General features: G+C 49.8%; 6 protein-coding genes and 1 pseudogene across 18 annotated transcripts in view; 5 read left to right on the plus strand and 2 right to left on the minus strand.

The window, feature by feature from the left end:
* Positions 1-20,046: 20,046 nt before the first annotated feature.
* Positions 20,047-29,617, plus strand: MEX3A (mex-3 RNA binding family member A). Its single transcript, XM_055583996.1, has 2 exons — positions 20,047-20,500; positions 24,087-29,617. Exons 1-2 carry the CDS (start codon positions 20,047-20,049, stop codon positions 25,193-25,195), a joined length of 1,563 nt encoding a protein of 520 aa, XP_055439971.1. The 3' UTR covers positions 25,196-29,617.
* Positions 29,618-30,457: 840 nt separating this feature from the next.
* Positions 30,458-37,609, minus strand: RAB25 (RAB25, member RAS oncogene family). Its single transcript, XM_055583998.1, has 5 exons — positions 37,300-37,609; positions 33,876-34,071; positions 31,903-32,096; positions 31,188-31,268; positions 30,458-30,802 (listed from the first exon to the last, which is right to left on the minus strand). The coding sequence occupies exons 1-5, from the start codon at positions 37,340-37,342 to the stop codon at positions 30,675-30,677; spliced, it is 642 nt and encodes a 213-aa protein (XP_055439973.1). The 5' UTR covers positions 37,343-37,609; the 3' UTR covers positions 30,458-30,674.
* Positions 37,610-38,702: 1,093 nt separating this feature from the next.
* On the minus strand, positions 38,703-41,849 carry LAMTOR2 (late endosomal/lysosomal adaptor, MAPK and MTOR activator 2). Of its 2 annotated transcripts, XM_055583999.1 has the most exons (4): positions 41,621-41,835; positions 41,178-41,340; positions 39,142-39,231; positions 38,703-38,906 (listed from the first exon to the last, which is right to left on the minus strand). In XM_055583999.1, the coding sequence occupies exons 1-4, from the start codon at positions 41,686-41,688 to the stop codon at positions 38,850-38,852; spliced, it is 378 nt and encodes a 125-aa protein (XP_055439974.1). In that variant the 5' UTR covers positions 41,689-41,835; the 3' UTR covers positions 38,703-38,849. The 2 variants fall into 2 exon arrangements, with proteins under 2 accessions (XP_055439974.1, XP_055439975.1); XM_055584000.1 differs by lacking the exon at positions 39,142-39,231 and having other exon boundaries at positions 41,621-41,849.
* A 910-nt stretch (positions 41,850-42,759) lies between these two features.
* UBQLN4 (ubiquilin 4) lies at positions 42,760-58,715 on the plus strand. Of its 9 annotated transcripts, XR_008715549.1 has the most exons (13): positions 42,760-42,949; positions 44,467-44,618; positions 45,020-45,237; positions 45,815-46,077; positions 48,229-48,387; positions 52,510-52,735; positions 53,814-53,953; positions 54,445-54,528; positions 54,690-54,805; positions 55,003-55,189; positions 56,704-56,770; positions 57,409-58,085; positions 58,426-58,715. XR_008715549.1 is itself a non-coding variant. In XM_055584002.1 (12 exons), the coding sequence occupies exons 1-12, from the start codon at positions 42,842-42,844 to the stop codon at positions 57,458-57,460; spliced, it is 1,809 nt and encodes a 602-aa protein (XP_055439977.1). In that variant the 5' UTR covers positions 42,760-42,841; the 3' UTR covers positions 57,461-58,715. The 9 variants fall into 9 exon arrangements, 7 of the variants coding, with proteins under 7 accessions (XP_055439977.1, XP_055439976.1, XP_055439978.1 ...); XM_055584002.1 differs by having other exon boundaries at positions 54,966-55,189; positions 57,409-58,715; XM_055584001.1 differs by having other exon boundaries at positions 57,409-58,715.
* A 6,794-nt stretch (positions 58,716-65,509) lies between these two features.
* Positions 65,510-66,395, plus strand: LOC129656007 (protein lin-28 homolog A-like; annotated as a pseudogene).
* A 19,176-nt stretch (positions 66,396-85,571) lies between these two features.
* SSR2 (signal sequence receptor subunit 2) lies at positions 85,572-92,249 on the plus strand. Of its 3 annotated transcripts, none has more exons than XM_055584009.1 (6): positions 85,572-85,694; positions 86,271-86,425; positions 87,363-87,461; positions 88,566-88,674; positions 90,491-90,568; positions 91,672-92,249. In XM_055584009.1, the coding sequence occupies exons 1-6, from the start codon at positions 85,686-85,688 to the stop codon at positions 91,780-91,782; spliced, it is 561 nt and encodes a 186-aa protein (XP_055439984.1). In that variant the 5' UTR covers positions 85,572-85,685; the 3' UTR covers positions 91,783-92,249. The 3 variants fall into 3 exon arrangements, with proteins under 3 accessions (XP_055439984.1, XP_055439985.1, XP_055439986.1); XM_055584010.1 differs by having other exon boundaries at positions 85,688-85,782; XM_055584011.1 differs by lacking the exon at positions 85,572-85,694 and adding an exon at positions 85,716-85,768.
* Positions 92,250-103,781: 11,532 nt separating this feature from the next.
* The window catches only part of ARHGEF2 (Rho/Rac guanine nucleotide exchange factor 2), a 41,409-nt gene continuing 7,238 nt past the window's right edge, over positions 103,782-137,952 (plus strand). Inside the window, exons 1-18 of one of the 2 annotated variants that reach the window (XM_055584012.1) lie at positions 103,782-104,054; positions 105,425-105,542; positions 111,818-111,856; positions 113,619-113,736; positions 114,377-114,416; positions 115,575-115,668; positions 129,198-129,342; positions 131,473-131,540; positions 131,864-131,927; positions 132,579-132,705; positions 132,933-133,042; positions 133,192-133,338; positions 133,815-134,065; positions 134,273-134,398; positions 134,709-134,826; positions 135,023-135,271; positions 136,824-136,900; positions 137,366-137,535. In XM_055584012.1, the coding sequence (XP_055439987.1) occupies positions 113,673-113,736; positions 114,377-114,416; positions 115,575-115,668; positions 129,198-129,342; positions 131,473-131,540; positions 131,864-131,927; positions 132,579-132,705; positions 132,933-133,042; positions 133,192-133,338; positions 133,815-134,065; positions 134,273-134,398; positions 134,709-134,826; positions 135,023-135,271; positions 136,824-136,900; positions 137,366-137,535 (1,850 nt within the window). In that variant the 5' untranslated portion in view covers positions 103,782-104,054; positions 105,425-105,542; positions 111,818-111,856; positions 113,619-113,672. Of the gene's footprint in view, positions 104,055-105,424; positions 105,543-111,817; positions 111,857-113,618; positions 113,737-114,376; positions 114,417-115,574; positions 115,669-120,551; positions 120,879-129,197; positions 129,343-131,472; positions 131,541-131,863; positions 131,928-132,578; positions 132,706-132,932; positions 133,043-133,191; positions 133,339-133,814; positions 134,066-134,272; positions 134,399-134,708; positions 134,827-135,022; positions 135,272-136,823; positions 136,901-137,365; positions 137,536-137,952 lie in introns of those variants that run through there. The other variant, XM_055584013.1, reaches the window with a different exon arrangement.

A 137,952-nucleotide genomic window follows, 5' to 3' on the forward strand; every position in this document is an offset into this window, starting at 1 on the left:
AGGCCCCATGGGTCCACCCTGAAATGGAGGTAGATGGAGGGCCTTCACTGTGGAATGGCACCAGAAAAGAGACCTGGGCACCTCCCCAGGGGGTACTTCCCGGAGCCCAGAGCTCACACAGCGTGAGCCGGCGAGAGGGAGAAGGGCTTGGGATCCCAGGAACCAAGGCAGACTTGAGGGGTGGGCCAGGGCACAGCCCTGTAGAAACAGACAGAGGGACCCTTGGCTGGCCAGGTCCAAGCTGGCAATGGAAAGAGTGTTGCTTTCCAAACTCCCGTCGGAAAGTTTGAAAAATACACATGGAAACATGACTCACTGCCCCCTCCCCATGGCCCCTCTTTCCTGATTTCTGTGATTTTTTTTTTTCTCCCAAGAGTTAATTCAAGTCACATTCTCATAGAAACCATACTTAATGAGGAAGGGCAAAGGGCGGGCTGAAGGAGGCAGAGAGGCACGGCAGGAGCTGTCTAGAGATGGAGACCCGTCCAGGGAGTGGCAATCTAGCTGCAGGGGAACACCTCAGACAAGCTTCCAAACACTGAAATGCTCAAGGGAAGGAAGCAGAATCCATTCACACGGCTGCAGCCAAAGCTGCTGCAGAGTGACTGCTGTGCCCTGTGGCCCCGTGTAGCCCAGGCCAGAGAGCGGCCTTCTGGCCTTCTCCTCAGAATCCATTCCCGAGGCCACAGCTGAGGCCAGAGGCCCAAGGAGGTGGGAGTGGTGGCGGAGCTCCCTGCACTCATCGCCTCCGCCGCTCCCTCCCCAAAACGTGTGTCCCAGAGCTGGGCTCTCCCCCTCTGGGCTGGGGAGCATCCCGCAGGCCGCCCCCCCTAGGGTATCCCTGGGCCAGGAAGTCCCAGCCTATCCAGAAGAGGCCAGGGAAAGGGAAGCCCGGCCCTGGGCCAAAGGTGAGGGGCCCTTCCACTCCAGACAGCTCTCAGGAGAGGCCATCCAAGATTCCCAGGGCAGGGGTGACTGCTGAGCTCCCACACTTGCCATCCCTCCTTGGATGTCCCACATGGAGCTCCTCAGGCCTCCCCACCACCAGCCCAGCCCCGCCCTGTGCCTCCTCCTCAGCCTCACCCTTTCTGTCTCCCTTGGCGAGCAACGCCTCCCCTCCCACCACCACCAAAGTCCTCTGGATCCAGAATCTCTCTCCGTTCTGCCCACTGCATCCAGCCCCTGTGGTTCTTTCTGTTTTGTTTTTTTGACCATGACACGCGGCTTGTGGGATTTTCGTTCCCCCAAGCCGGGCCCTCAACAGTGAGAGCGGGGAGTCCTCACCACTGGACCTCCAGGGAGTTCCCCAGCTCCGAGGTTCTGATATCACACCTTCAGCCCTCGCCTGAGGAACTGCAGGAGCCTCCGGCCAGTCTTCCTGCTTCCACCTTTGCCTCTGTTCTGATCCTTTCTCCTCCCTAAACCACAGCCATCTTTCCAAAATATAAACCTCAGCGTGTTTCCACAAGACTTCAGACTCCCTGACTGTATTCGGGATTAAGTCCAAATTCCTTGAGCTGGACTGTAAAGCCCTCCTTGACCCAGGCTCTACTCCTTATCTTCAGCCTCGCCGCTTGCCTCACTCTCAGTTCAGTTCAGTTCAGTCGCTCAGTAGTGTCCGACTCTTTGTGACCCCATGAATCGCAGCACGCCAGGCCTCTCTTCCAGCAATTCCGATCTCTCTCGTTTGTTCTGAGCTAACCTTCTGGGACGTGGCACACGCTTTGCCCTCTGACCTACTCCTCCTCATTCTCCAGGCTCAGCCAAGAGTATCCCTAAGTCCGGGTTAGGTGTCCCACTAAGCCCCAACATCTCTTGTCATGGGAAATTGACACAGTGTTCACCTCTGTCTTCCCACATCAGGGGAACTGCTTGAGGGTAGAGGATGGGTGGATCTGGTGCTGGTGGTTTAGTCGCTAAGTCGTTTCCAACTCTAGAGACCCCACAGACAGTAGCCTGCCAGGCTCCTCTGTCCATGGGATTCTCCAGGCAAGAATACTGGAGTGGGTTGCTATTCCCTTCTCCAGGGGATCTTCCCAACCCAGAAATTGAACCCAAGTCTCCTGCATTGCAGGCAGACTCTTTACCAACTGAGCTGGTGGGTCTGTCTCTTCCCTTTATTCTGAGACACCCAGCATGGTACATAGGGACAGAGAAGTTTCTCTTCACATGTGAGCCGAACATCTCAACATGTCTCCCTCCTGAATGGGTACTCCCAAAGCTCTATTTCTCCTTCTACTTTTTCCACTCATCCCACTCTTCACCACCTAATTCTAGCCCCGCCTGCCTCCCACGTGCCTCTTGCTGCCTCCCTGCATCGGAGCTCTTCATGTGCCCTGCAGCCAGGCCTCTCTCCACACCCAGCCCACAGTTCAGTTCAGTCACTCAGTCGTTTCCGACTCTTCGTGACCCCATGAATCGCAGCACTCCAGGCCTCCCTGTCCATCACCAACTCCCAGAGTTCACTCACACTCACATCCATCTAGTCAGTGATGCCATCCAGCCATCTCATCCTCTGTCGTCCCCTATCTCCTCCTGCCCCCAATCCCTCCCAGCATCAGAGTCTTTTCCAATGAGTCAACTCTTCGCATGAGGTGGCCAAAGTACTGGAGTTTCAGCTTCCGCATCATTCCCTCCAAAGAAATCCCAGGGCTGATCTCCTTCAGAATAGATTGGTTGGATCTCCTTGCAGTCCAAGGGACTCTCAAGAGTCTTCTCCAACACCATAGTTCAAAAGCATCAATTCTTCGGCACTCAGCCTTCTTCACAGTCCAACTCTCACATCCATACATGACCACAGGAAAAACCATAGCCTTAACTAGATGGACCTTTGTTGGCAACGTAATGTCTCTGCTTTTCAATATGCTATCTAGGTTGGTCATAACTTTCCTTCCAAGGAGTAAGCGTCTTTTAATTTCACGGCTGCAGTCACCATCTGCAGTGATTTTGGAGCCCAAAAAAATAAAGTCTGACACTGTTTCCACTGTTTCCCCATCTATTTCCCCTGAAGTGATGGGACCAGATGCCATGATCTTCGTTTTCTGAATGTTGAGCTTTAAGCCAACTTTCTCACTCTCCACTTTCACTTTCATCAAGAGGCTTTTTAGTTCCTCTTCACTTTCTGCCATAAGGGTGGTGTCATCTGCATATCTGAGGTTATTGATATTTCTCCCTGCAATCTTGATTCCAGCTTGTGTTTCTTCCAGTCCAGCGTTTCTCATGATGTACTCTGCATAGAAGTTAAATAAGCAGGGTGACAATATACAGACTTGTCATACTCCTTTTCCTATTTGGAACCAGTCTGTTGTTCCATGTCCGGTTCTAACTGTTGCTTCCTGACCTGCATACAGATTTCTCAAGAGGCAGGTCAGGTGGTCTGGTATTCCCATCTCTTTCAGAATTTTCCATAGTTTATTGTGATCCACACAATCAAAGGCTTTGGCATAGTCAATAAAGCAGAAATAGATGTTTTTCTGGAACTCTCTTGCTTTTTCCATGATCCAGCAGATGTTGGCAATTTGATCTCTGGTTCCTCTGCCTTTTCTAAAACCAGCTTGAACATCAGGCAGTTCACGGTTCATGTATTGCTGAAGCCTGGCTTGGAGAATTTTGAGCATTACTTTACTAGCATGTGAGATGAGTGCAATTGTGCGGTAGTTTGAGCATTCTTTGGGATTGCCTTTCTTTGGGAGTGGAATGAAAACTGACCTTTTCCAGTCCTGTGGCCACTGCTGAGTTTTCCAAATTTGCTGGCATATTGAGTGCAGCACTTTCACAGCATCATGTTTCAGGATTTGAAATAGCTCAGCTGGAATTCCATCACCTCCACTAGCTTTGTTCGTAGTGATGCTTTCTAAGGCCCACTTGACTTCACATTCCAGGATGTCTAGCTCTAGGTCAGTGATCACACCATCGTGATTATCTGGGTCGTGAAGATCTTTTTTGTACGGTTCTTCTGTGTATTCTTGCCACCTCTTCTTAATATCTCTGCTTCTGTTAGGTCCATACCATTTCTGTCCTTTATCGAGCCCATCTTTGCATGAAATGTCCTCTTGGTATCTCTAATTTTCTTGAAGAGATCTCTAGTCTTTCCTATTCTGTTGTTTTCCTCTATTTCTTTGCATTGATCGCTGAAGAAGGCTTTCTTATCTCTTCTTGCTATTCTTTGGAACTCTGCATGCAGATGCTTATATCTTTCCTTTTCTCCTTTGCTTTTTGCTTCTCTTCTTTTCACAGCTGTTTGTAAGGCCTCCCCAGACAGCCATTGTGCTTTTTTGCATTTCTTTTCCATGCCCAGAGCCGAGTCTCAATACCAGTAGTAACAACAGCTACTGTTTACGGAGTGCTTGCTATGTGACAGGGCCTGATCTAGGTTCTTTCCATTCATTGGCTCATTTGATACCAGGCAGAAGCTAAAAAAAGAGATTGGCCCAAGAACCTGACCTGTCCGATGGTTCAGTACCAGTCTCTCCAGGAGTTCATAATTCTGTCGTCACTGTGTATAAAGGAGATGGGCTATATGCGAGGCCCTCAATAAATGTGTATTGAAGGAATGAACAATGTAATTGCCTACCTATGAAGCAGATCCCATCACTACTGAAACATTATCTCTGAGCAGCCCTGAAAGGTGAGCAGGGCAAGGGCATTATTCTCACTTTATAGAAGAGGACTTGGTCCAAGTGAGTGAGGAGAGACCTGCTTCTGGCCACACAGGTGGTAGTGGGCTCCCGTTCAGTGGCAGCACCTCCGGGGCCTTGCAGAGGGTCCCGTGTGGCACAGACAGGGAGCTGCTGTCCAGAACGGGGGTGAGGGTGGGGAAGGATTTACTTGAGAGTTTTCAGGAGTCATGGCTGGAGGAAACCCAGTGGTCTCAACCCTCAGTGGGCAACAAAATCACTTGGCCGGGGTGGGGACACTTCCTCTGTGGTTCAGTGGTTAAGAACCCACCTTCCAACCCAGGGTACATGGTTTCAATCCCTGGTCAGGGAACTAAGATCCTACAACTAAGCCTGAGTGCCGCAACCACTAAGCCCAAGCGTTCTAGAGCCCGTGCTCCAAAACAAGAGAAGCCCCTTCTCGCCACAACTAGAGAAAGCCCACGTGCCACAACAAAGACCCAGCATAGCCAGAAAATAATAATAATAAATAGCTTGGGAGAGGGAGCTTTCAAAACTGCCAGCCCCCAAAGTCTTAGATATTTTGATTCAATAATTCATCTAGGGTGGCTGCTGCTGCTGCTGCTGCTAAGTCGCTTCAGTCGTGTCCGACTCTGCAACCCCATAGACGGCAGCCCACCAGGCTCCGCTGTCCATGGGGTTTTCCAGGCAAGAGTGCTGGAGTGGGGTGCTATCACCTTCTCCCGTCTAGGGTGGAACTCTGGCATTTTTCGGCAAACACTACTTTAGTCTTTCGTTTAACAGATGGAGAAGCTGAGGCTGGGGTAGGAATCACAATGACAGCTGACACCGAGTGCTGCTCTAAGTAGAGCGGGTGGATTTTTCACCTGATCCTCACCGTAACCCTGCATGGGAAGGACTGTTATTATCAGCTCCATTTTACGAGTGAGAAAACAAAGTCCAGTGGGTCCAGGGTCACACAACCAATCAGCGGTGGAGCTGGGATTCAGATCCCAGAGACCTGGCTTGGAAGCGCACACTCTCAACCCCAGAGTTGCAAACGAGCCAGTGGCGGAGCCAGGCCCAGCCAGGCGCCACCTCTTCTATACAGAAAAGTCAGAAAGCTGGTGAGGGTGGGTAAACTGAGAGCAGAGAAGCCACAGTACAGATGGGAGCCCCTCCCTCACAGAGGGGGAAGGGGATGGGTGATGTGGGGCTGGGCAGTGAGACAACTTCCCCATGGGACCACCCTTCCACCTGTCTGCCTCCCTGGCCTCCTGGAGAGGAGCCCTGACCAGCCCCAGCTGAGCCGGCACCTACCCTGTGCTAATTGATGGAGCCTCCTAATTGCTGATCACAAGCAGTCAATTAAGTCCAATTAGGGAGCGAGAGCTAATTAGTGCTCAGCTTCCTACAGCCTCTGGGCACCCCTGAGGTCTGCAGGAACCTGCTGCCCACCTCTCCCCACCCCCAGGGAAGAGAATTGCTGCTTGTAGTGAGCGTGTCAAAAGTTCATTTGGCTTCCTTGCTCTCCTAAGCATCCAGGGTCAAGCACCTCGGCTTATCCACCATCTCTGCACTCCAGGGCAGCTCTGTCTCCAGTCCCACCACGCAAGACTTGCCTTCCTTGACATCTGACAACATTCATGTCATCCCATAATTCATAAGGATCATCCCATTCATCATCCTGAAAAGCCTGGAGGTAGGGCACTCCATATCATCACTGCGGCTCAGAGAGGGTAAGTGATTTGCCTAAGATCACACAGTCCACTTTGACCAAAGATCCTATACCCCCTGACATATGTGATAAATCTTTCTGATGATCTCCCCTCTATTGTTCTGGCTGTAACATGGCAGACAGGTGGGGCATGAGTTGTGTTCCTTCTTTTCACGTGCTATACTATGGGCTTCCCTTGTGGCTCAGTGGTAAAGAATCCACCTACCAATGCAGGAGACACAGGTTCGATCCCTGGGTCAGGAAGATCCCCTGAAGAAGAGAATGGCAACCCACTCCAGTATTCTTGCCTGGGAAATCCCATAGACAAGAGGAGCCTGGCAGACTACAGTCCATGGGGTCTCAGAAGAATTGGACACAACTTAGTGACTTAACAACAGCAAACCTATACTACATTAGGTTTCTCCACTTAATCTGCTGTCCTCCCACTGTTCCTCGGCCTGACTCCAGTTCCAAGAACCAGCGTCAAATTCAAAGAGGTTCTTACTGAGATCACAGAACAGGGGATATAGTTCTCTCTTCTACTAATTCATTCTGCGACCTTGGAGAAATTGCTTCCCTTCTATGGGCCTCGGTTTTCTCATCTGCAAAACAGGTGGACTGGGCCGGAAGATTTCCAAGGCAGTTTCACCTCCATCCCTTCTGCTTTAAGGGAAGAGATAATGAAGAGCTAGAGCTCCTTCTTGCTTGTCATCAGGGCCCCGGGATGGGACAGGAACACTCCTTTTCATACTGAAATTCTGGGGGCCCCACGGCTAGACAAGAATGAAACTGTGCTGGGACTTCCCTGGTGGTCCAGTGGTTAAGATTCCATGCTGCCAATACAGGGGGCATGGGTTCCATCCCTGGTTGAGGAACTAAGACACCACATGCCACGCAGCACGGCCAAAAGATTGAAAAACAAAAAATAAATAGAATAAAGGATACATTGGAAACATAGAAAAGAATGAACTGTCCTAATAGCCACCAGAGAATGCTGGGAATTGCCCCGCTCTAGCAGGGGCTGGGAGTGGGGAGTAAGGGGCAAACACGATGACCTTTCTCACTGTCACTGTCTCTCTCTCTCACACACACACAATTACCCCAAGGACCAGGATACACGGAATGTTGTGGGGGATATTGGATGGCCAGAACTAGGGCCTGCTTCTTTGGACTTGGAAGATGGTGAGAGGCAGGCTAGATGCAGTTTCTGGCTCACATCAGGCTGTACATTTTGCCAAACTCCGTCTCAATCAGGATCAGATTCACAGAGGGCAGGGCAGGCAGGGAGGCTGGGGGAGGTGGAGGGAGTCCCCTCCTGTCTCCTCCTGGGTCTTAGCCACACTGTAACTTCCATGCCCCCGATCTGCTTTCTGGATCTTCACAAGGATGGTTAGAGTCAGACTAGACTGGATCGCAGTCTTCACTCAGTCACTCATGCCCTACTTCAGTCACCCTTGAGTCACTAGAGGCACCCTTGGCCAGCCTGAGAGTTTCCTCTAGTTTTTCCTCTTCTGTAAAATGGGGTAACACTAATTCCAGGGGCCGTTGTGCGCAACAAGCAAGATGTGCATGTCCAGTGAGGAGCAAGGGCCCTGCCCCTTGTCAGGGCTCGATTCCCCGCGAAGCATCTGAAAGAGCACAGGTCCAGGAGCTGTGGTTGGGGGAGCGTGTGCTGAATACCAAGAAGGAGCCACACGGCATCCGGTGCCTGGCACCCAGTCCCTCTAGCTGCTTTCCCTTTCCTGTGGTGAATCGCTCCTCACCAACCCTGGGGACTCAGGAGTCCCCAGCTTACCACAAACACTACCATTGTCATAGAAACCGGGCCTCCCCTTCCTCTCTGACTGATTGATTTCACCACATTGTCCCCCACTCTGTCTCTGGTTCCTAGATCTCGGCTTTTGACTCACTGATTGAATCGCTTCTCATTCCGTCCCCAAGATACTATCAACCTCATCCCTGCTTCATGGTTTGCGCCCACAGCCCCTCAAGCAGGGCCCCTTTCCCCAGTGGCCTCCGCTCCCTTCTCTGCCAGGTTAGGCTGGGCACCCCCTAGAAAAATGTCTGCCCAGAAGAGATGAGTGAGCGTCAGCCCGGGCTCTGGCTGCACCCCCACCTTCCACGTCAGGGGCCCAGTTCAAACTCCTTTAGCGCGGGATTGTGAAACCAGCAAGGGCAAGGGAGGTGGCCACGGGCAGAGACTGACGGGCACTGGCGCCACCTGCTGGCCCCGGGGGGACCAGCCCCACCTTCTCCCTATAGGTGGGCGTGCCCAGGCTGGTCCTGAGTGGCAGAAGGCCCTGGCTCTGTGTCTTGTCAGGGCAGTCATCCCCATCATCGTTCGTTCCTTCATTCACAGATATTCACAGATTTGTGTGCCCCAAAGAGCTCTTCTCCTCATGGAACAAGCAATTAAAATGGCATGAGTGCCCCCAAAGATGCAGCTCTGGAAGGCAGGGACAGAGAACCAGGCCCCTAACCAGGGGTGACTAAGCTAAGTCCTGAGTAACAATCACCAACATTCATGAAGCACTTTCTGCCTACTAGACACTACGTCAGTACTTTACATGCCTCTTCCCACTAATCACACGACAAACCCCTGAGGTAACTGCTACCATTATCTTCACTTTATTGATGAGGAAAACAAGTTCAGAGACTTTAAGTAATTTGCATAGGGCTCCATGCACTTCCCTGGTGGCTCAGACAGTAAAGCGTCTGTCTACAATGCGGGAGATCTGGGTTCAATCCCTTGATTGGGAAGATCCCCTGGAGAAGGAAATGGCAATCCACTCCAGTACTATTGCCTGGAAAATCCCATGGACAGAGGAGCCTGGTAGGCTACAGTCCATGGGGTTGCAAAGAGTCAGACAGGACTGAGCGACTTCACTTCCACTTTCATGGGTAGTAGGCAGCAGTACCACCTGCCTGCTTGTAGCCAGGTGTGGAGGACAGCCACTCTATGGGCTCCTGCTTGAATAGCTGGGCAGAAAGGCCGGACAAAGTGCATGTCAGGTGGAGGAAACGACAGACCTGGGAGCCACTGGCCCTGGGGACAGAGGAGGAGAGATGAGCAAAGGGGACTGAAAAAGAGCACCAGGCAAGTAGGAGAAAAGTCAGGGAGGAAATAATGCATTTGGAGAAGGCAGGCGGGACCAGCAGGGTCAGAGGTCAGTGGACGAGCAAGATTGAAAACGGAGACTGGACTCAGCCCCTGCTCTGAGGGAGCCAGTTAGTGTGGGAAGGTGGGGCCGGGAATGCCTGGAGAGCAGGGCAGGCAATCCCTCTGCACAGGTCTGACGTCAGGGCTTGGGCCAACCAACAGGCCTGGAGCAGCCTGGGAAGGCTGTCTGGGAGGGGCATGCAGAGTTACCACCGGGCAGGTCAAGGAAGTACCTCAAAAAAACTGGCAATAAGGGTGGTAATAAGGGTATAACTGGCTTCCCACACACGGCTACTAGTAAAGAACCTACCTGCCAGTGTGGGAGATATGAGACACACGGGTTCGATCCTTGCGTCGGGAAGATCCCCTGGAGGAGGAAATGGCAGCCCACTCCTGTATTCTTGCATGGACAGAGGAGCCTGGTGGGCTTCAGTCCATGGGGTTGCAAAAGAGACCCAACTGAAGTGACTTAGCCAAAGATATAACTGGCAACCTGGATACAACTAGCCAAGTCCCAAACTGGATACAACTGGGGAGCAGCCTGGCCTCCCTCAGGCTCTGGTCGGGGGTGGGGGGGCAGCCCTTATGCAAGGATGTTAAAACAAGAAAATGCCTGGAAGGCCTTTTAGCCCAAGCCACTCCACCTGTAGTCCTGAGTGGGAGGTGGCTTGTACCTGTTGGTAACAGACCTTGCTCACATTGAAATCAGCCATGGTGAGAGAATTTACACCCTGGAAATCGACAACCGCCACAAACCAGAGCTTCCTCTCGCCCCACCCATTATTAAACATGTGCAACTACATCTCTGTTCTACCTCTCCTGCCCCTACTTTACAGAAGAGGAAACTGAGGCCCAAGGATGGTATGACTTTTTCAGTATCATACAGTAATTTTCTTCTGCTTGTTCATTTATCATTTGCTAGCACAAATTTTTATGGAGTGCCCCCCCTGCTAGACTTTGAGGAGACATGTCCCTTGTTCTGGGGGCACCTGAAGTCTGGATGGCGTACAGAACGTGTACACCGGCTGTGATCACACTGAGGGCTGATACCACAAAAGGGATGGGTGCTGGAGCCACGGCAGACTCAGGAGGAGCGCCAGCGTCCATCAGCACGGCCAGGAAGGCCTCTCGCAGGACAGGACTCCTGAGCGAAGCTCTGAAGGATGAGTGGGAGACAGACAAGACGATGGGAGCGAGAGGGCTGGAGGCAGAGAGAACAGCATCTGCAAAGGTGTAGCAGGGGAGAGGGCCTGGCAGGGGCACATGACCTGTGGGCACCTCTTCGTACTCTCAAGGACCCTAGGTCCAAGACTCCTTTTACCAGCAGCAACCGAGAGGAATGGTACACTGCTTAGACCCCTTCGGAGCCATCAGTCAGAAGTCATACAGTGAATTAGCACCAGTATTGAGTTCCTGCTGGATGTGAGTTCCAGAGAAGGCACTGGGGAGAGGAGGAATCCAGTGAGGTATAGCTGAAGCATCACCCCTAGGGGATCAGATAAGGAATGTCTGTGAGGGCCAGGGCGAGGGCGGGGAGAGCAGGGGAGAGATGCCGTTGGGTTTGGAGGGTGGGAGGTATGATGGAAAAGCAGAGGGAGAAGACGAATATTTGGTGGGGTGTGGGGGCCAGAGGCTGTTCAAGAGGAAAGGATGGATGAGCATGCACAGCTTCTAAGCAACAAACATTAAGCACTTGCTATGTGCCAGGCACAGGTGCGGGGAATACAAGAGTGGACTAGAGCCCATCACTGCCTTCAAGTGGCTCCCAGGTACTGGGGAGACAGAACTGTAAATGGACAGTTACAATATAGTGTGATGAATGGTAAGACATCCCCAAAAATGACCAGGGGAGATTCCCGGGGAAAATAACATGTAACTTGAGTCCCACAAGATGAACCAGCATGAGCCAGGTGAAGTGTGAGGGAACAGTAGATGGGACAGCCCAGGCCAAAGCTGGATGATAGGCAGAACAAGATGTACTGAAAGCCCTGAAAGAGGGCCCATGTGGCTGGGGTGGAGGGCAGAAGGGCAGGAGCAGCTGGACTGCTGGGCAGAGGGAGGAGCGTGAAGGACATTCTAAAACACATTAAGGAGGGAGCTAGTGGCTAAACGAGTGGTCCAGAGGTTAAATCTCAAGTGTTTCCAATCCCTGGTCAGAAAACTACGATCCTACATGCTGCATAGCCAAAAAAAAAAAAAAAAAAAAAGGTTTTTAAGTAAACTACCTGAGGGCTTCCCTGGCGTCTCAGTTCTAAGGTAAGTCTGCCTGCCAATCCAGGAGACACGAGTCCAACCCCCAATTCAGTAAGATTCCACATGCCGTGGAATAAGAGATACTGGTTCGATCCCTGGGTTGGGAAGATCCCCTGTAGAAAGAAATGGCAGCCCACTCCAGTATTCCTGCCTGGAGAATCCCAAGGACAGAGAGGGACCTAGTGGACTACAGTTGATGGGGATGCAAACAGTTGGACATGACTGAGCACAGCACAGCACAAACCACGCCAAGGAGTTTGGTCTTGGATCTAATGACAATAGGGAGCTAATAAAAGGTTTTAAGAAGAAGAGTTTCATGATCAGATTTTTTTTTTTTTAATGATCTCTCTGGCCACCTTGTGGAGAATGGATTGAAGGGGCAGGGGAGACAAGAGTGGAGAAGAGAGACCAGTGAGAGATTACTGCAGACAGGAAAGGATGACGGCTTGGATCAGGATTGTAGCAGCAGCAGTGGATGGATTTGGGAAATGTTTTGAGGCACAGTTGACAGAACTTGTTGATGGGTTAGATGGGAGGAATTAGGGAAAAGACAGGAATCATAGATGGCTTGAGCCACCAGGTGGAGGGTAATGTCATTTACCAGAAGCAGGGGATGGGGGAGCAGGTTTGGACTGTTGTCACAGAGCCGGGACTAAAAACTCAGGACTCCTGATTCCAAGCCAGCACCTGTTTTCCCTGGGGGGACTGCTGGGAGAAGGCCGGGAGAATGTGGGACAGAGGAAGAGGAACATGGACATGGAGAGGAGAGGAAGCAAAGGAAAGAAGATAACAGTAACCACTGCTAAGTCAGTACCGGGCACTGTGCTGGTATACATGCCCAGTTAAATTCTCACAACATGCCCATCCTTTCTAAATTAGCCACCTCACCTTTCTACCCCCATATCCTGCTTTGTTCTTCTTCATAGTGATTACCACTACCAGAAATTACATGATTTACTTGTTTATTCTCTATCTCCCCTCTCCCACAGGATATCAGCTCCATGAGAGTAAGGACCTTGTCTGTCTGGTTCAGTGATATCTCCAGGCACCTGGAACAGTGCCCGACACAACAAATGTTCAATATGTATTTATTGGATGAAAACTCCCTTCGGATCCAAGTCGGTGGTACTCAAATGTCTGGTTAGCCTGGCCCTGAACAGTGTCTTCCAGGGACTCAGAAGGTCAACTGGACATGAACCAGTCTTAAGCAGCTGGAGAGGGCTCAGGATGACCTGGGGAGCTGGTCAGACCATGTGGATACCCAGGTCGTGGCCACCTGGCTTTTTCATCAGACTGGTAACCTTATCTCCCGTATGTTAGATGCCCTGCCAGAAAAGGGCAAAGTGGAAGCTGGAGATGACACCTGAGGAGCCAGGATGGGCGCGGACCCCTAGCTTGGGCAGGAAGAAACCTCTGGGCCCTGGTGTCCAAGCCCACCCTGGAGCCGCTCCCGGTAGCTGGTCTGCAGCGCCACCTCGTGGCCAAAGTTCAAAGACGCTTTTCCTCCCCCTGTCCCCTGCTGCTCAGAATCCAGGCAAGCTGGCCACTAGTCCAACTTGCAAGCTTCCTGAGTACCTCTGGATCAGTCTTCAGCCATCCCTCCAGTCGTTTCGCTTTGAATGAACCTCTCTCATCCTCAGGGACTCCAGATCCACTTCATGCAGGAAGCCTCTTCTGGTCAGTGATCACTCTCCTCGGCCTCCAGACTACTCACTGGGTATCACTGTTTACCTCTGGGTTCTTAGCCTCTGGGGTCAGACTAATCTGGCTTTGAACACTGGGGTGTCCATTTACCAGCTGTGTGACCTGAGCAAGTTACCTAATCTCTCCGAGCCTTAGGTCCCTGATGCTAAGCAGAGATGGCAATTCCAGTCTCACAGGGTTGTGAAGAGGATTAAGTGAGATCAAGTCTGTAAATGTAAAGAAGAGAGCCTAGCAATAGGCTCGGGAAATAGAAAGTCCCTTCCTACCCCTCTCTAACTTCCTCTTCCCTTTCCTGAAAAAGGAAGCATGATGAAATAGAAGGCGCAAGAGTCACAGGACCTGGGTTCTCTGGGCCTTGGTGTTCTTGCGCTCTGTAAAATAAGGCCATGAGACAACTGCTAAATCTATTCGTTCATTTGCTCACTCACTCACTCATTCATTCAGTTTCTAGTCCACCTATGACATTCTAAACAGTGAGTATGTCTTTTATATCCATTCATTCACCTGTGCCAGATGGTGTCTTATGCTTCAGTATCAACCTGTTAGTTTCCAGCCCAGTGCCTGACACAGAGAGGGCACTGGAAAAAATCCTTCCCCAACAATCTACCAAGAGCATGTTTCCTGCCTCCCCTTCCCTGCCCCAAGAGAACACCCAGCCCTGCCTGGCACCAGGTGCCCCTCCCCCTCCTCAGCCTGAGAAGCCAGAGCTGGCGCCACTGGGTGAGGAATCTGGGGACCAACTGTCACAGCTCCGGTATCACCCGCCCCTGGGACGCCTGGGTCCGGCCCTGAATCCCAGTGGGGCTCTATCAGCCAGCTGTCCTGGGGGACCCTAGCTCTGCCCCAGCCCCTCTGAGCTGCTCTCCCTGGGGAAATCAGAGAGGGCGGGCGACCTGCTGGGGGGAGTTCCGGAGTGGTACTGGAGGAGGAACAGAGAGGAGTTTGTCTGTCCAAGTCCAAAGCTCAGGCTGGGCGGCAAAGCCCTTGGAGGCTGGGTGCACAGCGGAGGGCCCAGAGACGCCTCCTCTCTCCCCCAAACTCTGCAGGCTGCCAAGTCCCAAAGACTGCTTTGCCCTCACATTTGTTCCCGTTTGGCCCTGTTCCGTGGGTCAGATAGGCTAGTTTCTGTGTCTTTCTGCGGGCAGAGAGCAAGTCTGTCATTTCCTTTGTGTGTCCTACAACAGAATTTTGCCCAATACATTCTCGCTGATGGAAATTAATAAGTTGGGTGCACTTGAGCAATACACCCAAGAGGGAATACTGGCTGCACTCTCAGCAGGAAGGATGATGTTAGATCATAAGGCAGACTTCCCATAAGGGAGGAGTATTAAGAAAAGAAAACAAAAACCCCATAAAGTTTAGTAGAGGAGGTTTAGTAGGACCGATGGAGATGGCTTCTCAAGAGCAGCAGAGACACACAGGTGAGACAGCCTCTGTAAGGACCAGCCAGCTTAGAAGGGCAGCCTTGGTGGTAGCCTCCTGTGTCTGCCTCCCTCCCCAGGGGCTCTGAGAATAGGACAAGGGAGGGGCGGGCATCAGGTCTGTGCCCCATCCCTTGATACATGATGCCTGGACAGCAGTAACAGGTGCCCAGTTTTGCTAGAAAAGGGACATAGATGCACAGAGATAAGCACAGTCCGGATCACCCATCTCACTCCTGTCCTCCAGCCTCCACTGGAGTTCTGGGCCACCCCACTCTCAACTAGGTCACCTTTCCTGCCTTGCAGCCAGACCTGTGGGTACACATCCCCACCCACACATATACAACTTGCACACAGACACACATGCTCCTATCGCCAACTCAACAACTCCACAGGGGCCTCTGTTCCTCAGGCCTGAGGCCGTGTGTGTGTGAGAGACATATAGAGTTCGCCTGCATTCCAGGGCTCAACAGGAATTATGTTTGGATCTCTCTGTTTGTTTGTTTGGGATGATCTTATTTCTGCAAGTCTAGATCCAGAACTGACTTCAGGTGACTCACAGTGGGTCAGGATCTCCTCCAGTGCCTGGTACGTCCTAAGAACTCAATAGGAAGTAGTTAGCTGAATGAATGCATTAAAATTAATTAATGAAGACCACAGTCTAGCTAAAGTCAATTGCCAGCAGAGAACAACCAGGGGCCCAAAACTAGCATTGATTGAACATCTAAAATGAGCCAGACACTGTGCTAGGAACTTGGCATATTATTTCCATTTGAAAGATGAGGAAATCGAAGCGCAGTAGTAATTGCCTGTTCAAGAAGTGTAACAGGGACTTCCCTGGTGATGCAGTGGATAAGAATTCACCTGCCAATGCAGGGGACATGGGTTCGACCTCTGGTCTGTAAAGATTCTACATGCCATGGAGCAACAAGCCCGTGTGCTGCGACTACTGAGCCCGCGCTCTAAAGCTCTCAAGCCACAACTACGGAGCCTGAGTGCTGCGGTTCCTGAAGCCTGTGCACCTAGAGCCTGTGCTCCACAAGAGAATCCACTGCAGTGAGAAGCAAGTAGAGTAGCCCCCGCTGACTGCAACTAGAGAAAGCCCGTGTGCAGCAACGAAGACCCAGTGCAGCCAAAAACCAACAAATAAATAAATAAGAAGCAGAACTAATAAGCAGCGCTCTTGGCTCCAGAGGCCACCTCCTTCCTCTTACACCACGATGCTTGGAATGTGCAGTTTCACTCACCACACCCTTACAGAGTTTCTGCTCCGAGGAGGGTTGTGTGCTGGACACTGGGGGACCAGGGTGGGATACAATGACAAAGTGAGACACACAGTCCTGTCCTCCAAGGTCCCGAAGGGCAGATATGCCACCTACCCACCTTTTCTGGTCATAGGCAGAGTGAAGCATGGGGAGGGGTGGGCACAGCTATCTATTTCCAAGCAAAATTGTTTAAGTTAAGGCCTTCGGTCCTCATGGTCATAATTCTAGATTGAGTAGGCAGGGACTTCCCTGGTGGCACAGTGGGTAAGAATTCACCTGCCAATGCAGGGGACATGGGTTTGACCCCTGGTCTGGGAAGATTCCACATCCACCGAGCAACTATGGCTGTGTGCCGCAACTTCTGAGCTCCTGCTCTAGGACTACAAATACCGAGCCTGCGTGCTGCAACTACCGAAACCCGCTGGCACTCCCCAACATGAGAAGTCACTGCAGTGAGAAGCTTGGGCACTGCAACAAAGAGGAGCCCCCGCTTATCACTAGAGAGACCCCATGAGCAGCAATGAAGATCCAGTGCAGCCCCCACCCGACCTAAAAATAATAATGATAATATGATAAATAGACTGGGTAGGCGGAGGGAGAGGAAAATGGGAGCTGCTGGACAGAAACTTAGCTTGGCCAACATGTCAGTGGATGAGGGGAGTCCCCTGAATAAAGGAGGCCACCCACTTCTGGAAGTGAGGGAAGAAAGTGGATGTGTTAGTCGCTCAGTCGCGTCCAACTCTTTGCAACCCCATGGACTGTAGTGCCAGGCTTCCCTGTCCATGGGCTTCTCCAGGCAAGAATACTGGAGTGGGTTGCCATTTCAAAGGACTCATCAAATAAGTTACTTAAAGACTTCAGAATAGGGAACCCCCTGGCAGTCCAGTGGTTAGGACTTGAGCTTTCACTGCCAAGGGCACAGGTTTGATCCCTGGTCAGGGAACTAAGATCTCACAAGCCCCTCAGCCAAACAATAACAATGACAAAGCCCTCCCCGCTCAAGGTGCACGCCCCACCCCCTCTGCTGCTGGGCACTCTGGCAGGTCCCCTGTAGGTGAGTGTACCCCCACACAATTTGGAGGCACACACCTCTGTGTGTACACCCATGCCCCAGACCTAAGTGCGTTCACACACAGCCTGCCCTCCAGGTGCCAAATGCCTCTCTTGCCTTGGATATTTGGAGTCAACGGGACCCTGAGGATGGACCCATGGCACATGAATACACCCCGGGGGGCTGATTAGTCCTTGCTGGATCAGTGAGGGGGGTCCAGCAGGGACTGCCCCTTCCTCTACCCCCCTCTTTAGTCTACCCCTTTGCATTCAGCAGCTGTCCCCTCCCGGCTCACTTACACTTGTTTCTGTTCTTTGTTTTCCTCCCTGGCCAAATCCCCAAGGCTTCTTTGGTCATTAACCTCCTGCTTTAATTAGCTTAGTGGGGAGGAAAGTGGAAGCAGGGAAAATTCAGGAGTGGGTGTCTAGGGGGAATCTCATTTTGGTGGGGACAGGAAGGCTTCGACCAGCTGGTGACAACGGTCAGACCTACACAACTGTCTGCGATTTCTGATAATGTGAAAAACAGTCGCCTGGTCCACAGAGCAGGAGGCTTCCCCCATGGCTCCCAGGTCCCCCAACCTGGGTTCCTGGGGTAGGAGAGAGGACAAGAGCAGGGAACAGCCATTCTCAAAAGGTCTCATCTCTCCAATTCTTCCTCTCTCACTCTTGCTTAGAGGTGGGAGCACTCAATCCCACAAAAAGGTTTGTTGCTAACTTTGTTAACTCCTTGATCCAGAGGGCATCTCATTCCCAATTCTGGGGCCTTCCAGAGGGTCTCTGTCATGGCTTCCCTTCCCTGGATCTTCCGCTGGGCAAAGCAAGAGACCTACAGTAAGCCAACTCCCACGCCCTCCTGAGATCCTCCACCTTGTCTCCCACCCTCCCCTTGGTGTGCAAATTTACTCTTTCCAAGAATCAATTTAGGGAACTGGGCTTCGCAGCTCAGCCCTCACGGCCTCACAGTGCCTGGTCTATGAGGTCATCTCCTCCATTCCCCCATCCCCCTGCCTCCAGGCAGGACGTTACCTCACAAACTAGCTCAGATTTTTGGTTTCCAAGGCACTCCAAAAAAGAACACCCACCCATTCTTATCAAACTCTTTTGGGAAGTTCTTAAAAGTCCGTCCTCAAGCCCTCAGGTTGCGGTGCCATCCTTTCTCCTTCTGGGAAACACCCAGGCATAAAAAGGGTGAAAAAATGCCGAAGCTCTGGGATAAGGGGAGAAGAAAAGATTGCATTACACTCCAACTTCCACCAACTCCCCTAAAAATACCCAGCTCTCCAATTCATGGCTTAAAAACTGATTTTTTACTTTCACCAAATTTCCAGAGTCAAAGGAGCTGAATTAGTGGGTTTTCAATGGGGGAGAGGTGGGTGAGGCAAAGTGGAATGATGGTGACGGCTAAAGAACAGAACACCCCCAAGCTAAACGGATGGCCCGGGCGGAGGAAGTCTGGGTCTCCATTCCACCCGGTGCCTTCTTTCCTCCTTCCGTCGCACCCAAAGCTCGTGTGGCTCTCACCCGAAACTGTTAACTCCTATCATGCCTTTTAGACTTGCCTTGCCTCCCCGCTCTCGGTCCCCTACTTCTCTCCACCCCTTCATCCTCCTCACCTCATTTCTCCACAGCCCTCCCAGCTCCCCTCCACTGATCAGAAGGATGTTAACTAACTCACCTCCCAGTCGGTGCTTCTCTGATCTCCGAGACTGGGGGGAGGGAAGGGAGGAAGGGGGATGGCTTGCCGCTTGGGGAAGAGGGGGACCCCGTCTTTTGCCAGGGGGTCCCACCCTCCAACCCGGCACCCCATCCCGGCCCCCCACCCCCACCCCCCAGCGCGCAGAGCCGTGTTCTCCACGCATCGCCGCTGCGGGCTTTGTCTGCTCTGCGGAGAACCTCTGCCCGCGGCCCGGAGCCGGGATCGACTCTGGGAGAACGGGAGGGGGGAGCGGAGAGCGGAGAGGGAGCGCGGCAGGGAGGGGGAAGAGGGGAGAGAAAGCGAGAGCAAGCCGCAGTGACCCAGCCGGGACGGCTCCCCGCCCTCTCCCCCCCGCCTCATTACCATAAGAAAGAGGGACCTAAGACTGGCCGGGATCGCGAAGGAGCCCGTTTTGGGAGGGGGGCACACTCCATTAGCCTGTTTTCAACCCGTTCCGTTTCTGTACACTGACTCCTTTCCTCTTTAAAAATGAGGGACCTCGACTGCCTTCCCACCCCCAGCTTCGCCTCCCAGCAGCGGGTAAAGACCGAAGGCACATCCCTATCTTCCTCGGGTCAAGGAATTCGTCCCCGCGCCCCCGAGGGCGGGAAACTACAACTCCCGGCATGCCCCGGGCGCCCCCGGCGCGCCCCCCTCCCGTCAGTTCCATGCTGCTCCATCCAGTTCATTTAAAACAAAAGAGTTTGAGCGCTGGAAGGGGCTGGGCTCTATTGGGGGCCACTGAGCGCCGCTCCTGGACTGGGGCTCGGTGCGGGAGCCTAAGGGGGGCGTCTGGACGGTGGGGTCTAGAGACTCCCGGGACCGAGGCGGGAGGGGTGGGGGCAGAGATCCCGCAGCCCCCCGCCCCCCCGTCACCCCCGGAGAGGAGAGGAGATCTGCTTTCTCGGTTTTGCTTCTCTATCCCCCCACCCCCACCCCGGGGGCTGGGGCGAGGGGAGTCGGGTTACAGGGTGTTTGGGGAGGGGGGCTTAGAGGGAGGGTCTATCTTTCTATCTCGCTTTCTTCCCCCCTCCCCAGTTCTTTGTTCCCCCCTCCCCACACACCCCCCTCCTCTCCTCTCCCCTCCCCTCCTCTCTCCCCTTTTCCCTTCCACCACCTCTCTCTCTCCCTCTCTCTCTCTCCCCCAGCTTTTGTTTCGCCATGCCTAGTCTAGTGGTATCTGGAATAATGGAAAGAAATGGGGGCTTTGGAGAACTAGGATGTTTCGGGGGAAGCGCTAAGGACCGAGGGCTGCTGGAAGACGAGCGCGCCCTTCAGCTGGCTCTCGATCAACTCTGCCTCCTGGGTTTGGGGGAGCCCCCCGCCCCCACGGCGGGCGAGGACGGGGGAGGTGGGGGGGGCGGCGCCCCCGCGCAGCCGGCCGCCCCCCCGCAGCCGGCCCCGCCGCCGCCGCCCGCGGCGCCCCCGGCCGCCCCGACGGCGGCCCCCGCGGCGCAGACGCCCCAGCCCCCCACCGCCCCCAAAGGGGCCAGCGACGCCAAGCTCTGCGCTCTCTACAAAGAGGCCGAGCTGCGCCTGAAGGGCAGCAGCAACACCACCGAGTGTGTACCAGTGCCCACCTCCGAGCACGTGGCAGAGATCGTGGGCAGGCAAGGTAAGCGGGCGCCGGGACCGCGGAGAGGGACTGGAGTTGGGGGGCACCCCATCCCTAGCACGGAAAGTTCACTTCCTCCCTCCTTGCCCGCCTCTGGCTCAGTCCCTTCCCCACAAAGGGGCACCCGCCCCCTACCCTGATTTCGAAGTGCCTCAAAGTTCCCTGCTACCCCCCTAGTTGGAACTGTCCTCCAGATCCTTCCTTCCCTGGGGCTCTGCCCTTAGACAAAGAAATATCCTCTCTTGGAGAGAGGGAAAAGGGAGGGGGATCGGTTTTCCAATCCGGGGAGGCTGTCCGGAGGGGGTGTCCACTCGTAGCCAGAAAAACTGGACGAATGTGCCAAAGAGTTACTCAGGAGCCCCAACTACGGCATCTACTAGTGGTTTGGGGAGGGGGCACCCCTGGGACCCCCAGCCACCTGGAGTTACAGACTTTGGGGGAGACCTGGCCCAGGAAGGCAGACTGAGTATCTGTCTCTTTGTTGGGCTGAGTGTAGGAATGGAAGGGGGTGTGGCTCATGGGAGGGTCCCAGCCTGGGGGTGAGGTGGGAAAGGGGGGCTGCTGGGAGGAGGGAGTCCTGTGGTCACCCACACACTAAAGTTGGATGGTCTATGGGATTTTGGAAGGGGTGCCTCCAACGAAGTGCCACGTCCCGGTGTGGACCTCTTCTCCTCCCTCTCAGGCTTTTGTTCTGGGCTGGCCACGGCAAGGGGCCAGAGGCCTGGAGAAGGGTCTCTGGTAGTGAGAGAGTAGGACAGGGTGGGAAGGGGCGTGCTGAGGGTTGAGGAACCGTCACCTGGAGATTTGCTGGAGGGCATGGGTCTGGGTGTGTTGTTGGGGGGGTGGGTGGGTACAGAATTAATCCAATGTAGAGTGTCTGATACCACACCCTCCTCTGCTCCAGCATCCCTGGGTGGGTGGGGGTGGGAATGTTGGTAAGGGTCCAGATTGAGCAGACGGGATCCTGGGGACCCTTCCCTCTCCCAGTTTCCCAAAGGGGAGTTGGGGGGGGCGGGATTTGGAAATTGCAAGGGGGCTGGACTGGGGAGGTGTGGGGTGGGGGAGGAGCAGGGGAGGAGCTGTCCCACAGTGGGGAACAATAGAGGAGCTGCATTCCGGCTGGGAGTGAAGGAGGAGGCCGGCTGCTGGCTGGGGAAGAGGGGAGGCAAGTCGGGGAGCCCCTACTCCACATCACACCTCGTCTACCCGAAGTGTGGGGGGTTGGGGGGATTTTGCTGGGAGATCCAGAATGGAGGAGGGAAAGATGCCACTCCCCGGCGTAGCCCTTATCCCCCTGGGGCACCCCATCTCTTGAGATTTCTGGTTTTAAAAGTTGGATTTCCTCTTGTTGTCAGAAACTAGGGACCCAGAGCCCTGGAATCGGGTGGGGACACTGTTATCTTTTCTTGGGTGCGGGGGTGGTCTTGGGAGGCCCCGGAATTTCATGGAGTCATTCTTTCCTCTTCTGCCTCCGCATCAGATGGGCCTGTCTCTCATAAAAGTAGGGGGATTTCTCCTATTCAGAGAAGACAAGCCTCCCCCTCACTCCTTAAGGGAATGGAAGTCCTTTCTCTTGTCTAACCTCCCTTCTCCTGCTGTGGCATCAGTTGTGCTCTATTTGACCTCTAGGAAGGTGAAGCCAAGTGGGTCTTCCCTTCAAGAGATGCTTCTTCGGGGTTGGGAAACGCAGGACGAGATCCGCTACCAGTTCTGCATCTCTAGGCCTCTAGCTTTTCTCCTTACTTTTATACCTGGCCTGTTCTCCTCACCCCAATTCCAGTCCCCAAAGACACCTATAACAGCTCTCATGTAAGTTTAGGGGCCCAAAACTTAGAGCCAGAACCCAGGTGCCTATCAGATGCCATGCATTTAGAAGTTGTAGAAGGGTCTTCACTGTTCCTTCCCCCGCCCCCCATGCCTCCCAAACAGAACAATTATTTACTGACATTAAAGCAACAAGGATGTGGGCTTGACAACAGGTAGGACTTCTCAACTGCCAAGAGGTCTGAAGACAAAAAGGGAGGAGCAAATTCTCCTTCCTAAGGTCTCTTGAAGGTGAGGAGAGCTGCCCCCAACCCACTCTCTCCTCCCACATGCCAATCTGGTAGGTTGGAGAAGAAGCCATCTGGAGTGGAGGAAGGAGAGGGAAAAAAAGATGAGCTCACCTCAGGCCTATGGTTGGAGGGTTAGGCAGAGTCAAAAAACTAGGACCACTGGCATTGGTTGGGGAGTGAGAAAGGGAACTGTAAGTGTGTATATGGAGATGGGTATGAATGTTCACATGTGAATGGGGGCAAAAGTTGTGGGCAGGGGTGTATAGGAATGTGCTGCATGTGTCCTGGGAATGATGGGGATAGAAGAGTGGGCTGGATGAAAGGATGAAACACTGGGAATCCATGTGTATGGGGGAGAGGGGTATGTGAAAGTGTGCTTTAGACTTGCACCAGAAATAACATTTAGATAAAGGCAAGCTGCATAGCGGCTTCTAGGTCCGTGTCTGTGTCTATGCATGTACAAACACACATGTAGCACGTGTGCTTTGAGAAAACATGTGAGAGGTTCTGTGTGAAGATAGGGGCAGGGATAGGGAATTGGAAAAGAAGGAGAGAGGTTTGTCCAGTCAGCCGTCAAGGTCTGCCACCTTTAGACTGCAGTCTGGCCATCCCAGCCTCCCTCACTTTTCTCTTTCCCCTTCTCCCTCTTTGTCTCTCTTTGTCTGGGCCATTCTCCTTTCTCTTCCTGCCTCTCTCCCCAGCCTCTCAGCTTTTACCCACTCCTTCTTCAAAGCAGGAGTATGGGTCGAGAACACCTTCTCCCCCACCCAACTCAGCCCGCAGCCCACCTTGGCTCTCCTGCCCCAGGGGACAGAGTGGCAGGAGTGTCCATGAGGTCAGGCACTGCGTCCCTCACACATCATTATCCTCCTTTCCTTCCTAAAACTGATTCTCAGACCCTTCCCAACCTCCCACACTCCATGAGTTGCTGAAAACTTGCTGTGAATTTGGGACCGGCTGAGAGACACTAATGGGTGGAAGGCATGGGAGCAGATGCGGGTCAGTCATCCCAGTGTAGACTGGAAGACACTTTTAATGCATGGAGATCAAGTGAGGAGTAGACTGTAGGCTTCTGAGGCAAGATCAGGGTCAGTGACAGACTGGAGATCGCAGTTGCAGGGCAGGGTGGGTGATTGAGCGATTTGGAAGTTTGTGAGTAGCCAGAAATCAGTAGAAAAATTGGGGAAAACAGCTAATGGTTGTCGAGGAGTTAGTGAGTAGTGAGTAGATTAGCAGCTTGTCTGGGAAGGTCAGTGATTATTCCAGGATTTCAAAGGGTGCATGAATTTGGAGGTCCTACATGGAATTTAAGGGAAAGTTGCGACATTTTGCAATCTGTGGCTGATAGATACACTGGATAGATTTAAGATACAGTAAGTGAATTGTTCTGGTTAGAGTAGGGGGGAGGGTTTCCTAAGGGTAGATAGAGGTTCCTGGTGGGCTGGGTATGGAGTAGGAGCAGGAGCTTGTTGGCTCTAGCACAAACCTTCTTGCCTTGTGAGTTTATTTTTCTCTTCCCTTCCCTATCCCAGGCTGCAAGATTAAGGCTCTGAGGGCCAAGACCAACACCTACATCAAGACGCCCGTGCGAGGCGAGGAGCCAGTGTTCATGGTGACTGGGCGGCGGGAGGACGTGGCCACAGCCCGCCGGGAAATCATCTCAGCGGCCGAGCACTTCTCCATGATCCGCGCCTCGCGCAACAAGTCAGGCGCCGCCTTTGGAGTGGCGCCTGCTCTGCCCGGCCAAGTGACCATTCGTGTGCGGGTGCCCTATCGCGTGGTGGGACTGGTGGTGGGCCCCAAGGGGGCAACCATCAAACGCATCCAGCAGCAGACCAACACGTACATTATCACGCCAAGCCGGGACCGCGACCCGGTGTTCGAGATCACCGGTGCCCCGGGGAACGTGGAGCGTGCACGCGAGGAGATCGAAACGCACATCGCGGTCCGCACAGGCAAGATCCTCGAGTACAACAATGAAAACGACTTCCTGGCGGGGAGCCCCGACGCCGCGCTGGATAGCCGCTACTCGGAGGCCTGGCGGGTGCACCCTTCCGGCTGCAAGCCCCTCTCCACCTTCCGGCAGAACAGCCTGGGCTGCATCGGCGAGTGCGGAGTGGACTCTGGCTTTGAGGCCCCGCGCCTCGGCGAGCAGGGAGGGGACTTTGGCTATGGCGGGTACCTGTTTCCTGGCTATGGCGTGGGCAAGCAGGACGTGTACTACGGAGTGGCGGAGACTAGCCCCCCGCTCTGGGCGGGCCAGGAGAACGCCACGCCCACCTCGGTGCTCTTCTCTTCCGCCTCTTCCTCCTCCTCCTCTTCCGCCAAGGCCCGCGCTGGGCCCCCGGGAGCGCATCGCTCTCCTGCCGCCTCCGCGGGTCCCGAGCTGGCTGGACTCCCGAGACGCCCGCCGGGAGAGCCGCTCCAGGGCTTCTCTAAACTTGGGGGGGGCGGCCTGCGGAGCCCCGGCGGCGGGCGGGATTGCATGGTGTGCTTCGAGAGTGAGGTGACTGCCGCACTGGTACCCTGCGGACACAACCTGTTCTGCATGGAGTGTGCAGTACGCATCTGTGAGAGGACGGACCCGGAGTGTCCCGTCTGCCACATCACAGCCACGCAAGCCATCCGAATATTTTCCTAAGCTCCTGGCCCCTGGCCTCCTGGGGCCGCTCCCCAGGGGCCCTTCCTGGAGCTGTTTTCCACTGGGGCCTTTTGCAAATCAGTGGTTTGAGGGGCAAGGTGCTTAGATACTCGCTTGCTGGGGAGGGGGGAGGGGAGGCGATGGTGGCTGGAGGGCGGGGCCACTTTCAGAGCCTCTGGTCCCCCTGTCCTGGAAAGGTTGGGAGGGGGCCCAGGCCGGTAATTTTACTAGAGTTACAACTCTGATACCTCAACACACCCTTCAATCCGGAAGCAGCTAAGAGAAACTTTTGTTTTGCCAGAGGTGGCCGCTAAGGCATCCTGACTCCCCGCCCGCCCAACTCACACTACCCCTTCCTCTAGGGAGGGGATGGGGAACGGGAGAGGGAGAGTTACCATCTGTATCTAGAGGTGCTCCAACGATCCCCAAGCCTCTGGTCCTGACCTCTGACCTCCAACCACGACCCTTTAGACCCTCCACCACCTTGTATTCTGTTTGAGGATTTGTTCTGGGCTTCCAGCAGTATGAGGGGGTTGGGGCCCTTTCAGAAGTCTGAATGGATTTTCTGAGGGTGAAGGGGAGAAGTATGTCAATCAATAAAGGGCTCAGAACTCGTCCCTCCCCACAAAGCTGGGCTAGAGGAATCTGGAGAGGGGTGCTCCTCTGCTTTCCCTCCACTCTCTCCTCCCCATCATCCTTCCCTTTGGGTTTTCCTCTCTCCTTTGCTCTGTCCTCCAGCTCTTCTCTCTGCTTCCCCTTGCCGGCTGTCGCAACCAGCCCTGCCTGTCTTGCTCTTCCTTTTTCTTTCCTTCTTGCCTCTCCTTCCTGCTCCATCCAGCCCAGCTTTGGGGACACTATCCCCTAGGGAGAGGCAGAGGGAAAAAACATTTTGATGGTCCCCTCAATTCCTCTTTGTCATTCGGAGGCCCACTTTTCTCCTCCTCCAAAGAAACACCTCAAATTCTTGATAGAATGTATTCCTGTTCTCAGTGAATATTTGAAGAGAGGACTAATACTGGGGTACATAAAGGGTCAAACCTCCACCCTTATCATCTTTGGGCATTACATTTAGGGAGCAGTTTGGGGGCTGGGTTTTCTGGTGGTGGGGCAGGGAGAGCCAGGGTAGTGTGTCTGCTCTTGGGGAGCAGGAAAGAGGCAGTAGGAGACGCTGCTGGAGGGAGGCAGGGTTCCTCCTCCCTTGCAGTGCCCCATTCCCTGCGCCCCTCTCTGGACCTCACCTGAACCCCTGTTAACAAATTAATCATGAAGTCTCTGTCTCACTCATTGAGGAGAGACCTTGTCTTCAGAGAGGGGTCACTCCAGAGCCAAGCAGGATTGGGGTGCAGCTGGGCCTGTTCTAAGAATCATGTATTATTATAGGCCTTGCACCCCCTTTGCTGCTTCCCTACTGCTCACCTGGGGCAATCACCAGCCTCCCACCCTCCTGGTTCCGCTGGCCGGGCTAGGAGGGGATGGGGGATGGGAGTCCCCAGGGGTCCTAGGAGATTCTTGTATATAGTAGGGTGGGACTGTTCTAAGTGATCTCTGAGCCTTGAGGCTCGGGAGTCCCATTCTTCCTGGATGGAGAGGGGGTGCAGGGATGGGGGCACAGAGGGGATTTCCTCCTCTCCTTCCTCCTGTTGTGAATTAACTCACCTCTCCTCAGCCTTCCCCTCCAGACCACCAGCCAGGGAGGGGAGCGGAAGGAGGTCACAGCCAGGAAAACTGGCCTGTGACAACTTCCCTCCTTCCCGCCAATGTGAGCCATCCTGAGATGTCTGTACAATAGAAACCAAACCAAATGGGCACCCCTCGGGCGCCGAGGGGGGGTGGGGAGGGGGGTGGGAAGATGGGATGTCTGTCTGTCGATCCCCTCCCCCTCTCCACTCTACCCACAAAGGCGAAGGACTGTTACACTAGGGGGCTCAGAAAATTCAATCCCACTCTTACTAATTGAGCCAAACCTAGAAACCAACACAGAACACATAGTGAGAGACAAAATAGAGGAGAGAAAGAGAGCATGAGAGGGAGCGAGATAGGCAACCAACACAGAGGAGAGAAAACAAAAATAGAAAAAAAAAAAAGCAGTTCTTTATAATTTAATATTCTATTTTAATAAAGGCATTTATTACCGTATAAATGTAGCAAAGAACCTGGGCTAATATGAAAAAAAAAAAAGACTTTTTATTAGGTAATTTATTATATGAAAAGGATATTTTATTTTATGATAAAGTGATCCTTAAAAAAATAAAAAAACTTTAGAAGGTTTAGAATATATGTAGGGAGAGAAGAAGAAAAAAAATACATTTGTATTCAGAGTTAAATCTTAAAAAAGTGTTTTTAATATATGTTCTGGTTTACGTTCCTTTTTTCCCCCACATTTTTTTGGGGAGGAATGTCGTTTGCTTTTCCGGGGGAGCATCCTGGGATGGCTTGTGGAGACAGGGGCTAGGGGAACCTGGTCCCTCTGGGGCCCTGCAAGTAGATTGGATTTCACCCCCGAGGCTCCCCCTCCCTCTCCCCCTCCCCTTTGGGGGAGCCGGCAGAGCCAAACAAAGAAAGGGATTAAGGAGAAAGGAAGAAGCAGTAGGACTGAGGATCCTGGGGTGTCCCCCCTCTCCCTTCCCCTGTCCGGTCCCAGGGGCAAGTAAGGTGGGGAAGTCCAGAACTGAGGCCTAGCAGGCCTATGGGAACCCTCAGAGAGGTGTGAGATTTAAGAGAAATAGTTTTTTGTTTGTTTTTTTTTTTTAACCAAAAATGAGAGAAGAAAAACCGAGGGGTTTAAAAGAAAAGAATACTACAAAATAATAATAATTAATAATAATAATAATTCAAATTTATTTCATATAATCCTAGAGACAAAGAGAAAGAATTACTAGTTACTTAGTAGACGATATTCAGATAGCTTAAAGTTTAGTAGCATTGAGGGCCCCTGGGTCCAGTAGAATGTATAAAAGTCATAATGAAAAGGAAAATAGAGGAGGGAAGTGGCTGAGTCCACCCTGAGCACCACCCCCCCCATCTTCAGATATCAGGGTGGAGCAGGTTGCTAGTTATGGTTGGGAGCTTCCTTCCAGTCTGCTGGGGTTGATTCTAAGAATCCTTGGATTTTTAAATTATAGGACAAATAGATGAGGGGCTCCGTTCCCAGGGTCTTTGAAAGCATGAACACTGATCATTTCAACCAGAGGTGGGCTGGGTTAGGGACAACTGAGGTGGGAGAACATGGTTGGCTCCCTGTCTTTGGGCAGCCCTTACTCCAAACGTGTCCTCTTGGGGCTCTCTGAGAGGGGGAAGACTGCCCAGCTTCAACCCTCCAGAGACAACTTCTCCCAGGCCTAACTGAGGAAGTCCTTCCTGAAGTATAACTGCAATCCATTCTACCTCTGATTAATTCAAGAGCCTGGTAGGTCATTCCACCAACAGACACACATGCACACACTTCTTTCTTTCTCAGAGCTTCAAGGGGACTGGAGGGTATCTGTCCTCCATTCTTTTCCCTACCGCTTAGCTTCTGACCTCCATGGCAGCAGGTGAAAGAATGATCTCAACAATCAGTGTCCTTTAAAGCTGCACTGTGCTTTACAAATTTGCAGAAGTGCTTTATTATCTCTTAGATACCAAGGACTTGCCACCCACTGGGGTGGAATGGAGATGCTATCCTTGAAGGCCTGGGAGAACTGGCCCCCAAGGGTACAAAGTCAGGGGGTGCAGCAGGGACTTTAGGTGACCCTCAACCCTAACCATCTGTTCTAGTTCACTGCCATCTGTAAGAGTTCAGGTAGAGGTCATCTGCTGTACCCTGACCCTCCCCATAGAAAGTTGGGGAGCTTGGCTTTTGCTTGTGCACTTGCCTTCTACCAGCCCCAGCTTGTAATCAGTTGGTCCCCCCACCCTCGCTCCTGTCCAAGGGGGTGTAGAGGCCTCTTGACTCTTGGCAACAAGTTCCATGACACTAATGAGTCTGTCATGCCCCTCCCTGGCCCTAGACCCCGAACATATCTCCTCCCCAATGTACTCTTCTCACCCCACCCAGGGACAGACTTTTCCCCTGCTCTTTTTGTCCTAGGAACCCCGCTAGTTTGGGAAGGTAGCGTCTGGGGTGGGGAGGGCTTCCTCTTCCCTGCTCGAGGGTGCGGGTGGGGTAGGGTGGGTGGGGGGAGACAGCCCTGGGGCAGGGGAATGGTCTCTCCACTGTAGAAAGTAGAGTAGGATTGTGGTCAGACTTAATTTGAGGCATCTAGTGAAGACACGTTACAAATCCACCAGGAAAACCATTTCAAAAGCAAAATAAAGGCGGGAAACAAAACGGACCCATGAATAATCAAGTCAAAGTGATGTTGCACAAAATGCAGAGAAACCAAGAAGGGGGAGGGTTAATGTATTAAATGTGCTATTAAGAACTTAATTTTATTAAAAGTATTATTACTTAAGGCTCAGGCTTCTTTCTTGGCTCATTGGTCAGAACCACCTTAGGGTGAGTGGGGTTTTCTCTGGTGTCATTCTGGGTGACCTTGCTTACCTTGCATGAAGTGGGTGGCTCCTATCTGTTTGCTCTCCACAGCTCCCTACTTGGGTCTCTAAGTACTCAACCCCTCTTTTCTCTCCATTTACCTCCTTCTATTCCTTGGGGCACCAGGAGACCTCATTCGACCCTGCCTTGCAGAACAGGGGAAGGCGAGGCAGGGCCACCTAGACCTTGCCTGGAAAGCCAGCTTCTGGACTTGATGGAGAAAGGGCCGAGCTGAGAGCTCGACCCTCCCATCAATTTGCACCAGATTCAATCCATCCCTACACACCACATCTTCTCTTCAGGGTCAAGCAGAAACCTGGATGGAAGACTTAGGCCTTCCACCTCCCAGGCTTAAAATCCCTTCCCCAGCACACACAGCCTGGGCTGGCCCTGACTCCCCTTTTCTTAAACATCCCCCCTGCCTCCTCCCCTCACCCCTGGCATTGGAGTGACCTCAGCTCTTGGCACCAGGGCCCAGGGCACCAGATGGTACCCGCTGATGGTTTCCTTTGTCTCTCCTTCCAGATACCCCCTCTCTGCCATGCTGTGCTCCCTCTTCCACCTGCCCTGGGGGTTGGCAGAGGGAAGGGCGGGCACCTCCCACCCCCCTGGCACTGTCCCCAGACCACAAGACTCCAGAGACAGCTGGCCCTGGGGGGCAGTGGATACGGTGGTGGGGATGAGGGGAGGGGAAGAGGAACAAGGACTCAGAGGAGGGCCCAGAGATGAAGAGGAGGCAGAAGGATGGTCAGGCTTGATATAAAACACAGCTTTATTGGAGGGCCATAGTCTGTAAGGGGGGGCACTGATAATAGAGATCTGGGGGCGGGGAGGGGCACATGAAGACCTTAGAGCTCTGCAGGGCTGTGGACAGGGACTGGCCCCTCTGACATCTGGACCAACAGGGCAGAGAAAGCTCCTGGAGCTGGGCAGTGCTGGGGGGCACCGGAACACAGTGGGGGCAGGTCAGAGGCTGATGCAACAGGCCCTCTTCTCCCCAGGACCCAGCTCCTGCCCAGCCGGGCCACTGCCCAGGGTGACGGCATTGGTCCGGGCGTTGTTCTGCCTCTGCTTGGACACCTTGGCGAAGATCTCTGTGAGGGCAGAGGGCGGTGATCAGGGCAGATGAAGATTAGAAGCCCACTCTCCCCATACATACTCTGCATGCCCCTTTCTGAACACTGGGGGTTTTGCTGGGAGGAAGAGGAGCTTGGGCACCTGGGTCCCGTCGACTTACGTGGGTGGAGCGGGACTAAGACTCAGCTCCCTGGGAGTGTGGCCTTCTGGTTCTTTCCCTAAGCTGCAGCTGACAGGGGTGAGGGTGTATGAGAGAGGCTCTGAGGAGGCTGGGGGGGCCCACAGAGGGGATGAGGAATCGGCTGGGGCGGGCGAGGGCTGGGTGTCTGCGTTCCTCCCGCTGCCCGCGGAAGCCTCAGGGGTGGGATGGCAGTGCCTGTCGAATGGAGGCAGGGGCTCTACCTTTGAGGACAGTCTCAAAGGCCAGCTCGACATTGGTGGAATCCAGGGCCGAGGTCTCCAAGAAGAGCAGCCCATTGTTTTCTGACAGAGAGGAAGCACACCGTTAGTTGTGAAGGGTCAAGACAATCATATTCACTTCATGTTTTACCATGTACGTTTGTTATGTGCTAAACCCTTGGCATGTGTGGCTCATTTAAACCTACAGACAAACTGGAAGGTAGGTCTGAATACTATTCCTCTCTTTTAGAAGAGGAAACTGTAGCCCAGAAACAGAGAGAACAAACAAAGAACCTGCATTGTGTCCCACATCTAGTCACTCACCAAGAGACGTGGGCTAGGCCACAGGACCCCACAGCCTACACTCTTAACCCCTGTATCCTGCTGCCTCTAAACCCCAGAAAGCTCCTGGGGAAAGTGTGACAGGAGACAGTCAAGGGAAGCCCATCTGCCACACTTAGGATCTCTGAGCACGGCAATGTGGGCTGCCTTAAAACCAGCTATGAATAATTGCCCATAAAGACAGGGCAAATGGGTGGGACATAACGAGGGACACAGGGTCACTGAGAGGAAGGTCGAGGAGATTCTGAGGCAGGCAGAATGGAGGTGGAGGGCCTGGGGAGGGAGTCCAGGCCAGAGCCCTACAGGGGGAGCAAGGGCTGGGGTTACATTGGCAGAGTAGCTGGAGGGGCCCGGCTGGGTTGTGGTGGGCTCTCACCAGCAAACATGCGGGCTTCCTCAGTGGGCACCTCCCGGGACTGGCTGAGGTCACTTTTGTTACCGACGAGCATGACGACGATTGTGGCCTCGGCGTGGTCGTAGAGCTCCTTCAGCCAGCGCTCCACCACGGCATAAGTCTGGTGCTTGGTTAGGTCAAACACCAGGAGGGCCCCCACAGCACCACGATAGTACCTGGGTAGGGGGTTAGTGGGGTGGACAGAGGCAAGGTCAGGGCCATCAAGTCCAACCTCAGAGCAGAGCTCTTAGGCCAAAAGCCAGAGATGAGCACCAGAGAAAGGGAAATATGAAGATTACAGTCCAGAGACCCAAAGCACACAGGGCAGCCCAGAGCTCCTGTGTCTGATGCTGAACGCCCTCCAAGGATACTGGTCTTGGAGTCTCTGAAGACTCACCTCCCTTCTCTAAAACCACAGGCTCCCTCCTCCCTCCTAACCCCTCTGCTGCCTCTGGTCTTTGTTCTGATGTTAGCCACAGCTGTCCACAGATGTATACCAGGGCTCTGATCAAACTAGCTTCCTGGATGCCCAACATCCCAAATCTCCCTCAAATAGCTCCTTGACCCCCAGCGCTTTTCTCTCATGGCTATCTTTCTAGAACTAGCTGAATCTCCCTGATCATATGAGGCACCCTTACTAAGCATCCAGTCTCACTCTTGGAAGTTTGATAGTGCTTCTTCAGACTGAAAGACAGAAAGTGAAAGTGAAGTTGCTCAGTCGTGTCCAACTCTTAGTGACCCCATGGACTGCAGCCTCCCAAGGCTCCTCCATCCATGGGATTTTCCAGGCAAGAGTACTGGAGTGGGTTGCCATTTCCTTCTCCAGGGGATCTTCCCGACTCAGGGATTGAACCTGGGTCTCCCACATTGCAGGCAGACACTTTACCCTCTAAGCCATCAGGGAAGCCAGACTGCTGCTGCTACTGCTAAGTCACTTCAGTCGTGTCTGACTCTGTGTGACCCCATAGACGGCAGCCCACCAGGCTCCCCCGTCCCTGGGATTCTCCAGGCAAGAACACTGGAGTGGGTTGCCATTTCCTTCTCCAATGCAGGAAAGTGAAAAGTGAAAGTGAAGTCGCTCAGTCGTATCTGACTCTTAGCGACCCCATGGACTGCAGCCTACCAGGCTCCTCCGTCCATGGGATTTTCCAGGCAAGAGTACTGGAGTGGGGTGCCATTGCCTTCGTATATAATTATTCCCTTTGTACTGAGGCTTGTAAGAGTCAAGTAACCAGTCCAAGAGTGATGAATATGCATAAACAAAGCCACAAAACCCCCAACTCCTGCTTCCTGCCCCCTTGCAGGTGCTACCCTCACCACCACCACCCACACCCACACCCCCCCCTACACACACACACACCATCTTTGGCCTGACACTGACTGGGAGACGCTCTGTGTCCAGTATCAAGAGGCTTGTGTTCCTCTGTGGCTTCTGAGTTTTGTAAAGTGTGGTTATGGGATCCAGCCTTTCACCTTGCAGGTAGACAGTGAAGGTTGCCAAGTGCAAAGCACTGCAGAAGTGAGGGGGAGGTGCTCTCGATCCTAGAATATGTCCCCATCACAGCTGCACCCCAATTTCACCTGCTTGAAACACAAACTTCTTATCTAAAGAGGGATTAATGATAGCACCTTACTCCTGTGGTATTTGGAGGATTACATAAAATGCCCAATGTAAAGTGTCCTGTACCTTCCCTGGCACATAGTAAAGACAAGTAAGTGGTGGTGATGACTCCTGTTTTTGGCTCCAGCAGTCAGTATCATTGCTTCCTGTCTCAGACTGTTCGTAGCTCAGAGTACTCGTGTCTTCTCCCCCGAGCCATGGTGGCCCCAAGGTCCCATTCAGGGAACTCCCTGCTGAGTTTCCTTGCCTCCTCCTCCTCCACTCCTCCTCCAATGGTACCCCCTGACTTCCCCAGCACCCCAGCACCCCAGTACACCCCCAGCCCGGGGCTCACGCCGACGTGATGGCTCGGTACCGCTCCAGGCCAGCCGTGTCCCAGATCTGAGCCTTGATAGCGGCGGTGCCCAGCATGACAGTGCGGGTAGAGAACTCAACCCCAATGGTGGTGCGGCTGTCGTGGCTGAACTCATTGCGAGTGAATCGGGACAGCAGGTTGGTCTTCCCCACTCCTGACTCGCCGATCAGCACCACTGAAGGAGTGGAGAGATAAGGATTGAACTTGGAGGGTCTGCCCATCAGAAAAGACGAGTAGCTCAGAAAACTGAGGAGGGAGCCAGGTCTCCTGGCAGAGCCATGCACGCACGCTCAGTCGCGTCCCACTCTTTGCCACCCTATGGGCTGTAGACTGCCAGGCTCCTCTGTCCATGGGATTCTCCAGGCAAGAATATTGGAGTGGGTTGCTGCGTCCTCCTCCAGGGGATCTTCCCGATCCAGGGATCTAACCTGCGTCTCTTAAGTCTCCTGCATTGGCAGGCGGGTCCTTTACCATTAGCGCCACAGGAAGCCTGGCAGAGACAAGGGTCTCCAACTCTACATGATGCACCCACCCTGGGGCAGAAGGGATGAGAGTCTGAAACAGGCTGAGGGGCTTCAAGGGTTCTAGGCCTGGCCTGTTGCAACATAGCAGCAGAATCAGCCCATGAATTTGGTGAGGGAGTGATGTCTATGGGCTGTTTGTAGATAGTGGCGTCCAAGGGTTGTGAGGTAACAGGGAGGGTAGGGGGTCTGTGGAGGGGGTGCACATTTCTGGGCGAGAGGATCTAAGATCATGGGTGTGTTTCTATGTATACAAGCTGGAAGGAGAAGTGGGCAGTTTTTGTGTGTTTGCGAGGGGAGAATAGCAATATGGGTGAGGACAAAGTTTGGCAGCTGACACTTCTGTGGGCAGGGGAAAGGTATGGGGGTATGTGTGCAGAAATTAGGATCCCGTTATCCCCAAGAAGGGGCAGTCTTGCATGCTTCAGACCATGGAACTGGATGTGGGGCCAGTTATGCATGCCTTCAGCAACTTATTATTCTCTTTCTTATGAAAAAAATGGGAATAACAATTTTATCTGTGAGTTGTTGCAAGAAGTAAACAAGATATTGCCCAGGATATAGTGAGTGTGCAAAACTGTTACTGTCATTATTGTTGGTGGTGAAAAGTGAAAGTGTTAGTCACTCAGTTGTGTTCGACTCTTTGTGACCCCAGAGACTGTACCTTGCCAGGCTCCTCTGTCCATGGGATTCTCCAGGCAAGAATACTAGAGTGGGTAGCCACGCCCTCCTCCAGGGGGTCTTCCTGACCCAGGGATCGAACCGAACCTGGGTCTCCTGCATCTCCTACATTGCAGGTGGATTCTTTACCCACTGAGCCGCCTGGGAAACCCATTGTTGTTGGTAGGCTGGTGCTTTTACCTTTAGGTTTTCATGGACAAGGATACACCAGAGGGGCCATGAAGAGCCTTTGGGTTGAAGGGCAGGATCCAGGGCCCAGCCTTACCCACTGTGAGTGAGCTAGGGGCTGGCATTAAAGTGTAGGGGCTGATGTTAAATATAACCCATAATCCACTGGCCCGGAGCTACCCAGGGTGGTTCTGGAAAGGCCAGCTGGTGCCCCAGGACTGGGCACTGCATAATCTGGGCGCTGGGGACTCACCCTCTGACTAGCTATATGACCCTGAACAAGTGGCTCATCTTTTCTGGGTCCCAGTTTCCCTGTTTATAAAATCTACAAAGGCTAAAAAAAAAAAAAAATCTACAAAGGCTCATTCCAACTTCAAAAATTCCTTATTTGTGTAGGATAGGGAAGAGCTGGGAGCTGTATGGATGTGTGTAGGTAAGTGAACATGAGTGTGTGTGTGTGTGTCTCTGCTATTGGGAACCTCATCCCCATCTCATCCCTCCCACGAGGTGGACTCTGAGGTAGGGCTTTGAGTACTGACTGTGCGACCTTTTGAAAACTATTTGTTCTGTGTCTCATCCTCTGAAAAATGGAGATACTAATGGTTAACGTTTTTTGAGCCCCCTCCAGTATGCCCGGTACCCTCCCGAACGTCTGAACTCATTTAATCCTCACAACAATGCTGCAAGGCAAGTACCTCTATTAGGATCACCCCATGTTTACAGGGGGTGGGCGTTCAATGACTTACACAAGATAACACAGCCAGTGTGGTAAACGTGAGCTGTGCTGCCCACATGAGCCTTCCAGGGAGGCCTTGCCCCCAGCCGCAGGGAGTGCAGGCAGCACCCAGCCTTCAGCTGTTGCTCCTTCAGCATCTGCTTCTGACATCGAGGCAGCCTCACCTGGGCTCATGCCTCTCCCTGGGCTGCCGCACCCAGTGCGCAAAGAGAGGGGAAACCCAGAGCTGCTCGCCCATGGTCGAGGCTTTATGTTCCTGCCTTGCAGTGTGACTTCTCCCTCTGCCCAATCCTGTGTCCTTCCTCTTCTTTTCACTGCTGTTGAGCCACAATAAACATCTGACACCCCAAACTTCTCCGGGTCTGCCTCTAGTGACCCTAAATTGCAATAACTCCTAAGTGGCGGGGCTGAGATCTGAACTCGGTATTGCCCCAGTCTACTGTGACCCCTTACCTTGTCTCCCTTCCTGGGAAAAATGCTGGGAGTACAGGTTTCCCAAGCCCTGGTCTCCTGAGAGTCCCAGCTCAAGGGAGGGTGGAGCTGAGGCTGGGAGGGTGGAGTGGCTGGACAGGGAATCATAGTGCTGCCAGTCCACCCTGCCCTGAAGGAGGTGCGGAGGTGGGGGTAGGGAACACATGACTGGCTAAACACAGGGGCGAGATAAAGGAGCAGGAAAGATACATGCAAACTTCCAGGGATAGCCTAGTTAAACCCAGTTCCTGGTATTTGAGCCCAGGGGGTCTGCCAAGGGACAGACCGACGAGGCTACGGTGCTGGGAGTCCTCCAGATTCTATTAGACCCTGGTCCCGATTCATAATATCTTCCCTGTGTCTTCCTCCAGCCCTGTATGGTAGAGATCTTCCTATCTCTCCTTTGCTGTACAGCTGCCCAGAAAGGTGACTTTCTTCCTCTTAAGTCTGCTTGTCCCTCCTTCTCAGGAGGGAATCCTCTCTGAAGTCTCACCTCCATCTCTTGTGCTGCAGTGGCTAACTCTTCCTAGGGACTGGGGCTTCCCTTAGGAGTGGGGCAGAAGAGCCTGACTTGCACCGTTAAGGAGTGATCAACATTATTTACTTCCGCAGAGCATTCTGGCAGCTCCAGGACTTTTGCTCCTGTAAACAGACCCCCACCCCACCCCCCACTCCTTAAGCTTTCTTTCTGATCTGAAGGAATGATGAGCCCTGGGAGGGGGGCCCTGCTAATTGATTCAAAAACAGGAAGGGGCCCTCTGGCTCTGCTGTTCTCTTCCTGGGTCTCTCTCAGGTATTCCTCTTTCTTTATGGACCCCCGACTCACCCTTGAAGACAAAGTTATAATCTTCCTCGGCTCTGTTCCCCATCTTGGCTCCGCATGGAGGGCACAAGTATCTTCGAGGGCAGAGGTGATGGGTCTACGCGTTGGCTCAATGCCCTCAACCCTCAGCTCTCAAGACACCTGGATCCGTCCTTCCTCTCATTGAGAGTAAAGAGACTTCTGCAGTGAGAGGGATTGAGGGCCGACTTTAGGCTAGCCAGGGCCTAGGGAGGCTCAGTTCTGGCAGGTGCAGAGCTGTAAGGAATCTGACAGGAAGGAAGCTGAGAACAGGAAGAGTGAGCGGCTGGAGACCTGGAGCCCAGGTGGGTGGAGAGATGATGACGTCAGACAGGTTAGACAGGTTGGGTTTCTGCTCTCAGCCTGGGCTCTTGCAAGCAGGTGAGCAGGCTCAAGGGAGTGACAATGGGGGCAGCTAGGACAGGGACAGGACCTTCGGAGAGCCAGCTGAGGACTAAATGTGCGTTGCTAGGCTCCTGGGACCTGTGGCTGGGGAGTCCCAGCCACTAGTGAGTGAGAAATAGTCCCTCAGGGAGCAAGAAACTACACAGCCTTCTGCTATTCCTTGGAGCCGAGTAGAAGTGGTAACTGGGGGCACCAGAGGAAGGGCTGTGGGGGGAGGGGCTGGGGTCACCCCACTGCAGGGCAGAGCTCGGGGAGGGGCATCTTGGATGCAGCAACTTCTACCCTTCCCTGACAGCCTAGGACCTGGGATGGGCAGTTTCTCAACCTGGGTGGAGCTGGGACTTGCAACCTACCAGCTTCCCTGGGATGAGTCCCTTCCTACAGCACTGGGAAAGATCCAGCCTTGCTCTAAGGACTCTGGCAGAAACAGCCAGGTGCAGAGATGGGCCTGACTGTTGGGCCAGAACTTCTTAATTTTTTCTACTCTTTCCCCAGGACCTGAAGCTTCAGGGCAGATACTTCCTGTGTGCAAAGGACTTCCTGATCTGGAGAGGGTTCTGCGTAAGCTTGTGAATGCCCAGAGAAAAGGGAAGGGGTGGCCCTCGTAGGCCACTAGGGGGCACACTCCCAACCCCAAGAGTAAAAAAGGGACCCCCCAAAGTTGGGACTGAAGGACACTGAACTCCCACAGCCTGTTCTCTCTTCGTCCAACACAACCCCCACCAGCCCCTTGTTCCTCTTGACTCACTCCCAAGGTTTTGCCAAGCAGGTGGGTAAGATTCTTCTCTGAGTGGCAGGGGCCTGGTGAAGTCACAGCACCGTACCGGCCAAGGGAGCCTAGGCACCTCTGCCAAAAACCGTGTGGTGGTTGGGGGTCTCAGTGGTGTGGGAAGCATCCTAGCTGAATGCGAAGAGCATGATGCACAATCCCTGCTCCTTCCTCTCTCCTCTGATTCCCCCCATCCAAGCAAACAGCCAAGACATGAGACAGCAGTTGAAGTTTATTCTTGGGAAGAACAAAGTTCCCCCACTCCAATCTCCTGCAACAGTCCAGGAAGGTTTCCCTGGGGAGCCGTGCCCCACCACATGGTCCTCTCACTCTTCTGAATCTCAGGTTCCACCAACGCCCATTATGATGCTGCTACTTGGGTGAGAGGCTCCTCCAAATACTGCACCAAGGCCTGGGCCTGTGGGAAAGGGAGGAGAATCCAGTCCCACAAGGCCTGCCACCTGAGGGATCTTAAATTCAGGTCTACTCCTACCGCTGAGCCCCCAGCCCCTAGCTGCTGCCTGTGAGCCCACCCCAGACGCTGACTGGGTGACATGAGAAAGACTCTGGGAAGATGGTGGGGATGGGAGTGGATACAGTGATGGAGCATGAAGGCTGAGCCCAGGGGTGTACAGGAATGGGCACATACACACCTTGGCCTTGAGCATTCCGAAGCCAACGGTCTCCTTGGCATACATGCACAGTAGCAGGTTGGCCACTCTCGTGATGGCTACACGGCCCTCCTGGTGGGGGTGATATCAGGGGATGTGATATCTGCTTGCACCCTTTGCCCCTTCTTTCCCCAAGGGCTCCTCTTGAGCAGGCCTGTATCTTCCTTTCATGCCCCAGGCAAAGCAGGAGTTTCCACTGGGGGACTTTAGCCACAGCCCTGAACCTGAAGTTCTGAGCCCATTCTAGCCTCAGCACAGTCACCTACTAACCAAGTTGCCCGAGAAAACTCCATCTCCTAGAAGCTTTGTTTCTCTTTCTGTAATCCCTACCTCACTCCAGTTGGTGAGGCTGCTAATACACAGGAAGGAGTCCGGTGTCTATAAAGGGCTGTCCAGATGGTTGATGTTATTATTATGGTTTCACCCCCAATGACACTGTAAGGGGAGAACACAACCCAACTTATAGTTCTCCTCGTTTCCCAACATAATATTTTTCAAACTGTAGGTTTGCCCCAGGGCTAACTAGCCCCAGATCAATTAAGAAGGTTGATCAGCATTAAAAGAAAAATAAAGTGTATTGCATACCGCAAAGGAAGTACTATTTCATGAAACTTTTGTTTTACTAGACTCTGACTGAAAATATATTTCTTATGGCTAGGTTGTGGTCAAGACATTTGAAGCTATTGCCCTTATGGCACCAGCTCTAGGCTAGGGACCCTACGACTCATCAGTTGAGTTGGCATCTGTGGTTAAGGAGGGAGTGAGGAAGAGGTAGGTGGCTGAGTTGCAGTGGAAATCCTTCCAGGAGAATTCACTCTTGGGGGGCCTTTCCAGTTTGGTTCAGCAAATTTTCACAAAGTATCCACCATGTGCTTGGAACCAGGAGTTGTGCCCTCTGCCTCTCTGGCATCATCTACTAACCTCTCCCATTCTCATGCTACGCTAGCCACTTCAACCTTGTTATCCCTGACCAGGCATTATTCTGCCGCAGGGCATTTGCATTTACTGTTCTATCAGAAATGTTCTTAACCCAGACAGCCACACGGCTTACCAGCTTCCTTTAGATGGATCTTTGATGAAGTATCACCTTTTCAGCCACGTTGTCCCTGATACACACATCCTCTCTATCTTACTTCCTTGCTTTTTCTCGATAGCATTTTCTTCTAATTTTTACATTATTTTATTTTTTTGGTAACGCCACATGGCTTGCAGGATCTTTGTTCCCTGACCAGGGGTCAAACCCAGGGGCCCCTGCAGTGAAAGCACCGAGTCCCAACCATGGGATCACCAGGGAAGTCCTCCCTTAGCATTTTCAATACCTATACACTACTTTTTAAACTTACATAGATATGTTACAAAACATATTCATGAACTTATTTTACAATAAGTTCATACGTAAGACTGTAAGCTTCATTAGGGTGGCAGTTTTTGTTTGTCCTGTTTCCTACTTTTCCCCTAGCCCTGAGAACACTGCAGGGACCTAAAAATATGTTGACTGGACAGATACAAAGATGTATGAGCCAGTTTCTGTTTCCAAGAAGTTCACAGTCTAACGGCCACTTCCCCTTTCTGGACTTCATGACCTTTCTCTGTAAACTGAATGGACGGCAGGGTCTAGAGACTCTACCATGCTTCTGGGTCTGTTAATCTCAGATGACAACACTTTGTGTCTGAATATCGCTCTACAGTTTATATTCACCCTCTACTTTGTGTGCATGGTGTGGTGGAGGGGATTATTGTTTTCTTCACCTTGGAGGTGTGGTCAGAAAGCTCAAAGAGGTTAAGTCACTTACCCAAAGTTTCACCAGTGCTAAAACCAGAACCCCAGCCAGACCTCGGTTCCAGGACTTCTTTCTCATCAATATATAGGGTCCTGCCTATCATAAATGCTGCTGCAGACCAACTCTTAGTACTATCTTCCAGACATCCTGTCCCTGGCCCTCCAACCATCCAGGATGGGGTCCAGGTTGCCCTTTGGGATCCCCTTAGGGTCAGAGGAATGGATCCCTTCTTCATACCATGCAGTCCATGAGGATGAATTTGAGATTGTCTTCATTAAACGCTTGGTTTCCGTTCCGGTCGTAGGCCGCCCAGATGTTACTGGCGATGGCCGCGGTGACCCGGGCGTCTGTATCCCCATAGCCGGAGTAGGCCAACAGAGATCCTTCGTTATTCAGCAGCCTGGTGAAGAATCAGGAGGGATATCAACGTGCTCCAGAGGGAGTCAAACTCCTCGGTACCCATCCCAATTCCCGCCACTGGGACTGTGTGTCCTGGGACGTGCCCAGAGCACCCAGCACGTCGGTTTCCTTTTCAAGAGGGGCTCTCCGTCAGATTCACCTAGTTGCTGCCCCCTCTGCCACCTCCTCCCTTCCCAGAGAACCTTCCCCAGCCCTCCCTCGGAGAGTCGCGCGCTGCCCCACGCCAGTGCTCGCCACCCGGCTTCTCGGTCCGCACTCACAGGGTGCTCTGAACACCTCCAGTGTTGGCCTGGCTTAGCACCTGGGTCAAAGCCTTGGGACGCAGCATGCCTGAGGCTCCTAACCCTGGGTTTTTGCACCCAGAACCCGGAGTTTCTAATTGCTGGCCTCCGCCAGTCGCTTTCCGTAGTCCAGCTGCCCTGCTCCGGAACGCCCTGGGAGTTGTAGTTTCCGGGCCTGATTTTGTGGTTCCGACTCAACCCTGCCCCACAGCGGTGAACGCTGGGAATTGTAGTTCTCCGCGGCTTCGCGAGGCACCCTGGGAACTATAGTTCGCCTTTCCAGTGCGACCACGCGGTTATGCGGGGAAAGAGCGCGAGTGAAAGGACAGTGGCAGTATTGGAAGGACATTTAATCCCCTCGGGCAGAGGAAAGTCATATCCGCATGACAAGTAACGATTCAGTAATTAAAAGAAAGTAAAATCCCTATATTTATCAGGCACACCTTTGATTACTTTTCAAAGCAGTTTTCTACATTATACAGTTAGTTAGGTGAGATGAGGCGAGAGATACTATTGAGGAAAGCAAGGTTCAGAAAGGCCGCGCAGGCAAAATTCAGGTCTCTGGAACTGTTTGTAGACTTCGTGCAAGCCACTACTCGCAGGGGAATAAAGTCAGTCCTAGACACGAGGTTTTGGGTAGACATCCAGGAATAAGAAAAGTCAACCTCAAAGTCGGGATAGGTCTCAGGCCTGGAAAGGATTTGGGCTTCCGGAGAAAGGCCAGTTATCACAGGGAACGGAGATAAAGCGGCGACACAGAAAGTCCTTTGTCCCGAAGCTGGAGTTACCCGCGGAGGGGCGGGGGCAGCTTTGGGCCCAGGGGGACCTCGGCTCGGCTCCGGCGGGCTGCGGCGGGCTGCGGCGGGCTGTGGTCTCTAGCGGGGAATTCGGCCCCCGCCCCGCAGTGACCGACACGTCCCGCCCCCTCCCCGAACCCCTCGGGGGCTGCAGCCCTGCAAGGCCCGGTCCAAGCCGACGGACCCCGGGCTCAGCCCTGGGCGGACCCCACTGCAGTGGCCCCCCCAGTCCGCCCGGGGCGCTGTGGCCGTGGCGGGTCCGGAGGGGGCCGGTGAAGCCTTGGGGAGGGGAGGGGACAGGGGAGTGTTGGAGGCGCCGGAGCCGAGCCCGGCCGGCCGGGCGGGCGGAGAGTAGGAGGAGGAGCCGGGGCGGGCTGGCGGGCGGCCGGGTGGCGGCGGTGGCATGGCGGAGCCGAGCGGGGCCGAGACGAGGCCCCCCATTCGGGTCACCGTCAAGACCCCCAAGGACAAGGAGGAAATTGTGATCTGCGACCGAGCCTCGGTCAAAGAGGTAGTAAGGGTGGCGGGGGTGGGGGTGAGCGCGGAGGAGGGGTCTGCGAAGAGGCGGGTGGCTCTGAGACTGTCGGGCGTGCGGGAGGGCCGGGGAGTGGAGGGCGGGAGCCCAGCAGGCACTCGGAGGAGCGGGAGGGTAGGGCAGGCAGGTAGGGGGCATCCTGCGAGGGCGATCTGGGGAAGCGTGGCGCGTGTTGGGGAAGGGAGGCCGGGGTTTGCCTTGTGGCCTGGGCTGGGGGCGTGGTGGAGAGTGGGAAGAGGACACCTTGCACTGGGAAGCGGGGAGGACCCTAGGTTTGAGGGGAGTGTTCGCCCCGGTTACTGGTCGGGATTCGAGGCGAAGAAGCAGAGTGGGGGCCGGGCCAGGTGCTGAGCCCGGAGAGTGGGCGGCGGGGCGCAGGTTGGGGGGAACTCTGGGCGCCTACTGTGCGACTCAGAGAACGCCCAGAATTCTGACGCCTGGTCGGTGAGGGGAGGATTTCCCTCTGCCCGGATCTTTCCTACTCTTTCAAATTAAAGTGGATACATTTGATTCTCAGCCCCTCTGGGATTTACACAGTGTGCAGTAGGTGCTTAGTAAAATGTGTTGAATGAGGGAATATTGCCTGTGTTCACCACCTCCCTGTGGCTGCTCCAGAATTTCACAGAGGCGGGGCTTAAGATAGGCGTCTGATTGGAAGGGAGGGGTCTGGACGCTGCCTTTGCTTAGCAAGTGCACCCTCTACTTAAGAGTGTGTGTTTGATTTGCTTGGGTTGATGGGGGGCGGGGACGGTGTGTGTGATAGGTTTGGGGAGTCTAACTCTCCCCAGCCAGCCTTTATTGCCATCATTGCCCCTCCCCCCGACCTTATAAAATGACCACATTCCATAATTTAAATAATTTTTGCCTGCAAAGCTGAATTTGAAATCACCTCTAATTGAGAGCTCCCCCCACCCCGCAGCATACATTTGGTTAAGAGGAGCCTGGGCTTTGATGTCAAGACCTGAGTTCCAGTTTGCCCAGGGCAAGTTATCTAACTGCTCTAATCCTCAATTTTCTGGTCTCTGAAATGGAGATAATAATTAACATGTGTAGTTAGTGCTGTTATAAATAACTGGGACTTATTTGTTGTAGCTGTTACAAGAAAACTGGGAATAAAGAGAGGAAAGAGACTTGAAGTCTGAAGAGAGAAGGCTGAGGGGAGACAGGGTTGGGCCAAGGAGTTTCCATGAGAGAACTGCCCAGGTAGTACCCTCAGGAGGAACCGGGACTGAAGAGGGAGTGGACAGAAACAGGGCTTGGGAGGGTGAGAGACCCTGGAGTATTGCTGAGAGGAGCCTCTCACTGGTCCAGCTCCCTTGGTTAAGAAAGGAGCAGCTTAATTTCAGCTGGAGGGATGGAGTCAAGACTGCTGAAAGGACTTCCCGCGACTAGAGGTGGGAGCAAGGGAATGCAGAAGCTTTGAAGGAGAGGCAGGGTCCCTGGTTGGTGGAGCCCAGGCAGCCTCCACAGTGACCTTTGCCTCTTGATCACAGTTTAAAGAGGAAATCTCCCGGAGATTTAAGGCACAGCAGGATCAGCTGGTCCTGATCTTCGCAGGCAAGATCCTCAAGGATGGGGACACACTGAACCAGCATGGGATCAAGGATGGGCTCACTGTTCATCTGGTCATCAAGACCCCTCAGAAGTAAGTTCAGGAGAGGAGCAGGTCCAGCTTCAGACTGGGCTTTCTTTGTTTCTCCCCATCTGACACTTTCTCACTCATTGTTCAAACATATGTCTGTGGAAGGTCTGTGGAATGCCAAGACCCAGGAAGGTGGCTCTTTGATGGGCTGCCAGAAGGCCCTGTGATCGGACCTGCAGGGCCAGGGAACTTGACTTACCTCGCCCTAAATGACCTGGAGATAGAGGATACTGGCTCCTTTCTCCCTCTGCCCGATTTCCTGACTGCCCCCGGCGTCACCCTGCCCCAGCTTCAGGGTTACCTCAGAGGTGGCTTGGTCTAGGGCTGTAGCTGCACAGCATACATAGAAATCATGGTCTTCCCTTTTGTGTCCACTTCAATGAGGATTTTTCTTTCTTTCTCAGGGTTCAAGATCCAGCTACTGCCACTGCTTCTTCCCCTTCCACCCCAGACCCAGCCTCAGCCCCCTCCACCACCCCTGCTTCACCCGCCACGTCTGCCCAGCCCTCCACTTCTGGAAGTGCCACTTCAGATACAGGCAGTGGAAGCCGAAGGGGCAGTGGAGGGGGTACCTCCCCAGGGACTGGGGAGGGACCTCCCAGTGCCACTGCATCCATACTCTGTAAGCCTTTAGGGGGGAAGGCACCACACTGTTATAGTCTATAGAGTGGGAGAGAGGCCAAGAAGAGGGGAATATTGATCCCTGCTCCTGATCTGATGGGGATTGGGGCCCCTGAACATAGGGTTCCAGACACTGGTGCTTGAGCCAGGTGGGGAGGAAACCAATCTGCAAGGGCTTCCCAGAAGAGGGGAGCATGGTGAAATATTAAGGGTGAAGGGAGAATGGGGCTGGGGATGTGGAAAACCCTGGGAGAGGGTATTGGAATTTGGGAAAAAGGTGGGCCCAACAGTATCCAGTTGGAGAATATTTATTTGCTCATTCAGGAGGCCGTCACTGATTGCCCTCTCAGGGTTCAGTACCATGCCTGCCTGTCAGCCTCGGCCATCAAAGAGGTCTCAGTCTAGTAGGCTCCCACCTCTTTGCCAGCAACAGATCAGGGCTGGGTCTGTGGAATTGATTGAGAAAGGGAGATGTGAGAAGCAGAGGGGGCCCATCCTGGTTCCTTCAGGTGATGTCAGTGGCTCTGGCCAGGTAGAAGAGTCTTGGGAAAAACTGACCCTGCTCCCCTCCCGCACAGCTGGCTTTGGGGGCATCCTGGGCTTGGGCAGCCTGGGCTTGGGCTCTGCCAACTTCATGGAGCTGCAGCAGCAGATGCAGAGGCAGCTGATGTCCAATCCTGAGATGCTGTCGCAGATCATGGAGAACCCCCTGGTCCAGGACATGATGTCTAACCCCGACCTGATGCGCCACATGATCATGGCCAACCCCCAGATGCAGCAGCTGATGGAGCGGAACCCCGAGATCAGTCACATGCTCAACAACCCTGAGCTTATGAGGCAGGTGGGTCTGAGAGAAGTTTGGGGGGGGCGTGGAGGACCCCGGGCACCCAGCTGTACCCTGTCTTACCTTTTCCTACCTTGTCCTACCTTGATATGTTCATTCATTCATTCAACAGCTCATGTTTTGAGCACTGGGGGTACAGTGATGAAAAGACATAGGCCTAGCTCTCTAGGAACTACTTCTTTTTTCTTTTCTTTTTAGATTTGTTTTATTTATTTATTTATTTTTGGCCGTGCTGGGTCTTTGTTGCTGCGTGGGCTTTCTCTAGTTGCTGCGAGTGGGGGCTACTCTTCGTTGCGGTCTTCTCATTGCGGTGGCTTCTCTTGTTGCAGAGCCCAGGCTCTAGGACACACGGGCTTCAGTAGTTGTAGCTTGTGGGCTTGGTAGTTGCTGCTCTTGGGCTCTAGAGCTCAGGCTCAGTCATAGTGGTGCACAGGCTTAGTCGCTCCATGGCATGTGGGATATTCCCAGACCTGTGTCCTCTCCGTTGGCAGGCGGATTCTTAACCACTGGACCACCAGGGAAGTCCCCCAGCAACTTCTGGTCTCAAAGGGAAGTAGGACAAATAAGAAGGCATTTATAGTACAGCATGGGTAGTACTATCATAGAGATGGTCACAGGATCCCTTAGGAGCACACAGAAGGGCTCCTGACCCTACCCTGGGGTCAGAGGGGGCCATAAAGGAAGTGTTGCCCAAGCAGAGACCCAAAAGAGGAAGAATGAACCAGAGGGAAAAAGAAGAGTATTCAGGGCTAAGGGACAGCAAGCACAAAGGCCTGGGAATGAAAAGTAGGATTGGAGACCTTTGTGGCTGGGCAGGGCCAGGTGGATAAGGGAGGGTTAGGTGAGTGAGGAAGACCCAGGCAAGGGGGTCTGGTGTTGGTCTTCGGGAGCTCCGTCTTGTAGCCACCCACTAGGGGATGAGGGTAGATGATCTTAGCAGAACTGTGGACACTAGTGCTGGACTCACCAGAAGGTAAGTCCCATAAGGGCAAGACTTTGCAAATGTTTTGTTCACTGCCTAGAACAGTGCATAGTGTATAGCTACCACTGGTGTATAGTTACCACTCAATAAGTACTTAGTAAATGAATGACTTGTGGAATAAGAGATCAGAGGCTTATCATAGACATAAAAGTGTCTTAGAAGAGGCATGTATGGAGCAGATTTAGGAAGAAGGACAGGGAAAGCTTTCCAATGGATGGGAACAAGCAGCCGCTGTACTCACTGTCCCCTCGTTATTGAGAGTGAGACATTGGCTCCCAAGAGAAAGCCCTCATCCTATTTCTCAAGATTCAGTGAGGCCAAAGACCTGTAGTGAGATCCAGAAGGTGTTGGTAGCATCGTCCCAGCTTGAATCCTTTCCCCTCATCAATTTGTGGTCATTTATCAGAAGCTGTAATCTAGTCTTGGTCAGACAGACCAACCTGGCCTTGAACCCTGTCTCCACCACTAACTGACTGTGGGTACTAGACAATGAGTCTCTGAGCCTATTTTCTTATCTGCTAAATAGGGACAGAGAAACATACTTGGGATGGTTATCATGGGGATTAAATGACTTGAATTCTGTAAATTACTTAGCTCAGTGCCTATATGTAGTAACTGTTCAATAGATGTTAATTTTTTCTTTTGCTTTCTCCCCTTTCTCACGTCCTTTCTTTCTTTTTTTTTTTTTTAATATTTATTTAGTTTACTTACTTGGCTGTGCTGAGTCTTCATGCAGGATCTTTAGTTGTGGCATGTGGGATCTAGCTCCCTGACTAGAGATCGAACCCAGGGCCCCTTGAACTGGGAGCTCAGAGTCTTAGCCACTGGACCACAAGGGAAGTCCCTCTCATGTCCTTTCTTATTGAACTTCCTTGTGTTCCCTGATACTTCTGCAGATCCCCTGAACCTGAGAGAGGAAAGCTGCTGCCCTCACCCCATCTGGGATCATACCCCCAAAAGTCAACCAGAATACCCACAGAGAGGCAGGGTTGGAGCCAAGATGACAATAGAGAAAGGAAATCCAGTTCACCCTCCTCCCAGCCACTCTGGATCGGTTCCTGGGCCCGGGACCCTAGTCCTGGTCCCCCTCTTCAAGGCCCAGTCTTTTTCAAGCTTGGTGACACCCTGGTTCCAGAGTCACTCTCTCTCTTTCCCTTTTCTACCAGACAATGGAGCTTGCTCGAAATCCAGCCATGATGCAGGAGATGATGCGGAACCAGGACCGGGCTCTAAGCAACCTGGAGAGCATCCCTGGAGGGTACAATGCCCTCCGCCGCATGTACACAGACATCCAGGAGCCCATGTTCAGTGCTGCCAGGGAGCAGGTGGGGCCAGGGGCTGGGCTGTGGGAGGGCAGTCTGAACGCGGGAGCACCCAGCCCAGACCCAGGCAAGCCTGAGGTGCTATCTGCTCCTCTTTCCTTCCCTAGTGCCCTGAGGGTAGGCCTTGGCTTGAAGGTGGTTTTCACAGGGCACAGCCGGGGATGGTCCATCTCGGCATGGGACTGAAGCACTGGGGCAGAAGATAGCAGAGGTCCCTAGGGAGTGGGGGCAGTGCAGTATCCAAGGGCTTTGACATTGTTCTGGCAGACTTCTTGCGCCGAGGGCTCAAAGGTTGTGGGGCAGGCCTGAGGTCAAAGAGCCCACCCTTCCACAGTGTGTCTCAAGTGTGGTCCACAGATCACCTGCATCAGAAGCACCTGGGGTGCTTGTTAATCATGAGATTCCTGGTTCCCACCTTTGAGATGCTTATTGAATCAATCTCTGGAATTAAGCCTTGGGAATATGTGCTTTCAAAAATGCTTTGTGAATTTTTTTCAAATATACAAAAAGTATAGCATTCTCTCATATCAAAGTTTAATTTACACGAAATACATTATGCATTTACCTGTTTCAAAACTCAGAAGTTACACAAAGTAAACAGAAGGATATTTAAAAAGAGTGGAAAGGTATCCAAGCTTAATAAAAGTATACAAAAGGGATCCTTCTATTTCCATCTCCCAGCCCTCTCTTTTCTATCCCGGAGTTAATGAATATTTTTAGTATTGTGTGTGTTTTCCTAGATATCTTTAACATTAGCAAATAAGATATTACACATGGAATTGCAGCCGTCACATGCCCCTCCCCCATCCTATGCCTCTCTTTCCCTCTCGGAGTCACTACCACCCTGATTCGCTGTTTGTCGTTTTGATTCTTTTATTACCTATGTATGTATCCATAAATAATCTGTGGCATCATTTTGCATATTTTTTCAACCTTATGGAAGTGATATGCTGTTTGTATAATTTTAGACTTGCTTTTTAAAAACATGTAAAAATGTTTCATTTGAAGAATAATATAGTTGCAGAAAGGTACACATATCCTAAGTGTTCAGCTTGATGGATTTTCACAAACTGAACAGCCTGTCCCCACAACCAGCACCCAGGTAGGAGAGTGGGACCTCACAATACTTTTTCCTTGTGGAAAGGAAAAAGCACCATGTCCTGAGCAGTCCATGCCATCCCAGCAGATTGCTTGTTCATGGCATCGCTAGTGGTAGTGTTATTCGCTCAGTTGTGTCTGACTCTTTGTGACCCCATGGACTGTAACTTGCCAGGATCCTCTGTCCATGGGATTCTCCAGGCAAGAATACTGGAGTGGGCTGCCATTCCCTTCTCCAGAGGATCTTCTAGACCCAGGGATCAAACCCAGGTCTCCTGTGCTGCAGGCAGATTCTTTAGTGTGCTCCTTGCTGGCTCTGTTCCTATAATGATACCACGTTGTCTTAATTAAGCCTGGGCATCAGGTAGGGTGACTCTCCCCTCCCCCCTGCAGCTTATTCTTCACTGTCATCTTGATGATTATTGCCATTGCTCTTTCAAATTTTAGAAAGTGCTTATAGGAATTGAAAGTGCTTATGAAGATTACCTGTGGGTTTTTAGTTTAAGTTTTATTTTACTTAAGTATTTAATTTAAAATGTATATCAAAGTAATGCATGTACCTGGTTAAAAAAAAAAATTTCAAGTAGTTGAGCAAGGCTTATTCAGCTTATTCAGCTAATTCTGATATACTTTAAGGTGTGGGAACCACTGGCTCAGCTAAAAGAGCAGTGTTTGGCAACAGCAAGCTTGCGTCCGAACACCTGCCCCACCATTCTTCAGCGGTGTGGTTTTAAGCGAGTTGCTTCAGCCTCCCTGAGTTTTCTGCTGCCTCATTTTCAAAATGGAGACAATGTATTATAGCATTGTCCTCAATCATTTTGGTCTCTGGATCGCTTTATTTATTTATTAAAAAAATTGGGTTTTTTTTGCCTTACTGCACAGCATGTGGGAGGGATCTAGTTCCCTCATCAGGGATCAAACCTGCACCCCTTGCAGTGGAAGCATGGAGACCTAACCACTAGATTACTAGGGAATTCCACTCTGGACCCCTTTATATAGTTAGGACCCCAAGGAGGTTTTGTTTTTGTGGGTTAGGTCTATTGATATTCACTGAATCTGAAATTAAAACTGAGAATTTAAATAAATATTTATGAACTCATTTAAAAATAACAATAAACCCATTGCACATTAATATAACCAGCATGCTCTTTTAAAAAATAACTTTAGGGCTTCCCTGGTGGTCCAGAGGTTAAGAATCCACCTGCCAATGCAAAGGACACGGGTTCAATTCCTGGTCCGGGAAGGTCCCACATACCACAGGGTAAACTAAGCCACAACTGCTGGAGCCCGCGTGCCCTAGAGCCCGTGCTCCACAACAAGAGAAGCCACCACAATGAGAAGCCTGCAACTAGGGAAAAGCCTTTGTGCAGCAATGAAAATCCAGAGCAGTCAAAAATAAAATGTTAAAACAATTTAAAAAAAAAACTAATAATAACTTTATCTCCCAAAACAAAACTTTAGAGGAGAGAATGGCCTTGTTCGACATTTTTGCAGATCTCTTGAATGTCTGGCTTATGTAGCTGGGTTCTCAGATCAGATCTGCTTCTGTATTCAGTCCATTGCACTGTCACATGTTATGTAGCCTTTGGAAAACACCCCTGAATACTTATGAGAGAATGAGAGTGAAAAAGGCAAATAATGTCTTAGGGTTATAAAAATTGTTTTTAAACTTTGCAGAGGTCCTAGGACCACACTTTGAGAACTGGTATATTAGAGGGATATTATAAGCATTAGAATGAATGGGTCAGGCACATAGTAGGTGCTCAATAAATGGCCGTTGTTATCACTTTGGGGAGTTCTGGCAAAGAGATTCAGGCCTTAGGGTGTACGGGGAAGAGCAAAGCAGGACCCAGAACTAGCTGGGGTTGGGTGCTAGGCAAGTTAGCAGAACAGGAAATCTGCAATGATGACAAAGACTGAAACTGTGGTACACGTTCCCTGGCCTGCAAATGCTATTATCTGAACAGGCGTCTGGTAGGGCAAAGGAACCACAGCTCAGAGCAGGAGTTTAACAGGAAAAGTAACAGGATATGAACCTTCCTGGTGCGGTGGGGCTGAGGCTGCTCAGGTACCTCCTGCATGGGTAAGGCCTGCCTGGGGACAGGAGAGGGAGGCTGAGCAAGAGGAGGAGGCCTGAGCTCCCTCAGCCATCACATGCCTCAGACAGAGCTCTTTCCTGGCTATCAGCGGGTCCAGAGGGAGGAGGTTCAGATGCAGGTTCGGGTGCCCCCTTGGGCAGCCCATCATGTAGTGGGGTGCAGACCCTGAGACAATCCTGGGTAACATCCTAGGGGGCCTGATGCTCGGGGGTACTGTTTAGCTGAAGCAGCCAGTCTAAGAAGATGGGGGTGGGGAGGAGAAAGAAGAGACTACATGGAGGAAGCAACAGAGGACAAGACCTAGGGAAGGGTGCTCAGCCAGAGGCGTGCCCCTCTGAGGGGCTCCACGTGATGTTCCTGGATGGGCAGAATGCCACATGGGGGATCTGGAGGTGAGGAAGAAGGTTCAGCGGAGTTAGACTTGGACTGAGGTGGCTGGAAAAGGGAGAGCTGAAGGCAAATAGGGGTTAGAGTAGAGTCAGCTCCCATCAAGCCAATAGTTACCTATTGAGCACCTACTAATGTCAGGGGCCAGATGTACAAAGGTCAATCTGACATTGTCTCTGCCCCTTAAGAGCTAAGGAAAACCAGTATCTCGCTGCACAGTAGGAAACGTGTGTGTCAAGTATTATAGAGCACAGAGAAGACTAGAAACCAAATATTTAGAGCCACCAGGGGAGATGGGGATGTTTCCGGTGATCTGAGGGGTTCATTTATCCAGTCATTAGCATCAGCCAACTCCCACCTTGCAGGGTGAGGGTGAAGTCGGCCGTTGTGAGATCAGAAATTGACATGAGGACCTCCACAGTTTTAGATCTCTCTCCCTTTCCTGGGGACGGGGAGGCTATTAGGTGAGAAGAAAGAAAGGGCCTAGCCCTTCTCCCTGATCTGTTTCAGTCCTTAACCCAAAACCTTTCCCTCCTCCCAGTTTGGCAACAACCCCTTCTCTTCCCTGGCCGGGAACTCCGACAGCTCATCCTCCCAGCCTCTGCGGACTGAGAATCGAGAGCCCCTCCCTAACCCCTGGAGCCCCTCGCCCCCCGCCTCCCAGGCCCCCGGGTCCGGTGGGGAGGGCGCCGGAGGATCAGGGGCCAGCCGGGTGCACCCGACGGTCTCCAATCCCTTTGGGATCAATGCGGCTAGCCTGGGGTCAGGTATGTCCTGGGGTGGGCGGAGCTGAGTGGGGTCACCAGGGCAGTCCCCTGCCCCAGGCCTGAAAGGGGTTCACACTGCTCCAGAGTACTGAAGACAGAGGTGAGACTGTATTAGAGCCACAGACAGAGCTCTGTGGGCTGGAGTAGCGGCTTCAGCCCTCAGAGGGTGAGGCTTGGTTCTAGCCCTTTCCCAGTGTTCCCAAGAGCAACCTAAGTAAAGGCTTGTGAATAAACCAGGCCCCACTTTCTAAGCTCTTTCAACTCTGTCGGTATTATCCATTGTCAATGGGTTAGACTGGGGATGAGGGTGTGTGAGAGGAATGAGGGACGGGTAGATGTGAGGCTGGGCGAGAGGGATGTACAGAGCTGCCTTGTACAGAAGTGTAGGTTATGCGCTGCACAACCCTGGGAGATGCCCCATTTATCAAGACTATGACTGTAAATGGCCCTAGGGATGTCTGGTAGATGCCATGATCTCTCTGTACTCTGCGGAATATCTTGGTCGGGAAAGTCCCTTCCCCTCTAAATGCTTATTTCATAAATAAGGGACTTGAACCTGACCCATGGTTTCAGAATTATACTGCTGAGTCTTGAGGGGTCTGGACCATTGCCAGGACGGGGGAAGACCGCATGGGAAGGGCTCCAGGCCTTCTGCCCCAGCTCCAACCAGATCGTTGACATACTTGGTTTCCTAGTGAGATTTGGTTTGAGGAAAGGGTCTCTGCTGCTAGGACAAGCTTGAAAACCATTGATCTGGGTCATCTTTAGTCAAATCCTTTCCAACTCTAACATTATCTGACCTGTGGCAGGAACAGAGGGATAGGAATCAGACCCAGTTTGTAACCAGCTTGATCATTGCAGAGCAGATGGTGAGGGACCCAGGCCAAAGCAGAGCAAGATGACCTCAGGGTCAAGAGAGACTTGGACCCACTCCCCGGGATGTGGGTGCCCACTTTACTGTTGCCTTTCTGAGTTTTGCAACCACTCAGTGCCTGAAGTAAGGTAGATTGAAATCAGGCATCTGGTTTCCATTTGGACCCCTTTTCTCTTGTTTTGTTTTTTTTCCCTTCTATCCTAGGGATGTTCAACAGCCCAGAAATGCAGGCCCTCCTCCAGCAGATCTCTGAGAACCCCCAGCTGATGCAGAACGTGATCTCAGCCCCCTATATGCGCAGCATGATGCAAACGCTTGCCCAGAACCCCGACTTTGCTGCTCAGGTATGGGACTGGCATGAGGGGGAGTGTGCTGGGGGCTGTGACTTGTGATGATCCAAATGCTCCAGAGCCAGACTGCCTGGGTTTCTGTATTGAGCTCTGCCACTTCCTAGCTGCATGAGCCAGGCAAGTTATTTATCCCCAGTTTCCTCATTGGTAAAATGGTAATAACAATAGTACCTGCCTTGGAGTTGTGAGGGTTAAGTGAGTTAATAACATAAAGTGCTTAGCACATGGCCTGGCACAGAGTAAGCCCTGTGTACTCAGAAATGTTCGCTATTATCCTCATCAGACTGGCTTCTGACTCTTGTCCTTGTCCAGAGTATAGTTCCAGTTCCTCTCACTGTCCCACCTAGGACTTCAGGATACTCTGAGATCCTTGGAAACGCTGGCCCGATTTCCTACAGTGGTGGGGTGCTGAGGGAGATGAGGCGGTGGGGGCATTGTGAGGGTGGGTAGGCCCAGGCCTCCCCCTGCTACCTTCACCCTGGCAGATGATGGTGAACGTGCCGCTCTTTGCGGGGAACCCCCAGCTGCAGGAGCAGCTCCGCCTGCAGCTCCCGGTCTTCCTGCAGCAGGTAAGTGAGGAGCCTAGACGGGTGGAGGTTGAGGGCCACCCGGGTAGACCCTGAGGCCCAGTGGGTGGAGCTTAAGGGAGGGGCCGCGCCTGGCCTCTGGACTCAGGGTCTAGGCTGCCTCCCGTCTCCTGCCACCTCCTTTCCATGTTGTTTCCCACCAGATGCAGAACCCAGAGTCACTCTCCATTCTCACCAATCCCCGAGCCATGCAGGCGCTGCTGCAGATCCAGCAGGGACTGCAGACCTTGCAGACTGAAGCCCCAGGGCTGGTACCCAGGTGAGGGGCGGGGGCAAGTGGGCAACAGGGATCTGGCTCCTCCTCCCCCTCAAGCCCTTTTCCTGCTGCTCTCAGCAGCCCTTGTGTTCCTGAGGATCTGTTTTCCTGTTTCTTCCAACTGCTTTTCCTGCTGGATCTCACGTTCCCACCCTTTTCTCAGAGGCCGTCTCCCCCTTCTCCGTCTCTCCTGCCTGCAGCCTTGGCTCTTTTGGGATGGCCCGGCCCCCAGCATCCTCTGCAGGCAGCAACGCCGGGTCTGCGCCCGAGGTGCCCACCTCCTCGCCAGCCCTCCCAGTCACGTCATCTCCAGCAGGGGCCTCCAGCGCTCAGCAGCAGCTCATGCAACAGATGATCCAGCTTCTGGCTGGAAGCGGAAGTTCACAGGTACGCAGGGCAGCGGACTGGTGCTAGGACCCTGCGGTGCTAAGGGTGGCAGTCAAATGGAAACAGCAGGCTTTGGAGTCAGCCAGACCTGGCTTTAGTTCCTGGTCTGCTACTTTCGAGCCTTAGGTAAGTAACTGATCTTCCATAAGTTTAGTTTCCACAGCTGTGACATGGAGATAGTGATAGCACTTACTGGGTTAGCCGAGCACTGGTCTGTGTGCCTTGTATGTAAGAGCTCACTTCCTTTACTCTTCACAGCAGCCTTGTTCTTACTCTTTCTGTGTTACAAAGGGGGACACTAAATCCCAGAGATGTTAAGTGGCTTTCTCAGAGTCACATAGTGAGTGAGTAATGAAGCTGAAATTCAAACCGAGGCATATTGGCTCCAGGATTTACACTTTAGCTGCTGTGTTTTACTACTTCTGCTGTATCAGAGGACTCTTTCGATAATTAAAGCAGCCTCTGTCTGGGACTTCCCTGGCAGTCCAGTGGTTTAAGACTCCACATTTCCACTGCAGGGGGCACGGGTTCTATCCCTGGTCAGGGAACTAAGATCCCATATGCTATGTGGTGCGGCCAAAACAAAAATAAAAATGAATAAAGCAGCCTCTGTCTGTGAGACTGGAGAAGAGGATTCTGGGAGGAGAGGTGACCAGAGCCCTGGGCTACAAAGTCTTAGGCCTGGGGCTTGGGGGCAGAGCAGGGGATTACCTCAGGGAAGCCCCTTAACCTTTCTCCGACCTCTGTGACCTCTGGGGAAAGCCTTTCAACAGAAATGGAAGTGTGCCCAGCTCTGTGCGAGGCACTGAGAGGGCTGGGTGAAGCGCTCTCCAAGGCCCAGTCCAGCTGCGTCTGGAGCCCAGTGTGGGTGGATCATGCTGAAAACATCACAGAGTGGCAAAGGGCTCCTGTACTGCGGGTTGGGCGCTCTCACTGCTGGGCTCCTTCCAACCCTGAGTCTTCTGTTCGTGATCTAGGCTATGGCTTCCTGAACATCCCTGGGGGAAAACGTTTCCAGGAGATGTGTTTTGGAGTGTCAAAAACGAAAAGCCTCCTCTTTTGTAAATAACTGTGTTTGTTGATGGGTTAAACACAATTAAACAGGTGCGTGTTTTCCGCGGACCCTTCTCTGACCTTTATTGTGGTCGTGTGTGTGACAGTTGCCAGGAGCAGGTTTGGAGGCAGTATTTACTGACCACAGAACATTTGGCTTTTGGACTGCCTGTTAACATCTCCAGAGTGCTGATGGAAAGCAGTTAGGAATATCGGCTGATCTAGACCTATTTGTTACTTTGAAATTTCAAGAAAGATGCGCCCCTCCCCCCCCCCCATGATGGCACAGCTGTTTAGTGATCTGGGACGCCGGCTCCCCTGGCCTCTGTTTGCTGGTCATCGACCCCTGCCCCATTGGTTGATTCTGAGGAGGACTTCGTCTCTCCATCATAAACACTCGGAATCAGCTAGGCCCTCTAGGGTTGGTCCTGAGCCCACTTCACAAGGCTTGTCCCCTCCAGGTGCAGACGCCAGAAGTGAGATTTCAGCAGCAGCTGGAGCAGCTCAACTCCATGGGCTTCATCAATCGTGAGGCCAACCTGCAGGCTCTGATCGCCACGGGAGGGGACATCAACGCAGCTATCGAGAGGCTCCTGGGCTCTCAGCTCTCCTAACCCCTCAGCCCGGGCCTCTTGCGTCTCTCCTCCCTTGATGCCCGCGTTTGGCTCCTCTGTCAGCCTGGCCCTCTGCAGCTTGTCATCCCTTCTGCTCTTCTCCCTTGTTCTCTCCAGACAGCAGGGTGACTTTAGAGGGGTGGGCCCCAGCCCCGCGGCTCTGAGAATTCCACTTTTACTTCACCTCTTGTAGAATCTTCTCTCCTGGTCCTGCCTGCTTGAGCAGAGAGAGCTGTTTAAACAGTTTTCAGTTTTTGCTGATCGGCCCCACCTCCTTACTCCACAACCATCTTTTGCAGCCTTCACACTTCTCAGTGGCAGTGCAGAGTTGAAGGAGGAACCCACTGTCTGCTTTATTAGAACAGGGTCTTCTGTTTCTATCACTAGGATTTTTCTTGTCTTATGATTACTTTTGGTAACTCTTCCTCCTCTCTTTCCCCTCATCCCCTCCCACCTCCAGCCTACCCAGCGCTAGACTTCCATCCTCTGAAGGAAAGGAAGGTGAAGCAGGCTGTGATTTTCCTCCTCACCCCATGTTCTGATCACTTTCAGGGGGTCTGTTGGGATTCCCAGTGGAAGGAAGATGCTTGTTCCCCCTGTCTGAAGGGAGAGATAAGACGCGGCCCCCCTGGAGCAGGAGTTAACAAGCCCTGAAGTGAAGTTGCTCAGTCATGTCTGACTCTTTGCAACCCCGTGGACTGTAGCCTGCCAGGCTCCTCTGTCCATGGGATTCTCCAGGCAAGAATACTGGAGTGGGTTACCATTTCCTTCTCCAGGGGATCTTCCCGACCCAGGGATCAAACTTGGGTCTCCTGCATTGGAGGCAGACGCTTTAACCTAAGCCCTGGACCAACCCAATAAGGGGATGAGGGAATGAGACTTTCTGGAGGAAGGGAATGGGGGAAACAGCGTGAGCAGAGGACTTAGAAGTTGGAATTGACAGGGAATGGAAACACTAATAGTTCTTTTAGTCCACAGAGTCTAGGCTTTGGCCTGGCAAAGGAGATTTAGAAATGGTAATGAAATTTGAGCTGAAGAAAAGGGTTCAGAGAAGCTAAACAGTATGGCTCACAAGGGATTATATTGGCTCCATTTCCTCAAACACACATGCTTCTGTACATTCACACACATTTCCATGAACCCAGGACCTGCCCGCATCTCCAGGTACCAGTGATTTAAGCCCCGCTCAGAAGACATGAAGAGGACTGGGGTCTGTCTCAGCAGTGAGGGTGTGTGTGGGTGGGTGGTTGCATGCACGCACGCACACATGTGCATGTGAGTTGAGTGGGAGGGTGGATACCTTATTGATTTCTGGTTTAGAGTTTTATCCCACCAGACAGAAGTAGGCAGAAGGGCCTGTCTAGGTCAGGAATATATACACCCTGGAGAGCTAGGTCCCCTAGGCCTCTGGATGCCTGGGTAGTATGGGGACCCCTTCTGAAGCTGTCAGGGCTGTGACTGGCACCCTTGATTACCCCTTCTCTTATTGCTTTTGGGGAATAGTGGGGGAGGAGTCTTTCTAGAACCCTTGGCCGCTCCTGCCCTTGAGTTTTCACTGTTTCCCTCCAGGCCAGAAAGTTCTATTTGAGGAAGGGAAGGAGAGGGCAGCAATGATGCCTTTGATCTGGAATTGGACTTTACTCTAGTGGAGCATAGGGGAGGCTCAGATCACCTCCTCTCTCTGCTACTTAGCCCAGCTGCTTGGAGGACCCGTTACGGAGGCAAGAGGAACTGAATTTTCTCCCAAGTGGGAAAGGGTCCCAAGCAATCCAGAGAGGATGTCTGTGTGGCTTTCCCTCCCTACCTCCCCCAACTCCTACACTGGCCTTTGTAAATAAATGATATGGTCTTTGTTGTGAGGGTGTCTTGGTGTTTGTTTCCTGGGGTAGAGGAGGCTGGCTGAAGACACTTCTTGGTTTTAGAGGGCTTTTGTAAAGCCATATCCAGACCAGTGGTTAAGAATCTGCCTTACAATGCAGAGGAAGCGGGTTCCATCCCTGGTTGGGGAACTAAGATCCCACATGTTGCAGGCAACTAAGCCCACATGCTCCACAACTGCTGAAGCCTGCTCGTTCTAGAGCCGAAGCGCCACAGCGAAAGATCCCTGCATGACGCAAGGAAAGTCCCGCATGCTGCAACCAAGACCTAACACAACCAAATAAAATATTTAAAAGAAAGTGTTCAGAATCATTGAAGGTAAAGGGATAACTGATCATGCAGCTATCTGTAATCAGTGATTTAGGAATGGAAAGGATTGTTCTCTTCCATTCCTCATTGCCAGACCATAAGTTATCAGGTCCCACCCCACCCACCACTCCCATAAGTCAGGGCTGTGAGAGGAATGTATGAAAAGTACTAGGAATATAGCTAAGTCCTTGCTTCCATCCCCTGATCTCTTGGCAAGACTATCCTCTCCTTACCCCAGGTAAAAAGGTCAAAACAAACCCTTACATCCAGATTTTATGTAAGTGGAGTTTAGCAGTTATTAGTCTTAAGCTCTGAGGCTAAAATCTAGCTCTACAACTTCTGCTGCTGCTAAGTCTCTTCAGTTGTGTCTTACTCCATGACCCTGTGGATGGTAGCCCACCAGGCTCCGCTGTCCATGGGCATTCTCCAGGCAAGGATACTGGAGTGAGTTGCCATGCCCTCCTCCAGGGGATCTTCTCGACCCAGGGATCAAACCCACATCTCCATGTCTCCTGCCTTGGGAGGTGGATTCTTTACTGCTAGTACCAGCTGGAAATCCCTGCCCTACAACTAATCAGTGTGAGCCTAAGGAAGTCTTCATATGTCTACAGTTTTATCTTTTGTATAGTGAGGTTATGGGCTAGAGTTCTGTGATACCTGGAATAAAGCGAGTGGGAAGTTCCACTTCTAATAATGGTAGGCTGGATGTTTCAGACCAACCCTCAGAAATTTTAAACATGAAAAGTATCAAAAATCAAAGGACTAATGAAGATTGACTGGGAATCCAGAGAGAAAAGAAGACTCCAGGGCTGCCTTTGCTTAGGGGGCTTTTCCAATTGGGAAAAGGCTTCTGAGAGGCTGCGCTATGCTTTTGAGGGCCTTGAAGGATGAGAGCTAGAGGAAGAAAAAAATCAGAATCTGGGATAGCTAAATATAGGGATGCTGGTAAAGATCCACCTAGACTAGGAACCCCCAAGGATGAATCAGAAGGAAACCAGTTGTATTCTGCCTCCTGGTGTGCCACCATTCTGGGTGGTCTAGAAACTCTCAAGTCTTGAACTTGGAGTAAGCTGATCTATATGTGTAGCATCTCCAGAGGCTTGGGAGAAGCAAGCAGAAATCTCAAGGAACTTAACACCAATCTAGACCTCAAAAGTATTATAATTAATAATTTTTCAAATATGACATCAACCACAATGAGAATTAGTCAAGAGACTGAAGAAAGGAAACCTGAAATGACACCCTTAAAAGGAAATGAGAGGCAACAAATAGACAACCCCATGTAGCAGAGTTATGCAGAAATAAGTGTATGACAAGATAAAAGCAAGGCTTGCAAATTTCAGCAGAGACCTGATGCTTACACAAACAGACATAGCACAATCGGAAAAGGACCAAATAGAAATTTTAGCTAGAAAAAAAAAAAAGAAATTTTAGCTAGAAAAATAAAATAAGTGAAATTAAGATCTCAAGAGATGGGTTTAACAGCAGACTAGACATAGCTGAGGAGAGAATTGGTAGATTATAGAAACAGAATGAAACTTGAAAAATAAGGATGGAAAATACAGAAGAGACACGAAGTTGGGCTAAATTATGTTTACCTGGAGTCCAAGGAGAGTAGAGAAATGGAAAAAAGCAACCTGAAGAAGTAATGTCAGAATTATGTACAATTGATGAAAGCCATCAATTCACAGATTCAGGAAACCCAGTGACTTAAACTCTGCAAAAAGGGGAAAGCAAAAAGAAAACATCCTAAAGAAACTAGGGAATAAAGATGGTTTATCCTCAGAGGAACAACAGACAACCGCTTACATCTCAACTGCAAAACTGGAAGGCAGAAGAGTGAAATGCCATCTTCCCTATGTTTAAAGAAGGTGGGAGCCCAGAGAAAACATCGTTCAAAAAATGAAAACAAAACAAAGATATTTTCAGACAAACGAAAACAGCCCACCACCAGCAGTCTCACACTAAGGGAAATTCCGAAGGGTAATAATCTTTAGTCATAATAAAAAGGAAAAAATATATATATAATGATGGGTTCATGCCAAAGGGATACAAGAGCCAACTGAAAGAGCTCCCGATGGCCAAAGCTAGAACAATTTAAGCAACAAAACAAGTAAGTATAAAATAAATGCTCTTGCATCTGTACTGATACAAATAAATAATTGAATAAATAAATGAGTGAGAAGACACAAACCTGTGTAGAAAAATTACAAACAATGTATGTAAATGTTCTGTCCTCAAGGAGAGGAACAGAATACCCATTCCTCACTTGTAGGCTGCACACGCCTACCTAACAGCGTGCAGTGTGGAAAGGGCTGGGGTGGGAGGCATTAGAGTGGGGACACTACCTCAGTCAGGTGACCAAGGTCAGTGATAAAGCATGTTGAGAGTATGTACTCTTGAGACGAGGTGAGGAAAGCTACGTTTTACCTCTGTTCTCTTCCTCCTCCAAACTTATAACCTCAGTCCAATCATGAGGAAAACAAACATGTTCCGATTGGGGACATTCTACGAAATATCTATCCAGTACTCCTGGAAACTGTCAAGGTCATCAAAAACAAGGAAAGGCTGAAAAATTGTTACAACCAAGAGGAGCCTTAGGAGAAAGGAGTAAATGTAATGCCCTAAGGTTCCAGGACAGGACCCTGGAACAGTAAAAGGATATTAAGTAAAACAAATAAATCTGAATAAAGTATAGACTTTAAGTTAATGATAATGTATCAGTACTGGTTCATTAATTGTAAAAATGTACCATAGTAATGTAAGATGATAATAATAGGGAAAACCAGGTGTGGGTATACAGGAACTCTTTTACTGTCTTTACAATCATTCTGTAAATCTAAAATTAGTCAAATTGAAAAGTTTAAATAAGACAAAGCCAGAGAGAATATACAAAATAGAACTTCCACATAATATGGCAGATTTAAACTTTAATATATAAGTAATTTTATTAAATGTAGATGTATTAAATGCTTCAATTAAAAGTCAAAGTTTGGGACTGGTGGTCCAGTGGTTGGGAATCTACCTTGCAACGCATGGGACTCAAGTTTATCCCTGGTTCAGGAACTAATATCCTGAATGCTAGTTGCTGTCTAGTCATTAAGTTGTGTCCAACTGTTGTGCCACCCCATGGACTGTAGACTGCCAGGCTCCTCTGTCCATGGGATTTTTCTGGCAAGAATACTGGAGTAGGTTGCCATTTCCTTCTCCAGGGAATCTTCCCAACCCAGAGATCAAACCCATGTCTCCTGCTTAGCAGGCACATTTTTTACCACCCAGCCAACAGGGAAGACCATCCTGAATGCTATGTAGCAACTAAGTCTGCATAGCTGAAAAAAAAAAGAACTCAAAGACTGTCAGGTTGGATCAATAAAATAAAAATCTAACTACAAGGCCCTGAAGATCTTGTGAATGGATGCTCTGATGTGAGCCTGCAGGACAGCCCAAGCTACATCCTATCCTACATCTACTGGGGACATGGAGGCCAAGTCCAGAAGGCCCCAGGCTCACTGGTGGTCTCCTCTGCAGGGAGGGGAGGCACTGAGCCTGCCCTGACGCTGAGCAGGGGTCAAGACACCCCAAGGGCACTCACAGAGCCCATGGTGGGTAGCTCCCAAACCAGCTGCTTTGTGGGGGGGAGCAACCTTTCATCCCAGAGGCCTTGCCACCACCTGAGTCATAGCCTTCTTTGCAGAATGATGGGGGAGGAGAGACAAGGCCCAGCCTCGAAGAGAGGCTGGTGTCCAAGAGAAGACACGTAAAGGTCTGGTTTTTAATCACTCACCTTCATTTTTCTTTCTTTCTTTTTTAAATAATTTTATTTATTTATTGGCTGTGCTGGGTCTTCGCTGCTGTGCAGGCTTTTTGCTGGTTGTGGTGAGTGGGGGCTACTCTTTGTTGTGATGTGCAGGCTTCTCAGTGCGGTGACTTCTCCTCCTGTGGAACACAGGCTTCAGTATTGCGGCATGTGGGTTCACGCTTGAGCTTAGTTGCTCTGTGGTATGTGGAATCCTCCAGGACCAGGGATCGAACCAGTGTCTCCTGCATTGGTAGGCAGGTTCTTTACCACTGAGCCACCAGGGAAGCCCAATCACTCACCTTTAAATGAAACATTCTGAATTCCTCAGTGGGTGGAGCTGGGGGTAAGGGAAACAATCTAACTGTATCCCGACCATAAGACATTTATTGAACATAAGAAAATAGAAAAATGCAAAATAACAGTTTGGAAAAAGATAAACTGTATCAACACAAACCAGAAGAAAATTAGGATAGCTATATTGATAATAAACTAGCTAGAATTTCAGGCAGAAAGTAACACTTAAGAGATAAGAGTTAACTCATAAAGATGAAAGGTAACATTCACCAGAAAAATATATAACCATCTTAAATATTAATATTTATGCATCCAATAACATGGCCTTAATATATAAAAAGAAAAAAGTTGAGAGCACTATAAAGAGAATTAGAAAAACTCCCAATCATAGATTTCAATATACCTATCTCTAATTCATACAACAGACAGGGAAAAAGTATCAGTGTTAATTAACTCTAAAAGTGAAAGCGAAAGTGAAGTCGCTCAGTCGTGTCTGACTCTTTGCGACCCTGTGGACTGTAGCCGATCAGGCTTCTCCGTCCATAGCATTCTCCAGGCAAGAATACTGGAGTTACCATTTTTTTCTCCAGGGTATCTTCCCGACCCAGGGATCGAACCCGGGTCTCCTGCATTGGAGGAAGACGCTTTAACTTCTGAGCCACTGATAGGGTTTTTGGTTTGTTGTTTGTTTGTTTTAATCCGTCGGTATCGGTATTGAGTTATAGTTTAATTGGTAGCATTTTTTTAAACTGATAACATTTTAAAGCTTTTTGATAGTAAGTAAAGTAACAGTGTGTTATATGTTGGACTGTGTCTCTCAAAAAGTCATATGTTAAAGTCGTAACCCTCAGTACCTCAGAATGTGACCGTACTTGGAAAGCGGGGGTTGGGTCATTGCAGGTGAAATTGATTAAGATGAGGTCATACCAGGAGTAGGGCTTCCCCAGTGGCTCAGCAGTAAAGAATCGTCTGCAATGCAGGAGATGCAGGAGACTCGGGTTCAGTCCCTGGGTCAGGAAGATCCCCTGGAGGAGGAGCCAGAGTCGGACACAACTGAGCGACTAAGCACAGCACATACTGATACTAAAAATTACCAGCAAACCATCAGATGCTAGGGGAGAGGTATGGAACATATTCTTCCTCCAGCCTTCCAAAGTACAAATACTGCCAGCACCTTAGTCTCATACTTCTATCCTCCAGAACTGTGAGACAATAAATTTCTATTGTTAGAGCCCTCTGTTTTGTGGTACTTTTTTTAAGGCAACCCTAGCAAAAAAAAATACTGGGTGCATCTTATTTTCAATGAAAAGCAATCCGTATAATACTACATCCAGTAAACTAGAATATACATGTATATACATATTTTCAAGCATACATGGAACATCTGCAAACACTGAACATATGCTGGGAATATAGCAATTTTCAATGAATTTTAAAGGATAGAAATAATACAAAATATCAAGACTTCCCTGGTGGTCCAGGGAAGTGACTGGGGTGTGGGTTCGATCCCTGGTCTGAGAACTAAGATCCCACCTGCTGTTCTGCCAAAAAATTATAAAATGATAATACAAAGTACAATCTCTAATCTTAATACAGTTTTCTAGAACTCAAGATTTTTGGAAATAATGAAATATACTACTAATTAAACCATCAGTCAAGAAAGACATAACAGTGTGAATTATTATACAATATTTAAATAATGACAAAAAAATTACCTTTAAAAACTGATGGGATGGGCTTTCCTGGTGGCTCTGTGGTAAAAAAAATTCTGCCTGCCAATGCAGGAGACACCAGTTTGATTCCTGATCTGGGAAAATCCCACATGCCTCAGAGCAACTAAACCCATGAGCTGCAAATATTGAGCCTGTGTTTTAGAGCTTGCAAGTTGCAGCTACTGAGCCCACACCCCAAAACTACTAAAGCCTGCACAATCTAGGACCTTCAAGCCGCAACTAATGCACCCCCATGCAGTAACTACCGAAGCCCACGTGCCTAGAGCCCCTGCTCCATAGCAAGAGAAGTTATCGCAGCGAGACTGAGCATCCTAACTAGAGAGTAGTGCGTGTGCAGCAAGGAAGACTCGGTGCAAACAAAAATAAATAAACAAGTGTTGCAGTGTGCATATGTCATTTTTTAAAGTTAAAAATAGAATTACATTATGGTCCAGCAATTCCCCTTCTGCGTATATTCCCCAAAGAACTGAAAGCAGGGTCTTAAAGAGGTATTTGTACACCTATGTTGGTAGCAACATTATTCACAATAGCTAAGATGTGGAAGCAACCCAAGTGTCCACTGGTGGAGGAATGGATATACAAAATGTATATAAATGCGTACAGTGGGGAGCAGGGGCCCAGGGCTGCGGGCTCATAGACCATGGGCTCTGTGTCACACCACCAGTTTGCAGGTGGCTGCACCAAGGTGCCAGAGGAGGCGTCCAAGGAGCCACAGGTACTCCACAGCGCCGGCTTCTATGAATGCTTCAGCGTGTGCTTGGCATTTGGCGTCCTGTCTATGACCCACCCGTGTAGGGGTCGTGATCAGCCCTGCAGTGAATGTCTCTGTGCACCAGAGCAAGCTGCACCTGGAGGGCTTCTGGCGCTTGAAAGAGGGCGAGGCTGTGGAGTTCACCTTTAAGAAGTCAGCCAAGGGCCTGGCCTCTATCCGAGTCACCGGCCCTGGTGTGCTGTTCTGTGTTGGGAGTGAAAGGCGACCCAAAGGAAAGAATATGCAGAAACACAGGTCAAAGGGAGAGATGTGCTACAATTGTGGAGGTCTAGACCATCATGCCGGAGAAGGCAATGGTACCCCACTCCAGTACTCTTGCCTGGAAAATCCCATGGACGGAGGAGCCTGGTAGGCTGCAGTCCATGGGGTCGCTAGGAGTTGGACATGACTGAGCGACTTCCCTTTCACTTTTCACTTTCATGTATTGGAGAAGGAAATGGCAACCCACTCCAGTGTTCTTGCCTGGAGAATCCCAGGGACGGGGGAGCCTGGTGGGCTGCCATCCACGGGGTCGCACAGAGTCAGACACGACTGAAGCGACTTAGCAGCAGCAGCAGCAGACCATCATGCCAAGAAATGCAACCTGTCACCCCAGCCCAACAAATGGCACTTCTGCTACAGCACCAATCATATGGTAGCCTCATGTCTGCTGAAGGCCCAGCAAGCTCCCAGCTCCCAGGGAAAAAAAGCCTACTTTTGGGAGGAGGAAGAAGAGATCCGTAGCCCTGCCATGCTCCCAGAGGCCCAGAATTGAGCCATAGTAGATAGCAGCTATCCTTTCGTGATCAGAAAGTTTTGAGAAGCAGGAATCAATCGGCAGAGTGGAGTAAGTGGGGACAGGGTGGGAAGGGGGCAGCTGGCCCTGCCATATATCTCAGGCCGGGGTGCAGAGCATCACCCCGTCTTCTCTCTTGGTGGGAGGAAGGCATGAAACGAAGGAACTCCAGTCACGCTCTCTCCAAACGCATGTGAGGGCTTTGAGGGTTAACCCTCCCTGCATGCTTTATCTGAGTCTGCACCCCCAGAATCTCCAGCTTTTGAAAGTGGCCTGGATAGAGAATTTGTTTTACTCTTAAAGGAGATGGAATAATATTTCCCATGCTAGAGTGAAAAGATTAAGCATGAGACCAGATTGATGAACCCAACCCACAAGTCACTGCATTCTGTGGGAGGAAATTTGTCAGCAGGGAGGCAGGGTTTTCCACATCTTGTCTTCTCATAACCCCCTCTTGGAATGGAGTGCTGAGAACTGTCCCAAGCAGTGGGTTGTGATGACAGGCAAAAGGGATGGTCTGAAGAAACAGCTGCAGTCCTGGTGCTTCTAAGCTCACTCCCACCCCATTCAGGACCAATACAATTTTATTTTTATTTGCTCCCCTTGGTGACTATGCCTTGGGTCCTTCTTTCTCCAGGATTTCAACCACACTAGTTCTGTGGGAATGATGTATCTTGTGTATTTTAACTATTTTTTCATGATATATAAATATTCTGGTTTTGTAGTCTTGTATATTTTAATCTAAGACCCTTATACCCACACTGTGTTCTCAGGTATGTGAGCAATCTCAGGGGTGAGCTGGCAGGAGCTCTGGGTCTGCACGATAGGAATGCTTTTTGTTGCTCTATCACCAGAAAGAACAACTATTTGGAGTGTATAGCCTATTGAACTACCTCATTTTTGCCAGTTAGAGCTGGCTTTTATGCCAGATTCCCTGGTAGCTCAGCTGGTAAAGAATTCGCCTGCAGTGAGGGAGACCTGGGTTCGATCCCTGGGTGGGGAAGATCCCCTGGAAAAGGGAATGGCTACCCACTCCAGTATTCTGGCCTAGATAATTCCATGGACTGTATGGTCCATGGGGTCGAAAAGAGTCAGACACAACTGAGTGACTTTCATTTTCACTTTCTGCTGTGGTGTCCTCTTGAAACCCCTCCATCTTCAATGTTTCATAAGAGACTAGGTTTTTACTGGGTTGCCGCATGACTTAGTCTTCTACTGAAAGATTGGAAATTGGTTTGAATAGGGAGAGGTGGTGCAGAGAGGTTAGGAAAGGCTGGGCCAGGTAAAAGCAGAGAGGGGAAGCTAAGATTAGGCAAAGGTCCTCTGTACGTGTGATAAAGGATTCCATTCTAGACCTCTAATCCCAGGGCATAGGACTCACTTTACATATCAGACCCATCCTGGATTGGGTTAAACCTACCAGGTACAGCGGGCTTCTCTGGTGGCTCAGACAGTAAAGTGTCTGTCTACAGTGTGGGAGACCCAGGTTCGAGCCCTGGGTTGGGAAGATCCCCTGGAGAAGGAAATGGCAATCCACTCCAGGACTATTGCCTGGAGAATCCCATGGACAGAGGAGCCTGGGAGGCTACAGTCCATGGGGTCGCAAAGAGTCAGACATGACTGAGCAACTTCACTTCACTTTACCAGGCACAGCAGGGTATACTGTATGTGTTTTTTTGTTTGTTTTTTTTTTTAATAAAAAACATGAGTTGGTAAAGATAGGTTTTAAGAGCAATGTCTCTGTACCCATTTTGAGCTGCCCAGGGATGGATACATGAAGCAAGGACAAGATCCTTAACTTTAAACAATTCTGGGCATTTCCTGCTTGGCTTCCAGGGAGACCATCAGCTATGGCTTCTTCGTGGTTCCCAGAGCCACGGTTCTGCCCTGCTGCAGAAGTGACTAGTATCATGGTGGCTAAAAGAAAAAGGGAGTTTCATTTACATGCCGTGAGATCCCTGCAAACCTACCTCATAGTGTTGTAAAGGGGCAAATACAATGGCACGCATTGGGTGAGGTGGGTCTGAGCCTGGGTTCTTGTCTCACCCAACTGCTACTCCCCCTCTAGTTATAACATTTGCCTAGGGTTTGTATGACCTCACAAGTAGCTGATTTGGTGATTACTGGGTGGTATAGTTTGTGTAAATATAATGTGTTGGTCTTCTCCATGTTCTTTTAGAGTTTTATTGTTTACAAACTTCTTTCCATTTTGAGAAAAATAGCCAAAGCATCTTTGACAAAAGGTTTTGCACCAGGCAAAAAGATCTGAAACATAAGCCTGGGGGCCCCTCTTCTTGAAGTAGGGTGTCTTGACCCACACTTTCTTTTGTCTTCCCCTTCCCCTATTTCCTATTTCGAACAAGATTGTCTGTCCTAAAAACTAGATTCCTACCCACTATGTCCACCTTTGTGTCCCCTAAAATAGCCCATACACCTGTATATTTAATTTGTGGGGTGCCTGCGTTTAAATGATCTGTGCAAAAATCCTGAAGAAGCTAGGAACTCTTCATCCCTTGTTCCCAGTCTCCTGAGTCATGACCATTCCTTGATGTGATTCACGCTAAGCAGACTGCTGTCTTTGGATGGATTAAAACCTATTTTAATCTCAAGTCTGAGGGTAGACAGGAGCAATGGGGGGGGGTCTTCCATGTAGAAAGTGGGGTTAGAAGACCACAAAAGGAAAGATGAATGTATATCCAAGTCACGTAGGAACTTTTAGGCAGGTGCGAGAAATTGATATCCAATAGGCGACAAGATTGTTCAGTAGAAGATGGATGAATATAACTCCATGTTTACTGCTAGAAGCCATAGATGTGAAATCTTGAATTTATGAGGAGGAAAGGAGGGTAGAAAAGCATGTACCCATCTGTTCTTTCCCTCATCCTTTCCTCTCATTCCCAAACTACAGGAAACATAGCCCTCTTGGGCTTTGGCAACCCCATCTGGGCAGTGTTTATTTGATGGTTGATTTTGTTGTGCCGGGTACTTCCTTTCCCACTTGCTATCATTTTGTAACACACATTCTGACTGTTTTCCCTTCCCCTTCTTTTCCTTGGGAATATACAAGGAATAAAGACTCATTCAGTTCAGTTCAGTCGCTCAGTCGTGTCCGACTCTTTGCAACCCCATGAACCACAGCATGCTAGGCCTCCCTGTGCATCACCAACTCCCAGAGCTTACCCAAACTCATGTCCATTGAGTCGGTGATGTCATCCAACCATCTCATCCTCTGTTGTCCCCTTCTCCTCCTGCCCTCAATCTTTACCAGCATCAGGGTCTTTTCAAATAAGTCAGCTCTTCGCATCAGGTGGCCAAAGTATTGGAGTTTCAGTCTCAACATCAGTCCTTCCAATGAACACCAGGACTGATCTCCCTTAGGATGGACTGGTTGGATCTCCTTGCAGTCCAAGGGACTCTCAAGAGTCTTCTCCAATACCACAGTTCAAAAGCATCAATTCTTCGGTGCTCAGCTTTCTTTATGGTCCAACTCTCACATCCATACATGACTACTGGAAAAACGATAGTCTTGACATAGCCTTTGTTGACAAAGTAATGTCTCTGCTTTTGACTATGCTGTCTATGTTAGTCATAACTTTCCTTCCAAGGAGTAAAAGTCTTTTAATTTCATGGCTGCAATCATCATCTGCAGTGATTTTGGAGCCCCCCAAAATAAAGTCAACCACTGTTTCCCCTGTTTCCCCATCGATTTGCCATGAAGTGATGGGACGGATACCATGATCTTTGTTTTCTGAATGTTGAGCTTTAAGCCAACTTTTTCACTCTCCTCTTTCACTTTCATCAAGAGGCTCTTTGGTTACTCTTTGCTTTCTGCCATAAGGGTGGTGTCATCTGCATATCTGAGGTTATTGATATTTCTCCCGGCAATCTTGATTCCAGCTTGTGCTTCCTCCAGCCCAGTGTTTCTCATCATGTACTCTGCATAGAAGTTAAATAAGCGGGGTGACAATATACAGCCTTGACGTACTCCTTTTCCTATTTGGAACCAGTCTGTTGTTCCATGCCCAGTTCTAACTGTTGCTTCCTGATCTGCATACAGGTTTCTCAAGAGGCAGATCAGGTGGTCTGGTATTCCCATCTCTTTCAGAATTTCCCACAGTTTATTGTGATCCACACAGTCAAAGGCTTTGGCTTGGTCAATAAAGCAGAAAATAGATGTTTTTCTGGAACTCTCTTGCTTTTTCCATGATCCAGCGGATGTTGGCAATTTGATCTCTGGTTCCTCTGCCTTTTCTAAAACCAGCTTGAATATCTGGAAGTTCACAGTTCAGGTATTGCTGAAGCCTGGCTTGGAGAATTTTGAGCATTACTTTACTAGCATGTGAGATGAGTGCAATTGTGTGGTAGTTTGAGCATTCTTTGGCATTTCCTTTCTTTGGGATTGGAATGAAAACTGACCTTTTCCAGTCCTGTGGCCACTGATGAGTTTTCCAAATTTGCTGACATACTGAGTGCAGCACTTTGACAGCATCATCTTTCAGGATTTGGAATAGCTCAACTGGAATTCCATCACCTCCACCAGCTTTGTTCATAGTGATGCTTCCTAAGGCCCACTTGACTTCACATTCCAGGATGTCTGGCTCTAGGTAAGTGATCATACCATCGTGATTAAGATCATGGGTCATGAAGATCTTTTTTGTACAGTTCTTCTGGGTATTCTTGCCACCTCTTCTTAATATCTTCTGCTTCTGTTAGGTCCATACCATTTCTGTCCTTTATCAAGCCCATCTTTGCATGAAATGTCCCCTTGGTATCTCTAATTTTCTTGAAGAGATCTCTAGTCTTTCCTATTCTATTGTTTTCTTCTATTTCTTTGCACTGATCACTGAGGAAGGCTTTCTTATCTCTCTTTGCTGTTCTTTGGAACTCTGCATTCAGATACTTATATCTTTCCTTTTCTCCTTTGCTTTTCTCTTTTCTTCTTTTCACAGCTATTTGTAAAGCCTCCTCAGATAGCCGTTTTGCTTTTTTCCATTTCTTTTTCTTGGGGATGGTCTTGATCCCTGTCTCCTGAACAATGTCATGAACCTCCGTCCATAGTTCATCAGGCACTCTATCTATCAGATCTAGTCCCTTAAATCTATTTCTCACTTCCACTGAATAATCATAAGGGATTTGATTTAGGTCATACCTGAATGGTTTAGTGATTTTCCCCACTTTCTTCAATTTAAGTCTGAATTTGGCAATAAGTAGTTCATGATTTGAGCCACAGTTCGCTCCCAGTCTTGTTTTTGCTGACTGTATAGAGCTTCTCCATCTTTGGCTGCAAAGAATATAATCAATCTGATTTCAGTGTTGGCCATCTGGTGATGTCCATGTGTAGAGTCTTCTCTTGTGTTGTTGGAAGAGAATGTTTGCTATGACCAGTGCATTCTCTTGGCAAAGCTCTGTTAGCCTTTGCCCTGCTTCATGCTGTATTCCAAGGCCAAATTTGCCTGTTACTCCAGGTGTTTCTTGACTTCCTACTTTTGCATTCCAGTCCCCTATAATGAAAATGACATCTTTTTTTGGTGTTAGTTCTAAAAGGTCTTGTAGGTCTTCATAGAACCATTCAACTTCAGCTTCTTCAGCATTACTGGTTGGGGTAGAGATTTGGATTACCGTGAGACTGAATGGTTTGCCTTGGAAACGAACAGAGATCATTCTGTCGTTTTTGAGATTGCATTTCGGACTCTTTTGTTGACTATGATGGCTACTCCATTTCTTCTAAGGGATTCCTGCCCACAGTAGTAGATATAATGGTCATCTGAGTTAAATTCACCCATTCCAGTCAATTTTAGTTCGCTGATTCCTAAAATGTCAATGTTCACTCTTGCCATCTCCTATTTACCACTTCCAGTTTGCCTTGATTCATGGACCTAACATTCCAGGTTCCTATGCAACATTGCTCTTTACAGCATTGGACCTTGAAGTAATTACCATAAAATTCATCACAGTGGTGACCTCCATGGGAAGTAAGAAGCTGTGATTAAGAAGGAGGACATGTGGATAATTCAAGGGTACTGATAATGTCCTATTTCTTGAACTGAGGATTGATTACTATGATTTCTTAGAATGAGCATTTATTTATGTTTTGTTTTGAAATAATTTTGTCCTTATTTCTCCTTGCTTTTCCAGTGGTCATGTATAGATATGAGAGTTGGACTATAAAGAAAGCTGAGCGCTGAAGAATTGATGCTTTTGAAGTGTGGTGTTGGAGAAGACTCTTGAGAGTCCCTTGGACTGCAAGGAGATCCAACCAGTCCATCCTAAAGGAGATAAGTCCTGGTGTTCATTGGAAGGACTGATGTTGAGGCTGAAACTCCAATACTTTGGCCACCTGATGCAAAGAGCTGACTCATTTGAAAAGACCCTGATGTTGGGAAGGATTGAGGGCAGGAGGGGAAGAGGACGACAGAGGATGAGATGGTTGGATGGTATCACCAACTCAATGGACATGGGTTTGGGTAGACTCCAGGAGTTGGTGATGGACAGGGAGGCCTGGCGCGCTGCAGTTCATGGGGTCACAAAGAGTCGGACACGACTGAGTGACTGAACTGAACTGAACTATTTCTCCTTAGAGTTCTTCCGTAAGGAGAAAGACTTACAGAAAAATTACAAAAATAATACAAATATTCTTCACTCAGCTTCTCTTATTGTTAGTATCTTGCATGCGTGCGTGCATACTAGGTCACTTCAGTCGTGTCTGACTCTTTGTGATTTCCGTGTGTGTGTCTGTGTGTGTGTTAGTCGCTCAATTGTGTTTGATTCTTTGTGACCCTATGGACTGTAGCCTGCCAGGCTCTTCTGTCTGTGGGATTCTCCAAGCAAGAATACTGGAGTGGGCAGTCATTTCCTTCTCCAGGGGCCCTTCCCAACCAACCCAGGAATCCAACACACATCTCCAGCATTGGCAGGCAGGTTCTTTAAGAGTGTGCCACCTGGAAGGCCCAATATCTTGCATAATCACAATAAAATTACCAAAGTGAGTTAACGTTGATATGATAACATGAGCTAAACTACAGACTTTATTTGACCTTTGCCACTTTGTCCTTTCTGTTCCAGGATCCAATCCAGAATCCCACATTGTATTTATTAATAATTGTCCAGTTTCCTTAGTCTCCTTTACTATGTGAAAGTCTTTCAGAGCCTTGGCACTCTTTTTTAGGGATTGTGGTGAACATTTTTAAAATTCATTAATTAGGAACTATACTAGCTGTCTAGTGGTTAAGACTCCCCCCTTCCAAAAAAAAAAAACAAAAAAAAAAAGCTCCACCTGCCCACTGCAGGTTGGCACAGTTTCAATCTCTGGTTGGGACTAAGATTCCACATGCTATGTGGCATGCTAAAAATATTTTTTAAATTTACTTTTTGAAGTATAGTTGATTTACAATGTTTTGTTAGTTTCTGGTGTAAAGCAAAGTGGTCAGTTTCATATATATATTTTTAATATTATTTTCCATTATGGTTTAATACAGGATATTGAATATAGCTCCCTGTGCTATACAGTAGGATTACAGTAGGACCTTGTTGTTTATCCATTCTGTATATAATTGTTTGCATCTGCTAATCCCAAACTCCCAATCTATTCCTCCCTCATCCTGCCTCCCCCTTGATAACTATATATCTATTTGAGCCTTGGTACTTTCGAGGAGTATCGGTCAATCATTTTGTATAATGTCTCTCAATTTGGTGGTTTGTCTGATATTTCTCATGCTTAGACAGAGGTTATGCATTTTGACATGCAAGCCTTCTCAGCAAATCATATCAGGGGTACACAATGTCAACATGTCTTATCATTGGCAATGTTAACCTTGATAACTTAGTTAAAAGGAGGTGGGATCTACTGTGTTTCTGCTTGTAAAGTTATTATTTTGATCTATGTAATTAATAAATACCTTGAAGGAGATACTTCAAGACTGTGCAAGTACCCTGTTTCTCCTCAATTTTTTACCCATTAATTTCACCTTCCATGGTTGGGTGTTGCTCCAACAATTATGACTCTTGGTGTTTTAATAGTGGTTTTCTATCTCTCAATGTGTTCATTGCAGTTCTTCTGTAAGGACGGCTGCTCTTTCTCCATTTTTATGTTAACTTTTACGCACTTTACTGTAATACATATTTCAAGCACACATGGGACATTTACAAAAATTAAGTATATCCTGGGAAACACAAGAATTTCAATGAATTACAGAATTGCCCTGCCCAGATTCCCTTTATGGGGCCACACACCCATTTCCAGCTGCTATGGAGTTGATGACTAAGGGCTCACAGTCCTTCACCAAAGAACTGCCTTCAGTCAGCAGGGAGGCTACCTCACTGGAGAACCTCGAGCAGCCCACAGTGACTGACATGGGCTTACAAAAGGCCAACCCCCTGCCTCAAAAGTGCAACCAGTTTTGAGATGTAACCCACAGGTCAGAGCTCCTAGGGATCAGGTGGACACAGACTTAACTGTTAACTCTTAACAAACCTGCCTAGCTTTCTGCCCTGCCCTAATCTGCTTCCCTCGTCCACCTTCCCTCTCGTGAGAGCATTCTCTCAATAAAACCCTTGCACAAGAACCTCCATCTCAGGCTCAGGTTCTAGGGAATCTGCCCTGAGATATTTTCCTGATTTCTAAGATTCCTTCTGAATGATTAGTGAACATGTGGGGAAGGGAGAAGATAGAACCTGGAGGGAAAGTGTCTCTTTTTTTTTCTCCTTTACTCAAGCTAAGGAAGGAAAAGTGAGATGGCAATATAAATTTGGAAGCCAGTCTTAAGCTTTGTCGCCGTGATGGCAGTCTTGAAAATGGCCTCGAGAATCCCTTCGGGCAGTTTTTTTGCTGGTCTTCTTATTTGCTACAATCAGAAGCTCAAAAGTTTTGCTATATAGAGCTGAGAGTTATGAGGGAGAAACTGAGACAAGTCTGGGGTTGAAACCCGGAAAGCTAGGCCTTGAAGCCTCCCTCATTAATTACCCCAAGACTCTTCTCTTCAGGCTGTTTTTCACCTTCTTGGAGTTGCAGGCCTCAAGGGTTTCGGAAGCCTCCTGACCCCTCTCCAGGTCTCACCCACCCATACACTAGCCCCACGTCTCAGAGATGGAAATTCACATAGTATTAGAAAGGATGAGAAAATGTTCAGAGAGATGAAAGGGGAGGATGAGGAGGAAGAAAGTGGATACATCTACAAAAATAATTAAGATCATCAATCGGGTTCGTTACATACCATCCATAAAAATAAAATTTGCTTTATTTACAAGTTGAAGGATTACACTCTCTGTTCTCCTGGCTTTTGCCTGGAACTTCCCCTGGAGTTCCTTCAGGAGCCTGTTGCCTCGCTTGCTCGTTAATAGAACCTGTGACTCCATTCTCCTTTTCATCTGGGTTTCTCCTTTCTTTGGAATCTGATGCTTTGTTCTCCTCCACTAACTTCTGCTTAGTTCGGCAGCACATACACAAGTATTGCCGGAACTCCATCATACTCCAGGGAGATGACTTGGTATTGGAGACAGTCGTGTTCAAGTTACTTTCTGAGATGCCTGAATTCTCCTTTTGCTTTGGTTGGCGGGTCTTTGAGTATGCGTGTTGCTTCCGTCTCACCCTAGGAGAGCGCCCTGCCTGGTCCTCCTCATCCTCCTTGTCATTCTCATCTTCCTCCCTCACCTTATTTCTCCTCATCCGGAAAATGGCAATCTTATTCCGCTTCTGTCTCTTACCTGGAACAAGGCTGGGATCTTCTTCCTTGAAGAATCCGAGAGCAAGGAATGAAGTGTGCTCTCCACTGACCCATCCCATTACATATGGGACTTCGAGTCTAAGGGGGGGAAGTGAGGCAGAGAAGGATTGAGATCAGAGGGAAAGATTAAGCCAAGCACCCACCTGCTGGTGAGTATAGAGCGGGAAGCACAGCTTTAGACTGCCCTGCCCAGGGAAGACATGCGCTTAAAATGACCCAAGAGAAGTTACCAAGCAGTATCAGCCAAGGACGCACAGGCATATTCTAAGCGTATCCAATGAGAGCTCATTATTTTAAAAAGGATTCAAATGCTTTGGTTAAAGAATCCCTTTAGAAGTCAGGTAATAACCCTCTAATTTATCTGTTCTAGAAATCCAGGCGGTTCCTATTTGAAGGTGATGGATCTGTTTATTATCTTAATTGCGGTGATGGTTTTGCAAGCACATACATTGCCAAAACATAAAGTTGTACACTTTAAATATGTATAGTTGTATTGTGTGTCAATTATAGCTCAATAACAAAATTACAGCTAGCATTTAAACCCTCCCCCAAATAAACAAGCAAGTAAGTTCATATATCAAGTGTGTTCAACAGCGTATAAATGTTGAGAGGGTACAATGGAGCACACTCATAAAAATGGAGTAGCTAGCCGGAGGCAGTTCTGTGTGTGAAATCCTGAGTCAGACAAACTGAGCTCAGACTCTAGCATCTTTTAGGCAATCTTGGGAGAGTTACTTAATTTACTTTTGTCTCCATTTCCTCATCTGAAAAATGGGGATAATAATAGTATTGACTGTACACGGTTCTTATGAAGTTTAAATGAGAGATAAATTTTCATAAAATGGCATGTTGTAAGTATTCAGTGGATATAAGCTGTGACTACTATTACTGTTGGTATTTTTTCCTGGAAGGAGTCAATTTGAGCCATGTTTAGTAAAAATGTGAATTGGAAGGACATAGACAAGATATGGAAGGTTGCCACAGAACATCAAAGGGAAGGTCAATGACCTAAGATGCCCATACGGTGGTAGAGCAAGGGGTGGGAGACCCCAGAGGAGGGGTACTCACGCTGGTCAGGTCCTGGCTCCCTTGATAGCCTAGGTCATCAGTGAAGCTGTGGATGGGTGTCAAGGATATATCAGTGGTGTTAAAGGAGGGGTTTTGTACCCCTGGGGATCCCCAAGCTTCTTTAACCTCCTAAGGGGAAGAAGAAGGAGAGGTTAGTTAGAAGTGGAACTGCTCACACACAGGCAGAACTTCAGGACTTCAGGAGTCACCCTGCCCTTGCACCTGCTGTGTCCCATCCTGCCCTCCTACTTCGAGATTCGAAGACAGAGACATATTATCTCTCTTCTTCATTATCATAAAGTTCTACGATCACTACTAACACATTGAGACTCTGGTGCGTTCCCTCTCTAACCCCGCACTCACAATTCTTTACTCCCTACGCCCTCATAGAAGTGGTTGTCATAGCAATAGAAGGGTGGGGTCCCAGGCTCATAGGTTCAAGGAGGGCTCCTCTGAGGGATGTTGAGAGGGTGCACACGCACACATACACACCCTTCCTTCTCCTTCACTCTCAGCAAGAAGAGGCTGCATTTGCTCATCCCCCTTCCCCCACCCCCACCAGGGCTCCGAGTAAAAAGACTGAGCTTAAGAAGAAACGCTGTGGACTTCCCTGGTAGTCTAGGGGGGAAGAATCCGCCTGCTAATGCAGGTTCCATCCCTTGTCTGGGAAGATTCCACATGCCGTGGGTCAACTAAGCTTATCCGCCACAACAACCAAGGCCACGCTTTAGAGGCCAGGAGCTGAAGCTACGGAAGCCCATGCACCCACAGCCCATGCTCCACAACTGGAGAGGCCACCACAAGGAGAAGCCCGTTTCCCTCAACTAGAGAGTAGCCCCTGCTCCCTGCAACTAAAGAAAACCCAGGCACAGCAACAAAGACCCAAAGAAAATAAAGAAAGAAATAAGAAAAAACACTGACCAAATCCTAAAAAGTGGGACCAAACCCCAAAGGGCACCAAGACATGAAAGATATAGATCCCAGAATCCACCTTGGAACCTGCATCTGCTAGAAAGAAATTTGGCATGGAGCAGAAAATAGTCCACGACCCACTTTGGGTGGCCAGGCCTGTCTGAGATCTTCAAGAATCCAAGGACTTAGTAGGAGACCCTTCAATGTCTGTTTCAAGAGCCTGAGCTCTGACTGAGCCTTCTCCCCCTTTTCTCCCGCCATCCTCTCAGTCTCTGAAGGTAGTAACCAAGGCTCTATCTTTCATGCATTTCTCTTCTCTGTCCACAGCTCTCCCTGGAAGAAACTCATTTCGTTGAATTGGCACACATTTATTGATGAAAAGCAATGCTGCAAAGTCGGTTTGTTGATAGGATCCTAGATTTTTTTTGTCTTAAAGAGCATTTTGGCGAAAACTGAATATGGATTCTAAACCTGAAAATAGTGTGTTATCAGTGTCAAACCTTCTGTTTGGGTTCATTGGGTTTATGGAAAATAATATTCCTGCTCTTGGGAGATACAAGCTAACGTACACTGGGATGGAGTGTCATGATATGCAACTGACTCTTGACTGGTTCAAAAAATGTATATGTGAATGTATAACATGTGTGTATGCAAACGCAAACATATGTTACTTTATATGTAGAGAGAGAAAACAAATGGAGAAAATGTTAGCAGCTGGTAAATCTTAAGTGAAAGGTACATTGTTGATTAGCCGCCAAGTCACGTCTGACTCTTTTGTGACCCCATGGACTGTAGCCCACCAGGCTCCTCTGTCCATGGGATTCTCCAGGCAAGAATACTGCGGTAGGTTGCCATGCCCTCCTCCAGGGCATGGGACTGGATGCCATGATCTTAGTTTTTTGAATGTTGAGTTTCAAGCCAGCTTTTTCACTCTCCTCTTTCACATTCATCAAGAGGCTCTTCAGTTCCTCTTTGCTTTCTCCCATAAGGGTGGTGTCATCTGCATATCTGAGGTTATTGATATTTCTCCTGGCACTCTTGATTCCAGTTTGTGCTTCATCCAGCCTGGCATTTTGCATGATGTACTCTGCATATGAGTTAAATAAGCAGGGTGACAATATACAGCCTTGACGTACTCCTGTCCCAATTTGGAACCAGTCCATTGTTCCATGTCTAGTTCTAACTGTTGCTTCTTGACCTGCACACAAATTTCTCAGGAGGCAGGTAAGGTAGTCTGGTATTCCCATCTCTTTAAGAATTTTCCACAGTGAGTCAAGCTGTGTCTTTTTCAGATTGTGGCATCTGTAAACCAAGCAACCAACAAGCTGCTCTCTTGCTAATAGAGACCATCTCTCAGAGCACAAGAGTGATCTGCTTTTATGCTAAAATAGCTCCTCATTCCTAGAGATGAGGGTAGCGGGGGATAAAAGGGTGAAGGGACTATTTCTGAAGTTGGTATTTTTTTTTGAATAAAGCATGCCACATGTCTTTATATTGCAAAAAAAAAAAAAAGGGTGAAGGGGCTAAGGGGGAAACAGGAATCCTTCATACTGAGTTCTCCTGTTGGCTCTCTTCAGCCCTCCTAAGGAAGTCCTGTTTCCTTCCCTCTTGATGAATTGGGAGCCTGGGAGTAACAGGGGTGCAGGAAGGGGAGCACTCTGTGCTTTGTGCACCCAGAAGCATCTACCACAAGTAAGGCATCTTCCCTGGGTTCAGGCAGTCAGTGGACTCAGTCGAGATCTGGGCATTTCCTGGAGACTTGCTAGAAACTGTTCCATATGCTTCGCTTCAGATTGTACATTTTCCCAGTGATGGGGAGAAGTTTCAGAAGAAAAGCAGAGAAAAGGTTTGCTGAGAGTCAACACCCTGGCCTTTTGGATTTCAAAGCCAAAGTTCAGAGAGATGTCAGTATATAAGAACTGTGCTTCTAATACACTAACCACACGTGACTGTTTCACACTTTAGTTGAAATTAGTTAAAATGGAGACTTCTCTGATGGTCCAGGGGTTAAGAATCCTTCTTCGAATGCAGGGGACACGGGTTCGATCCCTGGTTGGGGAAATAAGATCCCACATGCCATGGGGCACCGTGGCCTGCACACTCCAACTAGAGAAGCCCCTGCTCCGCCAAAAAGACCCAGTGTAGCCAATAATAATAATGATGATGTGACAATAATAAAGTCATCATTGTAAAAAAAAAATTAGTTAAAATGAAATAAAGCTAAAAAATTCAGTTCTCCAGTCTGGATTTCAAGTGTTCCATAGCCACACGTGACTGGTGGCTAACATATTGGACACTGGAGCTCTCACAGAACACTTCCATTTTCATCAAAAGTTCTATTGGACAGTGACTCGTTAGCAAGAAACGCATGGCATTCTGTCTGGCTTATCACTATTATTATTATTCTGTCTCTTTTGAGAGGTAGAGTTTTTTTCTGTTTCGTCCACTGCTATTGCCCAGAAAAGTGCCTGGCACTCTGGAGAATGCTCAGGAAATTTTTGTTGAGGAAATACTACAGGAGTTAGAACCAGTTTTCCATCACTTCTATCCCCTCACACAACTGATCTCATCTAGAATGAGTTTATCCAGACTGGGGAGGAAGACAAGAAAGGAGGGAACAGGACAGAGGGGGTCTTAGACATCTGTGGCTAAGCCCCTCAGAAGAGCTCTGAGGCTCTGCTGGCTCTGACTTTACACAATTTGGAATTTGGAGAAGATGGCAAAGAAAAAACCCAGATAAGCTGGTGAATCCAAGAGCAACGGGAATCTTGCACTTGTTCCCCAAAATGCACATTATGCCCAGAGAGTGGGTCTGGGACACTCTGAGATTTCTGCTTTCCCAGGTCTCAGCCTGGTTTGTGGAATTGAGGAGTAACTGAGTAGCAAGCGAAGGGCCAGAGAGAGCCCAGCTGAGCTCCATATGGCTCCAGAGAGGCATGAAACATGGAGGGAGGGAGGAAATTCCCTGGTGGTCCAGTGGTTAGGACTCGGTGTTTTCACTGCTGGGGCCTGGGTTCAATCCCTGGTCAGAGAACTAGGATCCTACAAGGTGAGTGGTGTGGCCAAAAAGAAAAGGAAAAAAGCAGAGGGAGGAAAAGGAAGAGGGAGAGAGAGGAGAACTGTGCCTGTGGAGGTCTGATAAGCCTGAGGGGGATGACTTGTGCTCTGTGTGAACTCACACCCGGGAACAGACAGGCTCGGGAAGTCTCAGTGGATGCCAAAGAGGACAAGTATTGATGACCAAACACCAGAAGTATTTGATCCCCCCTCTCCATGCCTGCAGCACATCGGGAGCCCTCTAGAAAATTAGAGGCACCTCTGGAGAGAATGGCTGGGGAGTCCCTGCAGGAATAAAGATTTAAGTCCTTACTACCTAATGGAACAGTACTGGAAGAAGAAATTGGGTTTGATTGTAGAAAACTAAGGAAGGTAACATGTCTTAAACATCTGAGTTTGCATCCTGATCTTTATATCCACTATTTTTATACCCACTATTTCATTATTGTTTGATTTTTTAAAATAAGACTATAAACCTATGATGTTTGTGTAAATTAAAAATGATGTTTTTAAATGATTCCATTTACATGGGGTACCTAGACTAGTCAAATTCATAGAGACAGAAAGCAGAATAGTAATTGCCAGAGGCTGGGAGAAAGGGAGTTAGCATTGAGTTATTTATTTTTGCCTACGTTGGGTCTTCACTGCTATGTGCAGGCTTTTCTGTAGCTGCGGTGAGCAGGGTCTATCCTCTAGTTGTGGTGTGTGGGCTTATTGTTGCAGTGGGCTTATCTTGTTGCAGAGCATGGGTTCTAGGCACTTGGGCTTCAGTAGTTGTGGCATGGGTCTTAGCTGCTGTGTGGTATGTGGGATCTTAGATACCCAACCGAGGATCAAACCTGTGTCCCCTGCATTGCAATGTGGAGTCTTAACCACTGGACCACCAGGGAAGCCCGGGAGTTAGTACTTAATGGGTATGGAGTTTCAGTTTGGGAAGATGAAAATTTCTGGTGATGGATGGTAGTGATGGCTGTACAATAATGTGAATGTAAATGTACATTTCAAATGGTTAAAACGGTAAACTTCACATTATGTGCATTTATCACAATCAAAAAATGAATGTTAAAAAAAAAGATTGCTGCAAATTTATTGTAACAGCTTTGATTCTGGATATTTCATGAAAACTGGCATGGTTCATATTCACTCTATTACCACTTACAGAGTGTCCTTCTGGCCAACTTTATGCCCATTGCAGGCCCCTAGGTTTGACAGCAAGGCTCTATTTCTAAGTGCTTGCCTAGCCACCATCTGGAAAGCGGTTTGCCACTTCCTTCTCAGCTTGGTCACACGTTCTCTTGGTGGCCCTCTTGTTGCAGATCCCAAAAGAGAAGTCAGTGGGCAGCTTGAGCTCTGTCTTAAACACTAAGAAACAGGACATAAAGCCAGTGACACCATCCTGGGGGCACAGTAAGCACTCTAGGTAGCCTGAGGCTGGCTCTGCCCTCCTCTGTTCCTAGCACACGGTGCCCTGAACATCTAACAAAATTCTACTCAAACTCTTGGTTTGGGGTCCCTATGAGGATGGAAAGAAAAAGTTGTATTCTTTTGGAAGTCTTTCAACAGAAACATCTCCCTTAGCAACTGACTCTCTCTCTCTCTTTTTTGGCCATACTGTGTGGTTTGAATCTGCAGTGGAAGCGTGGAGTCCTAACCACTGGGCTGCCAGGGAATTCCCAGCAATCGACTCTCAAAACCACCCCTCTAGTCAGAATAGATTTCAATAGGGAGACTGTAAACAGAAATGATGATGATTCCACCAATCAGCAGATATTTCTTGAGCACCTCCGTGTGTTCAGCATCACTTTTGGACCTTTGGATAAATGTATATTAGACAAATTGCACCTAATCATGAAGGTGAACTTTCCAGATCAGAAACAACCAGAAAACAAACAAAAACCTACGACATGTCACTGTGGTGCTGTAAAAGGGCAACGCAGTCCAGCAAAGCCAAGGACGGCTTCCCAGAGGGGATGAGACTAGGGCGGGGATGAGACTAGGGCGAGGCCCTGAAGAAGGGCTTGGATTTGAATAGGAAAGAGAGGCAAGAGAGAATTTTTTGAGAGAAGCCACACACAAAGGAAGTAGGAGGTTGTGTGTAGAGGATTTGTTGTGAGTCGTTCCTGGAGTACATCCTGTGTGCTGAGGCATGACACTAAGCAATGGGAAACAGACCACCTGTCCTCAAGGAGCTCTGGGAAATGGTGAATGGAGGGGCTACTAAAGCAAATACAGGTGATGTGTATTAGTCTACAAGAATGTTAAGCCCCCAGAAAGTAGAAACCTTACCTGTTCTGTTCATCGCTGTATCCTCAGGACCTAGAACAGTGCCAGGCACAATTATGCGCCCAATAATTGCATACTGAATGAACTCATGCTGCAATGGAGATGTATAACAGCAATATTGATAGTTACCATTTACGGAGCACACACATGTGCCAGACGATATGCTGAGTTTTACATACATCATCCTATTTTATCCTCCAGCATTTTGAGACTACTATAATTATCTCATTTCACAGACTTGGAAACCAAGGCTTATGGAAGTTAACACTTGCCTCAAGTTACCTAAACTCTTAAGTGACAGAACAGAGATGTGAAGTCAGAATTCAAAATTGCCTAACTTCACTATCCATCCTCTGAACATAGAGTCAAAATGCTGTTTGGGGAAGTTTGTCTACTAGCTGACTGAAATGTGCAGAAAAAGACTCAAGAAAGTGAGACTATTGCAATGAAAAATAGCAACAGCAACACGTATAAACTAAAGCAGTTACAGGAGGAAAGAAGAAAGGATCTACTTTCAGGGGACTTCAGTTCGGTCGCTCAGTTGTGTCTGACACTTTGCGACCTCATGGACTGCAGCATGCCAGGCTTCCCTGTCCATTACCAACTCCCAGAGCTCTTTTTCTTGGGGATGATTTTGATCACTGCCTCCTGTACAATGTTAGAAACCTCAGCCCATAGTTCTTCAGGCACTCTGTCAATCAGATCTAATCCCTTGAATCTATTTTTCATTTCTACTGTATGATCATAAGGGATTTGATTTAGGTCATGCCTGAATGGTCTAGTGGTTTTCCCTACTTTCTTCAATTTGAGTATGAACTTGGCAATAAAGTGTTCATGATCTGAGCCACAGTCCACTCCCGGTCTTGTTTTTGCTGACTGTATAGAGCTTCTCCATCTTCAGCTGCAAAGAATATAATCAATATGATTTCTGTATTGACCATCTGGTGATGTCCATGTGTAGAGTTATCTCTTGTGTTGTGGAAAGAGGGTGATTGCTATGACCAGTACGTTCTCTTGACAAAACTCTGTTAACCTTTGCTCTGCTTCATTTTGTACTCCAAGGCCAAACTTTCCTGTTACTCCAGGTATCGATTGATTTCCTACTTTTGCATTTTAATACTCTATGATGAAAAGGACATCATTTTTGGGTGTTAATTCTAGAAGGTCTTGTAGGTCATCATAGAACCATTCAGCTTCAGCTTCTTCAGCATTAGTGGTTGGGGCATAGAGTTGGATTACTGATATTGAGTGATTTGCCTTGGAAATGAACAGAGATCATTCTGTCGTTTTTGAGACTGCACTCAAGCACTGCACTTCAGACTCTTGTTGACTATGATGGCTACTTCATTTCTTCTAAGGGATTCTTGCCCACAGTAGTAGATACAATGGTCATCTCAATTAAATTCTCCTATTCCCATCCATTTTAGTTTGTTGATTCCTAAAATGTCCGTGTTCACTCTTGCAGTCTCCTGTTTGATCACTTCCAATTTGTCTTGATTCATGGACCTAACACTCTTCACTTTTCACTTTCATGCATTGGAGAAGGAAATGGCAACCCATTCCAGTGTTCTTGCCTGGAGAATCCCAGGGACGGGGGAGCCTGGTGGGCTGCCGTCTATGGGGTCGCACAGAGTCGGACACGACTGAAGCGACTTAGCAGCAGCATGGACCTAACATTCCAGGTTCCTATGCAGCCCTTTGAAATCCTCTTCAAAGGGCTTCTAAAGAAAGTTCAGGGTTTGGTGACTTATTTGATATACGGGATGACCAAATTTATCGACTGGAAATACAAAGAACGGTGGTAGCCCCAAGAGAAATGGCTTTCCTCTAATTCCCAGTTTGACAGTACACTGGAGAGATAGATTTTAGACAGATGACTCTAATCTCTAGATTTGTCAGTTCCACAAAACACTTAGTCAGGTGCTGGGTGTCCACAGTAAAGGCAAGTCAGATTGAAGTCATTCTGGAGGGCAGAATGATAAAAGCGAGAAAGAAAGAAAGGAAAGAAGGGGAAAAAAAGAGAGCCAGGGTGCACAAACGTCTTTCCTAGGAGCGGTCGCATCCCGAAGACCAGCGGGCACTACAAAGGGGAAGGTGGGGCTTGTCTAAGAACTACAACTCCCAGTAGGCATCGAGAAGAGCAACCAAGCTTCCGGCCAGAGCTTATTTCCGGTCTTTCGGGTGCTGACGCTCTCTTCCGGTTTTGAAGGCCCCTGAAAGGCTTTGGGGGATGTGCATGGTGAGTCCCCAGGCACTGGGGTCGCGAGTGGGAGCAGGGAAATCTTGTGTCCGCACTACACTCAGCGGCTAAAAGTTAGCTCCGGGAGGTCAGAGAGGAGAGAGGGCATGCTGGCGGGAGGACGTGTAATCTTGGCAAGAATGGGGGAGGGGACTGGGGCCACGGAGGGCCCCAGAAAGGGATGTGGAGGGCGAGGACGAATGGGATCCCGGGGAAAGGATGGAGGGTGGGATGCAAGAGCGTGGGGGAGGACCCCGCGAGCACGCCGTGGGATCCCAGGGGAGCTGGTGGAGGAGGACCAGAGGGAAGGTAGCAGCCGTGGGGTGCTTCTGCGTGAAGGAAAGCTAGAGGCTGCTGTGGGTCCGAGATCGGCCGAATCCGGCAGCCCAAGGAGCGTGGGCACATAGAGTCCTCTCAGAAGATCCTGCCAGTTAGGGAGCATCCAGGGCCCAGGTGGCTTAGAGACTGCTATGTTGGAAGGGGCTGCCGCTTTGACAAACTCAAAAGAGCTGTCAGGAAGCTTCTGGTGGTTTTACGTGCTTGGATTGAGTGCTCGCTTTGCTTTTTTCTCCAAAGATGAGGCTGCTGGCATTCGCGGTGTTGGCTCTATTTGCTGTCACTCAAGCAGAGGAAGGAGCCAGGCTTTTGGCTTCCAAATCACTGCTGAACAGATATGCTGTGGAGGGCCGAGACCTGACCCTACAGTACAACATTTACAACGTCGGCTCAAGGTAAGGAGGCACTGGAGCTATAGGTTGGGTCCTTTTCAGGTTTCCTAAATTTCCTAGCTGGGAACAGGGACCAGCAGTGATTTATCTTTGGGAGATTTTTAGCACCAGACATCATGAGTGAATGAATGAATATATTGCTGGATCTGCTTTTGGAAGAGGAGGACATGTTCTTATCTAAGCTACAAGAAACCATCTTCCACTTTTTTTGATGTGAAAGAGTTTCAGAGTGGGGAAGAAGCAAGAATTGTGATGACATAGGGAGAAGAAAATGAGAAGGCAGAGAATGTATAATCCTTTGTTACCTTAGGGATTTAGTTTCAGCTTCCTTTCCTAGACTGGCATTTTTGTTGTCTTTGACTGTTTTAAAAAAGTAGACCTTTTATTTTGTTTGGTTGGGTTTTGGGTTGTGTTTGTTGTTGTTTTTTTTGCCACGCTGTGGGGCATGTGGAATCTTACTTAGTGCCCTGAGCAGGGCTCAAACCTGAGTGTCCCACATTGGAAGCACAGAGTCATAACCACTGGACTGCCAGAAGTTCCTTTTTATTTATTTATTTGGCTTCGTGTCGGGTCTTAGTTATGACCTGCGGGATATTCATTACTGTGTCCCCTGGACCACCAGGAAAGTCCTCTCTTTTACTTTATTCCCTTTAATTTTCTTTTCCATATGCATCTTGCTTCTCTTCCCCTCCTTACACACACACGTGAGAAAAAACTAGGGCAAAAATGGATTCAGGCCCATTCTTTCTAGATATTTTGAGTATTTTATTTTGGTGCCCAGAATCCAGGCCTTGAGTGAGATTCTTGAGTGTAACTATGTGACTCATATCTGTCTTTTGTAGTTCTGATTTTTTAGGACAGGCAGACAGATTTGATTGGTAACTGCTTTAATTTTATAACCATTACTTACTAATCTTTCTTTGTTTCCTCCATTCTTTAGTGCTGCATTAGATGTGGAATTATCTGATGATTCCTTCCCTCCAGAAGACTTTGGCATTGTCTCTGGAATGCTCAACGTCAAATGGGACCGGATTGCTCCGTATCCTCTTGACACTGGCTGATGAAGGCTAATGGGATGTTGGGAGGGATGTTGCCAGCAAAGCAGTAGGGTCACTTCAGTCTAAGTGTATATGGCCATTCTTGCCACCTCTCTGGATAAGATGTGGCAAGAGAGACTAGTGAGAATTGTGTGTGCATGATTTAGGGTAGGCCTGAGGAAGGAGGTTCCTGAAGTTTAGGTTATAAAGCCCTAAAACATTCCATATTGGGAGAATGTAGACAGATGTTTGTGGCTGGTTGATCTTTAAGATGCTTTTAAAAGAAATTCTTTGGGATGCTAGTGTGGAAGACTTGGGTGACCTTTTTAAAGGCTCTTCTTATTCAGTGAACCCCTTATTTGGATCAACTGGTAATTTCTTGAGTGTTTTTAAAATGCACTGTTTATTCACTTATTTTTGGCTACACTGGGTCTTCGTTGCTGTCTGCAGGCTTTCCCTAGTTGCGGCACGTGGGGGCTCCTCTTGTGGCGCGTGGGCTTCTCGTTGCAGTGGCTTCTCTTGTGGAGCGCGAGCTCTAGGGAGATCGGCTTCTGTAGCTGTGGGCCACAGGCTCAGTTGCTCTGCAGCATGCGGAATCTTCCCGGACCAGGGATCAAACCTGTCCCCTGCATTGGCAGGCAGATTCTTTACCACTGGCCCATCAGGGAAGGTTCCTTCCTGAGTGTTTTGATTTAGATTATTTTTTTCCCTGTGAGTTAAAGTATATTTAGATTTTCTGACAAGGGTAAGTGTTCTCTTTGTATTGTTTTTGTTTTGTATTTTCAAGAATTTCCTTCAGTTATAGGCAGCAAAAGGTTTTCTGTGACCTTAAGTGACTAATTTTTCATCTATAACCTGTATTGTTTTATAACATTTCAATACTGAGTATGTCATAGACCTCTTAAAACATGATTAAAAAGATATCATATAATACCACCCACTTCAGGCTTAGATACAAAGCCTGTGTTTATTATTTTTGCAGAGTATCTTAGATATGAAATACTACATGTGTTAGCAACTCTTTTTGTGAATGTGCATTTAGTCCCTAAGTTGAAAGTTTGTTACGACTGTAGCTTCATCCTTTTGCCTCCTTAACTCTGAGTCAGTGCGAGCAACGTCTCCCACACCGTGGTCCTGCGCCCTCTCAAGGCTGGTTATTTCAACTTCACCTCCGCAACTGTGACATACCTGGCCCAGGAGGATGGGCCTGTTGTGGTGAGTCCCCCAAACCCTTAGCTGGCTGGGGCTCAGCTCTGCCTTCCTTTGCAGTCTCTTGCAGAAAATCTCCAGAGCAGGTGCTAAATTCTGAGGAAGTGAAGAAGGACCAAAAACTTGAGGTATTGTTGTAGGAAGGAGCATATTTCAAATTATGTTATAAAGTCTCAAAATCAAGCAGTGAAATGAACAGGAAGGGAGTACTATCTGATTCCCTTCCTTCTCCTTCACCTTCATTCTGTACAGTGTCAAGTGCTACCTGCTTTTTTACCATGCTTGCCTTTCCAGTCCACCTTCCACGCCGCCCTCAGATTATTCCCTGTCTCCGCTGTGTCTGTGTCTCTCCCTTGCTTAGAATGCGCCTACTTCTCACATCAACGCCACGCTTTTCCTTGCATACCCTTCAGTAGTCTTGCTGGGTTCTGCCTCTCCCTTCAGTTCTCTACCTGCCAGGATCCTCTATCCAATGAGGCCAAGCGCCTCCTCTTTCTCAGTGCTACTCGTCTCCACTCTGCCTGTGTTCTCTGTCTGAAGTACTCTCTCTCCTCCACTTCATTATCTGGCACCTTCTCAAGACCCGGTTCTGAACTGCATCTCCTTGATTCTGTCTCCTGCTTTTACAATTCATATGGCTCTTTCCTACTCATTCTTTCACTAAACATTCATTGAATGCATCAAAACGTCTGTAGCTCTTAAAATCCATGCCTCTTGAACATTTAATTATTGACTGTCTTCAGTAGTTCTCTTTCTTATATCTAGGTCTTTTCCCTCACCCCCACCTCCCAGTTTAATTATAAATGGCTCGAAGTGAGGGACTGTGTCTTAGATTTCTTTCTGTTTCCCAAATAGGGTAGAAGTCCAATGTAAACAGTCTTTTGATTGATTGATGTAAAGGTCAGCAGACATTTACTGAGCCCCCGCAATGTGCTAGATGATAGGAAATACAAAGAAGATTAATAAGATACTGTCGTAGGCCTCAAAAGGCTTAGGTCATGAATTTATAAGTACACATGGGCTTTAGGCTCCTTAGTGAGTGCACAGTGGGGAAGGGACTTAACATAGTCAACCATAGAACTATAAGAAATTCAAGAGACTCAAACCTTCAGTGCAGTCTCCGAATTATGAACCTGTGGGAATATATTCTTGTAATTCTGGTTATGTTATTTTCACATCTTACATCCTGTGTGCTTTAAGAGCCTCGTTTAGGATTCTTTGGTTCCACCTGGTCCTTGATGGGTTAAAAGACACAGATGTCAAGGCTCAGCTGCCACTTTAGAACAGAGTTGTTTGCCATGTGCTCCAAAGTCTTGGCCTGCTCTCCAAGACGAAGGAATGTGGGGCAGACTCAGCCCCTCCTCTGGTAATGTACATTTGGGTAGGGCTTGAGACTTTATGGAATCCTTCTCATTATTTCATTGGAGCCTCATGTCAGCTCGTGAGTTACAGAAGAGTGTTTCCACTTGAGGAATGGGGAAATGATTGCCAAGGGCAGAAGGGCCAGTGGTGGTGAGCAGCACTCTCCGGAGTCTGAGGCTGAGGTAGAATGATCTGGCTTTAATTACCGCAGCATACCTGGCCTAACTTTTTTTTTTTTAAGTAAATGCTCATCATGTGTCTCCTGGCTCCTAATTTTACTCATCTTTATAACACACGAAAGAACCATCCATCTTCTCTAGTTCAAAAACTTTTCCTCATCTGGATGTTTCTTGGGCCTTTGGGAACTAAGACTCTATTGCTTAGAACTGGGTTGGTTGAAAAACTGCCCTTTTCCCGGATGAGAAAGAGCTGAAGACTTGCCTTTTTTTCTTCTTTTCAGATCGGCTTTACCAGTGCACCTGGACAGGGAGGAATCCTGGCTCAGCGGGAGTTTGATCGAAGATTCTCCCCCCATTTTGTAAGCTTTGCAGGCCTCTCATCACTCCCCTGGGAAGAGAACACCCTTTTTGTTCTGAGACCTCTGGGCCTCCTTAGAAGATACGTATAGTTGGTTGGTTCTTGTCATATCTGTTTTTTGGTGTCTGGTACACACAGCCATCAAATACTGTGATTTAACCATGGCTAGAGATTTTTGGCAATGAGATCGCAATTGCCAGAACCAAAAAAAAAACTGCCGTTTTTCTCTGCTCAGCCTTGAGTAAAGCCCCACCTTGGAGTCCTGGGTCTGATTCAAGGATGAAAGGAGTATCTGCTTAGATTCAAAGAGTTTAAATGGGAACTTTGTTGTAGTCTAGTCTAGGAGAGAATTTTTTGAAGATTTGCCTAAAGTACTGAATGAGGAGATTCATGTATTCATTCCTTCAGGGAATAATTATGAGGTTCCAAATTATGTGCTCGCTTCTGTGCTTTGCTTGGAGAAACCAGCGCAAGACACAGTCCCTCCCATTGAAGATCTTATGGGCTTATGGAGGCCTCAGTGGAGGGAACTGCTGTGATGGCTTTCATACACAGGGCTCAGGGGGAGATGCAGCGGGGACACCTAACCTGGTGTTGAGAGTCAGGGAGGATTTTCCGGGGGAGAGAGGTTTCACTAATTAAAGAGGAGGTAAGGAAGGGGAAGCACCCCAGAAAGAGGGAGTAGCTCTGAAGTGAGAAAAAGCCTGGTGGAGTCCAGGAATAGCAGGTAGTTTAGGAAGGCTGGAGGGCGGCATGTGACGCAGAGGAATGGAAGAGAGAGGCTAGCGGTGTGGACCAGAGTTAGTTTGCAGGAGGCTTGACTGTCAGGGCAACACCTGGACATCTCCCTCCTCAAAGATTGTCTGGAAGAGAGACGCTTCTCGTCCAGAGTGGATTGGGTCAGGTGAGGCCTTTGGTTTCATAGCTCGAAAGGGTGGTCTTGAGTGAGCCATTCTGTGTCCGGAGTGGCCAGAGAGGAGCCTTCCTGCTGACGCTCTGCTTATTTGGGCTGGCTGCTCCCTTTTCTTCTTGGACCCTTCCGTCCTAGTCCCATCCTGTGCCCTAATCCAGGCTTCTAAGCAAGGCCTTTGTTGTCTTCCACAGCTGGACTGGGCAGCCTTCGGGGTCATGACCCTCCCTTCTATCGGCGTCCCCCTCCTGTTGTGGTACTCCAGCAAGAGGAAATATGACACCCCCAAAACCAAGAAGAACTGAATGGGGCTTCCACAGCCCTCCCTGCCCAAGAAATCCAGGTGCTTTCCAGACTCCAAAGGGAATCTCAAATGCAGTGTCTTCTCCTTTAGCCCTTGGCCATCTTCTCCTGGATCCTGTCCTGCTCTAACTAGAGCAAAGGACCAGGCCTGGGAGTCTGTGAGCGCCTCTTTGGTTCCATCATGAAGCCGGACAAACAGGATCGCCGTCGGCAGCCGTCGTGACCTCGGGGCCCTGTGTTGCAGCACTGAGGTGCCGGGGGTGTGTTGCTGGCGATGTGAACTCTCAGGGGTCCAGGAAAGGGCATTTTGGAGGCTGCCTGACACCACCCCATCCCCCACCACCCCTCTCAAAAGAGGGTGGAAGATAAGATGAAAGCTGTGGGACTCTTGGAGGCTACCCAGTCTCTGTACTGGCTTAGAAAGTTCTTACCAAATGGGGTTTTCTAATAAAAACAAATGCCGCCGTGACTTGTCTGTTTTCCCATCACCTGGATGAACTCAGGTTGCTGTTGGTACACAGGCCCTGACTACTCAGGCTCCTGGACAAGTGAGCTGAACTCCTGCCTCCTTGCTCTGGGGAGTGTGGGTCCTGTCCCCCAGAGGCATTCTGTCCATCCACCTTCATGACCGTCTTTGCTTCTGTCTCTTGTTTCCCTGTCTGTTTTCACCAGTCACCACACGCTCAGTCATGTCCAAGTCTTTGCAACCTCATGGACTATAACCTGCCAGGCTCCTCAGGCCATGGAAGTTTCCAGGCAAGAATACTGGAGCAGATTGCCATTTTCTTCTCCAGGGGATCTTCCCGACCCAGGGACCAAACCCTTGTCTCCTGCTTTGGCAGGCAGATTCCCTGTGCCAGTCACCATATATTCCCCTAAACCTTCCTTGCTTGTGAGCCCCTCTCCACAGTAGAGGAGGGAAAATGGGGAAAGATGGTCTGCATTGTTCTATCCCCAGATCTTCGGAGGGTAATTTAGTTCATTATTTTTAAAAAACTATTCATTTGGCTGTGTCAGGTCTTGGTTGTGGAATGTGGGCTTAGTTGCTTTGCCTCGTGGGATCTTAGTTCCCCGACCAGGGATTGAACTTGTGTCCCTTGCACTGCAAGCTGTATTCTTAACCACTGGACCAAGGAAGTCCCTTCACTGACTATTTTTTAAAAGCTATCGATTACACTTGATTCTAGCCCTTCCTGTGTTAAAGACAGCTTTTCTCAAGTTTGAGCTTATTTTAATGCCTCTGCTTTGAGCTCAGGCCAGGCCGAAGCACCTGAACCCCCCGAGTTGTTACCTAAGCACAGCCTGTGGAAAGGCAGTGGGTTTTGCTGCAGCAGCAGTAGGGAGAAGCCACTCTGAGCTGACTCTGTCCAACCCAGGAATGCCGTGGTCCGAGAACAGCCTCCCCGGCAGGAGAGAAACCCAACAAACACCCGCTTTGTTCCTGCCACCGTTTCTCAGCTTAGATTCTGGTGGGGTATGGGGGCAGTGAGTGCTGCCCAACTGGTTTAACCTTTCCTTCGCCCAGCAGTTGGAGCCTCTGGGCTGAAGGATGAAAAGGACATGGAGACAACGGGAGGCTCTGAACGGAGTAGCCCTCCACCAGCTCACATCCCTCCTTCAGGGCCTACAGCTCGGACACCCCAGGACTGGCCAGGTCAGAAGGCGAGGAGGATGTGTTTGCTTTTGTTCATTGTGTTGCTGGTGGAGACCTGGGATCTGCTCAGGAGAAGGGAGGAAAGGACAGTGAATCAGAAGCTTGGGGTTGAGAACAAGTATAGGGAAGGAAAAGGGAGCTAGTTTGATACGTATTGTCTTCCTCTTTAGCACTATAAGATGTTAGTCTTTGGAGGCGGGAACTCACTGCCACCTGTGTGGTGTCTACTGGAAACAGTGAGGAGTTAACCTGTAGGGGGAGGGGTTCTGGTTTAGAGGCTAGGATAAACTTCACAACTTGGGAAGGCAATACGAGATTTCTTCCTCAGTCTGAGTGCTGGGAGGTACTCCTTTTCTGAAAGCTGGGGCAGTCTTTACCTTTCCTTGCAGAACTCCCACTTCGCATCCTGGCTCTTGTTACAGAGAAGACTAGGGGGGAGCCCAGGTCTGACCCAGGTGACAAGCAAGTGAAGGCAGGGTCACAGGCACCTTGAAAAAAGGCCAAAACCAGATACTTCATCTCTTGAGAGACCAAATTCCTTGGAGTCAGGGTGGAATTTGAGCCTCCCTTAAGCAGTGGCGTTGGAGAATAGAAGAGCCTCTAAAATCTATAGATGGCGAGGCTTAGCTGGAATAGTTGCTTTAGGATTAAGCCCTCTTCGTGAGATAATTTAATGGAGGATGAGTAGCAGATAGTGCTTCACTCTAGTGAAAACCACCCTAGGAAGATGGGAACCCTCACCTCCAGATTTCGTGCAGGTCTGCAAAGGAGAGAGAAAGTAAGCACCCACCCCACATCCTTTCTGGAGATTGGGTACCCAACCTGAGAACTTCCTCCCTTAAAGGTAAAACATATAGTAACCCATCTGTCAATGTGTTCCAGATCCCCTCCACCCCCGGAAACCAGCTCTCTATCCCTCCCATGTCATGCAGACTTTTAGCTGGCACTCGCTCACCCACACCCAGCCCCACTACCAGGAGGAGCCAGGGCCAAGATTATCACCTTTTTTACATCCTAGGCTTTGGGATTTCACCTGAAGAAAGTCAATGGGAAATGGGGATAAGGATTCCCAAAAAGCTGGGGATAGTGAAGCAGCTTGGTGACAGCATGGGAGTTTTCAAGGCTTGATTGCTGGAGAGAGCAGCTCAGGATGGTGGAAGGAACACTGACCACAGACGCAGCAGCACTGGGTCCCCGCCCACCTCCACCACCGACTTGCTGGCCGACCTCAGGTGAATCACGCCTCCTCCTGGGGCCTGTGTCCTCATCTGTATCATCACAGGATTGTTTAATCAGGATTTCTGAGGATCCTCCACCACAAAACAGGTAGCTGTTTCCCCTGTATTCTTGAAAAGTAAGAAACAACTCATATGGTCATATGGTTTGGAGCCCAGCCAGGTAGGAAAAGGGCTTCCCTGGCGGCTCAGACAGTAAAGACTCTGCCTACAATGTGGGAAACCTGGCTTTGATCCCTAGCTCGGGAAGACTCCCTGGAGAAGGGAATGACTATCCACTCCAGTATTCTTGTCTGGAGAATCCCATGGACAGAGGAGTCTGGCAGGCTACAGCCTGTGGGATCGCAAAGAGTCACGACTGAGCGACTAACAGTTTCACACAGATAGGAAAGAGCACACAGCTTCCACATCTGGCAACAGCTGCCCTCTTCCTCTCACCCGGAGTGAGGGTTTGAGAGCAAGGATAGACCATGGATCACATAATCTCATCTAACAGATGAGGGAAGGCAGAAAGTGGAGGGGCTTATCCAAAGTCACAGCAAGTGGCAGTTTTATTGAAGAGCATATTGATTGAGTAACTATTATTTATATAATAACTATTATGGACCCAGCGTTTAAGCGCCACTATTTGTACATCTGTCATTCACTATCCCCATTGTACAGAGGCGGCGATGAGGCTGATAGAATAGGTAACTTCTCCAAGGCCCCTTATCTAGGGTGTTGGCAGAGGCAGCCAAACTCTTCCAATTGCAGCATGTCCTTTCCACTAGACCATGGGCCTGGCAGGGAGGAGGCTCCCCGGTACCTCAGGAAGTCCAGTGTCTGCCCACGCCATCCTCTGCCCCAGGGAAGCAGGGAAGGTGAGTCAGCACCCCCAGAAGCGGTTATCAGGGAAGGGGGTGGAGAGCCCGTCAGATATCCTGTGCCTGGTATCCACAACACTCGGGGACTGGAGCCGTGTGTGCCGAGCTGCCAGCTCACCCTGTTCCTGTTGGCCGAAGGAGGGCCGTCCTCAGATGCAGCTGCCCTTGTCAGCGCTCCTCCCTGCACTTTCATCACAGAAAATACAGTCTGTCCTCCTCCCCCTACTGTAACCTGCCTCTTAAAGGGAACCACCAGCATTTGGAAACCAGATTAGAGAGAGAGCAAAGGACCTCCCCAACCCCACTAGGACCTTGCTGTGAAGTAGGGTGCCAACCATCGGCCTTTCCCTGAAATGTCCTCTTTTTCCTCAGCTCCACCCTGTCTCCACTCGCGGGTGGGTGAGGGGTCCCTGGGATGTCATTCCCAAATACTCTCCGCTCAGAGTGACCCCAGCTTGGCTTCCTGGATCTGTTTCCACCTGTGACTGAATCTGGTGGCTGCCCTTTGGGGAATGTTAAAGACAGGAGAACCCAGGAATCCTCTGGACCAGCGTTGGCACCAAAGGGGTTAAAGACCGGGGCCCAGCTCTGTCAAGGGTGTTTGAAGTAGGGCGGGGAAGGGAAGGGCTAGAGTTGTTGGAGAGGCAGCTGGTCTGGACTGGAATGAGTCCCCCCTGTCTCCTAAGCAAACTTCTGGACCATGAGCAATTCCCTTAAAAGGATCGAGAGAGGTACCCCCATTAAGGTGCTGGACTGGATTCTTAGAGGGGCTACCTGAAGCGGGACTTCCTCCCATATTGAAGTCACCAACCGAGGGCAAGAACGGGTCTCCCATCTTTGGGATATCTCCTGAGTCTGGTGAGTTTCCCTTTTCCCTTTCCCTGAGTCCTTCCTTCATGAGTGGACATTCCCCAGAAGTAGAGATCTTCAGGAACCCCTCAGCACACCCAGGAAGTGGCAGAACAGTTCTCCACCAGTCTCCTGTATTCAGTTTCCGTTTTTAACTAAGGTGTATTCTGTTTGTGTCTGTGTGAGTGTGCACAGGTGTACAAACAGAAAATCACCAAAATGGCCAACCGTTAATTAGCACTACTTGTGCAACCAGTGACGCCAAAGCTTCTTTATGCACTTTTAATCCTCACAATCCTGATGAGGTTGGCATATCACAATCCCTGTATTAAACGTGAGGTTTATCCTCCTGTCCATGGGATTTTCCAGGCAAGAATACTGGGGTGGGTTGCCATTTCCTTCCCCAGGGGATCTTCCCAATGCAGGGATCAAAGCTGGGTCTCTTGCATTGGTAGGAGGCTTCTTTACCACTGAGCCACTAGGGAAGCCCAGTTAAACAGCTAACCCTTGCTAATTAAGAGGGATTCAAACTCAAGTTCACCTGGCAGCGAAGTCCATTATGATGTCTTCTAGTCTCTTTTTCTTACTCAGGAGGTATGGACAAAAAGGATGGCTAGAATTTTAAAATCTCAAGTCCTAATTCACCCAGGGTCCCCTTCCTCTAAGGCCTGGCAGTACTCCCTTCATTCGTCTGAGTTAATTGTAAGATTTAAAGGGCCACCAACTCATGTCTGAGGCTCAGAGGCTTCCAGATTCCAGATTACTCCATCCATTCAGATTAGGGGCTTCCTACTTCACCCACTACCTTTAGGTGTTCCCTGGGATTTAATGGGTTAATTCCTTGGGCGTCTATGTTTGACCAAAGTCTTCTCAGGTGTGTCCCTCTGAACCTGAGCCCTTCTCTTGCCCCACCCTTCTAGCATGGCACCCAGGATGCAGGCCAAGAAACTGACAGGAGGTGGAAAGAGACTGATTGGTTTTGCCCCTCTTATTCCCTAGCACCCACACATCATGGGCTAGCCTGGGTCCCAGCCAACCTCTGGTAAAAAAAGCACACAAGCCTAGCAGAAAGAAAGGACAGGATCCCTAGGTTCAGTTTGCATATCTATTTAAAGAAAGAAAGAAGATGGTCACACTTGGAAGCCCAAGGCAGCAAAAGTCCTGATTGCTTTGTGAGCCTAACATATCAAAGAGGCGGGAGTGATTTGGGGTGGGTGTTTCAGATGCGTGATGGCTGACCTTTATGGAGATGTGGTGGGACTTCCTTGATGGTCCAGTGCTTAAGACTTTGGGCTTCCACTGCAGGGGGCACGGGTTCAATCCCTAGTCGGGGAATTAAGATTCTGCATTTTGAACTGTGGTGTTGGAAAAGACTCTTGAGAGTCCCTTGGACTGCAAGGAGATCAAAACCAGTCAATCCTAAAGGAAATCAGCCCTGAATATTCATCGGAAGGACTGATGCTAAAGCTGAAGCTCCAATACTTTAGCCACCTGATGCGGAGAACTGACTCATTGGAAAAGACCCTGATGCTGGGAAAGATTGAAGGCAGGAGGAGAAGGGGACGACAGAGGATGAGATGGTTGGATGGCATCACCGACTCAATGGACATGAGTTTGAGCAAGCTCCAGGAGACAGTGAAGGACAAGGAAGCCTGGAATGCTGCAGTCCATGGGGTCACAGAGAGTTGGACACGACTTAGTGACTTAACAACATATTTAGCATGTATTTCAGAGTCCTACAGGGCCCAGAAAGGTCTATGTGCAAACACAGTGGTGGGGCACTGTGGTCATACATGACTGCTAGAAAAAGCATAGCTTGGACTGTACAGACCTTTGTTTGCAAAGTGGTATCTTTGCTTTTTAGTATGCTAAGTTTGTCATAGCTTTCCTTCCAAGGAGCAAGCATCTTAATTACAAAATTATAAAATGTAATTATGAAATGAACAGTGCCATAAGGCACTGCTGTCTTTTAGTCACTAAGTCGTGTTCACCTCTTTTGCGACCCCATGCAGTGTAACCCACCAGGCTCCTCTGTCCACGGGATTTTCTAGGCAAGAATGCTGGAGTAGGTTGCCATTTCCTTCTCCAGGGGATCTTCCCAACCCAAGGATCTAACCCAAATCTCTTGTACTGGCAGGCGGATTCTTTACCGCTGAGGCACCTGAAAAGCCCTCGCTTACACAATGTCGAGCACATACCAAAATCTTGCATGTCTCATACTGAGAAACAGAGCAGTGGTGAAGCCAAGTCAGGGTGAGGTGAGGCGGTATTAGAAACTTGGGTGCTGTATGACCCACTGTAGAATGGGGTGCTTGGGGAGCAGGGAGAGGTGGAAAGGAACTGTGGTTACTGAAGCCTTTTTTTTTTTTTTAAACTGAAACCTTCTTTACTTGAAGCACTGCTGTGGTCTTTTATGTGGGATACTGTTGGATTAATGATTTACTTTCTATGCGAGAAGAAGCAGGTATATTAAATTTTGAACTATCAAAGGGTTTTCTATGACCCTGTCCCCCAGGGCTAGGAGACCCCGAGGAGAAGCCCGCAGATCATGCCATCTGGCCTCTCCCTTCCTCCCCATTCTTTACTTTCTAGTTTTTTCAGGTCTTCCCCGTTATTGCCCCCTTGGGGAGATTTAGGACCCCAGAGCCAGACCCAGGAAGCCACCCAGACTGTGAAGGGGCCCAACAGCATTGCCCACCATTCCACGTGCCCAGCTGTGTGGTTGCTCTCAGCAGTTCCTACCCTCAGTGTTTGCTGGCAACAAATAGAAGCAGGGCCCTCCCTGCCCACCACCCGTCACCTCATTCAGATATCTAAAATCCAGAGGGAGTAGAAAGGACAAATTTAACTTATCCCCCATCTGATTTCTTCTGGAAGCTGCTTTCTCTCTTTGGTTGGTGTGGAGGGGGCAGAAATGATGATGAGAATGGGAGTGAATAACAACAGTGCTGGATTTCTTTTTTGTTTTTTTCTTTTGGCCGAGCAGTTTGTGGGATGGACTCTTAGTTCCCTGACCAGGGATTGAACCTGTGGCCTCGGCAGTGAAAGCATGGAGTGCTAACCACTGGACTGCCAGAGAATTCCCCAGACTTCTTTCAAAGCTAGCGACTTGCACTCACTGGGAGCTTGCCTTCTGGTTTCAGAGGAGAACTCAGGTTCTGCAGTGCATTGGATCTGCTGTGAAAACTCAACTCTACCTCCTACAGCCCTGTGACCTTGAGCAAGTTACTTTCCCTCTCTGTGCTGCCTGTTTCTTCTGATGTAAAATAGGAATACTAATATCTATTTCAAGAAATGGTTGTGAGGGTCCCACAAGATGATGTAGGCACTGATTGTAGGTTAAGCCTCTACCCCTGTAGGCTCAGATGCTACTTAGGAAATGGATGAGCTGGGCTCTTTGATGTCCCTCTTCCCTAAGCTGGTTGGAGATGCCTGGCTCGTGAGCAGTAAGCCTTACTGTCTCTCTGTAATCTCTTTTTCTCTCCTTCCTGAGATTCTGAGGCCCAGCTTCTCTAAATCAAGAGCCTGCAAACTTTTTCTGTAGAGACCCAGATAATAAATATTTTCGGCTTTACAGGCCATATGGTCTCTGTTGCAACTACCAACTTTGCCATCGTAATGCAAAAACAGCCATATACCGTATGTAAATGAATGAACATGGCTGTGTTCCAAGAAAACCCTTTATGAGCACTGAAGTTTAAATTTCATATAATTTTTATGTGTCACAAAGTAGTGTTCTTCTTTTGATTTTTTCCCCCAAGCATATAAAAAAGAAAACAGTACAGATTTGACCACAGGCCATAGTTTGCCAACCTCTGCTGCAAATCACCAGAGGCTATCGCCCCTCCCTTCTCTTTGAAGAGTGCAAGTTCATCAAGGTCCTTCTTGCTCTGGTTGTTTTCGTTCTTTTATATCAGAAGGACTTTATGATAATTAGTCCCCATCACAGTTGTTTTAGTGTCAGCCTGTGGGTTATTTATTCACTCTCTTTTTAAGAGATAACAGTGAGGTAACCATCATACAGTGCTTCTCTCTTGGGCCTTCCTCTCTCCAGATCTCCATTTCTCAATGCTCTGCCTTCTCTCTGCCTCTAAATAACAGCAGCCACAACAAGAGTAGCATTTACTAAGTACCTACTATGTGCCAAGCACAGTATTAGTTGTATTTACCGACATTATCATCAAGTCTTTCAATATCCTTGCAAGGTAGTATTATCATTCCCATTTTACAGATGATTCCAGAGCTCAAATACATGAAATAAGCAATGTCATGTGGTTATTTATTGAGATGCCCAAGGTCACATGGCTTATGAAGTTGGCAGAGCTAAGCAAATCTGCCGAACTTCAAAGCCACTGTAGCATCCAGAAGAAATTACGGTCTTGGAGTTCTGAATAAGAGAACTATTAAATAATAATTAAATAATACATGCCTCCATCTCAGCACACAGTGGAATGTCTAACGAATCAATGGCGACTAGGGAAATGATGGAGATTACACACAGAGGAGAGATCAGGAGGTGCTGATGGTCTATGTTGGCGGGGAAAGCATCTGATCCAGAGGCAGGAGGAAGAGTAAAGTGACTGAGAGCCCCTTCTGGCTTTCCTCCTCTGCCCCCATCCCCAGCATCTGATCCCAGACCTATTTCAGAATCTCCTATCTCTGCTCAGCGGAAGCAGTGATGTGACACGATGTGATCTCATTCAGGAGCTAAATAAAGCCATTGTGTGAGCCCCAGCCCTGGCCGCTCCCTTGTACCATTTCCTGAGCTCAGGAACCCAGGGAAAGATGGGAGGGGGCTGGGAGAGAACTGATGTGAGGAGCAGCAAGGAAGGGAACGTAGAGCCACAGAAAGCGGAGGGCGGAATATCTCTGGGAGGGGGATGAGGAAGCCTTGCTAAACCTCATCTCTTTGAAGGAGAGAATGAAAGTTATTGACATTATAGCATGAAGGAGTGGAATTTAGAAAACAGAAAAACTTTCTGAAGAATGGAATGAAGATATGAGGGAGAAGGAGTCCAGTGAATTCCATTTTCACAGAGGGCAGAGACCATGAATGACATGACAGAAGAGGTTAGAAAGAGGGCAGATCTTTGAGCAGAGGTCAGATTCAAGGTGGTCTCAGTTGGAGGAAGGAGGGTGAGATCCCAGGACATGAAGATCTCAGGATTAAAAATGTCTGTCCATCAGGCTAAGGCAGCAAGGTACCACCTCCAGCAGGAAGCGTCTGAAGGGATGGAGGGAAAGGAAAGGGCTTCCATTCACTGCTTTTCATTCATCCAGTCAAATCCAGCCCCGCGAGCAAAGTCCAGCCAGGAAGAGCAGGTAGAAGCTGGGTACAGGTGTGTAGGTCTAACAGCTTTTTCTCTTTTGTGAGGTCATTGAATGCCAGATCCAAGGTCCACATGGTGCCCCTCAGTGCCCATTTCTGTCCTATTCCCAGCCCCTGTTGCTCTTTTTCTAGTGAGCACCCCGAGTTGCTACTCTTTCCTCCCTCCCAGCTTCCCTCAATACTTTTTTGTCAGTACCTCCCGCCCCTTGCCCCAAATCTCAGCTTTGAGATCCCTGGTTGGCAGGGATCATGCTGTGGCCCTCAGGCTCTGTCCTGCTCCCTGCAGAACTGCCCATCCCATTTATTTTATTTTTTAAAAATATCCGTTTATTTGGCCGTGTCGAGTCTTAGGGTCTTTGTTCTAAGACGGGCTGTGGGATGTTTCGTTGTGGCACATGGGCTCTCTAGTTGAGGCACGTGGGCTTGGTTGCCCTGCAGCATGTGGGATCCCAGTTCCCTGACTAGGGATCGAACCCACGTCCCCAGCCTTGCAAGGTGGATTCTTAACCACTGGACCACTAGGGAAGTCCCCGGGCCATCCTGTTTACAGATGGCACATCAGATGATATGAGGCCCAAGTCTGTGGACACAGAGGATGGGTCCCAGTGGCTGGACGAGAGGCCCCCTCTATGTGGCTGCCCGATGTGCTGAGACACCAGGCCTGGGCTGGTCTCCTAGGCCTCTCCTTTCCTATTCTTAGACCCACCCGGCAGGGCAGCAGAATCCACCTGCAGAGGCCTGAGTACTTGTGTCCTCCCTTCCCCATGGTAGACAGGCGTGCAGTGGGGCACAGGCACCATCTCAGTGGTCCTGTCTGCAGCGGCAGCAGGTTGCAGTGAGAGAGGGAGCAGTAGCTGGAAGGGACGACTTTCCAACAACCTGGACTTTAGGGGTGTGTGTGTGTTTGTGTGTGTCGGGGGCAGGGAATAAAATAACCTGCGGAAGGCTTGACGCCCTCGCAGGAAGACTGGGAGGAGGGCAAGTTCTGGCTCATTGCTTCCTGGTCCTCCTGGGTCCTCCCAGCATCTCAGTTGCTTCTCTCCTGGGGGAAGAGGAGCCTGGGAAACTCTAGCAGCAGTTCTGCAGAGACGGGGCCTGCGAGGGAGTGCAGAGATAGATGCTGCTGATGTGAGCTGCCTTCCCGCCCCTCCACCACCTTGAAACTCTGGTATTTGGTCCTTGTTTCTGGAGCGGGGCTTATCATTTAAGAGCTCCTGAGGGTTCTTAACTCTGAGACACACTGAGGCAAGCCCTGACAGCCTCCAGGAGTGTTGGGCTATGAGAACAATGCCTACCTGGAAGAGAGAGTGAAGGAATTTCAACATGACTAATTTGGGGGCCCTTTGCTCTGCTCCGTGGGGAGAGGTCAGAACAGCTGTCTTACTACCCAAAGGACAGGAGTCTTAGAAGGAAGAAGTCATAATACTGTCTCACTCACGCACCTTTTCTCCCTGCTGTTTTATTTGCCTAGACTCCTCCCTCTCCAACGTGGCCAAATCCTAACCACTCCACCCTTCCAGGCCCATCTCAAAGGCTATTTACTTCCTTCTGTTTCCCTTTTCCGAGTCCTCCAACTGGTTATATGTACTCAGCACAAAGCCTTCTTTTTTGAAACTTTTCTTGTGACATTTGACAAATCCTGGCCAGTTGTGTTTGTGATCTGTGCTTTTGTCTGCGTGCACATATGCACACATGCACGCACTCACTCACCAGAATGAATTCCTTGAGGGTAAGAACAATATCTATTTCTCTTTGCTTGGCATGGTTTCCTGTCAGATAGGTGCTCATCAGATGGAATGATAATGAGTGAACGAGGGTGTCATTATGTACTGGACAGAACACTAGACTGGGAGTCAGAAAACCCACGTTCCTGGTTTGACTCCTCAGCTAATTCTTTGTGTAATCTTGAGCCAACCATCCTCCAGTTCTATGCCTTGGGGAAGGGAGGAGTGGGTGACAGGATACTCGAGGCCTGGCTGACTCTTTCCTAGTTCCAGGGTTCCAGAGTTCTAGAACTCTGCTCAGCGTTCTCTGTCTTCTTGATTCAGACTGGCCTGTGTGCGCCTCTCATGAACAGAGAAGTCCCAGAGGTGTTCCTCGCAGGTGGAGATCTGGTGCCCCGAGGCCACACTCGCCGCTGCCTCTCTGCGGTGGAGTCCAGAGCACAGCTGGAGGAAGAGGAGGAGGGGGAGAATGAGAAGGAGGGGAGAAAAAAGGAGAGCGAAGCCTTCCATGCTGTGCCCCTCCGAAGGTCGGGTGCTTTTCGTGCCCACAGCCACGACTATGACCCCTTCAAAAGGCATAGCTGGGGGCCGGGCAGGGAGCTCCAGGATCCACTGAACAGGTAAAACACTGGAGACCTCCTGTCTCTCCTCTCAAGTCCTAGACCCTGGAGAAAGTGGTTGGGAAGGAATGACAGGAGTTGAAGAGGCCTGGGCCCCTAGCCTCTTGCCTGGAGAGTCTGAACCCAGGCCTGTGGCGGGCCTCTGGGGAGAATGGACCCTGCCTTTCAGTATGTGGCTCTCTCTAGTGTCCTAGCCCCTTCCTTCTACTAGTCTCCAGGGCAGTGGGTGAGACTGGAGAAGGGGAGGTGTGGAGGGGAGGTGAGTAGCAGGACACTTGGGTCTTACTGCCTCCTCCTCCCACTTGCGTTTCATAGCACATACAGCAGAGTTAGAGCTGGAAGGGACTCAGGGATCATATGGCCCAGTTGCCTCATTTTACACATGAGGAAACAGGCCCAGACAGCTTCGGAAGTTTTCTTGAGCCGTGCTCCCAGGGTTGGGACATGGGACCTAGCCCCCTTTCCCAAATTGCTGCCCGCCTGATGGTGCAGGCTGAGGCAGGCCCATGGTGTTTTGACATCGTAGTCCAGCCCTACAATGGGGGAAGAGCTCCTCTTGCTCAGGGTTCTATATATGCATGACAAACCGGAAGTGAGGGACCCAGCAGTTCCCCTCTCCTGGAAAAACCCTGACCACTTCCCCAAAGACAGAGAGGAAGCCAGAAAGAGAAGGCCCGGGGGTCAGCGTGAAGGGTTCAGTGTGAGTGGTGCCTGTGAGGGCCTGCCAGCCTTGGAAGGCCCTGTCTCTCTGCTTTGGCAATGGTCCCCTTGGACAAATTCTCTTAGCCTGGTGAGTAGACCAAACTTCTCGAGCTCCTGGGCAGGGCTGGCTGGGCGTGTGAGGGGAGAGGACCCTTGCCCCTGAACTGACTGGGGAGGGAACTTGGGTGAGAAGCCTGGTCTTCAGGACTCATGGCACCTTCCTAAGAGCAGCTCGTCCAAGGCAGAGATGCCTTTTGTGATGCCAGCTATATCTCAGGATCTTCGAGGTTCACCTTCACGATCAGGTACTAATTCTGTCCCTTGGATTGAGAAGGAAGGGTGCCCTAGGCACACCATTTATCTGAGTAGGGGCTAAGGTTCGCATCAGAACCCCCATCCCCTTTCCCTCCGCGCTGACCGCTGGCTGTCTTCTGGAGGGCAGTACTGCCCTTTGACCAGCAGGGGTCATCCTTGCCCGCAGCCAGTGCCACAGCCTTGCCCAAGCACAGCCTGAAAGGGAGGTCAGTTTGGGTCTGGCCTGCGCCTATGCCAACAGGAAGGGCTGGGCTGGGGGCAAGCAACAGGGACTGGGCTGAGGCGGTGTTTCTCCCTGGTGCCCGTCACCAGCCACTGGGTACGGAGGGCAGCGGTGGCAATGTGTGTTTCAGGAATAAACTGCAGGCATCGGGATGCACAAGCCCCGAGGAGCCCTCCTTACTGCGGAGCCAAGAGGAACTGGACTCCTTTCTGGACCTGCAGCACCAAGGTGGCCAACCTTCCTGCGTGGTATGGACAAACAAATTCCCATGGAAGCGCCCACCTTCCCCCCACTCTCCTGCCCCTTTGCCTGTCCAACCACCAGTCTGTGCCTCTTCTGTTCTGCCAGCTGCTGAGGCTTTCTGTGCCCAGGGATCACTTTGACTTCATCTGACCAAATCTGAATCTGGCATCTATACCTCTCTGTCTGCTTGGGTCTGTGGGCTCTGTTCCCCGGCCTTGGTATCTTGCCTCTGCCTCTTTCTCTGAGACCCTCTGTTCCCTGCTTTCTGTGTCTCTGTGCTGATGTGGGCATCTCTGCCCCTCTCTCAGTAAAAGGCCCCTGTTCTCCTAGTCATAACTACTTCTTTCTGTGGACCCCACATTTCTCAGATTTGGAGATGAATTTAACTATTTGTAGGATGAAACTAGGCATCTGGTAACCCTGAAACAGAATAGTTCTCTAACAAGATAATTACAGGACTATCAAGTAAGAAAGGATATAGAGATTGCTCAGGCTTCTGGCTTAGGGGACTATCACAGGGAAGATCTCAAACCAGGACCTAGGGACCACTGAGGATACACGGAGGTTTTAGAGACACCTCTGGGTCTGCTAGCTAAGAGTCCCTGAGTATAGTCAGCCCTCAGTATGCACAGGTTCAGCATCCATGGATTCAACCAAGCATGGGTCAAAAGTACTTGAAAAAAAAAAAAAAATTCCAGAAAGTTCCAACGAAACTTGAATTTACCTTATGCTGGCAAATATTTACATAGCATTTACATTATGTTTGCAACTAATTTATGCGGCGTTTACATTGCATGAGGTATTATAATTAATCTAGAGCTGATTTAAAGTATATGGGAGGATGCACATAGGTTATATGCAAATATTATGCCATTTTACGTAAAGGACTTGAGCATCCTTGGATTTTGGTATCCATGGGATCCTGGAATCAGTCCCCCATGGATAATGAGGGACAGCTGTACACAGAAATGCCTGAAGCCCAGTGACTTAAGGTTACCTCCTGTCCAGCACATACTGGCCAGTGTACCCACCTGGCCTCAAGGTCCAAGTGCCTGTGGCTCAGGCGAGAGACTGAGAAGAAGGGGCTGTTACAGTCTGTCGGGGAAGCAGCAAAACCCATCTTATCCCAGGTCACACTTTTCTCCATCACCATTTCTGCATTTCTTCCCTCCAGCCCAGTTCGATGTGGTATAGTAGAAAGAACAGCGTTTGGGAGTCACACTAGTTGAACAATGCATTTCATCTTTCTGAAAATCAGGCTACTAAAACCTGTCTTTTCAAGTTGTGATTGTTAGACTGAGGAAAAAAGTGTTGAAGTGCCCAATACTGCGGCTAATACATGGGAGACACTGGTTTTTTTTTTCCTCTTCTTCCCTCTGGGCCTTTCTTACTTACTTCCCCCCTCTTCACCTCTCTCTTTGTCTGGCTGCCCGCTTCCTGGTATTATATGTCTCCTTTTCTCCCCTCTCTAGTGTTGTGTGTTTTTGTTTTGTTTTTTTATGCCTTCCTTCTCTCATTCCTCTCCTCTCTTTATCTAAGTACTATCTAATTCCCTTAAATTTCTCCTTGTCTGTCTGTCTGTTTTTTGCTTGTTTATTTGTCTGTTTCTTCCTGCAGCAGCAAGTTGGTGTAAGTCCTCTGCAATGTCCATAGACTAAAAGTCTGAAATTCATTAAGCTAGACTGGGGCTTGCAGACTGACAGACCATGAGCCAAGTCTAGCTCAAAATGTATTTTGTTTGGCCAGCACGGTGTTTACAATTTCTAAAATTCAGATGTCCTTAGATGAGAGCTTTATCCTCCAGTTTGCCAGAGTTGCTAATATTCTGTATTGTATTTTTCCATTGTCTTAAATGTAATATTGAAAAATGAATGCCTAATCAACCAACCACCCATCTCAAGAACAAGAACATTACTAACACATTTATCTTTGCTTATGTCTGCCTCTCTTCTCTTATTCCCTTGCCTCCCCTCCAGAGGTAATCACTGTCTTCAATTTTCTTAATAACTCATTTACTTTTTAAGAGTAGTTTAAAAAATAGTTTTAGCACAAAGTATTACCTAGTAATACATTATTTCTTTTTTGTTTCTAACTTTAAAATCAATGATGTTAAAAAAAAAAATGATGTTATATTCTACAAAATTTTCTATAACTTGCATTTTCACTCAGCATCCTGTTTCTAATTTTTATCCATGTGTTGCAAATGTAGTCGATTATTTTCATTCCAGTCTTCTGTTGATGGACATTTGTATAATTTCCATTCTTTGCTATCATGAAGAGTGTCATTATGAACATCCTTTTATCCATCTTCTGGTGCTCATTTGCAAGAATTTCTCTGCGGTATATCTTGGAGTAGGATTATTGGGTCGCAGAGTATACAATGTTCATTTTTTTGAGATAACGAGAAACATTTTATTTCTATCAGCAATATATAAGTGCTCCTGTTGATTCACATGCTATCCAACATTTGGAATCATCAGATTTCTTAATTTTGCCAGTCTCATGGTTATAAATCTCATTGTGGTTTTAATTTGAATTATCCTTATTACAAATGGGATTGGCATTTTTTTCCCTTTGCCTTGGGCATTTGTGTTTCCTCTTCTGTGAAGTTCCTTTTCCTATCTTTTGCCCACTTTTCTATTGGATTCTTTGAAGGTTTTTCTTTATTGTTTTGAATGTGTTCTTTGCATATCCTGAAACTAATCCTTTGTTGTTACATGTGTTGCAATGATCTTTTCTCAAGATTGAGAAAAGTGGTTTGACTTTTTCCTCTCTATAATGTCTTTAAAGAGACAGTTTCTTAATTTAGAAAGAACATATTTATTGAAGTATAACTTATGTATAAAACATGCATTAAAAACCTTTGAGATTTTGATTGGCGTTGCATTAAATCTAAAAATTATTTTAGGAAAAACGGATGTCTTTACCATATTGCTTCTTCCTACCCATGAAAACAGTATACTTCTCCATTCAATGTATTTCAATAAAGTTTTATCATATTTTTTCCATACTGTTTATAGATATATATTAGATGTTTTCTTAGGTATATTATACTTTTTTTTTAATCAAGATTTTATGGTGGCTGAGGTTAAAGTGTCTGCCTGCAATGTGGGAGACCTGGGTTTGATCCCTGGGTCGGGAAGATCCCCTGGAGAAGGAAATGGCAACCCACTCCAGTATTCTTGCCTGGAGAATCCCATGGACGGAGGAGCCTGGTGGGCTACAGTCCACGGGGTCACAGAGTCGGACACAACTGAGCGACTTCACTTTCACTTTATTGAAGTACAGTTGATTTACAATGTTTCAGGTGTATAGCAAAATGATTCAGTTGTACATGTATAGATAGGTAGATATTCTTTTTCAGATCTATTTACATTATAAGTTATGGTCAAGATTTTTTTTTTTAAGATTTTAATTTTAGCCATTCTGGTGGGTGTTTTTGAATTGTCTCATTCTGGTTTTACGTTTCATGTCCCTGTTGAAAAATTTTACTGGGCATCTTTTCATATTCTCATTGGCCATCCAAATACACTGTTTTGTGAAATGTCTGTTCTAGTCTTTTGCTCAACTTTTAAAACAGTTTGTCTTTCTCTTATTGATTTGTAAAAGCTCTTTATGTATTCTGGATTTGAGTCCTTTGCCAGATATGTGTATTGTGAATATCTTCTCACAGTCTTTGACTTTCATTTTTATTTTAATACTGTGTTTTAATAAACATGAGTTTTTAATTTAGATGAAGTCCAATTTATCAGTTTTTTAATGCTTAGTGCTTTTGGTCATGTTTAAGAAATCTTGCCTACCCCAACAATGTGAAGATTTTTCTCTAATGTTTTCTTCTAGAAGCTTTATAGTTTTAGCTTTCATGTTTAGGTCTGTGACTTATCTAGGTTCTAGTATATAGAAGAAACAAAAAAGTTTTGTTTTTTTCCCCCCATAAAAATATATATTTTCTTCATTAAAAAAACTTGCTTTCTTACTTGAATTGCTGTGGTATCTTTGTTGAAAATCAAGTGAGTGTATTTGTGTGAGTCTGTTTCCGGAGTCTATTCTCTGTTGCATTGATCTATTTGTCTATTTTTATGCCAGTATCACATTATCTTAATTAATGTAGCTTTATTATGAAAGTGAAAGTGTTAGTCGCTCAGTCATATCCAACCCTTTGTGACCCCACAACCACAGACTGTAGCCCGCCAGACCCATCTGTCCATGAAGTTTCCCAGGCAAGAATACTGAAGTGGGTAGCCATTCCTTTCTCCATAGATGAGTTTTTTTTCTTACAAGTTTTATTTATTTATCTATTTTTTTGGCTAATGTAGCTTTTACTGTAAATCTTAAAAATGTAGTGATTTAAGTTCTCCAACTTTCTTACTTTTCTTTAAAATTATCTTGGCTATTCTAGGTCCTTTATATCTCTATACAAATTTTATTTTATTTTTTCTTTTTTTATTATTATCTATATGAATTTTAGAATCAGCTAAAATTCTTGCTGAATTTTTATTGAGATTATGTTGAATTTAAAGATTAATTTAAGAAAAACAGACTTCTTTCTAATATTGAATCTTCTTATCCATGAAAAATGATATCTCTATTTAGTTAGGCTTTCTAAACAATATGTCTTTTAACAAAGTATTAGTTTTCTTCATACAGGTCGTCAATCTTTATTAGATTTATTTCTATGTGCCCTATAGATTCTATTGCTATTATAAATGCTTTCTTATATAAAGAAATTGTGTTAATTGTATTTTATAATTATTTTTGGTTTATAGAAATGTAGTTGAATTAATTATAGTTATTCATCTTGTTAAACTCTCTTTTTTTCAGTTATAACAATTTGTGGATTTTCTTTTTGGCTTTTCTAAGTAGACAATTATGTCATCTTTAAATGAACTTTGTTTTCTTCTTTCCCAATAATTTCTTTCATTTCTTTTTCTTGCCCTACTGTGCTTGGCTATGGGTCTATTGCAATGCTAAACAGTAATGGGGATAATGGCTATCCTTGCCTTGTTTCTGATTTTAGAGGGAGTACATTTCATGTTTTACCATTAAAATTGATTTTTGGCTGTAAGGTTTTAAAAGATACTCTATCGAGTTAAAGGGCTTCCCTGGTGGCTCAGCTGGTAAAGAATCTGCCCACAACGCAGGAGACATGGGTTTGATCCCTGGATTGGGAAGATCCCCTGGAGAAGGGAACGCCCACACACTCCAGTATTCTGGCCTGTAGAATTCCATGGACTGTTGCAAAAGAGTCCGACACAACTGAGCTGAGCAACTTTCACTTCACTTCCTGAAGTTAAGGAAGATTCCTTCTATTGGTAACACTCAGGCCTTTGGTTTTACAATGAGTGAATGTTGGATTTTATCCTATTATTATTTTTTTTTTTTTTGCTTTTACTGAGTTGGTAATGTTTTTTTCTCCTCTAATATTATCATTGAGGTAAATTACATTTAAAGATTTTCCTCATCTTAAACCACCTTCATTTTTTAGGATAATTCCAACTCTTTCATGATGGATTCTTATGCGCTGCTGGAATTCATTTGTGGCATCAATTATCTATTGCTGCCTAATAGATCAACCCCAAACTTAATGACTTAAAACAACCACCTTTTTTTCCCCCTCAGAGTGCTATGGATGGTTAATTTGGACTGAGCTTAGCTGGGTATTCTTCTGCTAGTTCTACCTGGCCTCACTTATGTGGCCACAGTTATCTGGTGGCTGAAAAGGACTGATGGTCAAGGATGGTGATATTCATGCCTGTGGGTTGTTAGGTTGCCTGCTGTGATACTTTGGTTCTCATCCATATGGCTTCTCCATCACATGGAAATATCATTCTAAGTGGGCAAGAGAGGAAGCTTTGAGTTTCTTGAGGTATAGTCTCAAAAATCACATCATGCTACTTCTGTCACATTCTAGTCATCTTAGTAAGTCACAGGCCTGCCCAGATACTAAGAGTGAAGAAATAGATTCCTTCTTAATAGTAGGAGCTGTAAATAATTTGTGGCTATTGAGGCTATTTAAAATCTATTACAGTTTGCTAATATTTTGTTTGGAATGTTTGTACTTTGCATAAGAGAGATTGGCCCATAATTTTCCTTTGTCATATTGTCTATGTGTAGCTTAAGAAGCAAGGAAAGGGTTTGAAAGTTTTTGTTTTCTATTCTTTGGAAGAGTTTGGATCAGTGTTCTATTGCTTGAAAGATCTATTCCTTGACTATAAAACTGTTTTGGCCTTGTGTGTTTTGTTTATGGAAAGATTAACTACTGATTCCATTTCTTTAATAGGACCATTCAGATTTTCTATTTCTTCTAGATTCAGTTTTGGTAAGTCATATATATACATATTTTAAATAATTTATCTATTTTGTTTCCATTTTCAAAATTACTGGCATTAAGTTATAGATAGCATTATCTTTCTAGTCACCTTTTGCTCTTTCTATAGTTAGATCCACTTTTTCATTATACTTTTATTTGCACATCACTTTTATCAAAGTGTTGTCTATTTTATTGGCCTGTCTCTTGGCATTATTGATCCTATTTTATGCTGTTACAACTTCATTGATTTCTGCTTTTATCTTTATGATACCCTTTTTTCTATATTCTTTGGGTTTGTTTTGTTGTTCTTTTATCTAACCTTTTAAGTTGGCATAGCTCATTAATTTTCAATTTTAAAAATTTCAATATAAGCATTTTAAAGTTATAAATTATCCTTGAGATACATTTTGACCATCTCCTACAAGTTTTGTTGAGTAGTATTTTCATTATTGTTGTTATAAAATATCTTTAAATTTCCATAATGATTTCTTCTTTGATCACCAAGTTTATTTGGAAGGGTATTTTTAAATTTCTAAATATATGGATATTTTTTTAAAAATTTGAAATATACATACAGAAAAGTATATAAAACATATCTGTACAATGTAATGAATAATTAGGAGGCAAACACTCATGTAACTACTCTAGGTTAAAAAAAAATAGAGTACCACCAAACCCAGAACCCCCATGGGATCCCTCCTCACTCACAGCCCTCTCCTGATAGAGAGGACTACTTTCTTGACTTTCAAGGTCAGTTTTCCTTATAGATTTACCACATTTATGTGCATCTCTAAACAATATCAATTAGTTTTACCTGTTTTAAATTTTATATGAATGTGGCACCCTACTCCAGTACTCTTGACTGGAAAATCCCATGGGCAGAGGAGCCTGGTAGGCTGCAGTCCATGGGGTTGCTAAGAGTCAGACACGACTGAGCGACTTCACTTTCACTTTTCACTTTCATGCATTGGAGGAGGAAATGGCAACCCACTCCAAAGTTCTTGCCTGGAGAATCCCAGGGACAGAGGAGCCTGGTAGGAGGCTGTCTATGGGGTAGCACAGAGTCGGACACTACTGAAGCGACTTAGCAGCAGCAGCAGCATCCATTATGTATATAAATTTTTTGTATCTTCATTCTTTCACTTGGCATTCTTTGTGAGGTTCATCTGTATTGTTGGGTGAACTATAGTCTTTATTTTTATTGTTGTGTATATAAATATACCATAGATTCGTTATTCAGTCTGTTGTGAAAAGGGACTTCTGGATTGTTTCCTATGATCTCTCTGATAGAGAGTATCTGAAGTATGTTAAATTTTGCCTTATGGACTGGTATATAGCCAGTTTTTGTAATGTTCCAAGTAGGGTTGAGAAACAAAAAGGGTTTGAAAGATTGGGTGTGTAGTTTATGAATATTTCTATTCCCTATTGTTTTAAAACCAGACTGCCCCATTTTTTTTTCTTTCTTTTTTTTTTTTTTTCCCACTATCTGCCTGACCTCTGTAGATTGAGTTTGTCACTTTGGAAACCATTCAGGGTAAATCTTTTCTAGGATATATTCTATATTAAGGCAGCCTCGATTTGAGTTGCAACAGAGTGATGACTGCTAAATAGCAGGAATAACTTCCTAACTATTTCAAGTGGAATGTTCCAGATATGGGTAGTAGGGAGGGGTAGAAGGCCTGAAGGGCCTTTTGCTGTGGGAAAGTGAAGAGCCTAGGGGGAAGATGGTTGAAGCTTGGTCTTTGCATGAAGATTCTTAACTTGATTCTAGGATCAAGGTTCTTGTCACCCACCAGCTGGCCCTTTGGACCACTCAGCCACTGGTATGCTTTCCAAGTCTGTATCCATGAGTGGCATCAATTGCTTCTTGGGCTGCTCAGACCCAGCTGGTGAGTAAAAGTGGGGAGCAAAGCAGTGGTGGCCCCTTCTTCCGGCAGTCTCACCCCAGTCCTCAGAGCCAGCTGTAAATTTTGGGTTCAGAGGTCCTGGGTTGTGTTCAACCACACACCTTTGGAAACTCCAAAATGCCTTTATGCAAATGAGAGATCTGAATTCAAGACTTTGGTACTCTGAAACGCCTTTATGCAAATGAGAGATCTGAATTCAAGACTTTGGTACTCTCCTTCCAAGGAAGGAGAACACAGGACAGGAAGAGGCTCTCCAGGTTCCCCCTTCACCAGAGAGGGGGACAGTTACCTTCAACATACCTTGTCATCAAGATGAGGCTTTGGGAGCTCAGAGTGAATCCTCTGTCCTTTCCATTCACCGGAAACAGAACTGTGACACTGGCCCCCAGCCTTTCTCCACACAACCCCCCAGGGCTCTGTTACCCTGGCTGCTAAGTCCTTCAGCTCTGCTCTGCTCAGACGCCGCCCTCCTTCCCTGCTCCCCAGCGCCCGCCCTCAGGAATGGCGTCAGAGGCACCTGCAGCTTGGGAACCTGACCCAGGTGGAGGGGGTGGGGGAGGCAGCTCTGAGCGCCTTTGTCTGGCTTTAGCTGGACACCTCACGTCTCCTTTTGTGTTGGCAGGGAATTTGTCCCAGTCTTCTGGCACTGACCTCAGCCAAAGGTAAGTTTGGGGGATTCAGAGCCTCTCAAAGGCCTGGATGGGGGAGAGGCAATGGGACTGGGCCAGGAATTTTGTAGCCTCAAGGGTCTCTGCAACATTGCACCCCTTAACATTTTTTGATCAAAGACCTCCAAATATCCTTCTCCTTGAACTGCAAAGAGTTGCCCTTCTTCTCATTGGGCAGGGAAGGCAAAGAAGGTTCCCGGTAGCTCCATGGGATGAGGAAGAAATTAGGGAAAGAAAAGGAGTATCTAGACCCCCAGGGTGTTTGTTGAGTAAGAGAGTGGAGGTTGATGGCTGCTGTCAGGGTCAGAAGGTTGGCTGCTGTACAATCTTAGGGAGAGACTGTGACCAAGGACCAATGGGGAGTGGCCCTAAGAAGAGGTGGGCATGGGCAGTTGAGCCCCTAGGGGAGAGGGCAGGGGCTGAAGGCATGTAGTTCAAGGACAGAGGTGGAGGCTGGGAGCTTTCAGTGTCTGTGTAAATAAGCATGCCGAATCAGCACCTGTTTGTTTGGCTCCTGCAGCCAAAGTCTGATTAGAGTGGGTCAGCCCTCTGAGACAGTGTGGGTGTGTGAGCTGGGAATGGGCCCTTTAAGATATCAAGCTCTGATTTGTGGTCCTGAAAATCTCTAGCTGACACATCCTCCTGGCTCTGGGTTTGGGATTAGCTCATGGGATGGGGCTGATGAAATCCCAGGAAATTCAGTCCTTATTGGCGGTAGGCCCAGAGGCCCTTTCCACACAGCAGAGAGGGTCGTACACAGGGCTCTTGTTTTGTGGGGGAAAAACGTCCTCTTGGAGAGCCCACCACACCCCATATCATTTCCGTTGGGAAGCAGTATGAAAGAGGTTGGTCCTGGATTAGGGAGGAGTGGGGCGTCTGTATTTATCTGGGAGGAGCCTGGAGTTTCCCTCATATATAGAGGGGCCTGGGGAACTGTAGTGACCATAGCCAGAAAATCCCAGGAGGTAGTGGGTGGGAGCCTCTTCTTTTTAAGTCCTCCTTCCCTTGTCCCCATCCTTCTCTCAGTCTTCCCCCTGTATCTCCATTTTCTCTCCCCTGGTTATGGCACCTTCGTCCACCATATCTCTGGGAATATCTTGTTCTTTTCCAGCTCTAGCTCCATCTCTTCACCTGTTCTTTTTCTCTCTGCAGCTGTAGCCAACTAGAAGGGAGCTCAGGTACCTGGGCAGGCTCCTCCCTGCGACGGACACTCAGCTTGATCTTGGGCATGACCGGAAAGGCCAAGGTAGGAGTCAGGGCAGCGGGAAGCCTGGGACCCCCTGCCCTCCCCAGTTCCCTTCCTCTCCACCTCACCACCTGCCCCCCTCCCCAGCTTCCCTCAGTAGGCAGAGACACAGGGCAATGGTTCAAGTTTTAAGGGAACACATTATGTCTCTCAGGCTCCCTCCCTATGTCCCAGTAAATCTCCTTTCCTCTGCTTTCCCTATGCCTCTAGCTTAGCAGCCAGCTGTAGACAGCTGGAAGAAGAGAAGGGCCAGGGCCTCGGAAGCTAAGGAGTGCCCTAGCCTTCCCTCTCTTTAGGCCCCACATAGCTAAGAGGTGGGCAGCAGAAATCTTAGCCATTGGACATAATGATGATAATAATTACAGCAACACTTTTTACTTCTTCAGAGAGTATTAGGGTTTGCAAAGTGCTTTTACACTCATAATTTTATGGGCGGATATAGCAGCTGAAGGACTTGAAATTAGACCATAGGCAGAGTGGAAGCCAGGAGTGTATGATTATGGAAGCGCACACACAGCGTACACATGGGGCTGTGTGCAATTCTGACCCCAGGAAGATGAAGGCACATTGCTCTCTTCCTTATTACCAACCCTCAGGCTCTGGTGAAACCGGGAGCTCTGCCTACTGCTTGAATTCATTTCTACTTTCTTCATTTACTGGCAGAATGAGCCATCCCCCTTTTCCTCTCCTGGCTTACCCAAGTATGCATGTATTTTCCCACCGGGGTAGCTTCTGAACATTGAGAGAAAGCCCAGACAAGACATCATCAGGTTCACCCGGAAACACCACAGGTTTCTACCCCGTAAGGTTCTCACCTGCCCACAGTGCCTGGGCCCTCTCTCTGTCAGTCTTTTAGCCAGGATTCTTCCTCTGGGTAGGCAGGGAGGGCAGAAATGAAACCAGGTTCTTAGCACCTTCTCACCGCAGGCTGTAGTGAGAAGCTGAAGCATGAGATCAGGCAGTCTGAGACCAGAGAAAGCTGGGCACACTGAGGCTCCTTCTTGCCTCTTGGTGGGGAGCAGAGCTCTCTAGGGGACAAAGCCAACACTGAGACCTTGGGTCTGGGGCCCCTCACCCCGCAGGCTCTCAGTGCAGAGTAGGAGAGTCTGATGGCAGAATACCCCTCTTTTCCTGCAATGTGAATGAGAGCGGAAGTCAATGCTGCCCAGGGGCTGTCTGGATCCCAGTTGGTTTTCATTTGCTCACCCTTGGCCTGGCAGTTTGGTGAGGGGATGAAAGGGAAAGTGGGCAGAGACGAGCCCAGACCAGCAGCAGGAAGGCCTAGCATCATCAGGACATTGTCCCTGTTGCCTTTCCTCACCAGGGCTCTGGTCCTGTCTACCTGTTTCCCTCTTTGTCATCTCTTGGTTCATCTTGCTCCCGCCCCCATGAATGTGTGTTCTTGAGTCACTAAATCTCTTCCTTTCCCCTCCTCCTAGCTCAGGATAGGGGCCATAAGCAGGTAAACACCAGAGGTGTGGCTGGAGAGAAGCTCAGTCAAGCACTGAAAGAAGGAAGTAGCTTATTTCTTCTTACTTGACGAGCAATGTAGAGTTGACAACAACACTTTTACAGAGCTCAACTCATCTCATTTTTTAAAAAAATTCATTTTTGACTGCGCTGAGTCTTCACTGCTGCATGTGGGCTTTTTCTAGTTGCGAAGAGCAGGGGCTACTCTCTAGTCATGGTGCCCGGGCTTGGCATTGCGGCGCCTTCTCTCGCGGAGCACAGGCTCTGGGCGCACAGGCTTCAGTGGTTGAAGCACACAGGCTCAGTAGTTGCGACTTGCTTGTTCTAGGGTGCTCGGGCTTCAGTAGTTGTGGCACAGGGGCATGGGCTTAGTTGCTCAGAGGCATATGGGATATTCCTGGACCAGGAATGGAACCCGTGTCCCCTACACTGGCAGGCGGATTCTTATCCACTGCTCCACCAGGGAAGTCCTCATCTAATTCTTATAACACTCTGGCAAAGATAAGTATTTGAATTTCCATTGTATGGCAAGATATCTTAGAGGCTAAGCCACTTGCCCAAGACCCCACAGTTAGTAAGAGGTGTTGCTGTATTATGAACCTAGAGCTTTGACTATATACTGTCGCCTCTGCCTCTGTCAGTAAACCTACAGAACAGTTTATTTCCTCTCTTTACTTCTTCCACCATTTCTTCTTTTTTAAATATTTATGTACTAGGCTGTGCCAGGTCTTAGTTGCGGCATGCAGCATCTTTTAATTGTGGCATTCGAACTGTGGGATCTAGTTCCCCAACCAGGGACTGAACCTGGGCCCCCTGCACTGGGAGCAAGGAATCTTAGCCATTGGACCACCAGGGAAGTCCCCTTCTTCCACCATTTCTGATGGATTAATCATCCCCTCCACAATACACAAGGTCCAAAGTAATAAGAAGTAAAACAAACCTCTTGGCCACCATAGGACTTGGGCCCAGGCATCTCTGTGGCTTTCTCTGCTCATCTACTGGACAAGACCCTGACAACCAGGTTCTTCTCTGGGATGGCCTCCCTACCCCTGAAATGTGGGGGACTTATCTGTCAAGTTAGGGCATCCCAGGTGGCACTAGTGGTAAAGAACCTGCCTGCCAGTGCAGGAGACATAAGAGACACAAGAGACATGGGTTCGATCCCTGGGTTGGGAAGATCCCCTGGAGAAGGAAATGGCAACCCATTCCAGTATTCTTGCCTGGGTACTCCCATGGACAGAAGAGCCTGTCAGGCTACAATTGATGAGGTCACAGCCGGACACAACTGAGCACTCAGGCACTTCTCTGTCAAATTAAATAAGCTAAAGAAGGGGTGGTTACTTTTAGATTCTGGCAGAAATTAATATTGGCTTTTGTTTTTGTGTATCTAAAAAAATAATTTCAGAAAATCTGGGAGGCATCACTGGATAGAAGGAACAGGGACTGGGATGAAAATGGTTTGGGAGAAAGGTCAGGGGATGCCAAAGCAAAAGGAAAAGGGTTCACTATTCCAGAGGATACAGAAAGTGGAAATTAAGTCAAGCTGCAGGCCTAGCCCGCTAAAAGCACAGGTGTTCTTAAAGGTAGACTGAGTCCCTTTACCCACTCCCTAAGTCCCCTTCTTACTATTCACCTCTTAAGAGGAAGAAGAGGAAGGGTAAGTGGGAAGGTAAAAAAGAGCAAATGGGTGGAAAGTTTATTGAAGATTGGGGTGGGAAACAGAAGAGGGCTATGAGATTAGGTCCTCTTCTTTCATATAGAGACTGTCTAAATTGAGTTTAGGGACTGAGATCCCTCACAGAACTCTGGGATTCAGGTCCTGGGTTTACTGCATATCCAGACTGGAGTTTGGCCCTTTAAGATTCCATCCTTAGCTTGCAACACCCTCCTACCCCAGGCCTGGGAGAAAAGCCGAGGTCTCAGCCTACCCCTTGTCTCTGGGCCCCCAGTGGGCGGAGCCTTGCGGCTAGGATTCTGGCTTCTGGCTGTCTGTTTTTAAATTTAGTACATTCCTCAGCCCTGGCTGCCCTCTGGGGGGAGGTAAGTCTAGGGTAATGGGTCTAGGAGCTTCAAGACCGCTGCTTTTGGGAGAGTTCCTAGGGCCTTCCTGTAGGTCTCCCCTGCAGGTGCAACCCTGGAGAAGTCAGCCTCCCTGATGGCCCTGGGAAGTCTCTTCTGCTTTCTAGTTTCCATTCAGCCTAGAACTGGGCATGGTTGTTTTCTCTCCTTTTTTTCTGGTCTTTGCTATGTAAGGATCCTAAACAGGGGAATAGGTGAAGAAAGAGGTGAAGGAGTTGCTAGGCAGGAGGGGAAGTCAGAGGAGCAGTGTGGGGGTGAAGAGCCCAAGGAGCTCAGCCAGTGGTGAGGCAGTGGAGCCCAAAATAGTGGCAGAGGCTAAAATTGGCACCTACAAGAGTGCTGAGCAGGGCTTAAAACCTGCAGCCAGGCCCTGCTGCTGAAGCCCTGCAGGGAGCCGCTGGGTCGGGTTGGGCCTCCTCTCGTCCCCTCCTTCCTCCACACCTTTGAGGACCAGAGTCAGGCAGGACCCTACAAACTTAAGATGCTCTGTTCCAGGACTCTCTGTGCTTTTGGTTGCTCCAGAGACACGGAGGCTCTGAGAGGTAGAAATGAAGGGCAATGTGAATGATTATAATTCTAGGGGAGGAGGCATTTCCCCCAAAAGGTGGAGGTTGCCTCAGGCTGGGGCAGAGTTTCCAGAAAGCGTGTCCCACTCCACCGCTCCTCCTCGTGGAGACACGGGCCATTCTCCAGTGGGGCAGGTTGGCTGCTGGGCTTTCTGGTTCTGGTCTAACTGGCAACAGAGAGAACTGGGGTTAGACACAAGGAAGGACTTCCTCAGCGTCTTAGTCCCACAACCCCTGGCCCCAGCCGTCGGTGGAGGCAGAAGCAGGAGGGAAGAGGGTGGACAGAGTGCCGGCCTGGAAGGCCCCAGAGAGGCTGGGGGCTTGGGGAAGGACCCTCTCCTCTCGGATTCTTCCTCCAGGCCCTGTAAAGAACTAAAACCCAGCTTTTAGTTCCCCTTTGATTTCTCCGCCCTCTCCCCACCCCTGCCCCGATCGTAAAAGGGGGGTCGGTCGGCTCTGGCCTGCTTTGATGGGCCCCCAAAGGCCAGGAAGGAACTGGTCCGGGTTCCCTGGAGAGCTGGTAACAGCTGGAATCCTCCGGACCGAGGGTCTTTCTAGACTGATGGACTGCTTTGGGGGAGGAGAAGGGGAAGGGGAAGATGAACGTGGGGTGAGGGCTACGGATCGGGCCAGGGAGGGTTTTAGGAAAACTGCAGCCGAGGCGGCAGGGGTTAGAGACACCACTCCGCCCCCCCCCCCGCTCCCAACACACACACACACAGGCACACACCGGCGCTGGACTGCCAGTCCACGACCCCGTGTACTCTTGCGAGCCGCCCCTCCACTGACCGAGGCGTCCCGTCCGGCGCGCGGCACTCCGCCCTCCCTCCGCCCCGCCTCCCCCCTTCCTGAGCTCGGGCGGGGGTGGAGACTCGGGTTTGAGGAACTGGAGCTGGGTGCTGGGCGAGGGGAGTCAGACTTCCTGTCCCCCAGACTGACGCGTGCGGGGCAGACCCCTCCCCCGCCCTCCCCCCACAATAGCCGGACGCCTGGGTCCGCGCCGCATCCTCCCGGGCGCCCCTCCATCGGATTATGTCTCGGATCGAATCCCTCACACGGGCGCGGATCGACCGGAGCAGAGAGCTGGCCAGCAAGGTGGGCTCTGAAACCCCTATCCCTCCCGCCCGCGGTCCTTGGGGTGCCCTTCGATCCCCGGCACCCGCGCGGCGCTCCCGGGTCTCCCCGCCTGCTTTCTGGGCGCCAAAATCGGGCGGAGCGATGGCCGGGAAAGCGGCGGGACGCGGTGGGTGGGGACTGTGAGTGAGTGGGGAGGGGGCTGGGGGAGCCGTCGACGCGACCCGCGCCTCCGTCTCTGAGCTGATTCTCCGCTGGGATCCCGGGAGAGAGCGGACCAGGGGTTGGGCTGCTTCCGATCCTGCGGTTCTCGGTGTTCTGGGCCGCGTGAAACAAAGTTGCTCCGGTAAGGGACGGAGCGGGAACAGGGAGGTGTGTGTGTCGTGGGGGTGGGCGCGGTGAAGGTTCTCTCCCAGGGTCCCACCAGGTTGCTCTCTGTGTACCCCCCTCCCCGCCCCCCTGCAGTCGCTGGCTCGGTCGTTCCCTCTTTGTCCCCGCCATCCGGCCGAGGGGTGGGAGGGGGTGGTTTCCCAGCTTCCTCCCACCACCAACACCACCCGCATCACCACCCGTGCAAGACAAAAGTCAGCTCCTCCTCTCCTAGCAGATGGACTTTCCAGCTGTGATTCAGTTCTCCCCAACGGTGGGCGGGTGACTGGGGTCAGGACAGCTTCGGGACAGCTTACTTCCCCCCAAGCCATCACCCTCAGGTGAAGGGAGCAGAGGTCTTTGTGTAGCTAGGATCCTTTCTTCCATCCTTAGGAAGGTTCCTGGGCACCCCAGTTCCTGAAACATCAGGGTCCCCCATCCCTTTTTGCCCCACCAGCTTCCTGAAACAACCTGAAACCTTTAGGCTGACCCACTTGGCACTGTGCCCTCCTCCCTCCTCCCCACCTCTGCTCTTAGCTCTTCATCTTGGGACTGTTCTGTCATTTCTAGAGTTTGGATATATAATTAGCCTAGTCCCCCAACCCTATCTGGAGCTCTTGGCCACTCCTTTCCAAGTATCCTTTTTTTCTGCCTTTGTACCCAGGCCCACTGCCAAAGACTGTGACCTCTCCACACCTCAGCCCCCAGGAAATGATGAAGCTGACTTGTATGTGAATAAGTGAGAGCTGGGAGGAAGGTGGTGCATGCAGGCAGCACCTCCCAGCTGCCTGAGGCAGCCACACTATACCCATTATTGGAAAGGCCAAGACCCAGTCCATAGCTGGTTTAATCTCTGGCCTCTTTCCAATCCCAGTGTTCTGCCCTGGCAGGCAGCCTATGCTGATCACCATCACTGTCTTCAGACATGGGGGCAGCACTCCTTTGGAGCCCTCAAAGATGATGGAACCCTTTTCCCCCACTTCCCTCCTAGCTCCTAGCCTGGCCACCTATCTAGAGACCAAGTTGGGAGAGAGTCTGTCCTGGAACTTTTCCTTAGGGGGGCTGGGTTAAGGGTTCTGCTGACAGGAAAGCAACTGGGGGTTTGGGTAGGGCCTAAAACAAACAGAAGTCCAGTAGAGTGGCGGCTGAAGTGCCATGAAACAGCAGGGTGGCAGGCAGGCTCTTCCCAGCCCTGCGCCAGGCCAGGCCCCAGCTATGAAAGTCTGTTTATTTTTCAACCGTTTGAGCTGAGACTCTGGAGTAGAGCCAAGGGGGGAGGAGAGGTTTTTTGAAACCACGGAAATTTGGTTCCACCCTAAAAAGGAAAGCCATGGGGGCACTGGTGAGGGGCTATAGACAGGGATTCTGGGAAGGTAGATACTGGGGTCCCTTTTCCGTTATTGAGAGGAGTTGGGGAGCCAGATAACTGGGTCCTAATGTCTTGTGGGGTTTTGCATTTGTTTGTTTTGTTTTTGGTCATTGGAAGGACTGGGAATCTAGAAGCTTGACTTTTTCCATCCTGGGGTCCTGGGGCTGATCTTGGTTTGGGGGTGTTGGGAATCTGATTGGGGGTGGGGAAGTGGGGGGGCTGAGTGGGTAGATCTGAGAGGGCACTGAGGCCACTGGAGGAGGGTGCTTGTCAGTTTGGGCTGGTCGGAAGGGGAGGGCCACCTCCGGAAAACTGTGGTTACAGAAGAGGGGAGTTGGTTCTTAGCCAACAAACCCTGGATCCCCTCTTCCCCCTCCCCCAAGCACACCAGCTGTCTCCTTTCTTTTTATACTGTGGTGGGAAGGAGAGGGGGCCTGCTGGAAATGAGATAATTTGAGGAAGATGGTCTCCCCTGCTGCCTATTTGGGGGGATGCCTCACAGCAGGTCCTGACGGCCCCCGCCCCCCACCATTCCTTGCCTTCCTCCTTGGGACTTCCTTGAAGAAGAAGGAATTTAAGTGGAACCTGCCGCTTTCTCCTTCCCACTCTCCTAGAGTCTATGCAGCTCCCGCATCACCACCCATGACTCCTTTCTCTTTTCACTCCATTTCTATTCTTCCAGGCTGTCTTCAGTCCTCCACCCCCTCATTCTCTGCGCTCTACTTCTTACCTTCATAGGCCCCAAACCCCAGAGGTCCCTTTTCTGTCTTTCCTCCTCTGTTCCCACCTTCCTCCTCCCCCAAACCTTAACTATCTCCTCTCTCAGAACAAAGAGTCCTTTCCTCCCTAGAAGGAAGCAGGGACCAGAGGATCAGGGATGGCTCTGGAGGCTAGGGGGTCCCCCTGGAATCTAAAGGACCCCAGCTTTGGAGCGTGGTGGTGGGGGAGAGGAGAGAGACTATTTCTTTGTTCTGACTGTTGGAGAGGTGGCTGGCTTTGTGTGCGGGACTGGGAGTGGAACCGGAGAGGAGGGCTGGGGGAGCCCTGGAGGAAACTGGCGGTGCTGGCAGTCTGGGAGGGAAGTTGAAGAACTAGGGGGTCTCCGGAGAGGCTGAGGCCTTCCGGGGCATAGGAAAAGATTCTTGGGGCCTTAGAGGTTAGGAAAAGAGCTGAGGGGGAGCGGAGAAGCAAGGATGGGGGAAGGGAGTGTAATGCTTAAGGCAGTGGCTGAGTGACTCCAGGGGGTCGGATGGCGCCTAGAGCGGGACGTGCCTGGGCTGCCCGAGGAATTTCAAGAGGGGTTCAGTCTCAGTCCCTCTGGCTTTCCTGGAACCCCTGACCTTGGAGTCAGGGACGGCAGATCTGAAGGAGGGAGTCCCATGTGTCCACATGTCCTGTCCTGTGTGTGGTGTGGGTGTCTGTGTCCGTCTGCCTGTCCCCAGATGCTCTGGGTCACTGTTTTGAATGATGGTCACCAAAGTAGGGGGCTCATTGCACTCTGGACGTGAGGAAGTAGTTCCATTCTTAGCTCAGTCTCTCCTTTGAAGTATCATCTAGGAACGAGAGGGAGCAGATTGGTCATGGTTCCTGGAGCTAGTCGGAAAAATGGCTGAGAGGTGCTGGCTGGACCCTTCTGGGTTTGTTTATGTCTCCTTGGGGGAGGGTGGGGGAGGGGCTGCAGGCAGCAGCTGCCCCCCTCCCAACTCAGCCGGCCTGCCCTGTGCCAGGAGGGCAGGGAGTCCTGGCACAGCTATTGTTCCCCTGCACAAATGCCCGTCTGTTTGCATCACTGCCCCCCTCCATCTCTGCTTGTCTTTCTCTCCTGACCCGACAGGTGTGGCCTGGTGTGGGGGCGAGCTGGGTTTCAGGATGCTTGAGTCTTATGCTCCCCAGCCCAACTTTATTCCCTATGGCCCTCAGCACCCCTCTTCTGCTCCACTCGTGTGCCCACCCCCTCCGTCCGCTATCTCATCTTCATTCATCAAGCAAGCGTTTATTAAGTGCCTTTGTGTGTTCAGCGATGTCTTTTTGTGTTATGTTTCTGGCTTTGGTGTTAACGTTTCGGTTTGGCCGCCTTCTCCTCAGCCTCCTGCCTTCATCTTATCCATGGAAGCTCATAAAGGAAGCAAAGCCTGGCTGAGATCACCCCACACCCTCTTCTCAGTCCCATGGCCAGGAACCCCCTCTCTCATTTCCCAGCCCTAGAACCCATCCCTCAGGACTCATGGCCCTCTGCAGCCTATGACTCTGAACCCCTGCTGTCCAGGGTCTAAGCCACAGTTGACTTGAAACCTGGTAGAACCTTCCAGGGACCTTCTGGGCATCAAGCACGGCCTGGACAGAGACTGTACCACCTTGGGGAAGAGGCTGCTGCCCCTTGCCCAGAGGTCATTCTCAGCATCATGTGACCTCCAGAGGTCTTGGTTTGGACATACCCGATGGAGGAACAAGGACACTGAGAGCGTAGGCTTTGTTTGGAGAGGCTCTCACTCCTCTGGGTCAGCTCCACCACCCTCTGCTGCCCGCTTGGGAACACAGGAAGCCAAAGTCCTGGCTCTGGCATTCTGTGGCCTTTGCGTATGTCACTGCTTTACTCATCTCTTGCCTGGGAGCCTAAGCCAGAGGAAGGGGAGACTGCCTGTGTGTTTGAGCCAGCAGCCTCAATGCTCTCTGCCATTTGCCTAGTCTTTCTCCAAAATGACCAAAGTCTAGGATGACAGTGGAAAGGAAAGTCTTCTTTTGACTTTCAGAGGATACCATCTGAGCCTAAATTCAAAGGAATTAGGAGTGAAGTTCTGGGAGGAAGGAGGAAAGACTAACAAGAGAGGAGGAGACCAGAATTCCCTGGTGGTCCAGTGGTTAAGACTCCACGCTTCCAGGGAACAGGGCACAGCTTCAATCCCTGGTCAGGGAACTAGGATCTCACAAGTGCATGGCTCAGCCAAAGAGAGAGAAAGAGAGGAGGCGGAAGGGGAGACTGAAAGCTCTGAAGCTGTGGTAAAGAACGAGGGGATCCCTAGAGCAGGGGTAAGGGTGCGGCTAGGACCCCTAGTCTTGGTGTCTGGCCATCCGTCCGTCCTTCTTTACTTCCTTTCTTCGCAGGCATACGTTGAGTGCCTGTTGTGTTCCAGCCCTTGTGCTTGGTGCTTACCCGTGCTTTATTCACTTCATCCTTGATGCCGCAGTGGCGGAGATGCAGGCTGTGTAGCAAGACCTTCTGTGAGGGTTTGGAAGAAAGCAGGACTCTGGACGCTGGACAGGAGAGGACTGAATCAAGCAGGAAGGGCCTCTGAGTGTGCGAGTGGGTGTTGTGGGTTGGGGAGTAATGGGCCCTTTTCTTGGTGGACAGATGGGGTCGTGAGGTGAAGGGCTGTCCTGCTGGCTGGTGGGCAGGCAGGTAACAGGGGTGATCTTAAGAATACTTGGAAAGAGTAGGGCAGAGAAGCACACAGGGCCATTGACAGGGAGCAGGCCGCCCTGGGGTGCAGGCCCTGTGTCCTTCTTGCCTCACCAGCCTGAGCCCTTGGGGAGGGTGCAGACTGCCTCCAGGACAATAGCACTAGGCAGTGCCAGGGCCGCTCGCTGCCGGGCAGTGTCTGTGTTGGGATGTGCTGCTGCTGTGGCTGCTGCCCGCTGCTGGCCCACCTAGACAGGGGGTCCCTTGGAGAGAGGGTGAGTGTTGAGAGGTGGAGGAGGCTGGGCCCTTGGAGCCAGAGAGGGAAGGTCCACAAGAGTCCCTGTCCCCTGGCTGCCCCGGTCCTCTCGCCCTCTTTCCCTGCCTCTTTCCCAGGTGAGTGCTCCTGGAGGCCTGAGGGCAGAAGGCAGAGGGCAGAGGTCGGGGGAGAAGGGGAGTTGTAGCAGCTCTGTAGCGGATCTGCAGGACTGCGCCTGCAGGACTGCCTGTTTTGGAGCTGACCCTGCTTCAGATATGTCACTTTTTTTTTTTTTTTTAATATAGTTGATTTACCTTATTAGTTTTAGTATTTTTACAGATTATGTATGGCCCATTAAAGTTATTACAAGATAATGGCTATAACTTCCTGTGTTATACAATACATCCTTGCTTCTTGTCTCTCTGTTTCGTTTTTTTTTTTTTTTGGTCATGCTGTGTGGATTTTAGTTCCCCAACCAGGGACTGAACCCTCAGCAATGAAATTGCAGAGTCCCAACTACTGGACCACTAGGGAATTCCCTGCTCATCTATTTTGTACACAGGAGTTTGTATCGCTTAATCCCCTACCCCTAATTTTCCCCTCCCAATGTTGCTGTTTTTAATACGGTCACGGTTTTTTGTTTGCTTACTTTTAATTCAAACATAACAATTCCTCAAACTTTTCTGTTTGTGGGAGGGCACGTGAGGAAAAGAGAAGGCAGAGTGTAGGGCAGTGAGCTGTTTGGACTTGGACTTTGAGGTTCTATGGTGGTGGTGGTTTAGTTGCTAAGTCCTGTCTTAGTGACCCCATGGACTGTGGCCTGGCAGGCTCCTCTGTCCATGGGATTCTCCAGGCAAGAATACTGGAGTGGGTTGCCATTTCCTTCTCCAGGGGGTCTTCCCGACCCAGGAATCGAACCTGGGTCTCCTGCATTGCAGGCAGACTCTTTACCGACTGAGCTATGAGGGAAGTCTCCCAGGTTCTATAAGGCCATTTTATTCAGAGGAGGATTGGATTTCCTAAAGAGCTCTAATCTGGAGCTGGGCACATGACGGTTAGACCAAAGAGAGAATTTTCTAGTGGTCCAGATAGGTAGGTACCAGAAAAGAAAGAGGGAGGTTACAGTGAGAGGTTGGTGAGCTTCCCTGACAAGGCCTAGGAGGAGGGGAGGGAGAGGCCAAGAGCAGCCGAGGAGAAGCAAGGGTGGGAAGGAGGTGGGAGGCCAGGGATGGGAAGGAGAGGGTGTTGTAGGAAAATCAGGAGGCTGGGAGGGGAGGAGAAAGGGAAAATGGGTGATTGGTGGGGCATGACCTCGAGACCTCCAGGCTCTGCTCACCCTCAGACACACCTGGACTTCTGAGGGTCGGCAGGAGAGAGAGGGATCTTGGGGCACCAGGAAGCCCTGAGACCCTCGGGCACCACAGTCCAGTGCCCTCTGGCCCCTGTGCTGTTGACTCATACTGTCCCTCCGCACTTCCCTTTTCCACCCTCTCCCCAAGCCAGTGCCTCTCTTCCCCTCCCCTACCTCCTAACTGCTAGAGTGACCTCAGCTGAGAGTCAGGACTGGGCTCCCCACCCCCAAGTCCAGACTGCGGATTCTCCTCTGAGTTTCGATTGGCTGTCCCAGGGCCCCAGACAGCATCATCTGACTTGGGGCTCATTACCCTCGGCCATCAGGATCTCGCTCTTCGGTTTCTGAGAGAGGCAGGGAGGCCTTGCAAGGAGTGGTCTTGTCATCTCTGCTTCCTGCTCTCAGTTCTCTAAGAGTGGAGGGAAAATCCAGGGATCTGAGGTGACCACTGAGGAGGGTCCTGGAATGGGTGTAAAGCACGGTGTCCCATCTTCTCATCTCCTCAGGTTCAGGGAAAGCTCAGGGGCCTTGAGGAAGGACAGAAAAGAGGTCAGGGAGAAGGACTTGACCTGCAGAGGTGGGGGTCGGGGGGTGAAGCAGGAGATGAGAAAGCTGATGGGAAATGCCTGCTTCTGAGGTTGTGCAGACGAGCCCAGAGAGTGCCCCATCCAGACAGAGCAGGGCAGGAGGAACTGGTGCTGCAGCGGGGATGGAGGGCGGATGCCATAAAGGACTTCCTAGACTAACTGGGTGAGGAGGAAGAAGGGAGCGAGCGATCCTAGGATTTGGAGGGGAGCGTGAGAAGGATAAAAGTTAAACTGCAGAAGAGACTTTCTGCCAGGAATGAGACCTTGATGGCCAAGTTTCCTTTCTTAAAGATCCCAGAGAGAACAAGTGAAGAGACTGAAACCAGGCTCCTCCTCCCTGAGGTTAGCAGGGGACATGCTGCCTCCTGCAGAGAGGCCCTGCGTCCCTGGGCTGAGCAGACGTCCCTGGGCTGAGCAGACGTGGAGGCCTCTAAGGTTTGGGACCTCCTGTTGAGGGTGGCAGTGGAGGCATCCTGCCCCCTTCAGCCAATCTGATAAGGGGATCTCCTGCCCCCCTACTGTGACTGCCACTGCCACGGAGACAGCGGCTCCACCACCGGTTGTCATGGTTATAAGAGGAGCTAACTCCCATAGATTTGAAAGCGCTGGTGAGCTGGCACCTTCTGCTTTGCCTGCTCTCCCCTCCTCTCTGCGCATCTTCTCCCGGCACAGAGAAGAGAGTACAGCAGCTTGGGGGCGAGCAGAGCTAGAGCCGGGAGGTGGAGTGAGGACGCGGAGGTCTAGAGCCGTGGAGATGAGCGGCAACAGGAGGCAACCCAGCCGCAGGGGTCAGGTAGGTCAGGGGCCAGCTCAGCCCTTGGGGATGGCCAGTCACTCCTGGACAGCTACCTCTGACACGCTGCGGCAGGCTCTGCTTCAGGAAGTGGTGTGTTTCTGGCAACCCCAGGAAGGCGTTGCTCTCTCACCTCTGCCCTCGCCTGCCTCTCTGGACTGCTCAGGCACCCTGGCATCCTCCAGCCTCACTTCCTGTCTCTCTTGCCCCTTCTGCAGACCCGGGAAAAGGAGAAGATGAAGGAAGCCAAGGACGCGCGCTACACCAATGGGCACCTTTTCACCACCATCTCCGTTTCGGGCATGACCATGTGCTATGCCTGTAACAAGAGCATCACAGCCAAGGAAGCCCTCATCTGCCCAAGTAAGTTCTTTGGACCCTGAATGTCACTCTGCCTCAGTGCGCGCTGACCCTCGTCCTTCCATCTGTCCTTTCTGCCCTGGATCCATGAGGCTCACTCTCTGAGCCCCAAATGCCAGGGCTGGATACTTGATCCCTTTCTCCCTTTCCTTACGTCTAGGACTAGTGGCAGTCAGAATACGGCATGAGCGGGACTGGGGGTGGGGAATGGGGGAGGGGAGGCCAGGGTGGCTCTCCTTGCAGCTGTCCTCCGCTGGGTATCCCCCAGCTCCCCGAACAGCTGCTGGGGGTCAGAGAACTGATTGGAGAAGGAGCAGGAATGTTGTGTGTCTGGGGAGGTGGGGTGGATAGGGGAGCTGGATGGGAGGCTGCCAGCCTTGCAGCTGCTCTGCCGATCTTCCTGGGCCGAACTGGGTGTTCAGGACTTCAGGGTCCCCTTGCCCCCTCCCTTTCTGTTGACTGGGTGGAGGCTGAAATCTCTAAATCTCTGAAGGATTAGGGATAAGGACACCCATCTCAAATTTCTAGTCCGACTGATACGTAGTGAGAAAGAGAGGATATGGCAGCAGTGTGTATATTGAGGGAATAGCGGTTAGAACTCCTGACCTTCAGCCACATCTCAGGATAGCCCTGTATTAAGTACAAGCCAAGATTTCTTCCTTCCCCAAGATGCCTATACAGAGGGCTCCCACCCTGTCCACCCATCCACCCCCAGACTTATGGCAAAGAGCTGCTTCTGGTTTGACCAGGACGGCCCACTGCAGAGCAGAGGAGCGATAGCTTTAGCTTCTAAATCTCTATGGAACCTGGCAGGGAACCCCAGACAGAACCAGTGAGGCCTCCCTCCCTCCTCACTGTTCAACTTGAGTTTATGAGGGTGAGGAGGGAACCCCAATCTAGATCCCTCTAGAGACCTGACAAAATTCCCAATCTGGAAGCTCGTTGCCAGGGGAACTGGGGAGGCGGGCAGCAAGCGCTATTTTGAGAGCAGGTGGAAAGCGGAGGTTCGATCCAGAGACACTGGGTGCTGGAGGTAGAGGAGAGCTCCAGCGGGGTGGGCGCAGCCCCAGCCCCCACTTCTGTCTGCCCCTCTGCCCCACCCTGCTCGCCTTGTATTTGTGGAAGTAAGCCTGATGCTGGGTATTGTCTGAAGGAGTTAGCAGAGTTTCCGGTGTTGTTGGATGGGGGAGGGGAAGCTGGAGCCAGCCAAGGGCTGAGGGCACATCAGGGAGAGGGACAGGACAGCCGGTAGTCCCAGCGCCCAGGCATGGCTATCCCTCCTCGACTCTTCTCTCCTACCCCACGGCAAGGTGGGGTGGGTGATGAGGGAGAAGCAGATGGAGTGTGGGAGCTGTGGGTTTGCCTTACTTGGAGAACAAGACTCGCCGGGCCCGGAAGGGAGACTGGAGTCATAGCAAGCATGAGCAGTACAGAAGGCAGGCAGGCATGGCCGGCAGGGGCAAGGCATGGCCAGTCCCCACTCTGCTGGTGGATCCATCAGCCTCTGTATTGCTTAGGCCTAGCCAGGGTTCACTGGCAGACACGTGGCTCCACGTAGAACCCAGACACCCCTGAGTTAAACCCCAGCTCTGCCACTAAGACCTCTGGCAAATGATTTAAGCTCTCCAGGAGACAGGTTCCTCATCTGTACGATGAGGATCGTTGCATCTGCTAGGATCCACTTGATGTGGCACATTTCCTCGCTGCCCAGGGGATGTTCATTCCCCCCCTGCCCCTAGCCCCCATCCCAGCTGCTCCTATGCCACCTTCTGTTCCGTGGGCGTCCTTTCTGCCATCTGTCATTCTCAACCACCTTTGTGCCTCTTGAGCTCATCTCTGGCAGCCAGTAACCCCTTCTTCCCTCTAGTCCACCTCACAGGTCATCTTTGAGTCAGGATTATCCCCCTCCTATGGCTTAATTGTGGTCCATACCTATCCCCCCTCACTTCATTTCCTGCTTGAAGTAAGGGGGAGGCGGGAGGAGAGGGACTGGGATGTGGCAATGGCCAAGGAGTCTGGGGAGGGGGTGAGTCTCCGACGGTGTGGCCAGGGGGACATGGGGGTCTGCATGTGGGTGTGTCCTGTCCTGTACCACCCGGCCCTCCCGTCACCCTCTCTACCCCACCCTCCCAGCCTGCAATGTGACTATCCACAACCGCTGTAAAGACACCCTCGCCAACTGTACCAAGGTCAAGCAGAAGGTGAGACGGCAGGGAGGGCAGAGGGCTGGGGGAGAGGGTAGCGAGTGTGTGGTACCCTCGTGCCTATTCCATTCATTCCTCTCACCCTGTGTTCCTGCACCCCTCTCCTCACCACGGGGCTGCCCAGACCCTCCACCCTAGGCCTCAGGCCCCACCGGAGGGGGCCAGCCTGTTGCTCTGGACACATCCCCTGGGCACCGGGGTCAGCCACCCTGGTGCCCTTAGTCATCGAGCCAGTGTTCTCCCGAGGGGGTCCTGGGCCTATGGAGGTGACCCTTGGGTGACAGCTGTCCTTGGTATCTCTCTTGCTCTCTGTCTCACAGCAACAGAAAGCTGCCCTGCTGAAGAACAACACTGCCTTGCAGTCCGTTTCCCTTCGCAGTAAGAGTGAGTAGTGAGGGTTCCGGAGCCACCAAAGGACCCTGGACCCCCAGGCCTCTCGGCCCATGGGCTCTGCTGCCCCCCTGAGGTCGTTCCCTTGCACAGCACCTTCCTCCCTTGAGTTGGAAGCTGATGGCGGCGCCACAAGGGAGATCTAGACCCACGGGCCTGGGGGCAGGACAGCAGAATTCAAACGAGGTTGAAGGCCTGGGATTGACTGGTCCTCTGAGCCTGCTCACACTTTATATTATTATGATCAGTTATTTACATGGCACTTGGGGATGTTGGCAGAAGTTGTTAAGGGCCAATTCAGAAAGATCTGGTGTGACAGAAAGAGCGGGGTGCTTAGTCAGGAAGACTAGAGTCTGAGTCTGTGCTCAGCCACCAGCTGAGTCACCCCAGACAAGTCTCTTCACCATCCTGAGCTGCAGTTTGCTTATAGGCTTGTGGCGGGGAAGAGATAAGAAAAGCTCTTTGTAACCATTAAAAGTATTGCACAAGTTTATGGGTAGCATTATTATCATCTTTCTCTGACTAGAACTGGGCTAAAGGTGGGGTTGGAGAGGAGGCTTCCTTTCTAGTCAAGGAGCCCGGGAGGCTTGAGTCCTGGGAAGGCACCAGGTTTGAGGCTTGCTTGCTTGGTATCCCCTCCGACAGCTACCACTCGGGAGCGGCCCAGCTCAGCCATCTACCCCTCTGACATCCGGCAGTCCCTGCTCGGCTCCCGCCGTGGCCGCTCTTCCTTGTCTTTAGCCAAAAGCGTCTCCACCACCAACATTGCTGGGTGAGCCTCTGCTTGGGGACGGGAGAACCAGTCAGGCAGAGTGAGGCGGTGGAGACAGGTGGGGGGGAGGGGCTGAGAGATCCTTCCCATCCCTGAGCTCAGAATGATAGACAGGTAAGGAGAACTTGGGGTGACTGCCTCTGGGATCCCGCCTTGGTTCCCCAACCTGGGAAGGGGTCTCTCGCCCGAGTGAGTCGGGTGATGCAGCCAGGCTCCACTCCCCTCAGACACTTCAATGATGAGTCTCCCCTGGGGCTGCGCCGGATCCTCTCACAGTCCACGGACTCCCTCAACATGCGCAACCGGACACTGTCGGTGGAGTCCCTCATCGACGAAGGTGACCGTGCCCGGGCCTGGGGGACACCCAGGCGTGAGGGGCGGGCGGGAGCTGGCCTGGGAAAGGCAGGGTGGAAAGGGATCTGCAGAAGGGCCCAGGACCCAGGGAAGAGGTTTGGGGTCCGAGTCGTTTCCCCTACTTGCGTCCAGGTGCCGAGGTGATCTACAACGAGCTGATGAGTGACTTTGAGATGGATGAGAAGGACTTTACAGCCGATTCCTGGAGCCTTGCAGTGGATAGCAGCTTCTTGCAGCAGCATAAAAAGGAGGTGATGAAGCAGCAGGACGTCATCTATGGTGAGCCAGGAAGACCACCCCGCACTTCTCTTTTGTCACCAGCCCTGTTTCTCTGTGTCCTTCCTCTGCCAGCCCCTACCTCTCAAGACACTTTCCTCTTATCCCATTGGCCTTCCAGACCCTGCCAGGGATCCCATAAGTAGCTATGAGGTCCCCACCTTTTGGGGCTGTTGACCTCCAAGGCCCTTCTTTATCCCTTCTTTCCATTCAACTCTTAGTCTTTCCTCTCTGCCCGTCCCATGCCCAGCTCTGTGCTGGGGACTGTGGGAAGCCTAGACATGTAGGGAACACATAGTTTTTGCCTTTATGCCTTGAGATGGCAAGGCATAAAGATAAATGATTAGAAAAATGATCTAAGATCATAATAATGCAGAATATTAGCCTGGAAGGGAAACTGAAAACCTCTGATGAGCCTGAGGTCTCCAGCCTTGGCCCCACCAGTTGTGGCCAAGCCGGGTGTTCCACCGTCCCCACAGAGCTGATCCAGACAGAGCTACACCACGTGCGGACGCTGAAGATCATGACCCGCCTCTTCCGCACGGGCATGCTGGAAGAGCTGCAGCTGGAGCCGGGAGTGGTCCAGGGCCTGTTCCCCTGTGTGGACGAGCTCACTGACATCCACACGCGCTTCCTCAGCCAGCTGCTGGATCGCCGGCGCCAGGCCCTGTGCCCTGGCAGCACCCGGAACTTCGTCATCCATCGCTTGGGGGACCTGCTCATCAGCCAGGTGAGAAAAGCCAGGACCCCTGAGCAGCAGTCCTGGGCGGGGCTGTGGCTAGAGTGGGCATTTCTCATCTCCAGACTCTGGGGGGGTGGGGCAGAGAGAGTTGGAGAGGCAGGAAGCCAGCCTGTTTGGCAGGAGGCAAGAGGGCATTGGGGATGAGATGTGACTTTGGGGGACATGCTGACCCAGCCTTGCTCTCCCGACTTCTAGTTCTCAGGTCCTAGCGCAGAGCAGATGCGGAAGACCTACTCAGAGTTCTGTAGCCGCCACACCAAGGCCTTAAAACTCTATAAGGAGCTGTATGCCCGAGACAAACGCTTCCAGCAGTTCATCCGGGTGAGCAAACCTCTCCAAGACCCACCCTCTGCCTCCTCTAGTGCCCTGGCCCTAGTGGACACAGCTGCTCGCGTTTCCATCTGTAGCCCCTCGGAGTGCTGGAGCGAGAGCTTTCACTCTCTGGGTCCTCACAGTAAACCTGTGACCTTGTCAGCCCATTTTCCAGCGTCATTAACCTCCGCCAGCCGGCATGTGGTCAATGACCAAGTTGCAGGCCGGCACCAGGGCTTAGGCTCCAAGTCCAGCGTCCTTTCAGTCGCCCTCCCCACGGGTCCCCCTCTGGCCCTGAGCCCTGACCCTCGCTTTGTAGAAAGTGACCCGCTCGGCGGTGCTGAAGCGGCACGGGGTACAAGAGTGCATTCTGCTAGTGACTCAGCGCATCACCAAGTACCCGGTGCTCATCAACCGCATCCTGCAGCATTCCCACGGTGAGAGGGCGAGTCCAGGAGGGAGGAGGACTCGAGAGGGCTGTCAGGGGAGCGGCGTGGCCCTGGACAACCACCGGGAGGAAGAGGGTCAGATGGAGCCCTGGGCAGCCTCTGAAGGCGGGATTGAGATCAGTGGGATGGGGACTGCCGTGAAGCTGGCTGGGCCACCCCTTCCTCACGCCGACCTCTGTGTCAGGGATGGAGGAGGAGCGCCAGGACCTGACCACAGCCCTGGGGCTGGTGAAGGAGCTGCTGTCCAACGTGGACCAGGATGTGCACGAGCTGGAGAAAGGGGCCCGCCTGCAGGAGATCTACAACCGCATGGACCCTCGGGCCCAGGCCCCGGTTCCTGGAAAGGGCCCCTTTGGCCGAGAGGAGCTCCTGCGGCGCAAGCTCATCCACGATGGTTGCCTGCTCTGGAAGACGGCGACTGGGCGCTTCAAAGGTCAGTGGACAGCTTGGCAGACTGGGCAAGAGTCCATGGCCAGATATAAAGAGGGAGAAGCCTCCAAGCCCATAGGCCCTCTTTTAATGTAGCCCTGGTGAGACCCAGTGGGAGGAAAGTATGTGAGCTCTGTTGTAACAAAAGTCAGAATTCTGGATTTAATTTCATGGGCGATACAAGGACTTTGTTGTCAGGATTTGTTCATTCCTTTGGTCCTTGCGTGCCCAGAAAGCTACCAATTTTGATGAGAAAAACAGAGAAATTTCAGGATTGGAGGACTAGACCCGAGTAGTTGGTTCTACCAGCTGGAGTCCCAGCCACTAGGACTGGGGAATGGGCAGGCACTTTGGGAACACAGCTGAGGAAGGCCCTTGGAGAGGGCGGAGCCCAGGGAAGGGCGGGGCAAGTGGAGAAGAGAAAAGACTGCAGGGAAGGTGTGTTCCGGGCGGGGCGCACTGTCCCAGCCTCTCTTCCCAGACTGCACTGGCCAAGGCTTGCCTACCTCAATCAAAGCAGAAGAGTCACAGACCTAGCTTTAGGTGTGAAGAATGCTACCTGAGGCCAGAGCTTGTCTGTACCTCTGTCCCGTGTCACGAAGTCCCCACTCCATAGGCTTGAGTATTGCAGGCTTTGCCAGCCACTTTGCTCCATCCTTTTCTCTCCTTCCCATCCCTCCCACGCAGCAGCTAAGAATATAAACCATGGGGGGGTTAAAAATAGCAAGGCTGAAGAGCTTTATTTCTGAAGCCTTTAGCAAAAGCCCTCCCCTTCTGTGTGCCCACAACTTAGAAAGATCTCCAAGGGCAGGGGATGCATGTGTATTTTCTTGACTGTGACATCGGACTTTCGTGGGTTGACCTTTGTCTCCCCCAAGTCTTAAAGCACAGGACCCCGTAGAATGTGAGAGCCTTGAAGATGGGGCAGAAAAGGAAAATGAAACCAGGGCCTGCTGTTGTTGAAGGAGATTGGGATTGTTCAACGGTGGGAGAAATGAATAAGGAACCCAACTGTTCCCCTCCCCATGGAGCACAAAATAAGAAGTGGGGAATATGCTGGGGTGGGGGAATCTTAGACCAAATATCCAAAAAGATCTTATATTAGTTGTTCAACATGGAACTGAAAGGCTTGGGGAGTCATTTTACCCTCACAAGAATTCTGGACCCTTTCACACAGAAAAACACATGTGTGATAGATTAATATGTAAAAATTGCTTATGGAACTTTAGAGGATCTACAGAGCCTCTGAAGCCTGATAGTACACACCCTAGGTGTCTGCAGACCGCAGGTTAAGGAACCTGCATTCATTGTATAAAGAGGCTTTTATTCAAGGCCGCTGGGTGATTGCTTATAGGCATCTCTAGCCCAAGAAACTGTTTTATCTAATGACACATGCGTTCCCCCCCGCCCCCACCATTTCTGAGCTGTAGGAATGGGGAGAGGCGGGAGGTCTGCAAAGGTGGAGGAAACAACCAGAGGGATAGAGCTCAGGGAAAGGGAAACAGCTGCTCGTAGCCTCTAACGCTGACTCTCCTCCTGCCTTCATCCCCTGCCAGATGTGCTCATGCTGCTGATGACAGATGTGCTGGTGTTTCTCCAAGAAAAGGACCAGAAGTACATCTTTCCTGCCCTGGTGAGACCTTCCACCATCTTCTTTCTCAGCATAGACCAGTGTTTCAGACCCTTCTTACTTTCCTACCCCAGCCAGGAAATCCTCCAACATTAAATAGCTATTATTGTAACCACTACCATAATATAATCAGGAAAAATAAGAAGAGCCAACGTGTATAAATATGATCAGAAGGAATAAGAAGAGCCAACGCATATTGTTACTATATGCAGCCACTTTTTTTACACATGTCAGGAAGGCACATGATTATCCTCTTTTGTAGATGAGGAAAGTAAAGCTTAAAGTTAATTAAATTGTCAAGGGTCACAAACGTTTCTAAGTCCACTCTGGCTGGAACCAGAGCCTGAGCTCTTAACTTGTATTCTCAGCTGACTCTTCAATCCTTTGGGTACTCCAGGAGGACTGAAGACTCAAATATCCAGGGGTCAGGATTCCCAGCTTTAATCCTTCCTGTGCCCCAATTGGCAGGACAAGCCCTCGGTGGTGTCACTGCAGAATCTCATCGTGCGGGACATCGCTAACCAGGAGAAAGGGATGTTTCTGATCAGTGCGGCACCGCCTGAGATGTACGAGGTCCACACGGCATCCCGGGATGACCGGAGCACCTGGATCCGCGTCATTCAGCAGAGTGTGCGAGTGTGAGTGTGTGCATGGACTTGCAGTTCTTGCAGTTTGGGGCCCGGGGCCACAGCACTCCCAGGGAACAGGGTTCAGAAGTGGAAGCAGAGTCCAGGAGAGAGACAAGATGGCCCAAGGCAGGCAGGGTCATCTATGTTCTCTTGCCCGGTAAAGTTGCATTTTATACAATGACAACCCAACCACCTTCTGAATGCACCTTGAGCTGACAGGCCAAAGGAATACTTTAAGTTGGCACGTGCCGGCATCCCTGCCAGTCAGCAGTGCAGTTTCACCTCCATTAACATCTTAGTCCGTAGGCAGTGGGCCATTATTTGGATTGTATTGTCTTTTACCTTCATTTTCTAAAAATGAATGAAAAAGAGAATAATAAAAAAAAGAAAAAGGATAATGAAAGCATTGATACTAGTGATCAGAGG

Source organism: Bubalus kerabau, chromosome 6 (assembly GCF_029407905.1).
Source record: "Bubalus kerabau isolate K-KA32 ecotype Philippines breed swamp buffalo chromosome 6, PCC_UOA_SB_1v2, whole genome shotgun sequence".
Classification (NCBI taxonomy): Eukaryota; Metazoa; Chordata; class Mammalia; order Artiodactyla; family Bovidae; genus Bubalus; species Bubalus kerabau.

What these genes read in the sequence shown, in the direction of transcription:
- MEX3A (XM_055583996.1), top strand. Translation starts at nt 20,047, where the DNA reads ATGCCTAGTCTAGTGGTATCTGGAATAATGGAAAGAAATGGGGGCTTT. An exon ending in AGAGATCGTGGGCAGGCAAG is followed by an intron (nt 20,501 to 24,086) that starts GTAAGCGGGCGC and finishes TCCCTATCCCAG; the next exon opens with GCTGCAAGATTAAGGCTCTG.
- RAB25 (XM_055583998.1), bottom strand. Translation starts at nt 37,342, where the DNA reads ATGGGGAACAGAGCCGAGGAAGATTATAACTTTGTCTTCAAGG. An exon ending in TTATAACTTTGTCTTCAAGG is followed by an intron (nt 34,072 to 37,299) that starts GTGAGTCGGGGG and finishes CCACTCCTTCAG; the next exon opens with TGGTGCTGATCGGCGAGTCA. An exon ending in TACCGAGCCATCACGTCGGC is followed by an intron (nt 32,097 to 33,875) that starts GTGAGCCCCGGG and finishes CCCCCTACCCAG; the next exon opens with GTACTATCGTGGTGCTGTGG.
- LAMTOR2 (XM_055583999.1), bottom strand. Translation starts at nt 41,688, where the DNA reads ATGCTGCGTCCCAAGGCTTTGACCCAGGTGCTAAGCCAGGCCAACACT. An exon ending in GGAGGTGTTCAGAGCACCCT is followed by an intron (nt 41,341 to 41,620) that starts GTGAGTGCGGAC and finishes ATTCTTCACCAG; the next exon opens with GCTGCTGAATAACGAAGGAT. An exon ending in TCGGAATGCTCAAGGCCAAG is followed by an intron (nt 38,907 to 39,141) that starts GTGTGTATGTGC and finishes CCTTTCCCACAG; the next exon opens with GCCCAGGCCTTGGTGCAGTA.
- UBQLN4 (XM_055584001.1), top strand. Translation starts at nt 42,842, where the DNA reads ATGGCGGAGCCGAGCGGGGCCGAGACGAGGCCCCCCATTCGGGTCACC. An exon ending in TCAGTGCTGCCAGGGAGCAG is followed by an intron (nt 48,388 to 52,509) that starts GTGGGGCCAGGG and finishes CCCTCCTCCCAG; the next exon opens with TTTGGCAACAACCCCTTCTC. An exon ending in TCCCGGTCTTCCTGCAGCAG is followed by an intron (nt 54,529 to 54,689) that starts GTAAGTGAGGAG and finishes GTTTCCCACCAG; the next exon opens with ATGCAGAACCCAGAGTCACT.
- SSR2 (XM_055584009.1), top strand. An exon ending in ATTTACAACGTCGGCTCAAG is followed by an intron (nt 86,426 to 87,362) that starts GTAAGGAGGCAC and finishes TCCATTCTTTAG; the next exon opens with TGCTGCATTAGATGTGGAAT. An exon ending in AGGAGGATGGGCCTGTTGTG is followed by an intron (nt 88,675 to 90,490) that starts GTGAGTCCCCCA and finishes TCTTCTTTTCAG; the next exon opens with ATCGGCTTTACCAGTGCACC.